Source organism: Schistocerca cancellata, chromosome 1 (genome assembly GCF_023864275.1).
Source record: "Schistocerca cancellata isolate TAMUIC-IGC-003103 chromosome 1, iqSchCanc2.1, whole genome shotgun sequence".
Classification (NCBI taxonomy): domain Eukaryota; kingdom Metazoa; phylum Arthropoda; class Insecta; order Orthoptera; family Acrididae; genus Schistocerca; species Schistocerca cancellata.
In genome coordinates, this window is record NC_064626.1 from 206,332,564 (window position 1) to 206,462,236 (window position 129,673).

At 40.9% G+C, this 129,673-nt stretch overlaps 2 protein-coding genes across 6 annotated transcripts; one reads left to right on the top strand and one right to left on the bottom strand.

The window, feature by feature from the left end:
• Window positions 1-45,305: 45,305 nt before the first annotated feature.
• LOC126164345 (uncharacterized) lies at window positions 45,306-59,726 on the bottom strand. Its single transcript, XM_049920236.1, has 4 exons — window positions 59,578-59,726; window positions 58,680-59,471; window positions 56,130-56,307; window positions 45,306-45,388 (listed from the first exon to the last, which is right to left on the bottom strand). The coding sequence occupies exons 1-4, from the start codon at window positions 59,584-59,586 to the stop codon at window positions 45,306-45,308; spliced, it is 1,062 nt and encodes a 353-aa protein (XP_049776193.1). The 5' UTR covers window positions 59,587-59,726.
• A 1,863-nt stretch (window positions 59,727-61,589) lies between these two features.
• On the top strand, window positions 61,590-107,217 carry LOC126168825 (protein ARV1). Of its 5 annotated transcripts, none has more exons than XM_049920594.1 (6): window positions 61,590-61,637; window positions 66,023-66,127; window positions 79,590-79,709; window positions 94,300-94,465; window positions 95,717-95,950; window positions 107,033-107,217. In XM_049920594.1, exons 2-6 carry the CDS (start codon window positions 66,026-66,028, stop codon window positions 107,149-107,151), a joined length of 741 nt encoding a protein of 246 aa, XP_049776551.1. In that variant the 5' UTR covers window positions 61,590-61,637; window positions 66,023-66,025; the 3' UTR covers window positions 107,152-107,217. The 5 variants fall into 5 exon arrangements, with proteins under 5 accessions (XP_049776551.1, XP_049776549.1, XP_049776550.1 ...); XM_049920592.1 differs by lacking the exon at window positions 61,590-61,637 and adding an exon at window positions 61,648-61,846; XM_049920593.1 differs by lacking the exon at window positions 61,590-61,637 and adding an exon at window positions 61,880-62,021.
• Window positions 107,218-129,673: the final 22,456 nt, after the last annotated feature.

Here is a 129,673-nt window from a genome sequence, read left to right on the forward strand (position 1 = left end):
TACATTCCCCAGCATAGCCCCAATTTTGGAGGGCGGGCAAAATATGCTCTTGATGTCATATTTCTGGAGAATCCTGCTGATTTTGGCGGAGATAGGTCTGGCGTATGGCAGGTATGCCATCTTCTTTGCCTCTTCTGGTTCATCTTCTGGATCCTTTGCCTGATTGGCAGGTTGAAGTGCCTTCTGGATATCTCTAGAGGAGTACCCATTCCTGCTGAACACTGATCGTAAGTGTTCTATTTATGTGGCCAAACTATCAGGATCTGACAGAGTTTGTGCTCTGTGGACCAGTGTTTTGAGCACTCTATTACTGTGCCAGATGGTGGCAACTGCTGACTTGTAGGTATAAGTCAGTGTGCATAGGTTTGCGGTACACACTGTGTCCAAATGTGCCATCTGCCTTTCTCTTCACGAGAACATCCAAGGACGGAAGTAGTCCATCCTTCTCCATTTCCATTGTGAACATGTTCGGATGGCAAGAGTTCAAATGTAGCAGGAATTCATGTAACTTCTCCCTACCATGGGGTCAGATGACAAAGTTATCATCCACATACCTAAAAAAGCACTTGGTTTGATATGTGGCTGACGAGAGTGCCTCCTCCTCAAACCTTTTCATAAATAGGTTGGCCACCACTGGTGACAGAGGGCTGCCCATCGCCACCCCTTCTATTTGTTCGTAAAGTTGACTCCCATATAGGAAGTACGTTGAGGTCAGTACATGCCTGAATAGGTCAAGGAGAGCCCCATCGAACTTCTCTTCAATAAGCTCAAGTGACTCCTTCAGTGTTACCCATGTGAAGAGAGACACCACATAAAAACTAACCATGATGTCTGTGTCTGTGATGTGTTGCTGACTCATCTGTTGCAGGAAATCCTTTGAATTCCGGATGTGATGTGCACATTTACCCACATATGGTGTCAACACCTTCTTCAGGTAATTCTCAGTAGAGTAAGCTGCTGCCCCAATATTGCTGACAATAGGTCAGCATCCTTGTGAACCTTGGGGAGTCCATACAGTCTAGGTGGTGCTGGCACTTTGGGACGCAGCTTCTTGACGACTTGTTCAGGCTGGCCTGTCTCCTGCAACAGAGCCCTGGTCTTTTGTCCACTTTCTCTGTTGTGCCGATTCTTATTGACCTGTATGCATGATCCTCCAGAAGTTGTTGCACCTTTCTGTCATATTCTGTTTTCTTTAGGATGACTGTGGAGTTCCCCTAGTCTGCGGGCATCATCACAATGCTGTCATCTTCCCGGAGTTGCCTCAGTGCAACCCTTTCATCACCTGAAATGTTGGATTTGGGTGGCTTGTTCTTCGTGAGCGCCCTGCAGGTCTCTCTTCGGACACACTAGAAGGTAGCATGTTGACCACTTGCTCAACTGCACTGACGAAGGCTGCGACAGGCACGTTTCTAGGGGTCACTGCGAAATTGAGACCCGTCCTAAGTACTTTTAAGGTGGTCTCATTTAGATGCTTGCACTTAGGTTGACCACTGTGCGTGTGTCCCCAGTCTGTTGCACCTTGTTGTTGAGGCGCTCATTCTTGGCTAGTTCGCAAGCCATTGAATTCTTGCTGGTGCACTCTGCTAGACACAAGGAGGCACCGTCAACCTGGTCCCAGTCTTGAGCGGTTAAGGAAGCTGCTATAGTTAGGTGAAGATACAGCAAATCCCTGGACGTCACATCCAGTTGGTGGCGCAAGTTGGGCACTCTCTCCCTAACCAGAGCGAGACTAGCTCAGTGTTTGATCCTGTTTGCCACTCTGGAGTTAACGTGATGCTTGATCCTGGCGAAAACTCAACTACCTCCCCCTCTCAGCATCTCAGCAGGAAACTGAGAGCACTCAGCATCCTCCCACTCCTTTGTCGAAGCTTGTCCAGCTTCTTGATGTTGCAGTACATCTCCTCCCTGTAGAGTCTTCTGTTGTAATTCTTCATGCTTTCCCAGCGATCTGTTGACATCTTGGATATTCAGGAATCCAGCCAGATGTTCGCGTCATTCTCGCAAGATATTTCAACAGTGTGCCTAGCTGTCTTCTTCAGGTGCTACCTGAGACTGCTCCTTGGGTCGATCGAGTCCAGTATTTCAAAAATGGTTCAAATGGCTCTGAGCGCTATGGGACTCAACTTCTGAGGTCATTAGTCCCCTAGAACTTAGAACTAGTTAAGCCTAACTAACCTAAGGACATCACACACATCCATGCCCGAGGCAGGATTCGAACCTGCGACCGTAGCGGTCTCGCGGTTCCAGACTGCAGCGCCTAGAACCGCACGGCCACTTCGGCTGGCTAGTCCAGTATTTATGCCTGGAAAGAGCTGGGCGTTTCTTAATCGGTCCGCGCCGAGTCGCGTGTTCCATCTGCGGTCCGCGCCCACCAGTTGCGGCTACATTGGCCCTCTCTGGTCGCCAGTGTTCCGACCGCCGTCCGCGCCCGGCCTGGCCGTCTTCTGAAGTCGAGTTCATGATCTGGGGTGTGTCAAATCTAGTCTCTAATGTCCGACACCTTGTCTCACTGCTGTTCCCTCGGTCTCCGCTTCTATTTCTTGTAGAATCTCGGAGTGTCCAGCATTGAGTTTTCACAAGCTCAAGTGCTGGATTCCAGGCAGTGCTGATGTGGTATCTCGAGTCACGGTTGATTAGATTATCTGTGACCTTAATCTCAATGGCTTCTTTAATGACACTGTCCCAAAATCTTGAGATCTGTGTCATAATCTTGGTGTCATTGTAATCCATTGAGTGACCAAGTTCCAGACAGTGCTCTGCTATGGTTGATTTAATTGCCTGTCTGAGTCTGGTGTGTCTCTGGTGTTCATTACACCTGATGTCCACAGTTCTGGTGGTCTGGCCAATGTATGACATCCCACACTGGCATGGTATGTTGTAAATACCTGGCTTACAAAGCCCCAGGTCGTCTTTTACATTCCACAGCATAGCCCCAATTTTGGTTGGTGGGCAAAATATGCTCTTGATGTCATATTTCTGGAGAATCCTGCTGATTTTGGCAGAGATAGGTCTAGGATATTGGAGGGATGCCATCTTCTTTGCCTCTTCTGGTTCTTCTTCTGGATCCTTTGCCTGATTGGCAGGTTGAAGTGCCTTCTGGATATCTCTAGAGGAGTACCCATTCCTGCTGAACACTGATCGTAAGTGTTCTATTTATGTGGCCAAACTATCAGGATCAGACAGAGTTTGTGCTCTGTGGACCAGTGTTTTGAGCACTCCATTCGTCTGTGCCGGATGGTGGCAACTGCTGGTTTGTAGGTATAAGTCAGTGTGCGTAGGTTTGCGGTACACACTGTGTCCAAATGTGCCATCTGCCTTTCTCTTCACGAGAACATCCAAGAACGGAAGTAGTCCATCCTTCTCCATTTCCATTGTGAACATGTTCGGATGGCAAGAGTTCAAATGTAGCAGGAATTCATGTAACTTCTCCCTACCATGGGGTCAGATGACAAAGATATCATCCACATACCTAAAAAAGCACTTGGTTTGATGTGTGGCTGAAGAGAGTGCCTCTTCTTCAAACCTTTTCATAAATAGGTTGGCCACTACTGGTGATAGAGGGCTGCCCATCGCCACCCCTTCTGTTTGTTCGTAAAGTTGACTCTCATATAGGAAGTACGTTGAGGTCAGTACATGCTTGAATAGGTCAAGGAGAGCCCCCATATACCTTCTCTCCAATAAGCTCAAGTGACTCCTTCAGTGGTACCCATGTGAAGGGAGACACCACATCGAAACTAACCTTGATGTCTGTGTCTGTGATGTGTTGCTGATTCATCCGTTGCAGGAAACCCTTTGAGTTCCGGATGTGATGTGCACATTTACCCGCATGTGGTGTCAACATCTTCTTCAGGTATTTCTCAATAGGGTAAGTTCCTGCGCCAATATTGCTGACAATAGGTCGCAGAGGAACCCCATCCTTGTGAACCTTGGGTAGTCCATACAGTCTAGGTGGTGCTGGCACTTTGGGACGCGGCTTCTTGACGACTTGTTCAGACAGGTCCGTCTCCTGCAACAGAGCGCTGAAAAGCCCAGCTCAAACCACAAAATTAAATTCACTGCATAGGTCAGTCAACTGTACACGCACACTTTTATCACTCTAAGTGGTAACTCGTCTAAGAGTAAAAGCCGCACATAAATTCACACTTTTTACATGCGTACAAAACTCGAAACACCTTTATATTAAACAGATAAATTATGGCATGCAATTACTAATCAATAATTTCCTATTCTTAAGAAACTTCAAGAACTTGTATTTCATAATCAATAACATTTTATCCTATGAAAGAAACTATTAGTCTGCTAAGACGGATTCAGATTACTGTCAACTCGTGTCTGGACGATGACGTCACGAATTGATACTTTCTTGGAATGGACGAAATACCTGTACTGAAAAATACTATCAGTTGAGTAATTTACGGACTTTCATGACAAATTTGGTACCCCTTGCATGACTACAACTTGTCCTCGCAAGCTGCCATCCACTACAACCTTGGAGCTACACATGGAGGGGATGTGCCGAAGTATCCGCACTTGACACAAATTTGTGATAGTAAGCAGTTTTACCTAAAATGCACACTCATTGCAAGTGGTGTCAAAATGTAAGACACAACAACAGTACATCCATAATGAACCATAGTCGAAAACGTTGGCAAAAACAGAAACAGTCCAGGTACTGATACAAGCAGTTGTTGACAATAAGCAAGACTACAATGTGAGAGTGAATGACTGCTGCTCAGTGCTTATAAAAAGGAGGGCTCCAGTAGACAGTGCAGCAGATGCCATGCTGTGTGCACAAGTCATGTGGTCCACCACAGGTGTCCTCAAGTGGCCAGTATGCGCAGATGCCATTGATGGAGCATTTGAGGTATAGTGAACTATCAGCCTAGTGCTGCAGCGCATATCCAATCAATTATGTACTGGGTTATAGCAAGAACTTTATTGTAGAAATAAGACAGTGAATGTAGCTTGTGCATTGGAACATTTGCTTACTGAATATGAAATAGACATTAATGGTTCTCAAGGATATGTTGTTGCCAGCATTATGTATAGGAAATAAGAAAAAATTTGTTGAGTTGTACGTTTGGTCACAGGTAGTTTCAAATTCACAAAAGTTGATGTAAGCCAATTTCGCTCAGAATTAGAGAGTGAGTACATCTGCAGAAAGCTGATAGACAAGAAAATGATACTTGTAAGTCTTTGTAGATCTCTGAATGGAGCTGTAGAAATATTCTTTAAAAATTTTGAACTTTTGAGAAAAGCATTAAAGAAAATATCACCATCTACTATGACTTATAATAGAAATGTCGAACTCTGGCCAGCATAAATCGAGATCTTCTTTTCAGTATCTTAAAAACGCTAAATTTATTTTGTACAAAGGTGCTACTCATATGGAAGCATGCTTAGAGAATGTTATTATTAACTTCTGTAATGAGATTTTTACTGTTAGTCATGCAGATGGATGATTCTCTGACCATTACTACTTACAGAAAGATGTGATTGTGAAATTGTTAGCTTACAGACTAACTGTAACAGTCCTTTACTGCAGGGTAGGAGTGGTTCTCGGCTTGAGGTTGACGATGAGCAAGCGAAGAAGGCAGCCAATCAGTTGACAGAACACTTTATTGATGTACATGAACAGACATTGTTCAGCACATCTGATACAGGTGACGGGAGGTTATCCTGAGACTCTAGCACACTGTGTGTCATGACTCAGGTATTGTTCACAGACATTAGAGGTAGCTCCACTACCACAGCATGGTGCCTGATGGCTGCGGGGTAGTGGTGCGGCAGCAAGGCAGTGTCCCTGTGCTCAGTTTGGACACTCAGGCAGCAGTTGTTTGTCTGCGGTCCGGTGAAGTCAGAGCCATAGATGCGGAACGAACGGCAGAGGCTCTACATCTTCAGACAGTACAGGTGTGATGACTTGCTGATGGGCTGGTCCTGCTTATTTAAATCCCATTTCCATGTGCTGGCTGTTTGGTATTGCCCGTTGTATCGGGCCGCATCGAAACGTCCTGGGCAGGTTTGATGATGTGGTATAGCATAATAGGTAAGTCGGTCACTCATGTGATGGGAGTGCATGTGACATCCCTCACGCAGAATTGCTGGTTGTGGAAGCTGTGTCTGTCGATACTGCTGAGCTGACAGAGCATTGGTAACTGAAACCTGGTTTTGACTGCTGAGCCGTGGTCCCAGGTCGGCGTTATAACCATCACATTCCCTTTTTCTTAGATTAATACTCCAGGTTTCTGTTTTGTTTGTAACAGATAAACTTTCAAATGTATCATTGCATAGATTAGAGGCATGTCTTCCTTTCCATTTTATTTTACACTGGATACAATATCTCGCTCTTATGATGCTTAAGCATTAAATTTCTGCACTACTCTTTGTTTTCTCCCTCTCTTTTGACTTTCACAATTTATTATTGTTCGCTGTGATTGAGTCATTACTTCACTGGTACCGGCATGACTATTGTGGATCCATGTGTTGAAGGAAGCTAAGAGCGGTATTTGGGCAGTTCTCTGTCTGGGATGGCAATACACAATACTTGTTATGCTGAAAATTACACAAACTACTGTTGTGCGAGTTCCTGTGGTTATGAGTTAGTTCTGTCCTTTGTTTCGATATTTTCTTAGGTGATCAAGCATAGAGTTCATTCTTACACTACCATTTTGTGTTATCATCATCTGGTTCAGGGTACCCAGAAGAGTTAGGTCTAACGTGGCATTGACGAAAGTCGAGTTTTCCTTGGACAGGATTTCGAAAGGCAGATCCAGTCCGGTAGGTAAATTAACGAGTAACTGCTTTTAGATTTGTGGTGCTAATAATAGTGGTAGATAACCGGAAATTGGGATCTTAAATGTTGCATTGCATGTCATACTTCAACAATACATGATCTTGTAGCGCGAAGCTCAAGGTGCTGCCAAAATGTCTTTGGTCATAGCAGGCGGTAATAACTGCTATCAGCTTTTGTAGTGAGTACATCTCGTGTGACCCTATCTTCTCGAAAAATTCAGTTTCACTTGTGATGACCTCCCAGGGGCAATTAGTTGCTGGATTCTTGTAGCAAAACAGAGTATGTTTGCATGGCTCAGGTACTGCTACCATTTGCTTTGTGGGGCAAACCGTAACTTGCTCATTTCTGCACTGTAGGAGTTTTGTATAGGTGAGTAGATCATGAGACTTTCTGTCAGTGATACCAGTAGTATTTCATTTATTTGTAAACACAAATTTCAGTAGAGCTTCCCAAGCTACTATATAGGCATGGATGGTGAAGCACTCGAATCGGCAATCTCTGTCTGTATGCTTAACCTCATTCCAATTTGTGAACTAGTGATGCTGGCCATATGGTGGGAGAATGATAAATCTTTCTCTTCCACTGCTGCTAATATTGTAAAGCGGCCAGAAAGTTGCCACGAATTTTTCGTAGCCCTTGGAGAAACTGTCCTGGTTGCAAAAGTGGTGGTGGTGTCAAATGGCCACAGATCACATGGAGGAGTGCCTGTACCTATCTCAACCCTGTATGTTTCTTCTCAACATCATCCATGTCCGCAGTGCTGAATACTGTCTTTAGGATGTAGGTGCTTGTATTTATCCATCCTCTTTTTTGCCAAACTTATGGTACTGATACCACAGTCTGGCACAGCTGCTCCTTCAAACGTACAAAAGCCGATCGTAATAACTGGTATTCCATTTGAGTATCATTTACACTCACCCTGGCTTGCATAAGGGATTGTACAATAGTTCCTTGGATGTATACTCAAGTTGCTGAATTTTATTTTCTACTGCCTATACATCAAAATCCAAACTTAATGTCCACTGGTGATTTGATATCACTATGTCTGGCTGCTGCGTAAAAAGCACGCCACTACCCATAGATCGTACCATGGTGGCTTCTGCCATTTTGGATTCGCCCCAAAGGCCCAGCAGCACCATAATCAGGCATTCTCTGGCTCTCATTTTATCTTTGGTTTTCCGTTCGGCAACGAGAACTGGTACAGTTACTCTCTACACTCTGTAAATTGGTACTGGGTTGGGCCCAGTCTGCACCCTATGGGAAGAGGAAATTCCCTGTCAGCTTACTGATCCCTCTCATGTTCGAAAAGCATCCTTAAACTCATTGTCTTTATTGACTAAATTGCTCAACAAAACATCTGTTATAAAGAATCCCCAACCTTAAAGTTAAGTGCCAAAGTATGTCGCACATATACTCAATCATTCTCACTTACTGCCAACTTATGATCTATCTACTTATGTACTTCTAAACCAACTATATTTTAAACAAAACAACTGATTTTAATTAGGCACGTTTCTGTTGTATTATTAGTTCTATAACCTACTAACTACACGCAAATGTTACCCATGAACCTGTCTCAAACAAATAACATAACATAAATATAACCATAATACACAAGTGATAAGTAATTACAAACATTCAACTCTTGAGACCCTTTCATGGGCTTAAGGCGTATGGGTGTGCTGGAACAATCTCAGATACACTCTGCAGCGCTTCTGATTCGCATTTAAATGGGTGGATTCTGTAGTGGACTGACAAGACAGCCAGTCCACAGTGACGGGTAACCGAAAGGCACGCGTTTAATTCACGCAGGCTTGCTTAAGTCTGAAACAGGATACGTAATGAATGCTATAAAGAAAAGTACGTAGCTGCTGGAATACTTAACTTTAATCCATCTTTTGTATACAGCATTCTTGATGATACAAGTGAGACTCTCTCTAGAAATGGTTAATGGCGCCTTGCTAGGTCGTAGCCATGGACTTAGCTGAAGACTATTCTAACTATCTCTCGGCAAATGAGAAAAAGGCTTCGTCAGTGTAGCCGCTAGCAAAGTCATCCGTACAACTGGGACGAGTCCTAGTACGTCTCTCTAGACCTGCCGTGTGGTGGCGCTCGGTCTGCGATCACTGACAGTGGCGACACGCGGGTCCGACATGTACTAATGGACCGCGGCCGATTTAAAGCTACCACCTAGCAAGTGTGGTGTCTGGCGGTGACACCACAGATTCTACTCATATGGACAACTGTGTTTTGGATGGCATCCACGGAAGATGTCATTTCGGCTACCTGATAGGGCCTTTGCTACTGGGGTATGAACTAATTTGTTTTCCCCTTATGAATGTGTGGGTTAGGTAGCATAACACACTGCCTGACATGATACTTCGTTAATTTTGCTTTTTTATTGGGTATGTTTTCCTATCTTCTCAGAGATTTTGCACTCATTTTTTTGCATCTGATGCTGTATCTCTTTTAGCCTTTTAGTCATGTCCCAAACAGAGGATACAACCTTCCTGGGATCGAAAATGATGTCTTTGGCCAGTCTCGTGGTGCTTCTTCCAATTGGTGCTAGCCATTGCGTAAAATCCGAAGTGGTGAAATAATGGGATTGGCCCAGATTGTCCAATGTCTCTGCGACGCTAGACATTGTATATTCATCAGTGACAATTCGCTAATTTAGATATCTGTAATCATATCAGAACCTTTAAGCATTTTCCCCACCTCAGTACTTTTGGGCACAATTACTGCTGGGGCTGATGAGGGGCTAGTACTTTCTTCCAGGATTTCATCCTGAAGCTGGTGGTTCATGAACTCCTCCACTACCAGCTGCAAACAATGGGGAACACAGTATGGTTTCTTGTATGGTTGGTTCAAATGGCTCTGAGCACTATGGGACTTAACAGCTATGGTCATCAGTCCCCTAGAACTTAGAACTACTTAAACCTAACTAACCTAAGGACATCACACAACACCCAGTCATCACGAGGCAGAGAAATTTCTTGTATAGAGGCAGCTCTTTCCAAGTGAGAATTCTCCTTAGCTGGTAGTGGTCCAGGTGGATTAAACAATCCTGCATATTATTCTAATAGCTTCTCCATATGTACTCTCTCACGTCCCTTCAGATGCAACACTTTTCCCCTCAGTGCAACTAAATTGACAAGACTGTTATGGTTTTGATTTTCTGCACTGAAATCTCTTTCTAATTCACCCTCTTAAACCTCTAAGTTATCTGTCAGGGTTCTTTTAGATAGCCTCTGCTCCTCTGAACTAAAATTATCTATACTGATGGGCACTGCTTGGCATCTGCCCAACCCTTGCACACATGACAAACTTCGTTGTAAAAGAGCCTTGCATCTGATCCAATATCTCATTCTGTGCCAATGGCTCTATCATTCACAAAGTATAAACTGGCAGATGAGCACCTTCATCCATTCAGACCAGATTTCCTGTACTTTCAGCATCATATCCTGCGAGTCAAGTCTAAGAGAACGTGTATGCAGTTTCATCTGCTTACACAATGTCTTGGGTGTTCCTTGTGACAGTTCACCATTTTCAAGCTTAAAACTGTGACGGAATAATGCACCATGCAGCTCTACATATGTTGTTGCAGATTGACCTTAGCTGTATGTTTACTCATGATGTCCAGACCCAGAATGATGTTGCAGCTAATGCGTCATGAAGGCAGAACTTCCATGCATATTAAGAAGTCTCTCTCTTCACTAAGAAATCCCGCAACATGGAACCGAGAGAATTCGCAATTTTACACCCCCACACCATTTAACTGACAGTGTGGTAGTTTCAAATTCACTGCACTCCATTTAACCTACAGTGTGGTGGTTTAAAATTCACTGCACTCAACATACTCTGACTAGCCATGGTTACCCGTGATCCTGTATCCAACAACTAACTGGAATAGGCGAATGTCTGCCACTGATTTTGCACTGAGATGTCTCGTGGTCGAACTTACTGGGAGTGTTGCATAGTGGTACACCATCCCTTGTCCATTTAGTTTAGGGGTGTGTGTGTTACACTGATTCCACCATCTATATGCCTGTGGACATTTTTTAAGAGTGCCTCACTTGCATGTGTGCCACAGCACATGCAAGAGGGCTTGTGAGCCCAGATTTGTCAACATAAACTGTTGCTAACCAGTTATTAGCTGTGGTACTGTAGGCACCCACACCTCTAGCCCATCTTTTCCTCATGCTACGGCATCAACATCCACGATTCGACTAGTGCTGCCAGAGGGTCACTTGGAAGATGGAACGGCGCGCCATAGTCTTCAGCCATGAAAGTAGTTTGTGCTTGAACACAAGTGATAGCCATTTGTGTGTACGACATAGACCTGTGGAGATCTGTCTAGTAGAGTGCATTTGTCCCAGATATACTCGCCCCACCCCAGGCCTTACGGTCTAGGGTGCAATAAGCTACAACGCCCATTTACCTTTGGTGTTTCTGGAGGGGATGCTACCAGCACTTGGTATGTGCAGAATGTTACATGACCTGTTCTTTTCCCGTTCTTGTAACAGGAAGGTGATGTATTGTACTAACATGATAATGCCTGCCCACATACTGCCTGTATAAGTCATCGTGCTCAGGAAGACACGCAACAAAATCGTTGACTGGCACAATCTCCAGACTTGTCTCCAATCGAGCATGTGTCGCAGATGGTGAAACGAGAAGTGACTTGTGCAACTCACCAACCAACAACTCATGCATACCAAGCGAACAGCTCGAGCAGCTGTAGCATGACATATTTCAGGACAGTATTTGCAATCTGTACAATTGACTGGAGGCTAGAGTCAGCACCTGCATTGACACCTGTGTACTAATATGGGTGTTTCAGCTTGTATCAATACCTGGCACCTCAGAACCATTTATGCTATTGATCTGTAAATGTAATCATTTCATGTACTCCATATGCACTATTACAACACTATATCTTCAATGGCTTGGGAACCTCTAAAACAGTGTACTACATTTTCTTTCCTGCAGCGCTTCTTCCCCACATTTAGAGGAAAAATTGTGTCACCATATGAAGCCATACCAGCAAGAAGGATAGGTGAATACATACCTGAAGCTCTTCTTTCACCCTTCAAACGACTGACTTCTCTACACAAAACTTCACTGTAAGCTTTGATCTTAGCTATGTCATTCAGAAGATGCTTAATTTGCCATATGGGTTGTTGCTTTCTCAGGGACTGCTATTTCACTCATACCTATGACTACAAGCATGTACTAAAACCAAAATAGAAAAGCAAGGACAAACACAATGAAACAGACCCCCCAAAATAGAACACTTGGTCCTGGCACTTACTTAAAAACTTGCGCCAAATGGCACCGCTGCTGCACCTCCTTTCTTCAGCGCTCCTTTGCACAGCAGTTTCCAACTCCAGCAAGTATAATGACACCAACATTGTAATAGGCTTTTACTGAAAGGAAGGAGTGGGTGAGTGGTTCTGTGCTGGAGGTAGGCAGTGGACTGGGTGAAGAAGGTAGTCAATCAGTTGATAGAACACTTTTTTGATGAGCACATACATACACGTTTCAGCACATTTGAAACAAACAGGTGACAGGAGATGATCCTCAGACCCCAGCACCCTGGTAAGGGCTTGTCGATGCAGGCTTTTGCAGTGGACAGTGGCAGCATCCCAGCTACTGCTGCATGCTGGCAGATGACAGCTGACAGTTACAGAGAGGTGATGAAGCATCGAGGTGGCGTCCCTGTGCCTAGGATGAACACTCAGGCAGCAGTCATTGGTTCATGGCCCTTTGGAGAAAGAGTCATAGATGTGGTGATGAACGACACAGATTCTGCATCATTGTATGGCCCAGACGACTTGCAGATGGGTTGTCCCTGCTGGTTTAAATCCAGTTTCCACGTATTGATCCTGACATTTGTGGAAGGTCCCCTGCATTGAGGCCACACTTACTTCAGAATATTTCAGATTGACCTATTTTGATCTGTTCCTGTCTCACATTTCGTATGGGCTGCCAGTATTGGGGACTGCACATGTATAAGGAAGATACAAAGAAAGTAATACGAGAAATGTGTAGGGTGGGACCAAGAGATCATTGTTGATCTCTGTTTAGTAAAATTAATATACTTACTATTGTGAATCTGTACACATTTTTCTCATCACTGAACATTACTCTAAATGCAAATGAATTTCAAGTACAGGATGGTGCATGATAAGTTACCCATTGAATTTTGATCCTACAAGTATACTATTGGGGCAATAGCTTTCAAATTGTACGCTCAACTTCGTGCAGTTCATGGAAATTACGCCAGATGTCGATGAGAGTTCATCGCTTCCGTCGTGAGTCTGTTATACAAGGGCGATGTTCTTGAGGACAACATTATAGAAATGGAAGAGAATGTAGATAAAGATGTAATAAGAGATATGATACTGCGTGAAGAGTTTGACAGAGCACTGAAAGACTTAAGCCGAAACAAGGCCCCGGGAGTAGACAACATTCCATTAGAACTACTGACAGCATTGGGAGAGCGAGACCTAACAAAACTCTACCACCTAGTGAGCAAGATGTATGAGACAGGCGAAATACCCTCAGAGTTCAAGAAGAATATAATAATTCCAATCCCAAAGAAAGCAGATGTTGAAAGATGTGAAAATTACCGAACTATCAGTTTAATGAGCCATGGCTGCAAATACTAACGCGAATTCTTTACAGACGAATGGAAAAACTGGTAGAGGCCGACCTCGGGGAAGATCAGTTTGGATTCCGTAGAAATGTTGGAACATGTGAGGCAATACTGACCCTACGACTTATCTTAGAAGCTAGATTAAGGAAAGGCAAACCTACGTTTCTAGCATTTGTAGACTCAGAGAAAGCTTTTGAAAATGTTGACTGGAATACCCTCTTTCAAATTCTGAACGTGGCAGGGGTAAAATACAGGGAGCGAAAGGCTATTTACAATTTGTACAGAAACTAGATGGCAGTTATAAGAGTCGAGGGACAAGAAAAGGAAGCAGTGGTTGGGAAGCGAGTGAGACAGGGTTCTAGCCTCTCCCCGATGTTATTCAATCTGTATATTGAGCAAGCAGTAAAGGAAACAAAAGAAAATTCGGAGTAGGAATTAAAATCCATGGAGAAGAAATAAAAACGTTGAGGTTCGCCGATGACATTGTAATTCTGTCAGAGACAGCAAAGGACCTGGAAGAGCAGCAGAAGGGAATGGACAGTGTCTTGAAAGGAGGATATAAGATGAACATCAACAAAAGCACAGCGAGAATAACGGAATGTAGTCGAATTAAATCGGGTGATGCTGGGGAATTAGATTAGGAAATGAGTCACTTAAAGCAGTAAATGTGTTTTGCTATTTGTGGAGCAAAATAACTGATGATGGTCGAAGTAGAGAGGATATAAAATGTAGATTGGCAATGGCAAGGAAAGCGTTTCTGAAGAAGAGAAATTTGTTAACATCGAGTATAGATTTAAGTGTCAGGAAGTCGTTTCTGAAAGAATTTGTATGGAGTGTAGCCATGTATGGAAGTGAAACGTGGACAATAAATAGTTTAGACAAGAAGAGAATAGCAGCTTTCGAAATGTGGTGCTACAGAAGAATGCTGAAAATTAGATGGGTAGATCACATAACTAATGAGGAGGTATTGAATAGAATTGGGAGAAGAGGAGTTTGTGACACAACTTGACTAGAAGAAGGGATCAGTTGGTAGGGCATATTCTGAGGCATCAAGGGATCACCAATTTAGTATTGGAGGGCAGCGTGGGGGGTAAAAATCGTAGAGGGAGACCAAGAGAGGAATACACTAAACAGGTTGTAGTAGGTACTGGTAGATGAAAAACCTTGCACAGGATAGAGTAGCATGGAGAGCTGCATCAAACCAGTCTCTGGGCTGAAGATTATAACAACAACAACATGATGGCGCACAAAGGACGGTTGACTGTTGCATAAAAGATGAAGATTGTATTACTGTTCGCAGCGATGACATTACATTGACACAGTGAAGGTTTTTTGCCCATTTCGGCACACGCTGAGCTCCCAGCCCACAGATTACATAAAAAAGTTGAAGGTACTTGATCTGTTTTGGAGTGTCAGTGGTCACACGCACGTCCCATGCATTCGCTGTAAATCATTGAAGCAGTTCGAGTGGCTTTGACTCGTAGTCTGAGTAAATCGACAAGAAGAGCCAGTGCCAATTTGAGAATTTCACGCCAATCTGTACTACGAGTTATTCAATCCAACCTTCGCTTGTATCTATACAAGATGACTGTGGCGCATAAGCTTGCTGCGAGAGATAAAGAGTGGAGACTGCAGTTTGGAAGGTGGACAGTCGAGCAAGACCAAGAGGCAGCGCTACAGAACTTATGGTTTTCTGATGAAGCTCATTTTATGTGAGCGGTGTTGTGAACAAACAGAACTTTCGATTATGGGCACGTCAACCTCTGCAAATTATCCACACGAAAGACAGCTATGGGGAGAATGTGTGCATGTGGGTCACAATGTCAAGCCATGGAATCAAGCGGTCCGTTCTTCTTCGATGTTACAGTAGCCAGTGAACGCTAGTTACACATTCTGCGAAACCAGCTCTTTCCTCAACTCATGGCCTCAGGTCTTCCATTACAGATACAATGGTTCATGCAGGATGGAGCACGCCCCTGTACTACCAACGTTGTTATTTCCTACACAAAAGACTTGGCCTTAGGGTATTGTCAAAAATATTTCCAGAACGTTATGCAGGAGGATCAATGTGACCGCCCCACAGCCCAGCCATTAACTTCTTCCTTTGGGGGCTCCTTAAAGAGAAGGTGTACGACAGAAAACCCGGAAACGCAATGCAACTTAGGACCATCAATGTGGGGTTCTGCCGAGCCATTCCAGAAAATTTGTGTTGGAGCGTCGTCACAAATGCATATGAACGACTTGAAGTAGTTGTAAACCAAAACGGCAGTCATATTGAGTATGCGATTCATTAGTTTGTATTTCCAAGCTGTATTCTTTGCTTCTACATCAATAAATTACAAATCGTGTCAAGAACAGAAGTGTTACTCATGAAACAAATCAGGTGACTTATCATGCGCCACCTTGTAAGAGGAGCTATCCTGTCAGGAAGGTTACAGTTCGTAGAAATAGACGAAAAGTCATCGAGTAAAACAGAAGTAATATCCGGCGTTCCCCAAGGAAGTGTTATAGGCCCTCTATTGTTTCTGATCTATATTAACGACATAGTAGACAATCTGAGTAGCTGACTTAGATTGTTTGCAGATGATGCTGTCATTTACCGTCTTGTAAAGTCATCAGATGATCAAAACGACTGGCAAAATGATTTAGATAAGATACCTGTATGGTGCGAAAAGTGGCAATTGACCCTGAATAAAGAAAATTGTGAAGTTATTCACATGAGTACTAAAAGAAATCAGCTAAACTTCGATTATGCGATAAGTCACACAAATCTGAAGGCTGTAAATTCAGCTAAATACTTAGGGATTACAATTACAAATAACCTAAACTGGAGCGATCGCATTGATAATATTGTGGTTAGAGCAAACAAAAGACTGCGGTTCATTGGCAGAACACTTAGAAGGTGCAACAGGTCTACTAAAGACTGCTTACACCACGCTTGTCCGCCCTATTGTAGAGTATTATTGTGCGGTGTGGGATCAACATCAGGTGGGACTGACGGATTACATCGAAAAAGTACAAAGAAGGGAAGCTCGTTTTGTATTATCGCGAAATAGGGTTGATAGTGTCACAGACATGATGCGTGTACTGCAGTGGCAGTCATTAAAACAAAGGCGTTTTTCGTTGCGACGGGCTATTCTCATGAAATTTCAATCACCAGTTTTCTCCTTCGATTGTGAAAACATTCTGTTGGCACCCACCTACACAAGGAGAAATGATCATCACCATAAAATATGAGAAATCAGGGCTCGCACAGAAAAATTTAAGTGCTCGTTTTTCCAATTGTTTCAAGACACAGACTGGTAAATGTAGCCCACTCCACCAGAGTCAGCTCACTAAAAATCTTTAACAAATCAAAAATTACTGTACAACTCATTGACTGAAAATCAATTTTATAATATAAAAGGAGCAGGTTTAATAATGAATAAAAAATAGGAGTGCGGGTGAGCTACAACAAACAGCATAGTGAACGCATTATTGTAGCAAAGGTAGACACGAAGCCCACACTCACCACAGTAGTACAAGTTTATATGCCAGCTAGCTCCGCAGGTGACGAAGAGATTGATGAAATATATGGCGAAATAAAAGAAATTATTCAGACAGTGAAGGGAGACGAAAATTTAATAGTCATGGGTGACTGGAATTCGATAGTAGGAAATGGAAGATAGGGAAAAGTAGTAGATGAATGTGAAATGGGGGTATGGAATGAAAGAGGAAGCCACCTGGTAGAATTTTGCACAGAGCATAACTTAATCATAGCTAACACTTTGTTCAAGAATCATGAAAGAAGGTTGTATACATGGAAGAGGCCTGGAGACACTGGAAGGTTTCAGATAGATTATATAACGGTAAGACAGAGATTTAGGAAACAGGTTTTAGATTGTAAGACATTTCCAGGGGCAGATGTGGCCTCTGACCACAATCTATTGGTTATGAACTATAGATTAAGGCTGAAGAAACTGCAAAAAGGTGGGAATTTAAGGAGATGGCACCTAGATAAACTGAAAGAATCAGAGGTTGTAGAGAGTTTCAGAGAGAGCATTAGGGAACGACTGACAAAAATGGGGGAAACAAATACAGTAAAAGAAGAATGGGTAGCTTTGAGAGATGAAATAGTGAAGGCAGCAGAGGATCAATTAGGTAATAACACCAGGGTTAGTAGAAATCCTTTGGTAACAGAAGAAATATTGAATGTTGTGTATGTCACACCATCTACCATCTACACCCTGCAGTTTATGTAGTATTTGGTATTTGGGCTGAAACAGTTTTGGAAAATACACATACAGTCTCAAAGCAGACTCCATCCGGATGTTTTAGCAGCAACATGAGAACATTTGTCTTGCCATAGTTGGATGGACCTACAACTATTGCTCGTATGTTGTCGGGAAGGAGTACATCATCTTTCTTCTTTCGGTCTTCTTGCACACCGTCACAGTTCCAGTCGCTATCAACAAAGTCTTGATGCTTCCCCTACCCTGCCATGATACCTCCTACGTCAGGTATTGGCGTGCAATGGGTTTTTATAGAAAATAATGAACACTATGCCCTTCCATGACACCAATGGTTTCAGGTACAGGCGTGCAATGGGCTTTCACAGCGACATTAGTAAAATGACATAATTTTTTTGTTGCTGCATTTTTGCAGTAAAATACTTGGGCAATAGCCTTAGTACTTACAATATATAAGAGGTAAGAAATAAAAAAAAACACATACATGGTTACATTCATTTTTTTATTCAGTAGTCATACACAGGATGCAGTACATCAACTGGTTCTTCTGTATCTTAATGCCAGTGCAGAATATAGAAAATAAAGCCTACGAGGTAAGCACAGAATTCCACATGTATTTCCCTCAAATGTATTGGCAGTACGTTAGTTTTCGCTGGCACCATACTGACCCACTGTTCGAAGTTGTCTGCATTCACGCTGTTCATACTAGGGTAATCTGCAATGTCTCTATACACAGCCTTAACACAAGGCAGCCATCTGTTCAGTCTTTCCAGCACAATGGATAGCACCATCTGTAGATCGAAAAAGTTTTGAATGGTGGAGAGCTGTAGATTCCATGCGGAGTGCAGAGTCATTGTAGACTGTTGTAATGGATAGAGTTAGAGCAGCACAGTGAACATCTGGAGGAGGACGGCTCAGATGATAATCAGCGGTCAACTGCTGCTTGATATACACTTTTGCACGACAGAGTTCATCCCATACCACCTCTGTAAACCGCAATTTAGTACTTTTAGCTGCATTCTCGATCTCTGTCACAATACGCCACTCTCTGCCTCTGGTTGCTTCTACACCAATATGTAAACGTTTCGAACCATTAGCTGTTAAATCATACACTAAAGAGAAGAATAGCGGTGCACAAGCCTTAATTGGTTATACTGCCAGCCATTTTTGAAATTCACAGTTTTCCACCTCACAAGAGACTCAGTGCAACTAAGGCTGCAGATCTGCTGGGCTCACCTTATATCCCCATTGTGATCGGGTGCTGCGTTCCTATTGGCTACTGCCACTTTCTGATGCCTCTGGCGGCCTAATAGTGAATTCGATGAGTTGTTTGGTCATGTGGATTAGAGGAAGACCTCTCTTGTGAGGCTAATGGGAGGGTAGGGGAAGCATCAAGATTTTGTTGTAAGCGACTGGAGCTATGAAGAAGTGCAAGAAGACTGGAAGAAGAAGAATGGTGTACTCCTTCCCGACAACATACGAGCAATAATTGTAGGTCCATCCAACTATGGCAAGACAAATGTTCTCATGTCGCTGCTAACACATCCAGATGGAGTCTGCTTTGAGCATGTGTGTGTATTTTCAAAAACTGTTTCAACCCAAATACTAAATATTACATATACTGCAGGTTGTAGATGGTAGTTGGTGTGACATACACGACACTCAGTGAGAGCAGTGATATCCCTCCACAGGAAAAAGTAAAGCGAAACAGTGTTCATATTTGACGATGTTGCTATGGAAAACCAAGATCAAATTAGGCAATATTTTTGTTTCGATCGCCATATGGCTGTTGATGTATTTTATCTGAGTCAGACATATTCAGAATCCCAAAATAGCTGGTGAGGGATAATGCAAACCTAATTATAGCATTCAAACAGGACAATCTGAATTTAAAACACATTTACCGAGCTCATGTAGGAATCAACATGTCATTCAATGATTTTGTAAAGATATGTGTGGATTGCTGGAATGAATCACAGTATGGGTTTCTCGTTACTGATAAAACAAGAAAACTGAACGATGGCAGGTACAGACAGAACTTCCAGGAGTTCCTATATATATATATAGTCATGCAAAGAGGTCAGTACATCAATATACACATCACCATAGATAAAGTCGCACATGTGCTGGGAGCTCAATTTATAGGATGGGTGTACATAGACAAAACATTCGCTTGTACATGGACCCGAAAATTCAAACTCTCGAACATTAAGTTGGAGGCGTACGCAAGCAACTAGAGACGTATTGTCAAACACTTCTGAGTCTGAACAATAAACTGAATAATCGGGTTAATGCAGTCGAGAAGAAAGTAAACAGCTTAACTGAAGGGGGAATAGTTGCTATTGAGGACGGGACATCGTACGAACAAGTTAACGCAATTGAAAAGAAAATAGGCAACTTAACTCAAGGGAAAATAGCTGTTACCGAGAAGGGGGAGCAGCACAAGAAGAAGAAGAGCGGATATATAAAACCTCACGCTGTACATAAATCCGATTAGTATACACCGAAATGTCGCCTAAGCATAAAGTCATAGAGGCAAGGAAGGCCGTTCACGAAAAGTTATGGTGCTGACGTTAGGGCATTTGAAGAGGAAGCAGACACTGCGAAAAACCTTTAAATCAGTTACTGAATCTCTCGATGAACACTCAGCGAATTTCCACGGCGACGACGATGACGCTATTGCCGATTTCATTAACCATCACAGCGACGCTGGGATAGAGAAAACATTCGGTGTCAGTGGTGAGAAACCATGCATGTTGGGCACACAGCCTACAACTTTAAATAAATAAACAACACAGGTCGGCGATAAACAGTTTCAAGGAATACCAAGTCTACGGAGCCTGATTTTCTTAAGACCCACAAAAACATTAAGCATAAAAGAGTGAGCAATCTACTCCCTCAGTATTACCAGTATTACGACGACCCCAATGAGTTAATAGAACGGCTGCGACTGCTCATGGCATCAGCTGCCGCTGGTAATACAGCTCATTCGAATGAAGTTGTTTCAATAATTTCAGAGCTTAGAGAGAGAGGCATCACCGAATAAGTATGGAGAACTGCACAAACCAGCACACAAAATATACCCTTGAGGATTTGTTGTGATTAAAGGTTTTGACGACCTGTTGCAGGCGGATCTTGTTGACATGAGGGAATATTCACTTGTGAATAACGGATTCAAATATATTTTAAGGGTCATTGATATTTATACTAAATATGCCTGGGCATGAAAGCGTGAAAGCGAAAACAGGGAAGGAAGTCGTGCTGTGTTTGATCTTGATGGACTGCTGCAGACGGGGACGAATCGAAGCCCAGACAACTTTCAAATAGATCACGGCGGTGAGTTTTACAATAGATATTTCAAGACTGTGATGGAGCATTATGGAATACATCACTACTCGATGTTCTCTCACCTGAAGGTGAGTATAGTGGAACGTCTGAACAGAACAGTGAAAATCCAAATGTGGATGCAATTCAATCCTCGTGGCTCACTCAAATGGATTGATATCTTCTTGTAAATAATTGCACAGTATAATCGAACCAAACATCGTGCAATAAAAATGAGACCAAGCGATGTTCGTGATAATAGACTTCTAGATACAGACCTGCGCAGACAGTTATTTAATGAAGGTGATATAGTACGTATTTCAAAATACAAGACAGCATTTGAGAAGTCATACATGCCAAACTGGTCAACCGAGAAATTTACTGTTTCCAAATTGCAGAGAACGAATCCTAGAACAACCAAAGTTTGCATTTTATTGGCAGGACACTTAGAAAATGTAACAGATCCACTAAGGAGACTGCCTACACTACGCTTGTCCGTCCTCTTTTAGAATACTGCTGCGCAGTGTGGGATCCTTACCAGATAGGACTGACGGAGTACATCGAAAAAGCTCAAAGAAAGGCAGCACGTTTTGTATTATCGAGAAATATGGGAGAGAGTGTCATAGAAATGATACAGGATCTGGGCTGGATATCATTAAAACAAAGGCGTTTTTCGTTGCGACGAAACCTTCTTACGAAATTCCAATCACCAACTTTCACCTCCGAATGCGAAAATATTTTGTTCACACCGACCTACATAGGGAGGAACGATCACCACGAAAAAATAAGGGTAATCAGAGCTCGTACGGAAAGATATAGGTGTTCATTCTTTCCGCGCGCTATGCGAGATTGGAATAATAGAGAATTGTGAAGGTGGTTCGATGAACACTCTGCCAGGCACCTAAATGTGATTTGCAGAGTATCCATGTAGATGTAGATGTAGATGTACCTCTTAAATGACAGCAGTGGTACTAAAATTGCCGGATGCTTTTTCACACAAGAGTTACAGAATAGCACGGAACCAGATGTGTTTCTCGTAGAGAGGGTATTACAGCGTCAAGAGAATAGAGCGTTAATTAAATGGCTTGGTTTTCCCGCATCGCAAAACAGCTAGATCGAAGCTGACGATTTGTTATATAATAGGGAGCGCAGATCACAAGCACCTCAGTAGCATATCATGCGTGATAAGAGACGCATTAGAGGACAAACTACCAGTCGAATGACACATTCCTGGATATGACTACTGTTGACCTGGAACACAACTTCAAAAGCGATTGGCACGCTGTGATAAGGGGATAACTCTACTCGACGAAGCGTGTGTGGAACACGACATCGCTTACGCAACAAATAAAGATCGTCACACCGCCGATCGAATTTTACGTGATAAAGCTAAGGCAATACGTGCGAGAAGGGATATTGGTGTAGGTCAATGCATTGTAGCCTTTGCAATTGAAAAAACTATGCGTGGTAAAGTTAAGTTGAGCTTAGGTGTGAAGAAGTTAAGCCAAGTTATGAGCGCTGCACGTATGGCGCTATGGAAGATGATGAAAATTGAAGGGTGCATGAAAAACTGTATCCTGACAGCGTTGTATACAGATAAAAACGCCCTGAAGCAGAAAGAAGTGTGTAAAAAAAAGATCGGTTAAACCACCCAGGGTTCTACTAGTACCCAAGACGTCGAGGTGGAATTATTCCTTTTCTCATCCCTGCTCTAGCCGGTCTCTCAGCGGTGGGTTCACTGGCTGGGGGTGCCGGGCTATTGCCAGGACAGTCAAGAATGCACAAAGCTCTCAGGAGCAACTGCAGGAGGCACTACGACATGACCACATGATGGAGGCAGCAGCCATCGGAAAAGGCCTATACTTGAAACCATACAAGAAAGGACTCGGTTTCTTCATAAAAAAAAGTCCTCTACCACTCCTATCAGACAGGGCACTTCCTAATAAAGATCTGCTTAAGTTTCTTACGAAGAAATTCAACATTCCGAGATTCCGAAGTGTCTTTATTCGGAATACATTACCAAAGACTATGTGGATATCAGGAGAATTCGGAATTGTGAATCTGGATGCAGCAGGAGGACCTGGAACTCAATGGGTAGCGTATGTTAAAAAAATAAATACAAATAACGTCTACTATTTCGACTGCCCAGAAGAATTACAACAATACTTCACAGGTAGAAGACATGGTATTTACAATTTCCGACGCTATCAAGACTTTAATACTTTCCTGTGTGGTCATCTATGCATCATGTTTCTCCGACGTTTGCCAATGAAATATAAGGACTGGTATTAAGCACCCATTCATCAGACGATGTTACATTCTGACATTAAAAGAACTATCGTCTGTACTACATGCGAATGACTTCCTACCAATTGTTTTAAGCGTTAGAGATTGGAGCATCGCGCTGATTGGACTGGACAAATACACCATCCCAAATACCACAGACGCTAACAATAAACTGCATCTGGAAATTAATGGTAAAAACAAAATTGTAGAAATTGAACCTGGAGTATACGATATTGACGATTTAAACCAGATTTTAAAACAGTCTGGAAAAGGGATTGAGCTCTATGCAAACATCAGCACACTTAAATCTGAAATAAGGATGGAGAATGTATTGGTTGACTTTATGCAGAAAAGTTCAGTAGGCCCACTGCTGCATTTCACAAAGTGACAGGTTTTGAAGACAGATCCCAATAAATTCTAAAAATCTGATCAGAGAGTGGATATTCTCCCTGTCAGTACAAACCATGTTGAGTGTAACACTGCAACAAACTCATATCTCAACAATAGATTGGTTCATTCAATTTACATATTCTTACGATTTGTTAGAACAGGATATAAGATTGTCGAGACTCTTACCAATGTTATATACCTTCCAGTGACAGTTCAAACATTGGACAATCTGCAGCTGCATATTGTGGATCAGAAAAATCAACTTTTTAGCAGTGGAACAAGCTTCGTTCTGGTGAAAGTTGTTAGTGCAGGTTGCCTACATCAGGGGCAGGTATGCACTTAGGGGTAAACCTACTGTTCTCCTTTGACTGACAGATACTTAACCTATTGTTCTCCTTTGATTGACAGGTTCTTAACCTATTGTTCTGCTAAAAGGATCCTTCCTTTTGATTGACAGACACTTAACCTATTGTTCCCCCTCCCACTCACCTCTCCCCTCAGGAAACCTCCCCCTCACTGCTACAGGTACACATTCTGGTCTGAGTTATTGGAATAGCCCCTCAGACTCTTATCAATTTGATTGACTACTTAGTTTAATTGATCAATTAATTAACCTCTCACCCTCTGGTAAACCCCCTCCCCTCCCACCATCCCTCCCAGAAACTGGCAAGAAAAAGACTCAGTTGATCGGACATTTGGAGGGAATTCGGTTGCAGTGTGTGGAATATTGTTTTAAACACTTTAGACAATGTATAGAATATTATTCAATTATTTTCAGCAGTGTATGGAATATAGTTTATTTATTTGGTTAAAGAATTTGTCCAGAAATCGATTGCTGTCGGTGGAATATTGTTTAAGCAATTTAGATAATGTGTGGAATATCGTTAATCTAAACAATTTAGGGGATCAAGGCAGGTATGGAATACATGGAAATTGGTGGCTCTTTGGTGGAGAGTAAGGATCTCATAACAGGAAATTCAAGGTTATATCGTTTATTTATAAAAAAAAATCAAGTTCTGGGGGTTGGATTTCTCTTGCTCATCATTCTCTGCTGTTTGTAAACATGTAAGTCTTGTAAGAAGTAATTACATGGGGCAAACATGTTGCATAACCTAATGTTCAGCACTGTACTCTGGGTGTCTTAACCTAATTTTCGACCCTTTGTTGGCACTTAACCTATTGTTCTGTTAAGTAGTTTTCCATGTCACCCCCTTTTCCTCACACCATTTTCTGGTATACTTTTCGAACTTCACATACATTTGAACACCATTTCTGGCGTATTCTTCTTTGTCACCCACCCCCTTAAACTATTGTACTGTGTATTGCCTTTTACATAACAATTATGCAAATAAACCTAGTGTTCTGCACTTAGCCTGCTGTTCTGCTCCATGGCACCCACTCACGCACACTTTCCCCTTAACCATTGTACTGCTAAAACCATGTTGATATAAAAAAAATTATGCAAATTAATTAAATCGATATTCTTCACATGTATGGGGTAGTTTTTTTAAAATTGCAGCATCCTGTTCGTTGGTGAAATCGATAGAATATAGTTTAAATAAAAGATCATTAATAAAAGACACATCCTGCCACCCGACGCCAACGCCACCAACTCTGCACACACCCCCATGACTTGGGGTGCGCCACTGGCCCTTGCGAACTAATCACGCAGCTGTCAACTCCCAAGCCACACACAGGTGTCCATTCAGGTTCCACAAACATGAGGCGACAGCATCCCTTTCATTCTTGAGACCTGAGAAATTCCTGTCAAAATATGTGTTCACCTAGATACCGTTGCTATTGCGATAACACATAGCTGCGGTGCTGGTCCCATGCCAAGAGATGTTTGCATAGCAGCTAAAAGGTTCTCAGTGTTATAACGATGTCACGTGTCTATGTAAATAACAGTCCCCCCCTCTGGATGCGCTATAAAAATCTGTTGCAATGCTTCCCAGAATAACACATGTTGCATTCTTCCTAGCATTCCTAACAGGACAGCCCGTTCATCACTGAATTTACCCATCAAACTGCTGCTGCTGCCGGTGTGGGAGCACCATCCGCCATTGTTTTTGCAGTTGAGACTTACAGCAGCAAAATTATTTTGCACAGATCGCCACATTGCACTGACAGTTAAACCCTGCAAGAGTTGTCTACAGATCATCAAATACATAGAAGACTCACATGAAGATTGGGAACCAGGAACATATTTACCAGTGTAACTACAATTAAATATTACAGTTATTGCTATAGTCTGAAACCGATCGATGTACAGGTAATATCTCCTCTTGACGGCTGTGGTTCTGGAACGAATCTCAGTATCTACAGCACGCATAGTTTTCCAAGTAAAAGTCTCTCTCATACTCTTAAGGATATTGATGCGCTGAATCTGTACATCCTTCACGATAGGACATACATTCATTTTCTCTGGTCATGCCACGAAATAAGCCACAGTTACATTACACTGCAATATATACACATTTTACACAGACAGTGGAGTTATGTTTTATGTCTGTACAGCACCCAAAAAAAATTATGGTATATATCTAGATTCTCCTCAGTCCCAGGAAATTATTTGACAAAGTCCTCGAACCAGTGCTTCTGGAAGGTGCTCCATCCTACCAAGATTCTCTCAAATAAGTGTTATGAAGGACAGGTGTCCAACACTATTTGGTAATGAAAGCCACACCCACGGATGTAATGCTTGGGAAGACATCACTGACGCGGGTTGGTGTACTGTAATCAACGTCACTATCAATAGATTTATCAAATCTAGACATGATTGTCTTAATGGGATTGCCGTGGTCGTTCTTTAAATAAAAATAAAAATATGGCATTTCAGTCTTTGATCGATATTTTTTACTTTCAATGACCGGTTTCAGGCTAGCTGCCCATCTTCAGATCATATATTGCAGTTACAGAGTAACTTGTCAGTACAGAACTATCGGTTATTTATCAATAGAACAAGGAAAATGCGAGGGTACGCTTAGGGGTGCCGATGCGGGGACGTATTGTTACAGCCGTATTGTCCGTTCTGTTTGTATACCATAGCAGGTCCAGTTGAACACTTGCGTTGTTATATTGTTCAGCTGTTTACAAAATGAATCTATGACCACTTACGTTCGGATATACTCCTCAGTACGTTGAAATCACGATTCACCATGTCCAGTCCATCCTTCCATTACGACTAGACATACATAATTTTTTTTCTTTTTATGTGAACAGTAGTTTGATTACTTATTACAGACGTATGTCGGAACATAAGCCACGGTACCTTTACACTCAAGCATCAGCATAACATTTCTATCAATTATAGGTGTATAAAAACAAATTATGATATGTCCGCACTTGCACCAACTGGGTGACATTTTCACACTCAAAAAAGCCTCCTGCCATTACGTATTTGTGATTGAATAAAGGATGTAATTACAATTTAAAAAAGCCCTAGAGCCTTTTCGATTTGTCGATTTCACCACTTTCATGAAACCTTTTGGTATTGTCGATACTTGAAAATCCAGCCAACACACAGTGGCGTCTTTTATATATGCATATATTCAGAACCCCAAGTCGGGATTTACGTCAGTGCATTCCACGAATAACTTCCACCACCCACATCACACAATTTTCTCCTGACTAAGAAATCATTGTTAGCCACTGAGTAACTAGAAAGTTATCCCATCTGCGTAGACCCTTACATGAAAACACGAAAAAAAGAGGAAACTCATATTTCCACTCGCAAATACCAATGTCGATGATATAACAGATTCAAAATCATCCTTATAATTTACAAAGTCAACTAAGGTGTCTCTCATGTCTAGAGAACCAGCAAACGTGTCTTCCATCTGTCTTTCATCTGCTAGATGCGCACGCCACAATCGATGTTCCCTCAACTAAATAAAGGCGCGAAAGGTGCAGAAGCAGTCAATTGGACAATTTACATGGGAGGGAATAATGTTCCAGTGCAAACACACGTACATATTGAATCTTCTTAATTTCCACGCGATCAAGAAAGCTATCCAACACATGCTAAGTGTTAGTTCAAAATTTGGCAGTCTAGAGGACGACATGGTTAAGTCAAATACATTCCTGCATCCCGACAGGCCTCTCCATTCGGACGGCTCCTGCCATTAATGGGAAACGTCAATCATTCCCGCCACACGCCACTGCCAGCGCGCCACGCATCCCTAGACAGAATCGTCCTACAAAATCGGCCACATATATATTTGATCGCTATACTTACAGTTAAATGCTACAATCGCGGTCTCAATTGGATGACATTCGACAATGAGCAAAGTATTGGAAATACACCTCACTGATGGCTGTGGCTCTGCAAATAGAAATATCTGTGCATTTCTTATTACTTGACGTACTTTCCCCTTTTCTACTACAGTATTCCACGTCAGATCCATACCTTCCTTATGACTGGACATAGTCATTTCCTTTGCACATGTTGAAACATGCACACACACACACACACACACACACACACACATATTTTTTAAGCCTGATGCTCAAGGAGAACCTATTATGCACCCTCTACTACTAAGTAATACTTCACCAATAACTGATTGCAGGCCATACGAAATAATACTGACCGAAAATCAGGGATGGATGGACATGTTTCATAAGTTTTTCCTGCGACTGCTACCACTGTGTCTTAGAACAAGATGCGTAATCGTCTTACAAACAGCTATATGTTAAAAAACACCACCATATACTATTACAAACCGTCTTGGTTCTACAGGTGCACACAAGTATCTATGTTAAAAGCTATACCCGCTTTATAAATCGACCTATAGCACTACCTATGAATGAAGTGGTTTTTCCAGACAAATACCGCAAAACTGAATATAGATGGTGATAGCCAGAGTGTATGTTATCAGACCAACACTGCGGTTACACGTAGCCCATGATGCAACCCCATAGTACAATTACCGAATTTAGAAAGTGATTTGGCTAAGGAACGTGGTATGAAACAGGTATTTGCAACTCCCTCACGCCACCATAAGATATTTCTCCAGTATTTTTAATGCATTCTGCCTTGGTGCCATTTCAGAGGTTTGGTGATATGTCGACTGGGCTATAAGCGACGATTGATTGAGAAGGTACACAAACAGTAGATGGTGTGCTGATTGAGGTCATAAGAAATGTACACTAGTGATCAGATCTCTAATCCTACGCCTTCTGGTAGAAATGTTGTCTATGATTTGGAATCAAGTCTTTCCATTATATAGACATGTGACATCGGTATAACACTGAGAACCTTTTGGCTGCTATGCACACATCTCTTGGCGCTGGACCCACACTGCAGCTATGTGTCATCGCACCAGCAACGGTGCCTATGTGAACACGTATTTCGACAGGAATATCTCAGGTGTAAAGTATGAAAGGGATGCCGCCATCTCATGCTTGCAGGACCCAAATGGACAGCTGATGGCCATGTCGTCACTTCACAGGGCCGCCGGTGCATCCCTAGTCCTGGGGGCATGTGCAAAGCTGGTGGCGTCGGGGTCGGGCGTTGGGTGGGGGGATGTGGGGTTTTTATTAGCAATCTTTTGTCTAAACTATATTCTATCGATTTCACCGACCAATAGAATGCTAAAATAAAAAAAAAAAACTACTCCATATGACAAAGGGCTGAATGTTAAGTGAAGACACCCAGAGTAGAGAGCTGAACATTAGGTTATGCAACATGTTTGCCCCATGTAATTACTTCTTATAAGCCCTACATGTTTCCAAACAGAATAGAATAACGATCAAGAGATAAAATGATTTTTTTATAAATAAAGAATATACCCTTGAATTTCCTGTTATGAGAGCCTTCCTCTTCACCAAAGAGCCACCAGTTTCCATATACTCCATACATGTGAAGGATATCGATTTAATTAATTTAAATAAATTTTTATATAACATGGTGTTAGCCATACAATAGTTAAGGGGAGGGTGTGTGTGAGTGGGTGACATGGAGCAGAGCAGCAGCCCTAGTGCAGAACATTAGGTTAATGTGCATAATTTATAATTTTTATGTAAAACGCTGTGGATGGGTGACAAAGAAGAATGCGCCAGAAATGGCGTTCAAATGCATGTGAAATTCGAAAAGTGTACCAGAAAATGGTGCGAGGACATAACAAATTACTTAATTTGGTATCAAAGGCGGTACAATAGTTTAAGGAAATGGAGATGGTATGGAAAAACCACTTAACACAACACTCGGTTAAGTGCTGACAAAGGGCTGAATGTTAAGTGAAGACACCCAGAATAGAGTGCTGAACATTAGGTTATGCAATATGTTTGCCCCATGTAATTACTTCTTACAAGTCCTACATGTTTCCAAGCAGCAGAGAATAATGAGCAAGAGATAAAATGAATTTTTTATAAAGAAAGAATATACCCTTGAATTTCCTGTTATGAGAGCCTTCCTCTCCACCAAAGAGCCACCAGTTTCCATATACTCCATACATTGCCTTGAATGCCATAAATTGTTTAAATAAACTATATTCCACACATTGGCCAAATTGTTTAAGCAATGTTCCATACACAGGAATCGATATTCAGACAAATTCTTTAACTAAATAAATAAACTATATTCCATACCCTGCCACAAATGATTAAATAATATTCTATACATTGTCTAAAGCATTTAAACAATATTCCACACACTGCAGCCGAATTCCCTCCAAATGACCGATCAACTAAGTCTTTTTCTTGCCAGTTTCTGGGAGGGATGGTGGGAGGGGAGGGGGTTTACCAGAGGAGAGGTTAATTAATTGATCAATTTAATTAAGTAGTCAATCAAACTGATAAGATTCAGAGGGGCTATTCCGATAACTCAGACCTGAAAGTGTTCCTGTAGCAGCAATGGGGGAGGTTTCCTTAGGGGGGAGGGGAGTGGGAGGGGGGACAATAGGTTAAGTGCCTGTCAATCAAAAGGAAGGAACAATAGGTCAGGTACCTGTCAATCAACGGCGAACAATAGGTTTGCCCCTAAGTGCATACCTGCCCCTGGTGTAGGCAACCTGCACGAACAAATTGCACCAGAACGAAGCTTATTTCACTATTCTTGTTGAGTTACATGGCAAGGAAATCATCATACGACTACATCTACGACAAGATGGGCATAAGGTATAAAACCAGCACACAGCACAGCATTTCACAGCAGAACCGCAAGGAGATAACATGTGCGAACTACGAGTTCCTTAAGCAGAGTAGGCTTGAAACCTCACAATGACGTCATCGCTCAGTGTATCTCACCCAGTGGAATATGATGAGAGAATCATACGTCAGGAATGCTTCTCGCATGAACTTTAAGCTTCAATGACGTTTAACAAGAACGATGAAATTAGGATTTTCATCCAGCACCAAGACGCTTTAACCCTTCCATGGGAGAGTTTCATATATTTGGATGGATTCTTTAAGAAAAAGGATGTTAGTCATACTATGGGATCAAACCTTACACGTAATGCTTTGGTATTCCTGTTCCAGGAAATACATTATGAGTTTAATGGGGTATAGGCTGATCATACACATAATGTTGGCATAGTGTCAACCCTTAAAACGTATGTCTCATCATCTCCCCTTTTTGTCTCATTTGAATGGCTTAGAAAATGCGGGATGGTTCATAGAGGCAGCTAATTATTATGAATGCTAAACAGGAGTTTACTCTGGTACAGAGCACAACAGTTAGCATCTCATACATTCAAGGAATTCAAGAAGAGAATCAGGTCACTACCAATAAAGTTATATGGAAAATGCCGCACATCACTGTGGCATATGAGGATTGTTGGAAGCTTTTCAAAGTTCTGAATAATGGTATATATCTGCCATTAAATTTCAGCTCATGGGAGGTTTTTGAGTACCTGGTGCTACTGACAGCGAGCAGACAAGCATGGGCTTTTAAAACCTCAATGCAGCTGGAAACACCAAGATTCGTCATACTTGCATTCCAGACCAATCGAAGGGGGAATTTATCAAATAATTCCACCGTATTTGACAACTGTAATTTAACGAATGTCAGGACCTACTTGAATTCCGAATTCTATCCGTATCACGATTTACTGCTACAGTGGGATCAGAATGTTTACAGTCTAGCATTTGACATGCATGCAAGGTTCTGTGCTTCTTACCATGAAGGTGTTGAAGAGGAAGGATGCCTACTCAGTCCATGGAATTTCAAGGAGCTGGCAGCAATCACTGTGACAGAGTGTTCTAAGCAGAATGAGATAGTTTAATCAGGACCAGTAGATGTATGAATCGAATTTGAATCCTCATCAAATTTTCAAGAACACTCTGTAGCATATGCTCTAGTTCTGCATGTCCTTGTGATTCACTATTGCCCACTTACTGGTGTTGTGCAAGGTTCAGTATAAATGACCAAGTGCTGTGGCATACCCAGAGCATTTCACAGTGACAACTTGCAGTGTGAATGTTGTTGCCATCATTCAAAGTTTCTATGATGATAAGTGTAGACAATTCATATTTAAATATGTTGCACTCATAGCGTACACAGAAGATGCTGGTGTAATAGACACATTCTCAGCAAGAATTGCATCACTGAGACCTTTCAAACTATGCTAAAACATGGGGTGCAAAGTGGCTAACATGTTTCTTTCATGCACTCCATCGGGACGATCGTGGTGTACCTTATAAAGAAATGATGACGTCACTTCGAATATTCGGTCATCCTGAGACCATCGCCGGCCGAAGTGGCCCTGCGGTTCTAGGCGCTACAGTCTGGAGCCGAGCGACTGCTACGGTCGCAGGTTCGAATCCTGTCTCGGGCATGGATGTGTGTGATGTCCTTAGGTTAGTTAGGTTTAATTAGTTCTACGTTCTAGGCGGCTGATGACCTCAGAAGTGAAGTCGCATAGTGCTCAGAGCCATTTAAACCTGATACCATCATCTACGTCAAAGGCGAGGAGAAGATCACACGGATACAGCGAATCTTCAATTTTGCATCTATTCAAGTCCTGGAATTCTATGGGTACCCTGCTATCCATAAACTCAAGAAGAAAAAGATTTGTGAAAATAGTGTTGTATCTGCTTATGAAAATGTAAAATTACTTTTAAGTTGGATTAATGAAAATAAATTAATTTTGTACCTCACATGTTATGTTTTTCTTTCTTTATACCTAGCTCCTACTTAGATAGTATATGGTTTTGCCAAGATCCTTTGTGTGTGGCTTTGTTCAATCACAGGAGATTCTACCTAGCTCCGTCCCTAAGCTGAGACACTGCTGGAGATTATGATAGTGAATTGTATGCCTCTGCTTGTGTCCAACAGTGGTCATCAGTTTAGGGACAGTGCTTCTTCGTGGAACTTGTTGCTCTGGACATAACAGCAAGTCGCTTGTTATTTCGTACAAACTAACAGGGTATATGAAGTGTATTTCCACCACATACCCTACATCAGAATCAGCTGCCAGACACAATTTTTTTTCCACCTAATCCCTCTAATTCATTTTTAGGCACCCATTAAAACCCACCAACCAGCAGTGGCTGCGCCATGGTATGCCCTTATAAGTCATTCACACCCAAATATAGAATATAACTTGAATTGAGGGATGCATTGAATCCCACACCCATATGGGGATTATTTGCCTTGGTGTTCTATGGACACACTGGCTAAGTCCTCCACAGATCCCGCACTCAAAGAAAAGAAGCATATCAGCATCAGTCAAAATTTTGATGCTGCACCTCATTTTCTTGAGCATTGCCTCCCAGAACAACCCATGTCCCTTGTAATAAAATGCAGGGTCCAGAGAGTATGTGGCCATGCACATACTATGGAACTTCCAAAAGCATCCACAAGCAAGTGCACGTCAGTGTCCATGTATAGTCTCACTTATTAATCCAAATTTGGAATGTTGAATTCCCGCCAGACATTCATGGCATGATCATAATCTGTACTAGTTATGGCGTCGCCTGTGAGAATACTGGTGAATGCAGATATGTTGGGTAACCTGGTTTCGTCGAGTGTCTTCTTACTATCCAGTTACTCATAAGGGAAAACTCCTTTTCTAGTCACAAGCTAAAAATTTTCCTCATTGGGGTATGCAGATCAGATGATATAGACATGAATATGGATGTCGAGGTGTGGTATTTGGCTGAGTGCTTTAGCTGACCCTCTTGCTTCCATCTCGGAAAACTGGGCCAGTATAGCACCCAAAGCGGAGTCACGATACCACTCGGTGGTTGATGTACTCCGAGGTATAACGCCTTTATCACCCTAGATGTAGTACAAGGCTTTCTTCTCAGCAGCACCCTGCTGTTTGGATGGGTGAGTCAACTCACAGCAGAACACTGCATTACATTTAATGTCATTATATCTCGGATCGTCTAGGGGTTTTAGGAGCTCTTCCTCTAGCACCAGAAAGCATGCTTCTAGAAACCAGACTGGGCCACGATACCCCCAGCCAGATTCTCAATTCTAGTAAATGAGATACGTCCCTCAAAGGCCCTAGCAACCGCCGAGTACTCTAAAGGGGTCATGACGCCGCTAATCTGATGTCCTTCACTATCAGAACGGGAGAGAGCACTACCGCTAGCCACAGGTTCATTATCATTAATATTACAGCTAGGAGACGAATGTGTCCACCCAGTGGACGAAGGCGCTGGGGAGGAGGCACCTTCACAGTGAGGGGTATGCGCCGAGGCACACATACTTGCTGGCGAGGGCGAGCCACCAGAGTGTGAGTAGGAGGAGGTGGCGACAGTGAGCTCCTGTGGGAGTGTCCAGGCTGGGGCTAGGGCGCTCGTTCATGCTGCTGCATATTCGAGCCTTCAACATCGCCAGCCTGGAGGGTGGGAGATCGTTGGTCTGACTGAACCACCCACAGACACCAGGGGGTATGTGGCGTTGCAGGGGTCGGCACTGCAGAAGCTGCGGTCGCCTCTCGCACGGCAACGAGTAGCGCTCTGTATGGTGGTGCATGCCACTCATGTGTGTGTTTGACACCTGCCCCCATAATCACAGCTTTAGGTGCACATGCCACAGCAAGTTCTTGTTGTGATGGTGTTGGTGTCACCTCTGTAACATACGAATAATGGAAAAAAATTAAGTATAATACTCAAGATTTTTCCAGTATATGCTGTAAACAAACAACAGCAATTAAGTGCCATTCCATAATAATAATTATATGCTTTAATGATGACAGTCACTTTATAATCACCTTTTACACTCTGGGTCCCTGGATTGAGCAATTCAGTCGATCTTTCTGACAGTTCTCCCACCCAGTCAAATATCTCCATTTCCTTTTCCAGGAGGGAGAGATCGCACCACCTTTCAGCAGCCACCATCTCACATCCCAACGCAAGCATCTCATCCTCGCCAGAATTGTTGTTGTTGTGGAGCCATAGGTCTATGTCACAGAAGTCGTCTACAACAAGATATTGATTATTAGAAACAACAACAAAAAATTTGTACCAAATTTCACTGCAGCGAGATATTGATTATACATAACTATAAAAAAATTAAACAAATAAGTAAAAAGTTCATACCAGATGGAAGTGATGACTTCTGGTCATCATTCTCGATGCATTCCCCCACCTAGGATCTCATTTTCCTCTTGATCTGTAGCAATATCTACAACAATGAATAACATATACCTCACACAACAATATGCGATGAAACAAAGTCTGCCAGCAATTTATTACAACTATAATTACTTTCTTGCTGCATTTCAGACTCCAACAGCAGCTCAGTGTCCATTATCTGCTGCTCTAATGCTGCAATAGCGGGATTAAAAGTTTTACAAACACTTGTTATGATCTGAGTACATTGAGAGCTGCTTTGTGAACACAGAATTTGGAGATATACTTACATGATGGTAGCACAAGTTCTTCCACTTGATTGAGACTTTCAGCTTCCAGATGCTGCTACTCTAATTCTAGAACAAGAAATGTTGTAAGCACTTATTATGATTTGAACACTTTAAGAGATGCTGTCTGAACATCACACACAGAATTTTGAGATATACTTACATGAAGGTAGAAAAACCAGCCTTTCAATTTACAGCCGGCGTTCTAGTTCCATCAACATTTCAGGAATGAATGCTGCAATAGTAAGAAAAAAGAACTTTTATAACCGCTTGTTATGCAGTCTGGACGCATAACTTTTACACTTACGTGGCAATTGACCCAAGTCTGGCCATTTCCCACCACCACTACCACTGGCATCACTGTTGGCTGACCATTTCATGTTGCAGGAATCACACCGACATAGCTATGCGCTGTCAAAGACTGATGATGGTTGTGGTGGGGGTTGGGCTTTATATAACTTCAGACTCCATCCTCTATTTTGTAGAGGACCAATAGAAATAAGAGTGCCATATCAGCAAGTTATAACTTACCTTGTTTTTTCTTCAAGCAGGCTTGGGGCAGCTGTTTGAGGAAAATATCACATCTGTGGGGGGAGGAAGAAAAAGATCTGAGGCAAACAGCCTTTGTTTGCTGCCAAGTGGATGAAATATTGAACGCAGCTGTTAGCTTTAGAAAAACACACTTTGTTCATTCTGAGAGAAACAGATAGTTTGATATTTCTGATGTCATCTGCACCCTTCGAAATACATGTTGTTGTTAGTCAGGATATAGCTGTCGTGTGAGGATGCTAATGTCACTTCCTTATTTTCTTCAAGCAGTCTTGGTGCAGCTGTTCGAGGAAAAATATCACATCTGTGGGAGGAGGGAAAGAAAGATCTGAGACAAACATCCTTTGTTTGCTGGCAAGTGGCTGGAATGTTGAACGCAGCTGCTAGCTTTAAAAAAACACACTTTGTTCATTCTGAAACAGATAGTCTGGCAAGTCCAATGCCAGCTACATCGCTCAAAACATATGTTGCTGTTTTCCTTAGAACAGTGCTGTGGGGGAAGACACTATCCTTCGAAAACAAATCTATTGTTAGTGGTAATGACCAACAAAGCACGCCTTGAGAGCAGCATTGTACATTATAATCTTCTGCCGATTTCCAGCTGCTGGCTGCCGCCCCCGTGTGGTGTGGAAGTCGAGGGCTGGAGGAACTGTTAGGGAGGCAAAGACAAGTGGCAATCATTAGACCCCCAGACGTGTGGCCAAGTGGCACGTATGTCATTGTTGTGTCATAAGGCCACCCAAGAGTTGAAAGCTCATGTGACGTGGCGCCTTTCGTGTCAAGAGGCCCTCAGCAGGTGTGGAGGCAGGGTAGGCATGTCCCACAATGTCCCACGAGGTGGCTGTTGTGAACACAGCTGGGCTGGCAAGGTTAGGCTACTGCCACTACCTGATGCATTGTGGAGGGGTGGTCACACGGAGGCAGCCACAGCAGTCACCCCAGTATTGCACTTGAGCCTTGCAGCACAACGCGGAGTATCATAATGACTTTGTGATCGCACTATATGATGTGATGAAGCGATCAGAAGTTAAACAAGAAAATCTCTGTCCTATGAAATGCAAATTATGTCCTTCTCAGTATATAATTCTCCGATTTCCCGTCCTCAGAATTGTTTTTTATCAATTTCTACCACTTATCCCCGTTTTATAAACAATTTCCATCAACAGTTCCCGTTAATATTACGTCCTCTGAACTGTCAATTCATTTGTACAGCGAAAATTCGGAACTGCTGCCAAGATTCGAAATTCCCACCAATAGGGTGGGGAGGGTGGAGGGGCAGGCTGAGAAAAACACATGACATCATCTGTGGGTGGGGGTGGTCGTGGTTGGGGTGGGGGTGAACATGTTCGGGGGTGGGAGGAATTAATTGATCAATTTAATTAATTTGCATATCAATTTGTTATCAAAATTGCACCCATGCCCCCATCTCCCTACTACTCACTGGTGATAACTCTAATCGATCCACAGCGAGAAAAATAACTACACACGAACTTCAAGATGCCTCTGGTGTAGACAACCCAAGTCCATCTCGCAAGATACTCCCATCGGTATAGATGGCATGATCCAAATTATGCCAAGATCCGCTATCAGATCACATATCAACTTCTATGGACCACAATCGCCTCCTGAATCTGCATGGTGCAACAGACCACACATATGCCCCACTGGCAATGTACACAATATCAACAGAAGAATCCAAACCGTTACTACATTCCGAGATGAGTTCTGAGAACAATTGTGTTTTCAAGACTTGTGCAATTATTTCTGAACCAAAAGTGCAATTTTCACGCTGTTCCACCACATGCCTTTGCTGTGGCGTGACAAGATACTAATCAGCAATGTGCAAGTGTTGAACCAACCAGTTTTATCATCAATCCAAGACATCTCCGCTGAGAAATCGCTACATTCGTACCCACGAAATAAATTTCTATCTGTTAAACATGGGAGGATACCAGTACGTCACAGATTTGCGGTAAATTACCAAAGTGAAAATGCTGGACAGTAAACTACAAACGCAAACCCCTTATCCGCTAATTATAATACACTGAAGAATCAAAGAAACTGGTACGCCTGCCTAATATCGTGTAGGGCGTCCGCGAGTATGCAGAAGTGCCACAACACGACGTGGAATGGACTCAAATAATGTCTGAAGTAATGTGGTGGGAACTGAAACCATGAATCCTGCAGGGCCATCCATAAATCCGTAAGAGTACGAGTGAGTGGAGATTTCCTCTGAACAGCACATTGCACAGCATCCCAGATACACTCAATAATGTTCATGTGTGGGGAGCTTTGTGGGCAGCAGACGTGTTTAAACTCAGAAGAATGTTCCTAGGGCCACTCTGTAGCAGTTCTGGACATGTGGGGTGTCGCATTGTTCTGCCGGAATTGCCCAAGTCCGTCGGACTGTACGATGGACATGAATGGATGCAGGTGATCAGACAGGATGTTTACGTAAGTGCCATCTGTCAGGGTCGCAGATACGAGGGGCTTTTGAAAAGTCCATGTAAAAATAAAAACTACTCACGTGTTTGGGGTAAACCTTTTTTATTTTTCGACATAGTCTCCTTTAGACTCATACACTTCGTCCAATGCTATTCTAATTTGTTGATCCCTTCCAAATAACAGGAATTGTCCAAGTCTGCAAAATAGCTATTAGTTGCTGCAATCACCTCCTCGTTTGAATAAAATCTTTGTCCCGCCAGCCATTTCTTCAAATTGGGGAACAGATACTAGTCCGAGGAAGCCAAGTCTGAAGACTAGAGGGGATGTGAAACGAGTTGGAATCCTATTTCCATTAATTTTGCGTCCACAATTGCTGAGGTGTGTGCTGGTGCATTGTCATGATGGAAAAGGACTTTTTTGTGGTCCAATCGCCGGCGTTTTTCTTGCAGCTCAGTTTTCAAACGGTCCAGTAACGATGAATAATATTCTCCTGTAATAGTTTCACACTTTTCCAGATAGTCTATGAGGATTATCCCTTGCGAATTCCAAAAGTCAGTCGCTATAACCTTTCTGGCTGAAGGAATGGTCTTCGCATTTTTCGGTGCAGATTCGCCATTGGTAACCCATTGTTTTGGTTGTTGTTTGGTCTCAGGAGTATAGTAACGTATCCATGTTTCATCCACAGCGAGAAACGACCCTTAAAGTCCTGTGGATTCTTCCTGAACAGCTGCAAACCATCCTTGCAACACTTCACACGATTCCATTTTTGGTCAAGCGTGAGCAATCATGGAACACATCTTGTCGACTTCCTTGATTCACACGAATGCACACAAAGAAATAGACCAATATGGCTGAAACTTGGTGTGTATTCTTTCCAAAGATGCTACTAGCTAAACAGGACCTTGATATGCACCGGTGGTGCCAGCTCTCAGACTTTGCACGGACTTTTCAAACGCCCTGCGTAGACGTATCAGCAGTCCCATTTCACTCCAACTGCACACGACCCACACCATTACAGAGTCCCCACCAGCTTGAACAGTCCCCTGCTGCCATGCAGGGTCCATGCATTCATGAGGTTATCTCCATACCCGTATATGTCCATCCACTCGATAAAATTTGAAACGGAAGTTGTCTGACCAGGCAACATGTTCCAGTCATCAATAGTCCAATGTCGGTGTTGACAGGCCCGGCGAGATGTAAAGCTTTCTGTCGTTCAGTCATCAAGGGTACACTAGTGGGCCTTTGGCTCCGACAGCCCATATTGATGATGTTTTGTTGACTGGTTCACATGCTGACATTTGCTGGTGTCCCAGCATTTAAATCTGCAGCAGTTTGCAGAAGGGTTGCACTTCTCTCACGTTGAACGATTCTCTTTTCATGTTGAACGATTCTCTTAAGTTGTCATTGGCCCTGTTCTTGCAGGATCTTTTTCCAGCCGCAGTGATATTGGAGATTTGATGTTTTACCACATTCCTGATATTCACAGTACACTCGTGAAATGGTCGTACGGGAAAATCCCCCCTCCATCGCTACCTTGGAGACGCTGTGACCCCTCGCTCATGCGTCGACTATAACACAACGTTCAAACTCACTTAAATCTTGATAATCTGCCATTGTAGCAGCAGTAACCGATCTAACAACTGCTCCAGACACTTGTTTTGATCTGTAGGCGTTGCCGACTGCGGCTCTGTATTCTGCCGTTTGCATATCTCTGTATCTGAATAAACATGCCTCTACCAGCTTCTTTGGCGGTTCAATGTAATAAATCACCCAAAAAGCGTTAACGTAAAAAACTGAAGAACAATATGCTAGATGACTACATAAATGAATCGGAAACAAATTATTCATAACACTACCTTAATGACATAACTGTAAAAATTTTATTCTTTGTTTTGTGCTGAGACCGCAGTGGCAGACTGTCAATTTTTACACGAATTCTCTTGCGGTTTCTGTTTGAGGGGTTAGGTGGTCTGATTTCCGCTACGTCATTCTGGTGATCGTGTTGCGGACGTCCCCTTCCAGTCCCTCCATTGTTCCTTGTTTGCTCTGAGTTCCAGACTGGGTACAAGAAGTGGTAAGTATTTTGCATTTCCCTCCTGTTGCTGTTTCTGTTTTCGTGAAAGTTATCGCCGTATCGCTGTGTCTTCTTCTATCACTCCACTGAGGCTCACTGCTAAATCTTTGGCCTTGGCATTAGCTTCCTGTTGTGTAGTTTCTATTTGTGTTTTTCCCGTCATTACTTCCTCCAGATGCACCTTGCGAATTTCGTTCACCATGTCTCATTCAGTACCTCGCGTTTTGTGCTTCCTTGAAAACGTCTTACTCTTGTAGAGCGTTTTTCAATGACTCTATTGTGTCATTACATTTGCTAATGGTCCGCCTCGATAGCTGTGTGATCAGCGCGACGGAATTCCATGCAATGGGTCCTGGGCTCGATTCCCGGCTGGGTTGGAGATTTTCTCCACTCAGGGACTGGGTGTTGTGTTGTCTTTATCATCGTCATACCATACCCATTGACACGCAAGTCGCCGAAGTGTCGTCAACTTAAAAGACTTCCAGGCGACAGGTCTACCCGACGGGAGGCCCTAGCCATACGACATTTCATTTGCCAATGAGCAGTTCCTGGTACCTCAATGGCAGTTTTATGTACCAAGGTCGGACTATCTCCTTATCACCATACCGTTGGTCCAGGTTCTTGCTGATAAACATCTTGAAAAACTTTACCGGACTGCAGCACCTCGGTGATTCATGATCCTTCCCTAACACAATCTTCTGTTTAATCATTTCTTGGATGTCCTCTGGCCATTAGGTATTTAGGAAATCGTCTCTGAATTCGTCGTAACTGTTTCAGTTTGCTGCAACGCTACGCACGTCCTCTATTATTGAACCTTTCAGGTATCCACAGCCAAATTCCAATTTGTATACTAATGGCCTTGACTCAGGTAGTACCATATCATACTGACCAAACGATGACTTCCGCTGTAATGAATTGTGGTTGTCTTTATAAACTTAAAAATTTTGAACTGAGAGAAAACGCTTTAAGTCGAAACATTCGTAATTTTGCACCCCTGGACTTCCTCTTAATTCTGTGTGCCGGAGATTTCGTGACTCTGATGACACGAGACAAGGATATAACACCTTATCTCCTTGTCTCGTGTCATCAGAGCCGTGTATCAAATGTTCCCGTGCGTCCAACTCGCGCGCAGTTGTGGTCCGGCTCAGAACTTTGTGTACTGCGAGCCAAACGTCGCCCGCTCGGCCAGCGTGGTACCCTTTTAAACGGGCGCTCCTGCCATATATTGACCTCTGCCAGAAATGTGGCTCCAGGTTGGGTTCCAAAATTTTGTCTTTGACATTCCTGGTGACCAACGAGCTCACGGCGAAGTGCTGTTGCTTCTGGCTGAAGTCCTACACAAGTGACCCGTTCACATATTTGTCGCATCTCATCCACCAGCTCATTCCGCTGGGTAGTGAGACACGTTTGCTCGTTTTTGATTTCTAAAATTTCTTACTGTGTCTTTTCAATTACTCTCTGTCGCTCTTTTTTGAGAGCAGAAACTGCCTTCTTGGCTGTGCTCATTTCGGCCTTTGCGAGTGCTGCCTGATCTCACTCAATTTGGGCATTTGTTCGCGCATCTTGTGCTAGTAATCTGGCTGTCCTAGCCTCACGTTTGGACTCTACCGTTACTTCTCGTGTCTCATCTGACATTTTTCTAATGTCTTGAACTACTGCTTTTACACTCTTAACTTCATTCCTGACCTGATTTACGTTTTCGACAAACTCGCCAGCCCTCCTTCGAATTTCCTTAATTTTTTCATGACTTCGTCCTGTCTTTTTTCCTCCTTGTCTTGTCGTCTTTTTTCTTTCCATTCCTTCCCCTGTGTGTCCTCCTCCTGTCGTCTCTCCTCTTCTCTTTCTCATCATCTCTTCTCTGCCTCTTGCATAAACTGAATGATTGATTCTTGTTGCGCACTTCCAGTAACGTACCATGGACTAGACGCACATGACTCAACTGCTCTGGCGCCTTGTCTATGAAAACGGACAGTTATTTTCCCTTACTGCACCTCTTTCCATATTTACAGAACCTACATGACCCGTCACCTCGACATCGTTTTCACTTTCATTTCCTGAGTGAACTGAACCCTCATCATCAAAGTATTTTGCATCTGACATTTGCGCACTATTTGCAAAGTAATTTAAATTAACTTCATCCGCCGTTCTGTCTTGTTCTACATCATTGGCTGTATCGTGTTCCATTTTCGACCACATTAGTAAGCAGCCTTTCTCATGACACCCTCGAGCTTTGCTTCTCATAAGCATTCAGATCAACTGCTTCTTCTGCAAGTTTCCCACTCTAATACAACATGCGCCACAACTATACTCTGATCTTCTTTCAAATAACACACACATTTATGCTTAAGGGGACACAGTCGCGAGGGAACTCCCATAAGGAATCAATGCTAAAACGAGCAAACGTCAGGTACAGTTTCTGAAGTAACTAATGGAGATAAACACCTGAAACTTTTACAGTGTACAGCTGAAAAATCATTCTCAAATCACATACAAAATGGTTAATGTATTTTATATATTTTATGAGTAATCATTTTTTGTTCTATAAGACAAAAAATTAAAACTTTTCTAAACACCTTGGAGCTTTAACTCTGTTCTTTTTATCACTACTGGTCTATTTTTTTATCTAATTAATCATCGTTGTATTAACAACGGATACTGTAAGTCTGATGTCTGTAGCAGTCATAGTTTTTGAGAAAAGTGTACCAGAAGGTAAAAAAATGTAGTTTTGAGAAAAATGGTATTAAAGTTTTACATGCAAGAAACTAATGTACAATGTCATACAGACACACTTTTAAAACATTCCAGGGCTATACTTTGGCTCAGCTTCTTGATCTTTATCTTCTTTCCTTTGATCTTCTGGCTATCCTGGCCTCCTTGGTAGCATTTCCTGCAGAAATTTCAGCATAATGGATACAGTCCATGTCAATGTTTTTCAGTCCCCTTTCAGTATTGATACCATCCTTTGTTCCCAAGTGTCTTAATACATCAGTCTTCACTGCATCATGAACACCAAATTTTAGTGTTTCTTTTCTAACGAAAACAGCTTTTGGTAGCCTTGTCCAAATGACAGAATTCAAACTTTCATTTGGGTTTTGAGTTTTTCCATGGAGACACTTTTTAAAGAGCTCTTGTTGGCTAACGTCTAGCAGGATTTTTTCTGGAATTGAATGTTTGTGCTTATAGCTGGAAGATGTAGCTGGGTTGTTGAATTTGCACCAGCTGTTGGGTCCCCGTGGGCAAAGGTTATGTTGTGGTTCCTCATCTGTTGAAATTTTGTGAAAGAATATAGCCCAGATGGCTCTCCTCATTGCTTCTACATTGTTGCAGTTATTTCTAATGGCCATACCATAAGTCTGGATCCTGTCTATTTCAGTCTTTGTCAGGCCCCCTTTACCACCTAACTTTTTTTCCTTACATATCTTTAGAAGTCGTGATCCCATTCTTTTCTGTACATGTTCTATACATTCCAGTTTATTAATTTTGACTCTAGGCCCATAAGGTTTATCTTCTACCACTTTCTGATAAGCCTGTCCCCGTCCCCAAGATAGTCTGTATAGAGGATACCTCTTGACTGCACAGACCTTTTGAAAATGTTAGCAACACCAGCCACTTCCATGCCTCCACTAGAACCATCATAGTCATTTTTGCACACATATTGTATAGTGGGATTTTTGCTACAGATGTCACAGAACTTAGTAATAATTTCAATATCCAGAACCTTCCCAGTATCAAAAGAAGTTGCTGACACAATGCCATTTAGGGATGTATGCCCACGTTTCTGCCAACTGCCATCGAAACCAGCAGAAATTTGCCTTGTGTCAGATTTCGTATCATTCAACTGAGCTGCTTCTTTGGCTGCTTTCAACATTGTAGATTCACTTACCTGAGTTACAACAGCACCAATAGTCTTGTTTTAAACATAAGACTTTCTTGGAGGTGGAGGAATGTTCATCACTGCACAAAAAACAGCACCTGCACTTCGCCCTTTTCCATTAAATCTAAGTGCATACACTAATCTTATATTGTTCTCATATAATCTGCTTCTTGTTACAGGGGATGACACTGTATTGGCAGTACAGCTACATTCCAAACATGTCAAAATTAAATTACAAACAATTCCCTTGGTTTTCACCACATCTTCGTGCAAAGTAACGTTTCCACCACAGTTTTTACAATATGTGTGTTTTTCGATAAGTTCATGTAATAACCTCATGGAGATCAGAATGTTTGTGTCAGTAACAACAGAAACACTGTTCACACCACATATTGTATTGTCACGCATTTGAGAGGCACTTGAAAAACCGGCAGCACCTAGAAGCTTCTTGCTTGAAGCACTGACACTCGCACTGACTTCACTTTCAATATTATTCCCAGATAGCACAGTAAGCCGGTTTCAGACTTGTTTCCAGATGTAAAGTTCAAGTATATAAGCTTGATCAAAGCTGGAATATTCAGGCCTGTTAGTTGGATTCAAGCTTGAAACAAACATCAAAGTTGGCAGAGTTCAAGCTATATTTCAAGCTTGACTTATCAAGTTTGGCTCCAGCTGTATCTACACACGTGGAATACAGCCTGGTATTTACAGCTTGTTTTAAGTTATATAATTATTAATCTGAATTTATTGAACCTAATTAATTAAATGAATATCAGAATGGAAATGGTGTGAAAAAAATTATCAAGACATGTATGTTTAAAAATTTTTATTTTCAAAGTGTTTAAAATTATTTTATTTTAAAATTTAATTATTCTGAAGGCCCTCCAGCCCCAGCACACAGACCATAGAAGGATCAAATATCGCTGACTTCTGCCAGTATAATGATCCTGTAACAGGTAAAAGAAAATGTTAGGCATACCTAAACATAAAAAATGTAAAAAGTTGAAACTGATCAACCTAAATATAATTTATACCCCAGATTAGCAAAATAACTTCAAACTCACTGATGTAGTAAGAATCATTAACTAGTATAAACGTCACTGAGTAAGCAGCTGCTTCTGGTGACTTCATTCCAAAGAGTTTTAAAGTAATTTGAAATAACTTTTTGTTTGAAATTTTTAAAGTAAAGATGACATTTGGGTAATTTTGCGATGACTTCATGAAGAAGCCACACATCACTATTTTTAACAGTTTCAGGGCCATTTAATCTGAATTACAAAGAAACAATTACTTGAAATGATATACACCTCATACTGTAAGCTTATAGGGAATCCACTGTTTAGAAAAATGTAGACTTTTATTCTACCCACAATAATTTTTGGTGAGTAAAACTGAATCAAAATGAAATAAAAGATGAAATCAAAATGAATTTAAGAAATTACCAGTTCTGTGGAACTGAAATGTAAAAGAACAAAAAAAGGCGAGATTTTAAAAAGGTAAAATAACATTAAGTTTTAATTTATTGGTGCCACGTACTAGAGAGCTAGTTTAAAATGACCTCTTTTTGCTGAACAACTTGTAATATGTATTCTTAGCTGGTAATCCATTTCATTTTCATCCAGGCTCAATTTTTCTACATAAAAGAATATGATATTTCTATACGTTACGTTATAATATTTAACATTTGTAATATTAACGTACCACTAGAGAAAAATGCACCAACGTACCTGTAATACACTCAGACCCGGTGTAGCAGTAAGGCACGAGACGCCACACACTTACCGAACTATTTTCCAGTATAAAACAAACTTCACAACAGTCAACAATCATTAACGCGCGTCACAAAGGTAAAATGGCTGTAAACCTAGCAGAGTCAGTGCAAGGCTTATAAACGCTTGTGGCGCTTCCTGTAGACGTCTATGGAAGCTATGGTGCGCGCGCGTCTGCTGTACAGGCTTCCAGGGAAATTAAAATTTATTTCAAGTTTGGGAAAATTATTTTAATTCAAGCCAAATTTTTACAGCTTGATGTAAACTGTGTAACAGGTTGATTTTTCAATCTTGAATTTTCAACTGAACCTAAACTCAATATCCACCTTGAAATAAGCTAGAGTGCTAGCTGGGTTTTCTGCCCTCTGTTCAAAACTAGGAGTTTTGCGGTTTATTTTTACATATTTATCTCCACGAAACATAGGCTTATATCCAAACTTCCTTATTCTACCCATTGTGTTATAACGTTTCACAAAATCATTACATTTGTATCACCAAAATGTAAACAACTAGGATGAAGAAACTGACAAATGATAGTCGACAATGCAGACAGGCTGGCAAACATCAGAATAACAATTCTCTCTTGCAATCCAAATAAAGAGTATTTATATCCATGGAACATAAATGATTGTTGTACTATAGTCAATGCTGACTACTGCGCAAGACACAGCAAAAATGGACGTGGCGCTATTTTCCATGCTTCACGAACAAATTAATAACTCCGAATCTAATAATCAGATTTGTATGAAACAAACGGCATTTTGTAGCCAAATAATTGGAGCATAGATTAGGACTAAAAAAATTCGATTTTTTTGAGCCTGTTCGCGACTGTGTCCCCGTAAGCCCAGGAAACAGACATCAGACAAGAAGTGACGCAGAAATCACTGACAAAACGCAATGAAAAATAAACAAAATCAATGACACAGACAATACATACACTGAATAAAATGTCCACAACATACTACAAATTACTGAGATACAACGCAATTCACAGCGCTAAAACCGAGTCTAAATGTTCTCAGTGTACCACAGCCTCACTTTGGAAAAACAAAACAAAAAACACTCGCTTATTCACCCAAGATACCTCACTACCTCACAAATGTGTCATGACTCGAGATCCTGGCCAAGCGTCTCCAATTGCAAGCTGTCCCTTGCATTCAAACCTACACTACTGGCCATTAAAACTGCTGCACCAAGAAGAAATGCAGATGATAAATGGGTATTCATTGGACAAATATATCATACTAGAACTGACATGTGATTACATTTTCACGCAATTTGAGTGCATAGATCCTTAGAAATATGTGCCCAGAACAACCACCTCTGGCCGTAATAACGGCCTTGATACGCCTGGGCATTGAGTAAAACAGAGCTTGGATGGCGTGTACAGATGCAGCTTCAACACGATACCACAGTTCATCAAGAGTAGTGACTGGCGTATTGTGACGAGCCAGTTGCTCGGACACCATTGACCAGACGTTTTCAATTGGTCAGAGATCTGGAGAATGTGCTGGCCAGGGCAGCAGTCGAACATTTTCTGTATCCAGAAAGCCCGTGCAGGACCAATCAACATGCGGTCGTGCATTATCCTGCTGAAATGTAGGGTTTCGCAGGGATCGAATGGAGGGTAGAGCTACGGGTCGTAACACATCTGGAATTTAACGTCCACTGTTCAAAGTGCCGTCAATGCGAACAAGAGGTCACCGAGACTTGTAACCAATGGCACCCCATACCATCACGCCGGGTGATACGCCAGTATGGCGATGGCGAATACACGCATCCAATGTGCGTTCACCGTGATGTCGCCAAACACAGATGCGACCATCACGATGCTGTAAACAGAACCTGGATTCATCCGAAAAAATGATGTTTTGCCATTCGTGCACCCAGGTTCGTCGCTGAGTACACCATCGCAGGCACTCCTGTCTGTGATGCAGCGTCGAGGGTAACCGCAGCCATGGTCTCCGAGCTAATAGTCCATGCTGCTGCAAAAGTCGTCGAACTGTTCGTGCAGATGGTTGTTGTCTTGCAAACGTCCCCATCTGTTGACTCAGGGATCGAGACGTGGCTGCACGATCCATTACAGCCATGCGGATAAGATGTCTTTCATCTCGACTGATAGTGATACAAGGATGCTGGAATCCAGCACGGGGTTCCGTATTACACTCCTGAACCCACGGATTCTATATTCTGCTAACAGTCATTGGATCTCGACCAACACGAGCAGCAATGTCGCGATAGATAAAACGCAATCGCGATAGGCTACAATCCGACCATTATCAAAGTCGGAAACGTGATCGTACGCATTTCTCCTCCTTACACGAGGCGTCACAACAACGTTTCACCAGCAAAAGCCGGTCAACTACTGTTTGTGTATGAGAAATCGGTTGGGAACTTTCCTCATGTCAGCACGTTGTAGGTGTCACCACCGGCGGCAACCTCGTGTGAATGCTCTGAAAAACTAATCATTTGCATATCACAGCATCTTCTTCTTGTCGGTTAAATTTCGCGTCTGTAGCACGTCATCTTCGTGGTGTAGCAATTTTAATGGCCAGTAGTGTACATATAACTTTGAATGATGCTAAATGTTACTATCTTTAAATAGAGGAACGTATTATCTTCACAATAGGCTTCGTATCGTGAGCGACACTCTTAATTTTTATATATGAGATTAGCGAATTTACCCATGGCACTTTTGTTGCCTATGCCTACAGTCACTTTCAGAACTCAAGTTAATAATCAAATTAATTGTTTTAATAACATTGAACCTTGAATTGCTGGTGTACCCACGTACCACCACAGTAAAATAAAACCAGTGAATGGTTGAGTGAGTATGAATGAGAACAGTGGCGTATTTAAGTTTACAAAAATAGTGACAAGTTTTATTAATCCTTTTATAGCTACAACAAACTGACAAATGTTACACAAAAAATAATAAACACAAATCAGAAAAGGAATGGTGTTTGACTGGCAAATCATTCATTGGGGGTGGAAGCTATACAAATTTTCACCTGAATTAATCCCTTTTATAACGCAATCTGACTTTGTTTAGATGAATCCACTGTGAGGCCCAACTCTATTCAAATGGAATCAACTACGTCCAAGTACACCAAAAGCTATGGTTCAGTGGAGAACTGGGAGCTGTGAATCTCATTTAACAAACCTATGCCAGTGTAGTAGTATTTTACTCTTTCACCCTGATTCCTGCGCTGGCAGAAAACGGCGAGCTGTGAGCGAGGAGCGACGCGCTGCGGCAGCTGTATGTTCTGACATGTCCACGAAAATTTGCAAACCACGCGGCCTTATCAGAGCCTTGAATTCCCAGCATATTTCAATGTGAGGTGCACCTTTTCGCTGGTCTGTCCAAACCAATATGACTCACAGGCACAATGGAGCGCGCTGAAATTGTCAAACATCAAAAACAGCCGACTCTGGACGAATAAACTCACCCTCGTGACTCACGGTATGCCCGAGATAATATGCATTTCCACTGTCGGTACAGTTGGAAACTACCACTGGCTCTTAGTCCACCACAAGATACAGACCACAAGTCTCACCCACTAAGGACCAGGAGACGAAGAAGGCAAAGAATCACAACCACTTTCCACCAAGCCTCGGTATAGCAGTCGAATTAGCAGAAACGAAACGACCTCCACATTGCACAAACCAAACAAACTATCCTCTATTCATTGGATTTCTTTTATTGACTGTTTTGTTGGCCTGAATTTAAGACTAGGGATGTGTTGTTTTCATGGTAAGCATGGTCGTGTTTTTGGCAAAAAATATATAAACATCTACGTAGATGGGACGACAGTCCCTCATTTCAGTGAGATCTAATCTTTCCAGGCCGACAATTTTCCATTTCTGAAATAAGGCTGTAAAGCTTCCCAGGCTGTCGTGTGCATGAAATATATATATTTTTGCTGCTTGTTAAAAAAGATCTGCAGACTTCGTGGCGTCAGGGGAGTTACAGCTTGCCTTCACTAAACACATGGACCAACTGCTCTGTCCATGTTGTCCCAGTTTCAAACATGAGAATGCATGATTTGAATCATCTACCCACTGTTTGCACAAAACCTAAGTTTACAGCCATCTCTCTTAAATGATTTCAAAAATGGTTCAAATGGCTCTGAGCACTATGGGACTCAACATCTTAGGTCATAAGTCCCCTAGAACTTAGAACTACTTAAACCTAACTAACCTAAGGACATCACACACACCCATGCCCAAGGCAGGATTCGAACCTGCGACCGTAGCAGTCCCGCGGTTCCGGACTGCAGCGCCAGAACCACTAGACTACCGCGGCCGGCTAAATGATTTCCTCCACCCATTTTCTGCCACCTGGCCACCTTCATGACTGACTGCCACATGACCCAGGTAAAATGTTTTTATGATCCGGTGCCCTCCTGCTCCGACCATAAGTGAAAAAAGAGGAGCGCTACAACCAGAAGTCCCTCCGCAGGTATAATCCACCGAGTGCTGCTTCCCAGAATCACTCGCATAGCCAAATCGCTGCTCTAGGCATTTATGCCCCACAGTCCATCTCTCTCCCTGTTCTCCGTCGCCTCCACTACAGCTCCTCGGGTGCAACGTGCTACACATGCAGTTATATGAACATTTTTCCCACAATTTCCTAAGGCAAAAATCTCATAAACTACGCATACCAAATGTAGTACTGGGGAACACCAAGATGATGACCTAAAATACGAATATTAATCTGACTGCCAGTGTTGTTAAAGTGAGGGAGTGGCGTGTCACCTCTCATTATCCGCTCCTGTAGACCCTGTCTCCTCTGCAGAAAGTGCAGGTTCTGTCATCACCTGTCAACTTGACTCTGAGTGGCGTTTCAGTGGTAGAGCAAGGCGTCCTGTACAGTGTGGATGGCGACTAGGCAGGACTCAGGGTGTTGTACTGATCCCCCTGACCAACAAGTCTGAGGTGCTCTCTTTCACTGAAACTGAAGCTGAGCCACTGAATTCACTTCACCTGTTTAGGGGAAACCCATTCTGTCTGGTATCAAGAGGATCTATTAATTATCAAGTAGTTCAAACATATGGCGAATTATGGCTCCACAGGAGAGGAAAGGACGCCAGGTGCACTCGGTGTGTGTGCCTGGGGACCTCATTCAATATCTTGAAGAGTATATTCTGGCAGCCACTGAGGGAAGAATGTGCAACCAAATGCAGATTGTGGCACACATTGGAACGTAAGGTGTCTGTCGTCTGGGCTCTGAGGTCTTACTTGGGTCACTCCAGCGACTGGCAGAGAAGGTTGACGAGACCAGCATTGCACGGGGAGTTTCAACAATGCTCACAATTTGCAGCATTGTCCCCAGAACTGATTTTGGCTCTTTGGTTCTGAGTTGAGTTGAAAGACTGAACCAGAAACTTTGAAGGTTCTGTGACAACTAGGCTGCAACTTCTTGTATTCGTGGCTTATGACTGAGAACTGTAGGGTTCCCCTAAATAGGTCAGATGTGCACTACACATCAGAGGCTGCTACTCAGGTAGCTGACTGTGTGTAGGGCACACACAAATGCTGTTTAAATGAGGCGACTCTCCATACAGTCAGATAATGGTGGCCCTAGGAAGCGACGAAGTATCAGTGTAAGATCGAAATAAACGCCTCTCACAGGTGAGAGTATTCAAATCCTAATGGTTAACTACTGAAGCATTCACAAAAAAATGTCAGAGTTTGAACTTCTCCTGAAAAGCAGTGAAACTCACATATACCAGGTACAAAAACCTCGTTGAAACCAGAAACTGAAAATATGAGTGTGAATCGAAAGGATGGGCAAATGGGAAATGGAGGTGGCGTATTTGTCGCAGTAAACAAGAAACTCAAATCCAGCAAGATAGAAATTGAAGCTTCATGTGAAACTCTTTGGGCAGGCTCATCCCATGAGGCAACCGAAAACCTTAGAGGAAACCTCAGTACACTTTCTACGTAAGTTCCTCAGTGATACAGCAATCACTGGTGGAGACTCTAATCATCCACTAGTTAATTTGGGAAAATTACAATTCTGTTAGTGGTGCAGACGATAAGACATTTTGCATGACATTACTAAATGTGTTCTCTGAAAACTACCTTGAACAGATAGTTCAGAACTGCACTCATGATAAAATGTACTGGATCTAACGGCAACAAATAGACCTGACCTCTTTACAGATGTCCACATCGAAACTTATATCAGTTACCATGACACAATTGTGACAACAATGATTGCCAAAGCAGGAAGGACAACTAAAACAAGCAGTAAGATATGTATCTTCATTAAACTAAATCAAAACCTAGTAGTTTCATATCTTAATGAGGAACTTGAAACTTTTATCACAGGACAGGAGCATGTAGCGCAACTATGGCTCCAGTTTAAAACAATAGTTGACCATGGACTGGATAGATACATCTGGACACCTGGCTGAAGAAGACTTACAAGTTCGTGGCGCCCTCCATCGGTAATGCTGGAATTCAATATGGTGTTGGCCACTCTTAGCCTTGATGACAGCTTCCACTCTCACAGGCATACGTTCAGTCAGGTACTGGAAGGTTTCTTGGGTAATGGCAGCCCATTCTTTACGGAGTGCTGCACTGAGGAGAGGTATCGATGTCGGTCAGTGAGGCCTGGCATGAAGTCGGTGTTCCAAAACATCCCAAAGATGTTCCATAGGATTCAGGTCAGGACTGTGTGCAGGCCAGTCCATTACAGGGATGTTATTGTCGTGTAACCACTCCACCACAGTCCGTGCATTATGAACAGGCGCAGGATCGTGTTGAAGGATGCAGTTGCTATCCCTGAATTGCTCTTCAACAGTGGGAAGCAAGAAGGTGCTTCAAACATCAGTGTAAGCCTGTGCTGTGATACTGCCACGCAAAACAACAAGGGGTTCAAGCCCCCTCCGTGAAATCACAACCACATCATAACACCATCACCTCTGAATTTTACTGTTGGCATTACACACACTGGCAAATGACGTTCACCAGGCATTTGCCATACCCACACCCTGCCACTGGATCGCCACATTGTGTACTGTGATATGTCACTCCACACAATGTTTTTCCACTCTTCAATCGTCCAATGTTTACTCTCCTTACACCAAGCGAGGCGTCATTTGGCACTTACCGGCGTGATATGTGGCTTACGAAGAGCCACTCGACCATGATATCCTAGTTATTTCAACTCCTGCCCAATTGTCATAATACTTGCAGTGGATCCTGAAGCAGTTTGTAATTCCTGTGTGATGGTGTGGATAGATGTCTGCCTATTAGACATTACAGCCCTCTTCAACTGTCTCTGTCAGTCAACATAAGAGGTCGGCCTGAATATCACATCAGAAACAGTGGACCTAGGGATGTTTAGGAGTGTGGAAGTCTCGTGTACAGACGTATGACGCAAGTGACACGCAACCATCTGACCACGTTCGATCTCCGAGGGTTCCACAGAGCACCCCATTCTGCTCTTTCACGATGTCTAATGAATACTGAGATCGCTGATATGGGGTACCTGGCATTAGGTGGCAGCACAATGCACCTAACATGAAAAACGTATGCTTTAAAAATTAAGTAACCCAATCTGGCCCTGGCATGCCATTCTTAAATTTGGGGACACTTCTGCCTGTTTTCAATAAGAAATATTTGACACAGAATCTTAAGTCTGTTTTAGTCACAGGAAATCCAAATTATGCAACTTTCAAGATATGGTTCTTGAAACCCTACTTCTCCTCTTGAGTAAACACCCTTGGCCCTCCAATAATAGAGCTTCGTACACCCTTTAATTTATTTATAATGGTACTGCGAGGTATTCCATATTTCTCTGCACCTGCACGATGTGTCAGGCGCTTGCATTTTATGTCTTCCAGGCATTTTTGTAAAGTTTCAGGTGAATAGTCCACATATGAACGAGATCCAAGCTCACGTTTGTGTTTTCTGGGCATTGTGAACTGAAAGGTGAAAAATGTAACACATATAAGACATTTCAGGTTCAGAAAGTCAGTTAAATTTTATTTTACTCACTTCAATTTTATTTTACTCATGTCCAATGTCAACTATTTGATATTAATGCAATCAATGGGGTGACATTGTTCCAGGACCAAAGTCACCCCTCTCTAACCTCAAAGTTACCTCTTTGACATACATCTCAATTATTCGAAAAATGTGAGCTCTCAGCATTAAAATGCAAACTGGAACTTTATAAGCACAATATTAAGCACCAAATGCTTGCTTACCAGGTGTTTTGTCCATTGTTTTGTGGGTCACAGATATGAAAGTTCCCAGACGACTTTTTCGCTACAAAATTATCCATCCAAAACAAACTAGTACCGCCTCTAGTGGAATTTTCCTGAGCTTCAAACTCTGGTTCCTATGTTGACAACATGCATTCTACAACACGTGCCAACCATGAAAATCATAATTTCCCCACTAGTTGTGTCAGGAAAGCAATTTATAACAAACTACCCACATTGGAACAATGTTACCCTGCAGGACCAATCTCATCCCAGTTTACGGTATTTAGAAAAATATTGTACTGATTTTTAGTTAATACAGCATCCAAAGTGACTAATTCCTAACAAAAGTCAGCTGAATGAGAAAACTGTGATCTGTCTGTGGCAGGTGTGGCCAGCAGCACAATGGGAAGTGCACTGCTGCTCAGAAGTGAAGATCTGAGTTAAAATTTCAGCTGAGCATCAATTTTCACTTTCACTAGGACGTAAATATTAAATATTTTTAACACCTAAGTACTTATTATTTAAAAACAAACTTAACTGAGGCCAAAAGTCTTATTTTTGGAAGGAAACATTTAAGTTTTTTTAACATAGGTTACCTCCCAACAACCCCAATAAATTTATTAATTTAATTTTAATGAAAGACTTTTAACTGTGTTGGAAAATTTATAAGTATACTTTTTAGACAGATCGAAGATCTCAGTCTTCCTGCAGTCATATTTCTGTACCCTGGAATATTTGTGTTTCTTCTGCTTAGTGCTGTTGGCTGCCCAGGAATGTATTTTACAGTATTTTTCCTTTTCTATTATGCAACAAAGAATACAGATATCACAAAATATGAGATTATATTCTCCTTACAGAACAGATTCATAAGAAATTATGTATTACCTGCTCCAAAATTTGAACAGTGAGAGGCAAATGCAGTAAGCGCTTTAATTTTTTCGCAGTTGGCCATTTTGTCTGGTGATTTGTCTGCAAAATCTTTGAATATTCCATGAATTTTTGACACTAATTCCTCTGTTCTTTTGGATGAACAACCTGAAGTGAGAGGTAACTCTTTCACTCTTTCTTCCATTTCCAGTACTGTTGAAATACATGTTCTGTCATTTTTTAAAGCATTCAGTTCTGTGGAACCGCTAGTTGTTCCACACCAAAGTTCCAGCAATCCTGCAGGAGGTTCTTCATTTGTGGTTATTAGATGATAGAATCTTCATAGCCTGTTGGGTCAATGTGTTTTTCTGAAGGAGAAACAATACTTGCCCAAACCATGTGTTTACATATTTTTCCTGTGTTTCCTTCTAAACATATGCCAATCTATGTTAACAAAATATTGGTGATTGTATTGACTCTCACTTGGTACAAGGAAAACATTTTTCTCTATCATCTTAATTTTGTTTAGCACACCCTATGTAGCTGCTTTACTGGCCTGTTGGAAACACTGTGCCTTTGCCTATTTTTGGCTGCATCAAGCAGTCTTCTCACAAAATATAACTTAAATTTTGTTGTTGTGGACTCAAACATCTGGACAACATTAAAGGATGCACTCTGTCATATACTATGTCTTTTATAATTTTAATTAGTGCCTCAGAATAATTACTTGTGTGGTTGCCTTGCATAAGTAGGTCATTGCAATAGGACAACACCCACAGTTTCCACCTTCTCCAATAATTAATTTTCTAAGTACTGCGAGTACTAAGTACTTTTTGATAGCCACCTCCAAACAGCTTGGAGCACGTGGAAGATGCACAGCAGAACTTCAGATGAAGGAAAGGAACTGAGAATAGCAGATTGTTCTGCTTGTGAATCATCAGTTAAGAAAATGTTTGGACCATAGATATGTCCACAAAACAGATTTTCACCTATAGTCTTCTTCAGAAGCTGAAAACCAATTTCTACAATACCACAAATTTCAGACAAAGTGATTAGTGTCCCAAGTGGTAGTAGGCCTCCACAATCACTGTGTGTGAGAATCACAAATAGTCTACTGATAGTTTGATCGACACCACCAGTAGGGCCCATAAATGCTACTTGTGGTGTGACTTTTGTATATATTTATCTACACATATTGCCAGGGATGAGAAAATGCTGAAAAAGAATATTAAATAATCAAAATTTTCTTAATAAACTCTAATCACTATTGAAAAACAACATATGAAAAATGTTTCTTGCCATATTACATAGTAATTGCCCTTACTGGTGAACAATTTAGCAAACACACTTCCAATTTTAACACTATAATCATATATTTTTTTGGAAAAACGGTTCCTCTTCTTCACTGTTAAAGTCTACTGTGCCTCAGTCTTTCTTAAAAACACTTTGGTACAAATGATAACTATAATTATAGTCTGAGCATCTGCAAGTACTAAAGAATAACTTGGCTCATTCATCTGAATTTCGATTTTGATAGCCTCGAAAGCAGCAGCTGGTGAATAGCCTTTTTTGAATAGACTAATCAACTTATTCGTCACGTCACTTGATGATTTTCTTAAGATTAAGAATGTAGCACTTCCTAAACTGTGGTTATGATTTAATGTTAAATTTATTTTACACAGCATTTCAGGCAAGAAATCACCTTTCCGTTTACATTTCCTTCTATATCTTTTCTTCATAGCGTGTATAGTAACTGCCAGCTTTGAACGACAGTTTGTATTTTTGGTTACCTTACGTACAGCTGGATCATGTATGTGTTCACAGTTAGTGTTGTGCTGACAACGCAGACGCTGGTCAAAAATTATTTTCTGTTCTGATGCAGGATCAGTTGATCTAATGCTGTACGTACTTTTCGAGAAAGACTGAAACTCAAGTACCCATTGCTTAAAATCATTCTCATTTTCAGCAGCTACCAGGAATTTTACTTCCTCCAGTTTCCCGTCAGTTTCACTTCACATCAAACAATAATGTTTTCTATGGCATCAAAATTTTCTGTGGAAACGCAATACAAAAGTGTAATAATGAAGCAAAACTAACAAAACACTTTCAAGAATTCCAGTCTTTTCCTCGTGCGTAAAGTTCTCTTCAAAACTTATCATGTTAGGCTCTCCGCTATCCATCATAACTCACGAACATTCAACCGAAGAAACGCGGTAGACTTTAGTTGTAACTTCGGGGCTGAGAGGCCGTGGTTGATGTATAAAATTTCCACCTAACGTTTCGTCTCCATCTGCAGGAGACATCTTCTGAGGTATTCCGGCTACTGCCCTTAAATATACATATAAGCTACCGTGCTGGCACCATTCAGCTACCGGGGGCGGACACTTACTAGATCTGTTACAAAGAGTAAAGATAACACATACCTCAAATAAGTCTAAACTTTTACTAAAACAATTGAAGGGGTCAGAGAGATATAGTCATAAGCCACGTTGAAGTAGTTTTGAGATACAGCGAGTTTAAAGTTCCTCAGAGGTCTGAAAATGTTTAATACAAAATAGAAACTTTATTTCTACTGCAAACACTTGCTTAACACTTGTAAAGCATGTTGTTAAATAGTCAACTCTCTGCATGCTATAAAATATTAATTTTAGAATGATTCTAATTAAGATGTAGTCAATGGTGGCTTATGACTGTATCTCCCAAAAAATTGTTTAAAACATAAAGTATGAATTTGTAAGGATTTATTTTTACTACTCTTACACAGCAAGCAGAATATATAATGTTTACACATTAATGTATACATAGCAGGTATCTGAGATGTATAAATTACTTTTTCATTGATATAGTTACATCAAGGAACTTCCTCTACCTCATCATTGTACACGTTATTTCCAGTACATGACCGAAAGAAATCTTGATTTGCTGCAGGTATGTATGGCATAAGAGACAGTACATCATCAATATTTTTCTGGTTAATTGGTAGTAGCTTTCTGTGCTTTATTGGCAGCTGATATGGATTTGGCTCGACTATCCTTCCTTTCTTTTTGACACGAATATCCACTGACATGAAAGCTCCTATGTCTGAATAAGAGTGCTTTACACTTAGCTTGAAGGGATCTTCAGACTCAAACTTAAATTGAGTAGCTTCACTGAAACGGTGGGGGTCTCCAGTCGTGGATTCTGTACGTTTTGAGATCAATGCCTTCAGTCTTTCCAAACTTCTGAAGTCTTCTCTTTCCATTTTAGTTACAATGAAATGTTTTGGACTCGCAGAATTTATTACTTCTGCCCATTGATCTGGAGTGTGCACTATTGGACGTCTGTTTCTTGCATACCGTTCAATGCTACCAAAATCACGATCGCAATGTGGTGTGACCTACCACAGGGAAGTAATGCTGGACAGAATCAAATCTTTTGGTAGCAACAAGGAACCTTTCCAAAGCAATAATAGTCCAATTCTTTGCCTGACCCTTGCAGTTGTCTTTGATTATATGGAGATGTTTTGTCTGAGGACTCGTTATCTCCAAGTACTTCAATAAGCAGCTCCCAAACTCATCTGAACCCCGTCCTCCATCTTTCTCGCTCCACAGAAACATATAAGCCTTATTTGATTCACAGTCATGGATACCATAGTTGTATGTCCGTATTTTCCTCTTGTAAAATGCTGGAGCAACTGTTAGCTTAGGTGTGGGGAACGTTTGCTGCATATCCACTGCTATCATTTGATGCTCTTTCGAATTTTCTTTAGCCAGAGCAGTTAAAGACGCAATCATATTTTGTCCTCTGTCAGCCTTTTTGAGATGCAGTTCATATTGTTGTTTCTTTTCTGTGACTTCTGCACATAATTCTGAGTTATTTATTGTAATTAGAAATCCATCACATTTTGAACAGGTGTCACTTATTGGTAGTTTGAAGCCTATGTTAAATTCAGATACGAAAATTTCTCTGAATTTACTTTCAGATACTGCAGGAACCTGCTTTTCCTTGCAGTATTCTGAGTATTTATCTCGAAATAAGGAAGCAGTGCTTGCTGATATCACAATCCAAATACACTCTATTGGGGTTCTGTTGCCTACTGTAATGGCTGTTATATTTTGGTATGGCGTTGAGAAATTCTCTAACACTTTGTACAGCTTCGTCTTGAAATTTATGTGGGTAGTTTCCATGTTTTCCTGAAAGAAAAAAAAGATGAGCTTATACCCTCTTCCTAACAGAAATATTTGTATAGTACTCAGTTTGAGTACATCCCTAACTTATAGCACAGAGTAACATACAAACCTCTTCCATCTTCTTTTGGCACTGCAAATCCCTGCTTCATTTGATGTTGCAAATTCCTCACTCTTCGTGCATGTATCTGTAAGCCATGAAACCTTACGAAAGCTTCCTTGCAGATCATGACTTTTATTCCACATACCCTCACATTATAAGAAAATGTAACATCCCTGGATTATATTTTCTTGGAAGTCTATTTTGGACAGCTTTGAAAGAAATTATGACAAATATAACAAAATGAAGTAAATATACAAAATATTGAACGACTTTTATTTAAATAGTGAACAAACCTCCACTTTTTCGGTTCCATTTTCATACAGCTCATCAGGTAAGTATTCTGGGCATTAAAGTTTCCTATGTCCTAAAATGAATGAAAAATGTTTTCTTCCTCTCCAAGCAGTTTTGTCAAGCATTTATTTAAACAAGTACAGAGACTTCCTATAGTAGCAGCCTGAACAGTCTTGTGGGTTTTTAAAGACTTATACTGCTGACCAGCATTTCGTCGACGTTTTGCTTTATTTTTCTTCCACTGATCAATATTTCGCTTTCTTTTCCGTGAAGGCTTTGGTTTTTCGGGTGATTCTTCATTTATTCTACTTATTTCAAGCTATAATATGAAGAGCAAAATAGTCTAAGAATTTGCGTGAGATATAGTCATAAGCCACACAAAACATTAAATTTCGCTAAAATCACATTAATGAGAAAATATTTTTTACACATCTTTTACCTTTGAAACTACATTATTGCACCATTAAGCAGCAATATAAATGTGCCCATCAAGTTTCATCATTAACACACAGGATGGCTGTCAAATGCGTTGACAATGTTGAGAGAAACAAAGTCACAAGCCACAGGATATTAATCACCAGAAATAAACCGTTTTATATACTTACCGAAACATTATCTGAGCTGGAACTGCTGTTCGATGGATGCCAAGATTCATCACTGTCAGGATCCAAAGGGTCAAGCTCTTCACTTCCACTACTGTCTGTGTCAAATATGCGTTGAAGACCCGAAGACGCTTCAGACGTTCCTGACCCACCTGTCATTTTGCCGTGGCTTGTGACTATGTATCTTCTGAAACTACCATCAGATGACACAGCATAGAACTGCACTCCATCATAGCCTGCCATCTGTTGCAGTAACATGGAACTTTTTAAACACATTGTGAAGAAGACATTGTTAAGAACGCCGCAACATGAAAAACTCAATTTCGTGAAAGTTGTGGCTTATGACTATATCTCTCCGAGCCCTTCGATTATCTGAACCAAAACACATCAAGATATGATCCCTCGGCGTAGCATATTAGGGCTATTACTGTTCGTACGTCAGTAGCTTTTACTGTAGTATTAGTAATGGAAAGAAATTGTCTTTGCTGACGACAGAAATATTAAAGTCACTGCGAAAACAAACAAGAGAACTCCTTGCAGGTAAAAATACAAAGTGAAATCCTCAACGAAGTTAACAACTGCTCGGTACACAATACAGTGACACAGCACAAAACGAAAACTAATGTTATGAATTACAGTTCGTAGAGTGCCAACGCCTGTTAAATTAAATGTAGATGGAACCTCTGCAGAATGCCTAACAAACCAAAATTTCTGGGAATAAATATTGATTCTCAGTTGAAACGATATGAACCCACCAAGATACTTGCAGACATAATGTCATCAGCATGTTATAATTTTAGAGTCTTCTAGTCAGTGTGTGACAGCCAGAGTCTTCTCGTTACATGCTATTCATCTGTACAGTCAGTTCATAGCTACGGAATTCTTTTGCGGAGAACAAATGTACAGAGTGTGAACACAGCTGTCAAATTACAGAAAACAGCCATAACAATAGAAGATGACTCCTGCAGATGAGACTAAACGTTAGGTGGAAGTTTTATACATCGACCACGGCCTCTCAGCCCGGAAGTTTCAACTGAAGACAACACCGGCCGTGAAAGCCTACATTGTATGATTAAACGCGGTAGAATTTCAAGGCAAGCGCGCTACGCGCCTCACGCGATTGGCTGCGTCATTCTGGCCTGTCATTGGTTGGGCGTGTGTTCTGGCAGAAGTGCTGTAAGAGCAGTTTTCGCTTTACTATCATGATCATCTGTGATTCTGTGTGTTTACGTTCGGCGCGAGGGGCAAATTTTACAAGAATTGACTAATGAAGTCCAGTGTGAAGTACATACAGACGGTGGCGGGCAAAGATTTTGGAACCTAAGCTTTCCTTAAAAATATATAACAACAGTTCCGTATTTTGTCGCTGTCTATATTTGAGGAACGTAAGAGAAATTTATTTCAAATGTGTAGCCTACCTGATTATTTCTTGACGTGTTTAGAGTCAAGTAAGATCGCGACGTGTCAACAGAAGTTTCGTACTAATAATGTATTATAGGAACAGTTAACACTACTTGTGGATAAATACTGGTTTAATTTGAACGAAATTAAATCACTGCGGTAAAAGAATGTATTTTCTCTTACTGGACGAAATACCAACATATGGTATTGTGTCTATATTTATTGCGCGTGTAGAATAGTAGTTTCCCTTATACTATTGCATCGTATCGTAACTATTTTCTCAGTACGGCAATTTGGAGTTTTGTTCATTTATGTGATTGTAGTGCATACCTATTTTCGTATCTACGTACGTCCAAACTCAACAGAATCAGGCTGTGGCATTACAATCTTGCCTTATTTATATCACAGTCTGTTTAGTTTACAGTGGAATCGGGAGAAACGAAGTTTCCTGAAGAAGTGCTGAGAGATGGCTAGATTCTGAAGGATCATAAATATCAATTGATTGTAGTCGGCTTTGGTGGCTCCAGCTCCAGAGAGCTGTACTCCATTGAGTTTCCATACTAGTAGGCTTTTGCAGCCAATCACTTCATTTGACTGTTTGATGTTGTATATATGATCCGAACGTTCCCACTTCTGTCATCTTGAGTAACCTGTGAAAATAATTTTCATTATCTTATTCAGTGGGATTCTTGACTTTGTTGCTGGACTGGCCTTGTTTGAGAAAGTACTTATTGATACTGGTATTAATTTTGGTTTCTTATATTTCATTACTCCTGTGGAGAAATCTTGTGTTGAATAGCGTTCTCACACACATTTGGTGAAAGTCGTCCATAACTATCTTGAAACCATTTATCACCCTTGTAAATGAGCTGTTTTTCTTTTTTTTTTGTACTTCCTTCATCATTCAAATCCAACATTGGTGTGGCACTGTGGGACACAGAAGCCATCTGGCAATAAAGCAATTTCAGATGTATTCTCAAACAGTGTCTGAAAAAACCGACCTTCATGGATTGGTAATCACATTTTCACCCACTGGCTTAATAGAGGGGGGACTAAATTATAGCTAGACTTTTTTGTGTCCATTTTATTCACTTCGGATTGTGATGCAATTTCATGAAAGATCCACATTATGTATTATAGTGACGAGAAGTGTGCTTTTGTTAGAAGCAAGCATGTCATAAGAACTGTCTCTACTTTAATTTCTTTTAACAGCAAGCAACCTGTAAAAATATCATAATAAATGTATGGCAGGAGTGATTCTGGAAGCTCTCTGAAGAAATCTTTCAGAATATTTGCGACATCTCACATACCGAGTTTCCCGCCACTGTCGAGATGTCTGTATCTGACTTTGTCAGGCATTTTTAACTTGCTTTGTGATGGAGCCTTTCCGTGCCACAATTCTCTTCACTACATTTACATGTGTCAACAATGAAATAGGAACTTCAGTGCCACGCCCAGAATCCAAAGTTATTTACTGACACTGCAACTGAAGTAAAGGCCTTTAGGAGAACCTGCTATCATTACTTCTTGTTGACTGAGAGTACAGTGCTTGTTGTCACTGAATTTCTTAAGCCTGTGATATACGCCTATCACTTTCAGTGCTTGCAAGATTACATGCTTCAGTGCCTCCTTGCATTCCTGAGTGGAAATATGTATAATGGATACAAACAAACTCCAAACCTTAAATGAAGGAAGACATGGAAACTTTATTGAGGCTGCATAAACACTGCTAGATGTAACAGCATGGTAAGAAAATTCCAACACAGTCCTCATGATGAAATATTACTGCTAAACAAAAAGTACACCACAACTAACAAAAACTTTAATTTTGTTACATGCCCATTCAGCAGAGCTGTCCCAACTTAATCTGGGGTGATATTTGTTTAATTGATGTGTATTAACAGGGACAGTAAAAGACAAAGAATAACAGTACTCCAGCAGCGACAGCACTACCCTGGCCCACACTGAGTGCTACTACCATGCAGAAATACTGCTCCGTCACTGCTGGAATACTGGTTATTCTTCTTTTACTGTCCCTGTTAGTACATATTGATAAAAACTAAGAACACATTAATTTGGGACCATTCTACCAACTGGAAACGTAAAACTCCAATTCAAAATTCATTATGTCTGTAATGGGAAACAAACTGACATTTTGTCAGTGCTGGGTGCCATATGAAGGAAATGTTGAGCAGGACTTGTTTGAGCCAACTCCAGCTACACATTGCAAAAATCAGATTTCTAATTTCTTCCAAAACACTGGAGAAAATGTACCTGATGATCCATGGGGGAGAGACGCAGTGTAAGTGGTGTGAACAGCGTCAGACATTGAGTGAGTGCAGAGGACACAGACATAACGAGTATTTGTGTACGACTATATCATCAGCATCTTACAGTGACTGAAAGGGGACTCTTTGTGGGTCTCTATTTGGCCGGCTGTTCAAATCTTGCAGTATTCACATTTGTGGAACATTTAAATGTCACACTCGCCCGACGTTGGGCTGCATCGGAATGTGAAGGAAGGCATGCTTGTTGTCATGGTTCTGGTTGACCATGTTTGACTTTCACAAGGGAGGATCCCTGTATTGTGCGCTAAGCACATCGTATCATCTTCATGTCTGCAGCTGCAGCTCAAGAACAAGGAATAATATTGCCGTCCCGTGCATAGGCTGCTATTAATACAACACAAATGGTTGTGTTTGGAGTGGTGCCATGACCAGTGAGCATGGACTGCTGATAAATCGTGTTGAATCGTGTTCGGCAATGAATCAGTTTTACACCATCTTGGATGACCGTGGTCAGTGAGTATGATGATGACGTGAGGAGAGGTCCTATTCTTCCGTTGTTTTGCAGAGGCACAGCAGTGCTACTTCTGGTGTTCTTGTGTGGAAAGCCATCAGTTATGACCTCAGCTCGAGGCTGGTAGTGCTTGAAAGAACTCTGACTGCAAATTGGTGTCAGACATCATGTGTCCTTATGTGTTACCTCTCGTGTGACAGTATTATGATGCCATTTTTAACATAACAATGCTTGGCCACACATGGCACACGTCTCTATGAATTCTTGATGTGATTGTGAGAAACTCCTGTGGCCTGCAAGATCCCCTAAGCTGTCCCTGATAGAACATGTGTGGGGCGAGGTCAGGTGTCAACCCGATCCCAGTGCCGGTATCCTGAATATCGTGGGCCATTTACAACAGCTATGAGACAGCTTGTCTTAGGAGAGGTTACAACGGCTTTGACACCCTTCCCACTTGCATCAGTGCTTGCATCTAGGCCAGATGGGGTGGAACATCTTACTGATAAATGGGATGATACTGCCAAGTTCCTTGTTAGTTTGACTCGATATTGTAATCACTGAAAACACATCCTGTACCTTCTCAACTTGTGAAACTTCATTTAGTTTCCCTCCTCCCCCCTCCTCCTCCTCCTCCCCCCTCCTTCTCCTCCTCCTCCTCCTCCTCCTCCTCCTCCTCCTCCCCCTCCTCCTCCTCCTTCCCCTCCTCCTCCTCCCCACTCCTCCTCCTCCCCACTCCTCCTCCTCCCCACTCCTCCTCCCCCCCCTCCCCCTCCCCATCCCACTCCTCCTCCCCCTCCTCCTCCCCCCCCTCCTCCCCTCCCCCCCTCCTCCTCATCCCCCCCCTCCTCCTACCCCCTCATGCTCCTCCCCTCCTCCTCCTCCCCCTCCTCCTCCCCCCTCCTCCCCCTCCTCCTCCTCCTCCCCCCTCCTCCTCCTCCCCCTCCTCCTCCTCCCCCCCCTCCTTCTCCTCCTCCTCCTCCTCCTCCTCCTCCTCCTCTTCCTCTTCCCCCTCACCTCTTCATCCTGTTCTGACTGCTTCACTTCTTTGTTAGACAGTATAATTTAGGAGTAAAGGTAATAATTTACTGAATAGTAGAATCATTGTGTTACTGACAGGCATATAAATAAGCTTGCTGAATAATTCCATGAGCTATACTGTGTGTGTGTGTGTGTGTGTGTGTGTGTGTGTGTGTGTGTGTGTGTGTGTGTGTGTTCATTCCTCTGATACTGCATGCAAAAAATTAATTTTTATAAAATAATGATATTCTATTTACTGTGATGCATTTATCTCTTGTTAAATAGTTTCCCAAAGAAGTACAGCATATTTTTTAATCCAAGCAAAATTTACAAAATGTTTCCAGCTGATGCAGAATGATAGGTGCCAGTATGAATGTATCCACTGTGGAAACCAAATACAGGACCTTTTCAAGAAGTACAGTGCTACTGTACTGAAGCTGACAGAATGTGTGAGTAACTAACTGATTAGTGACATAATAATACTAATTAATTATTATATATATAATGTAAATATAATTATGATAATAAATGGTAATAATATTAATAATTATAACAATTATAACTATTTTCCTACATGAACATAAACAAGAAAAATTACTCACAGCTTCATCTCACTATTGATAGAGACACAAAACATTCAGTGAAGGGGATTGACAAATGTATGAGGTTGAGTGAATGACATAGCGGAAGAAAATTTTAGAAGAGGAATGTATGTTTCCAGGACAGAATTATTGTAAAGCTCTTCACACTGGGTGGTATTGTAAGAGAAGAGTGTAAGAAATATTTGTCACGATCTCACTTATCGTATAGTTTGCTTGACTGCTTATGTATCAGGTTTTCAAACAGATATTTTGTAAACAGACTTAGATACTTAAAGGGAATGGTTCGATAAGACATGTCAAAACCTGTGCTGAATTTTTTTACGCACGAAGAAGACAATGAAAGAAATACAGTCAAAATTTTAGCTGCTAAGATGCATTGCAAGTGTTAAAAAAAAGATGACATGTGCCAAATTCGTAGCGCACTAGGTAGCGATAGAAATGTTACACCCCTACTGGCGCTGTAACAACTGCACATGCACAACTAGGCGACCCCTCACACACACACACACACACACACACACACACACACACACACACACACACACACACACAGAGAGAGAGAGAGAGAGAGAGAGAGAGAGAGAGAGAGAGAGAGAGAGAGAGAGAGAGATATCAGCGGTACATTTGTAAACAGGAAACACGACACAACCAGATCGGAATTTGTAAAGGACGTTTCAGGCTACCGTTCGTTGATATTTTCTCTGACACTACAGTACACGGTTATTACTGTCTTGAATTAACCACTCAAGTAACATCTATTACAAATTATTGGTTGCTTTACATGATGTAAGAAATATGCGCCAAATGGAAACCCGAAACCATCTGAATGACAAACTGTCCGAAAGATTTAGAACTGTTCATGAGAGGCTATGCACCATTACCGATGGAGATCTATGAGACAGGGCTCTCCGAATTGCGTCTGACATGAACATTGTTAATTTCCAGGCTTCGTCGACCTGGCTATGCAGGTTCAAGAAATCGTACAGAATAGGAAGTTGCAAAATTACCAGGTTTACATCATGTAAACATGTAGAGCAGCTGCCAGTGATGGACAATGCTATAGAGAAATTCATAGCTGATGTAAAGATGAAACTTGCTGTTACCCCGCAACTGCTGTTTATAAAGCTGATCAGTCCGCTTCCAGGAAAGAACTGCATGCACACCACGCTTTATCATTTCTTGGTAAAAGAAAGATGGAGTCGGTTGCCCAATCAATGAATGCAATGACTCATTCATATATGATAATGCCAGTGATAAGTGTGAGTGGTTTACTGCTTCACACTACTAGGACCAAAAATAAAAAATGGACTGTTTAGTTGCAAAAATCTTGTAATTGACATATCAAAATCTGGAAAAATGGGAAACAATAATTTTCAACATTTCATTCGAAATGTATTCCTACCAGCTGCAGAAATTAATTTATTGCTTTTGTTGGATTCATGGTCTCTCTTTTAGCATAGGATGACGAAAAATCTGTAGACGTAATGTGGATTCTGTCTGGAACTGCTAGTGCGATTCAACCTCTCGATAAAGAATTTTTTCGACAGTGGAAAGCATTTTTCAGGAAATTATCAGACAACATAATTACCAATACCTCACTCTCATTTCAGGTTTATCAGCGGAACAGTATTCTTAAGTTCCAGTCAGTGTGCATTACCAGATTTCTTCGCCACCATTTATGATTTTGATCAAGTATGCCTGGTATGCTGTGCAATACGCAGAACAATGGGCAGGACTATTTCTGACTCAATCCAGTTTTGGCTAAATAAAGCTAGTGGTTACTGCGAAGTGCCTGGCTGCATCAATTTTTCCTTTGACCGGTTTGCCTGGTGCAAGAAAATTGTTTGTTTTTGTCATTCAATAGACACTTCGCATTTTTGTGATGACTGCGGGGAAAGAGCTGTTTCACTGATAGCCAAATGCACAACATTCAAACATTATTATAAGGAATGGCCTACAGGAATTGTTATAAAATGTAGTACTGCAAGACATATTTCATTTCAACAAATTACGAATTTTCATTGATGGAAGTCATTTGTGACATCAGACACTGCCATGATTTTATTTTCTCTGCTAGCCACTTTTATCAGAATTTCTTGTGTAAGAATTTAACTGTCAATATGAAGTTATTCATAAAAAATGTTTGTGTAGTTTAAGCCAAGTTTTCACTGGAGCAGACAAACTAACAAACACAAGCAAAAGAGAATTCTGTCTGGTGTACCCGTCAGGCCTCTTGCAGGTCTTTCAACTGGATGCCACTGCAGCTAGTTACTTGTCCCCTACCTTCTCCAGTTACCTAATTGGAAAATGAAGACCAGTAGTTTAATTTATTTACTTTTTTATTTATTGCTCCGTGGGACCAAATTAAGGAGAAGTCTCCATGGTCATGGAACGAGTCAATACATGAAATTATAACACGATATTAGAAACAGATAAAATGAAATATAAAAAAAAAAAATATTCAGATGACAAGTTGTAAGTTTAAATAAAGAAAATCAACAATGTAACACTGGAATTTGCTTAATTTTTTAGCTCTTCCAGGAGCTCCTCGACAGAATAGGAGTGAGCCATGAGGAAACTCTTCAGTTTAGACTTAAGAGTTTGGGCTACTGCTAAGATTTTTGAGTTCTTGTGGTAGATTATTGAAAATGGATGCAGCAGAATACTGCACTTCTTTCTGCACAAGAGTCAAGGAAGTGCATTCCACATGCAGATTGGATTTCTGCCTAGTATTAACTGAGCGAAAGCTGCTAACTCTTGGGAATAGGCTAATATTGCTAACAACAAATGACATTAAAGAAAATATATACTGTGAGGGCAATGTCAGAATTCCCAGACTATTGAATAGGGGTCAACAAGACGTTCTCGAACTTACACCACATATAGCTCGAACAGCCCGTTTTTGAGCCAAAAATACCCTTTTTGAATCAGAAGAATTACCCCAAAAAATACCATACGACATGAATGTATGAAAATATGCGAAGTAGACTACTTTTCATGTTGAAGTGTCGCTTATTTCAGATGCTGTTCTAATGGTAAATAAAGCAGCATTTAGTTTTTGAACAAGATCCTGGACATGGCCTTTCCACAACAGCTTACTATCTATTTGAACGTCTAGGAACTTGAACTGTTCCGTCTCGCTTATAATATGCCCATTCTGTCTGATCAAAATATCGGTTCTTGTTGAATTGTGAGTTAGAAACTGTAAAAACTGAGTCTTACTGTGATTTAGCATCAAATTATTTTCCGCACGCCACGAACTTATTTCATGAACTACATTATTTGATACTGTTTCAATATTATACACAAGATCCTTCACTACCAAGCTGGTGTCATCAGCAAACAGAAATATTTTTGAATCACCTGTAATACTAGAAGGCATATCATTTATATAAATAAGAAACAGCAGTGGCCCCAGCACCGACCCTTGGGGAACGCCCCACTTAACAGTGCCCCATTGGGACTGAACATCACTACCACTCTCAATATTGCAGAGAATTACCTTCTGCTTTCTGTTCTTAAAGTAAGAGGCGAACCAATTGTAAGCTACTCCCCTTACTCCATAATGGTCCAACTTCTGCAGTAATATTTTGTGGTCAACACAGTCAAAAGCCTTCGTTAAATCAAAGAAAGCACCTAGCATTCGCAACCTTGTATTTAATCCGTCCAAAATCTCACAGAGAAAAGAGAATATAGCGTTTTCAGTTGTTAAACCATTTGTAAAACCAAACTGAACATTTGACAGCAAGTTATGTGATTTTAAATGTTCCAGTAACCTTGTATATACAACCTTCTCGATAACTTTAGCAAACACCGATGGCACAGAAATAAGTCTAAAATTGTCAACATTATCAATATCTCCCTTTTTATAAAGTGGCTTCACTACCGAGTACTTTAATCAGTCAGGAAACTGACCACTCCTAAAGGAAAAATTACAGATATGGCTAAGTACTGGGCTAACATACGTAGAACAATACTTCAGTATTCTGCTAGATACCTCGTCATATCCATGAGAGTTCTTGGTCTTCAGTGATTTAATTATTAACTCAATCTCCCTCTTGTCAGTATCATGGAGGAGCATTTCAGATAAGTCTCGGAACACTTTTTTCTAAGAGCGCTATGATTCCCTGTTGGGACTAGGTTTCTATTTAGTTCACCTGCTATATTCAGAAAGTGATTATTAAATACTGTACATATATGCGACTTATCAGTAACACGGACATTCCCACTACACACTGATTCTATATCCTCGACCTGTCTCTGCAGACCAGCCACTTCCTTTACGACCGACCATATGGTTTTAATTTTATCCTGAGACTTAGCTATTCTATCTGCATACCACATACTTTTTGCCTTCCTAATAACATTTTTAAGCACCTTAAAATACTGTTTGTAATGGGCTACTGCATTTAGGTTTTGACTGTTTCTAACGTTTTGACATAATTGCCACTTCATTCTACAAGATATTCTTATCCCTCTAGTCAGCCACCCAGGCTGCCTGTTTGTGCTAGTACCTTGTTTTGAACGTTCTAACGGAAAGCAACATTCAAAGAGCACGAAAAAAGTCTTGAGAAAAGCATTATATTTATCGTCTACTGTATCAGCGCTATAAACATCTTGCCACTCTTGTTCCTTGATAAGGTTTACAAAGATCTCTACAGCAACTGGATCAGCTTTCCTAAACAGCTGATGACTATATTTAACATGTGTGGCAGCACAAAAATCTTTGAGTTAAAATTTGTGCATCATGATCTGAAAGGCCATTCACCTTTTTGCTAACAGAATGCCCTTTAGTAACGAGGAATGAACAAAAATGTTGTCTATGGTTGTTCTACTGTTCCCTTGCACTCTCATTGGAAAGAATACGGTTTGCATAAGATTATATGAATTAAGGTGGTCTACCAGCATCCTCTTCCTTGCACAATCACTTATACAATTAATATTGAAGTCACCACATATAACTAACTTTTTGTATTTCCTATAAAGTGAACCAAGAACCACCTCTACCTTTAGCAAAAATGTGAAATCGGAGTCTGGGGCTCTATAAATAACAACAGTTAGAAGTTTAGCTCCATTAAATTTAACCACACCTGCACAACATTCAAACACCTTTTCAGTGCAGTACTTTGAAACATCAATTGACTCAAATGGGATGCCGTTTTTCACAACATGGCTACTCCCCCACACCCCAAAGAGCTCCTCGAAAAGCTGCCAGCCAACCTGTATCCTGGTAAAGGAAGCCTCTGAATTATCTCCTTATTTAAGAAGTGTTCAGATATACCAATAATTTCTGAGTCAACATCTATAAGCAGTTCACTAACTTTATCTCTAATACCTTGTATATTTTGATGAAATATACTAATTCCCTCATTACTCGGATACCTAAGCTTTGTCAAAAGTGGTTCCTTTGTTAGAGAGACTTCCCTTAAGCAGGAATACCTATCAGCTGACTTCAATCTAAAAAAGGTGCAGTTCTAACACCCACTACTGCGGGAATTTTCCCATGAGTGATCCCACCAGCCCCACCTATGCTGTCACCTATAAGCTTTGCTAACCTCCCCTTCCCATACCTGTTGAGGTGCAGGCCATGTCTAGTGAAACCCGTCCTGCTGATAGACTCCACCAACACCACTGAAATATGACCCATGCTTTCTGTCATCAGCGCACCCCCAAGTCTCATGTTATTACGCCTGACGACTGTATTAAGATGAGGCCGATCGTGATGCTGAAACAGTTCCACGAAATGCACATTCGTGTTGCCAGTCTGAGTGGCTATCTTTTCCAGGTCACCATCTATGTCATACTCCCCATCCCTATCAATACTATTACCAGCGCCACCCACAATCACTACCTGATCCTCTTTAGTAAAATTCCTACATAACCCCCCTGTGTTAACAGTCACCTGAGCCAATCCTGCATTAGGCTTCACAATGCTGGTGACTTGGTACTCACTCTCCAGCACTTCCTGCAAGTGCTGGCCTACACCTCTGCCATGAGAACTACCTAACAGCAGAACCTTCTTCTTCCTCTTCGACTTTGCAACTGTTCTAGCCACTGTAACTACTGAGGTCTGCTGCATACTTCCTACATCTACAGCTACTAGAGATTCCTCTCCACTAGACTCTGACAGTTGGTCATATCTATTGTAAACACCAATAGTAAAACTATCTGAAAATCTTCTTCTCCTAGCAGATCTCTTGCCAACAGCCAGCTCCCATTCCCCAACCCCCTTCTCCCTCCTCATCCTATCTAGCTCCTCCTGTGCGTTTTTCAACTGCACCTGAAGGGCACAGATCTTACACTCCTGCTCCTGTATCAACTTACTCTTGCTACATAACCTGCAGTTCCAGGAGAGGATCTCACCAGAACACCCACTGGCTTCCCCACTGCATTCCCTCCAGTGAAAATACTTCTAACAAGTCTCACACCGCAATCCACTACTCACGAACCTACGGCAAAGCCCACACTTCTCACTCATGGTAAAATTTTACTTTTTCTAAGTTCCGCTACTACAATAAGATGACGTTAAAAACCTGACTACAGTAATCACGAACTTACTCTACACGGGAAGTAACTACTATTATTAACAGTATTAATCAACAACAAATGTGAATATAACAAAAGACTAATACAGAAAGAGAATCAAACGTCTAATGACACAGTAACGAAGCTGAAAACAGTTCCCAAAAGGTTCTTCTGAAATTATTTCACCAGAAAACACAAAAAACACCAGTTGAAGACTACTAAAGTTCCTAAATAAACCACTATACACAAACAATTAATTAGTACTTAGCTTTCGACGTGCCGCGACAGCTGCAACTGGTCAGCACGGAATGTAAACACAGGTAAGAGGTTACGTTGCTCGATACGAAACACTCACAAATATCAGGTCACAATGCAAGAAAGGCAGAGGTGAATGAAGAAACCACTAATAAGTCACTTACATAGTAAATATTATCACAAAAGCCGTTAAAATATGTATCTGAAACCTAAAAAAATATATAAAAACTTAGAGAGCGATCTCACACGCAGTCACTCGCTTATGACGTCACACCAAAGAAGTGTGGAAGAACCACATGTCTTTCATGGCCTCTCCGACATCTGTGAGAAGTGAATGGTGGAAAAGTTGTGGTCTGAACAGGATTTGATCCCACGCTCTCTGGATCGTGAAGCTACCATTTTGCCACTACACATTACACACATAGTGGAAACGTTAGCTATGTCACCTCTTGAGATGATGCTTCACGTCAGTAGTTAGTGTTCTGTTCATAAATTTACCCTCAATGGTAATGAGAAGCAGAGGAAAAATGGCAGCCAGCATACAAGGAAAATTTTGGACCAGTGAGAGATCGAGATACAGTTCCATGTAAAGTATACAATCTCCACGAATGTCATGCTTCCGTACAAATTGAGACACTTAAATTCTTTCTTCCCTGTGCCATTTTGCATACTCCATCGAGAACAGTGCGCTCACCATGCGAAATAATCCTCACTCAATAGCCAATTTCCACATTGTGGCTCTAACAAGATATAGTTGTATCCTGTATGCCGAATATTAGCTCCAAAAACTAACAACATGGTGTTCATAGGTAATGTTCGCTACCACATGTCCTCTCCCATTCCTCTGGTATAAATGGTTCTACCCATACACAAGTGAATGGTAGTGAATTTTCTGCAGACACTCATTCGCATGTGTTTGCTTCCATTCGCTCCATTGTATACCAGGCTTTAGGTGCTTAAAATTGTTGTCTTTGTACTCCAGATAATTCCACTACACAACGCTGCGCGAGTGATTCGCCGAGTCACACGCTAGGCGTTTAGGGGTGTACATCCCGCTGTTATAAGCTGTTCTTTGTGAGGCAAAAATGTGTAACTTCCACATTTTTTACAAAATACTTGCAGTGCCTCTTAGCAGCTAAAATTTTGGTCATGTATTTCTTTCGTTGTCTTCTTCCTGTGTAAAAAATTTCAGGGTAGGCATCAGTGTGTCTTATTGGACCATTCCCTTGTTGGTGAGAATCTACACAAACAGGGGAAACAAATTAAGCAGACAGCTGCAGACTAATATCATTGTTAAATGTATTTTTGACAATTTTTTCAAAGATAATTTGCAACATAGTGGCATTTCGGCCGTCAACCATTTGACATCCACAGATTTCTCCATGTTACTGTGGGGTTCAGCTGCGTGCATTGTCATTTACACAGCTTTCATTAGGACATCAGCTTCATATTTTCTTAAGGCTAGAAATTCAGTAAGTAACTTCCTTGTCCTGCCCATCTTCATTTCATTGTCGTTACAGTAATAAATATACCTTCCACTGTAGTTTGCTCTACCTACCTACGTACCCACCGCGCATGTGCGCGCGCGCACACACACACACACACACACACACACACACACACACACACACACGTGAAGTCTGTACCAAGAGGCCTCCGTGATATCACCTGGCAAGTTATTTGTGTGAATGCCAGTACCATAACTTACACTGCCGCTGGATGATAAGCCATTTACCTGCTCAGTGCTGTTTGTATCAAACTTCTCAGCCTTGCAACTGATCTTGAAAGTATTACTTCTTTGTTGTCTAAATTTGGTGGATACCATCCAAGATCCTCAATGTGATGTGCGTTGATGCTTATTGACATAATCTACATGCACTTGCTACATTCTCTAAGATGCTTAAAGCAGATGGCACACAGCTCATTCAGGAGGGAGTCCAGATACTTTTGTGCACATGCTGTAGATTAATTATGGATTCAAAACTGTCTATGGAAATACAATTTTCATTCTCCTTTTTCCACTACCACATGCCATTTGTTGGAACCCCATTACAAGAATTAATCTCAGCTTCACACACTCACAACAATCACTTTCTACGATTAATGTTACATTCAAGTTTAGAACCACTACTATGCTCTGTATTTGTTTCTGTAGATGCATTGTTCGTTTCCAAAGTATGCATTCAGGCAGTTCATTCTCATAGGTGCCAGAATTCGAAGTAAACACAAAATACAAGTAAAGTGACAATCTGTGCTATTGCGGAAAGTTTGGTCACAGAGCACTGAAGAGGTATCACTCATTCCTTTACCAATTTTGAGTCAGGATTTTATCTTAAAGGTAAAAACTTCAGCCTGTACTACTGATATTAACGTGTCTGCTGACATTTTTCTTCTTAATTTAAAAGATTCCCCTCATGGTTGTATCCATCTAACTCAGTTTTAGCAATTTTGGAAAGGATAGATTGCTACTCACCTTGAAGATGATCTGTTGATTGGCAGATAAGCACAATGCAAAGACTAGTACACATTGAGCTTTTGGCCAAAGCTCTCCTCAGGAAAGAAAAAAATGCAAGCAAGCACACCTCTTACACAACCAGGATTGCTATCTCTGACTACTCAGGCCAGATTTGGTGAGTAGCAATCTCTCCTTTCCATAATTGTTATTATTCCAACCCAGACTTTCCATTGTTTGAATCAATTTTGTCATCTCTGATGACACTGACCCATATTTTTTGGTACTCTCATGGAGATCTCATTGGCATAATTCTTCTTCTTCTTCTTCTTCTGTGGCTGTTACTCCCACAAAAATTTCCTCATATAGGCGTTTTTTTTTTTGTCACTCAGTGATTCTTCAGATTTACTTCTAAATGAGATTGTAAGAAACATTGGTAATTTAATCAGCTTTTGGCTGTTTCTTTTCCTTATTCCAGAATCTTTGGAATGCATTTCTGAACTGCTTGAAAAAATGTTATCAGAAACACATTGCCAAATGACTTGAACAATTAATACTAACATTTATGAAAATAAGTATCTACCAGAATCATGTTTCACAATGTGTTAAGTTGCTTCTTTCTTATTCAAATAATGTATTTTCCTTAACAGTTATTTGTCAATGACCTCTACTGAGGCATTCTTTGTACACTGTTCAACCAACTCAACAATTTCAGAAATTCATATTTACAGCTCTATGTCTATCCTGTACTTCTTGATTCTTACCATGTAGTTTCGTTATTTCTCTTTTTCTTGCTGTTACAATTTTCTCACAAATTGTTTGTCGCAGAATTGTGTGTATGCAACATTCTTTACACTTTTACAACTTTACATTCTTCCTCCATCTCATCCTCAAATTATTGGATTTTATATAGTGTTTCCATTTCCCACTTGCTAATAACATTTGAATCATATATGGAATTTTTGTGTCTGGTCCTGTATCTTCCATTTCAGTTCATAAAAATCCTCTAGCCTCATCTAAACTTTGTTCATATGCTAAATTGTATATCACTGTGATTTGTATAGTTTGTCTTTAAATTCTTGCACACATGGCATCAAGAATTGGAATGTGTGTGTGTGTGTGTGTGTGTGTGTGTGTGTGTGTGTGTTGTGAGTCAGACAACACATTCAGTATGTTGCATTATTCCTATATGGTTTTCTACTGCTAACCCTGTATTTACCTGGCCATAAGTCCTGTTATTCCTGCCACCAGAGTTCACAAATCCCCAAAATATTTGCCTTCAGTTTATCTATTTTTCTTTTTAACCCCTTAACATAAAATCCTAAATTATTTTGTTTTTACTATTTTGACAGAAACTTAAAATCCTGAATATACATAGACAAATTAAGAGCAGACTTCTGGGAAAAAAAATCTCGCTTATATCAATTTCATCATCAATATTTGTGTGTTCTGCAACTACCTAGAGAGTGTACAGTCCTGCATTTGTGGCCTGGCTGTCATGTTTTGTTTGATGTGGTTTCTACTAGTCTTCTTTACTGGTGCAGATTTAGATAGTTGGCAACAAATTGTGTGCTTTCACTGTGTTCTGTATCGTTGTTTAGGCAGTGCTTTCCAAAAAGGATGGCTATAGTGATCCTGAGTTTGGCATTGAATTTAGCAGCTCAGAAACTGAAGAACAACAGTAAGGACTGAAAGTTATGGCAGTTTGTCAATTGACTGACAAGTGCTTGCCAGAGAGAATTTTGTCCACTGTGCTCCATCCAGTTTTTCCAAGATTTCTGTTGCAGGAAACCATTGAGAAATACATGGTTCAACTTCATAGAACCCAGAAACTTAAGAGGCTTCAAGCTTCGGGATATTTCTCTCAAAGTCTAGTTTACGAGTATACTCAGGAATTTATTAATGGTGATCTTTAAAAATTTATAGGTCATTATTTCAAGCTTCAAAAGCTATATTTCTATGTCTGTATGTAACGTCATTCAGTACAGGTTGTTTTTCATTAATAAAAAATATTTTTCAAACTTAATTTGGAAATAAAAATGCAGTGTGTTAAGATGTTAAATTTTCTAGCCTACCTACCCGATTAATGGGCATAAATTTCCACACTCAGATCCAGACCCGTACAATGCCATTTTTGTTTCTTCTGACAATATCCTCCTGAGTAGTCACCACCTAGACTCCCAAAAGGGAGGCCATTTCACCTCCGCAATATTTTACTCAAGAGGATACCATCATCATCCATATTAAGCAGTTGCATGCCCTTGGGAAAAATAACGGCTATAGTTTCCTGTTGCTTTCAGCTGTTCGCAGTACCAGCATAGCAAGGCTTTGTTGTCTTATGTTACAAGATCAAATCTCTATCATCCAGAATATTGTCCCTGCAACTACTGATAAGGCCACTTTTCTTCAGGAACCAAAAGTTAGTCTGGCCCCTCCACCGGCTGCAGTCACAGTGGCATCCATATCGGTGGAATCTGACGACGACCAAGTCAGTACACCGATATGTGTGCAGTCACACTATAGCCAATCTCCACATCCGAATAAACAGACAACAATCAGTGAAATACAAATTGGTTTGTTTTCTTTGGTCAAATTGACCGACATTCTCACTCACAAAATATTTCATGTGAGAAGCTGATAAATTTAGTCCAAGAAAGAGTTATTTTGTGGCATTCTGATGAAAATATCATCAGAACATACAAGGGTTGGAACTTAAATAGTGCAACTATTTATTGACAACCGATACAAAAGAGTTACATGTTTGCACCTGTTACTTTCTTTCAAAATTAGTCACCAGCATTGTCTAGAACCCGTTGCCAGTGATGTGGAAGACGTAGTATACCGTTAACAGAACTTGTTCTGTTGATGGTGCAAATGAAGCAGTCTAAAGTTATGGTGATTCTCGTGTAGCACTGTGATGGTGTTATCGTAACACATTACGTTCCTTCACAGCAGACTGGCGGTCCACAGTGTGACTAGGGGCTTTTTTTTTTTTTTTTTTTTTTTTTTTTTTTTTTTTTTTTTTTTTTTTTTTTTTGGGGGGGGGTGGGGGGAACATTACCTGCGACCACCTTTTCGAAAGAAGTGGAGACACTTTCTGCGCAACCCACCCATCATTTTGCACGACAATGTGCAGGTGCATATGGCGCAAGCTGTGGCTGCTCTCTTCGATCAATAGGACTGGGAAGTACTGCACCACCCAGCATACTCCCCGGACTTGAGTCCTAGTTCACTCTATGGACTAAAACCACAGGTTTATTGGAAATTACAAGTAGGCAAAATCTTTATTGGAAACTTTATGTGGGGATTATAACCTCAAAAAATAATTTGTTAGAGAGAGGAGTGGCATATCTTAGTGGGTCTTTTTTGAGTTGTATGTTGGCATTAGGTGTCTACAAATAATTATTACTGCTTACTGGGATTTTTGTGCCAGTAGTGTGATGATTCTGTTATATGAAGTGTTTTGCAAATGTGGTGTATAGTATGTATTTCCACTTTTCATTGCCTTAGGTGTTAAGAGTGTCTTATGCTAAATTTTATGATTGTCTTTCACAAGTATGCTGAATGACAGTAATTGAAGGTTAATTGACATACGCCTGCACAGCTTTAAATAAATACAGTGAAACAGTGGGTTTTTGTAATCTTGCTTTTAAGGGTCACCACGACTCATGCCAAGTATGTAACAGAATGTTTCTCCTGTCTTCTTATATATTCCTTGAACTTGTATGGTTATTTCAATAGCTGAAGGAGATATGCTACATAGATAAAACAGATTCTAACTGAACCTAACCTCCTTCACCCTGCAAAAAACTGATGAGGGGGATCGGACACACTGTGACCAAGCTGTCAGCTGACGGTACCAGGCAACCTATGGTGATGGCGTCTAACAATTTGTCGGTGCGTCTGTGAATGCAGCCTTACAGTACAGTTATCTGTATCATTGTGGCGTGGAACCCACCCCACCTTGGAATGATCCATGGTTCATGGGTAGCCATGAAAAACAGGAGAAATGAGTTAAACTTAGTTTCAAGATGTGTGGTTTACTTATTATTTTAACATAGTCTATCTTTATTCCAGCAAAATTGCAAGAACATTGCTGACAAGTATATTGAATATGACCCTGTAATTGTTATGATTGACCTGGTTCTGCTGAATGAGCAAGCTTACCGACACATCTTGTGGAATACTGGCTTTGAGGTACTTATATTTATACTATTTCACATATTCTTTTTGACTGTAACTTGTCACTGTATTTAATATAACAAATATAATTGCAGACTATTGATAGCCAAGACAGTGAAGTAGTATGATGAAGATAGAGAAAAAATATTATAATAGTATGGCAGAAGTGAAATTGAGATTTATGTATTAATATACACTCCTGGAAACTGAAATAAGAACACCGTGAATTCATTGTCCCAGGAAGGGGAAACTTTATTGACACATTCCTGGGGTCAGATACATCACATGATCACACTGACAGAACCACAGGCACATAGACACAGGCAACAGAGCATGCACAATGTCGGCACTAGTACAGTGTATATCCACCTTTCGCAGCAATGCAGGCAGCTATTCTCCCTTGGAGACGATCGTAGAGATGCTGGATGTAGTCCTGTGGAACGGCTTGCCATGCCATTTCCACCTGGCGCCTCAGTTGGACCAGCGTTCGTGCTGGACGTGCAGACCGCGTGAGACGACGCTTCATCCAGTCCCAAACATGCTCAATGGGGGACAGATCCGGAGATCTTGCTGGCCAGGGTAGTTGACTTACACCTTCTAGAGCACGTTGGGTGGCACAGGATACATGCGGACGTGCAAGTTCCCTTGCCGGTCTAGGAATGGTAGAACGATGGGTTCGATGACGGTTTGGATGTACCGTGCACTATTCAGTGTCCCCTCGACGATCACCAGTGGTGTACGGCCAGTGTAGGAGATCGCTCCCCACACCATGATGCCGGGTGTTGGCCCTGTGTGCCTCGGTCGTATGCAGTCCTGATTGTGGCGCTCACCTGCACGGCGCCAAACACGCATACGGCCATCATTGGCACCAAGACAAAAACGACTCTCATCACTGAAGACGACACGTCTCCATTCGTCCCTCCATTCACGCCTGTCGCGACACCACTGGAGGCGGGCTGCACAATGTTGGGGCGTGAGCGGAAGACGGCCTAACAGTGTGTGGGACCGTAGCCCAGCTTCATGGAGACGGTTGCGAATGGTCCTCGCCAATACCCCAGGAGCAACAGCGTCCCTAATTTGCTGGGAAGTGGCGGTGCGGTCCCCTACGGCACTGCGTAGGATCCTACGGTCTTGGCGTGCATCCGTGCGTCGCTGCGGTCCGGTCCCAGGTCGACGGGCACGTGCACCTTCCGCCGACCACTGGCGACAACATCAATGTACTGTGGAGACCTCACGCCCCACGTGTTGAGCAATTCGGCGGTACGTCCACCCGGCCTCCCGCATGCCCACTATATGCCCTCGCTCAAAGTCCGTCAACTGCACATACGGTTCACGTCCACGCTGTCGCGGCATGCTACCAGTGTTAAAGACTGCGATGGAGCTCCGTATGCCACGGCAAACTGGCTGACACTGACGGCGGCGGTGCACAAATGCTGCGCAGCTAGCGCCATTCGACGGCCAACACCGCGGTTCCTGGTGTGTCCGCTGTGCCGTGCGTGTGATCATTGCTTGTACAGCCCTCTCGCAGTGTCCGGAGCAAGTATGGTGGGTCTGACACACCGGTGTCAATGTGTTCTTTTTTCCATTTCCAGGAGTGTAATTAAAGAGAATTAATGTCACGTTATTCACAAACCTTCGCATTGCATACTGCATTACCACACACACCTCTTAATGTTTTAACAACGTTTCCAACAGATCTAAAACAAAAATATTAATACAACTCTGCCAGGGCTCTCTCTCTCTCTCTCTCTCTCTCTCTCTCTCTCTCTCTCTCTCTCTCTCTCTCACGCACGCACGCACGCGCACGCACGCACGCACACACACACACACACACACACACACACACACGCGCGCGTAAAACTTGAACATGTGCAGTTTTATTTTTAACAGTGAAACAGATTCAGTGGCATGATGTTAACTATAACCCATATTTATCCAGATTTTCTTCATATGCTGTTTGAAGATTGATAGTATGGAGACAAGCTCAAATCTGAACTTTGTTTCATGAAATCTAGGAAATGACTGAAGTTGTGATGTGGTTTTATTATACTCTCACATGGTTCACACTGATACTACAATTATTGTATATCTTAGTATATCTGAAGCTGAGAGAGAGGAGAAGTAACAGTTTTGTTGCAAAGACCTCACCATAAATCAGTTTTTCTTTACATAATTACAGAGATTGAAAGGAATGGGAAGAAACCCTAATAAAGGGTACAAAGGGATGTACCCTATGGCATACACTTCATGATGGGTTGCAAAGTATAAATATCGATGTAGAGATAAGTCAGGGTCTTCATTCATCCAGTGTTTAATCAAATTTTTTCTGGTGTTTTAAAAATGTTTATCCTCTATATCTTGTTCTTAGATGTTTCTCCTGCATTGTAAACAGCATCCAAATAATACAGTTTTTCCCAATAATAATACAATTTTAATTTATGCAGTAAAAAAATCTAATGCTGATGTCCCCCTTGTTTAAATTATCATTTCATTCCACATGAATTCTTCTACCAAATAGCCCCATTCCTCCCACAGAATAGGCTGTAGATTTATTTTTAGAATCTGTGGGTTGACATTAAATAAGTTACTTTTTGCCCGTTAATTTATTATGTATTTTCATATCCATACACTGTCTTGTGTTGTATGTAGGGCTAAAATGATTCTCCTCAAATAATTTTTGTGCACTATGTAGGAACATTATAATTTCATAAATGTATGTGAGAAAACCGCGAGGATTTATATTTTTTGAAGTAATGGCCCACAACATTCTTTTTTCTGTACAATACACATTTATCTGACATTTCTTCTGCAGTTTCAGTAATCAAGATGTGCCATTTGAACTTCCCCAGAAAATAATACCATTCCTAATGCCAGATTCAGACTAACTGTGGTTTGCTACTTTTTGTGTTCTCATATCAGTAGAATTTTCTAGTATTTGCATTGCAAATGCAGATAGTCCAAAGAATTTGATCATGTCAACTTCTCTCATAAGTTGATTGTTACATTGTATTTCAAGCTCCACACTTTTGGAATATTTGATTTTTATAATATTTAATTTCAAACAGTTTCAGTGGAACCTGTTTTCTAGTGTATCAAGTGTAATCACACTAGAGTTTGAAATTTGTTTCTTTATCATCTTCGATCAAAACAGGAGTACCCTCTGCAGACACTACTAGTGGAGAATTTATATTTGAGTAAATTATTTACACAGAACAGGAACACAATTGATCCTAAAATGGTGCTGTGGAACACTTTCATTGATACTGTGACAAAGGCTTCTGTAAGACAGCAGAGACATACAACTTTACACTCCTCTGATCATATATTTTGCTTATCTTTTCACCCCTAAAACTATTCACTGCATCTAGAGTCTTTTCTCCTTGTTGGTATCTAAATTGGTTACTTGCAATCCTGTAATATAATTTTTTTTACCATAAAATTTAGAGTGTGAATTGCTGTAACATTCTCTGACACTTTTGACACAACTGGAAGAATAGAAATAGAGTGATAGATTTTGAAGTCTTCCCTGAACTCATTCTTGAAACGAGATCTGACCACCTTGGTGTACTTAAACACTTCAGGAAAACATCCCTGTTCAGAATGTTGGTTGATTGAGTTAGTGGAGTTGCCATTATGTGATACACTGCTTTAATTACTTTAGTGGATATCCCCTCCCACCAAACAGAGTTTTTGTTTTGTTGTGATAATATAACATTTTCCACATTTTTTATATCCATCCTCAGCTTTTTGGTGAAGTCCAAAGGGATTTACTTTAACATCTGTCATAGTCACATTTATAAAGAGTTCATTTAAACATTTTGATGTTTGAGCTGGGTTAACAATAAGGCTATCATTGCCTTTCGTGACTAATCACTCTAATTTGACAATGGACTACATTGCCTTTGTCTTACTTTTGTGTTGTAAAATGCAATTTTTTACCATTTGTTTAGCTCCCACCACAGGTTATTATTATTATTATTATTATTATTATTATTATTATTATTCAGATATAACTTGATAATGTCAAACATACTCAGTACAATGCCTATTTTTATTATACTTCAGTTAATTTTGGAGTTACCTCTTCCTGTCACTAGAAATTTTTGTACTTTGCGTTATCCATTTAAGTTTACCACTAATTTTGTTATACATGGCTCTAAGTGAAAAGGTTTCATTGAAGATTTTGAAGTACCTACTTAAAAATTTATCGAAATTACTATTTGAAATACGGCTGTCAAAAGGCCATTCACACTCATGTAATTTATCAACCAAACAGGGTTGTATTTCTTTCATTGAAGTGTCTTTTGGCACAGTTTTGTTACATGAAATTTCTGTCAATTGTTGGTTGTTCAATGAATTATGCAGAGTGGTACGAGATTCCTAAATTTAAGAAAAGCTTGTAAAAATCTTCAAACACATAATTTGTAAAAATTTTGTCAATACAGGTCACATTTGCTCTAGTGGTATGCATAAAGTTTACTTTGAAGCCAAAGTTTTTATAGTCGATGAATCTGGATGAATCATTGCTTCCAACTGTAATATTAATATTGAAGTCAGCAGTTGATCTTCTCCTGTTTTCTTTATAAAAAATTTCAGGCACGCCGTGAAATTTGACCAGAAAAGCTTCAATTATAAGTTTCTCTGGTAATCTGTAAATAGAGATTTCTAGCACTATATGTAGGTCCCTTAACACAGCATCTCTGTTACACACTCTTCATTCAAAGAATGAAAATTGTTTCTTAGTTTATATTTATATCAGAGTGAATAAGTATATATGCAACTTCTTTGAGAATTTTAATATTGTCATCTGTAAGCCATTGCTCATTGAGACAAGTAACTTTGATATTTTTACATTCAGAAAGAATAATTTGTAATAAATCAATTTGACTTTTGTATGAAAAGACATCAGTTAGACCATTAATATTTCAGCCTATAATATAGGAACATTCTTTCTTTTCTATAGTTTCCGGTGCTCTACATCTACATCGATACTCTGCAAATCACACTTAAGTGCCTAGCTTCACAATAATTCTCTATTATTCCACTCTCAAACGGTGCATGGAAAAAACGAACACTTATATCTTTTTGTGCAAGCTCTGATTTCCCTTATTTTATTGTGATAATTGTTTCTCCCTATGTGTGTTGGCACCAACAAAATATTTTCGCATTTGGAGGAGAAAGCTGGTGATTGAAATTTTGGGAGAAGGTCCCGCCACAGCAAGAAACACCTTTGTTTTAATGATTTTCATCCCAAATCCTGTTTCATGTCCCTGACACGCTCTCTCTCCCTTGTTTCTCAATAATACAAAATGTACTACTCTTCTTTGAATTAACCGATGTACTCTGTTGATCCTATATGGTAAGGATCCCACACTGCGCAGCAGTATCCCTAAAAGAGGATGGACAAGTGTAGTGCGGGCAGTCTCTTTAGATCTGTTGCATCTGTTAAGTGTTCTGCCAATAAAACACAGTCTTTGGTTTGTTTTCCACACATCTTCTATGGGTTCTTTCCAAATTAAGTTGTTCTTAATTGTAATTCCTAGATATATAGTTGAATTTACGACCTTTAGATTAGACTGATTTATCATGTAACCAAAGTTTAATGGATTCCTTTTAGCACCCATATGGATGACCTTACACTTTCCATCATTTAGGGTCAATTGCCAATTTTCTCACCATTCAGATATCTTATGTAAATCGTTTTGCAATTTGTTTTGACCTTCTGATGGGTTTACTAGATGATAAATGACAGCATCATCTGTAAACAACCTAAGACAGCTGCTCAGATTGTCTCCTAAATTGTTTGTATAAATAAGGAACAGCAGAGGGCCTATAACACTACCTTTGAGAGTGCCAGAAATCACTTTTTGTTTACTCGATGACTTTCCATCAGTTACTATGAACGATGACCCCTCTGATGGGAAATCATGAATCCAGTTACATAATTTAGCTGATATTCCATAAGCACGCAGTTTCACTACAAACCACTTGGGTGGTACAGTGTCAGAAGCCTTTTGGAAATCTAGAAATACAGGATCAATTTGAGATCCCTTGTCAATAGCACTCAACACTTTGTGTGTAAAGAGCTACTTGTGTTTCTCAAGAATGATATTTACTAAATACATGTTGACTGTGTGTCAATAGACCATTGTCTTCGAGGTAATTCATAATGTTCGAACACAATATATGTTCCAAAATCCTACTGTGTATCAACATTAATGATATGGGCTTGTAACTTAGTGGATTACTCCTACTACCTTTCTTTAATATTGGTGTGACTTGTGCAACTTTCCAGTCTGTGGGTACGGATCTTTCGTCGAGCAAGCAGTTGTATATGATTGATAAGTATGGAGCTATTGCATCAGCATCCTCTGAAAGGAACCTAACTGGTATACAGTCTGAACCAGGAGACTTACTTTTGTTAAGGGATTTAAGTTGTTAAACTACTCCGAGGATATCTACTTGTAAGTTACTCATGTTAGCAGCTGTTCTAGATTCAATTTCGTTTTCTTTGGTGAAGAAATTTTGAAAGGCTGTGTTTAGTAACTCTGCTTTTGCAGCTCTGTTATCGATAGTATTTCCATTGCTATCACGCAGAGAAGGCATTGACTTTGTCTTGCCACTAACGCACTTTACATACAACCAAAATGTCTTTGGATTTTCTGCCAGGTTTCGAGATAAAGTCTCATTGTGGAAACTATTATAAGCATCTCACGTTGATGTAAGTGCTAAATTTCAAGCTTCTGTAAAAGATCGCCAATTTTGGAGATTCTGCATTCGTTTAAATTTGGCATGCTTTTTTTCATTGTTTCTGCAACATTGTTCTGACCTGTTTTGTGTACCAAGGGGCATAAGCTCCATCATTTGTTATTTTATTTGGTATAAGTCTCTGTTGGTATCAATAGCACTTCTTTGAATTCAAGCCAAGGGTTGTCTACACGTACATTGTTAATTTGGAAGGAGTGGAGATTGCCTCTTAGGAAGGCATCAAGTGAGTTTTTATCTGTTTTTTTTGAATATATATATATTTTCATATTTTGAGGATTTGAGGGTTACAAAATTCAGTCTTGCTATGACAACCCTGTGTTCACGAATCCCTGTATCCATTTTGATGCTTGTTACTAGCTCGGATTATTTGCTGCTAAGGGGTCAAGTGTGTTTTCACAACCATTTGCTATTCGTGTAGGCTCATGACCTAATTGCTTGAAATAATTTTCAGAGAATGCATTTAGCACGATTTCAAACGATGGTTTATGTGTACCTCCAGATTTAAACGTGTATTTTTGCCAACATATGGAGGGTAAATTAGTCATCACCAACTAGAATTGTATGAGTCAGGTAGATGTTTGAAATTAAACTCCAAGTTTTCTTTGGACCTTTCAGCAATTGTATCATCTGTGTTGGGAGGTTGGTAAAAGGATCCAATTATTTTTTTATTCCAATTGCCAAGCATGACTTCTGCTCATACTTACTCAAAGGAACTAAAAGTTGTACCGCAAAACTGCCCAAGTCTCACTTTGTGACCATGATGCCATAGCAAGCACAGAACACAGCAACAATCAGCCTCCTGCAATTTATTGTTGTGTTGTATTGCAAAACTTTCCTAGTACCCTTGTATCTGCTTCAATTTCGCTACAAGATAAACTACTTATAATAGCAACAAACACGACACCACCAACTGTGTTTAGCCTATCCTTTAGGAACACCATTAGGTTCTTCGCAAAAACTTTGTCTGAACTTATATTAAGCTTTAGTCAGCTTTCAGCGTTTATAATGATTTGAGCATCAGTGCTTTCTATTAGCCCTTGGAGCTCTGGTACTTTGCCAATACAGCTACGATAATTTACAACTGTTATACCAATTGTTCCTCTATCTATATTCTTCCTATGTTCAACCTCCTCCCTGTGAGACTGAAGCCCTTTTTGTATTTTCCGAAGACACACTATCTGAAAAAAACTGCCCACAACCTCTGCTATCCATGTAGCCATCTCCTGCGTGTAGTGGGCTCCTGACCTATTCAGCAGACCCGAAACCCCACCACCCTATGGTGCAAGTTGAGGAATCTGCAGCCTACAAGGTCGCAGAACTATCTGAGCTCTGATTCAGACCCTCCACTCAGCTCTGTACCAAAGGTCCGCAATCGGTCCTGTTGACTACGCTGCAAATAGTGAGCTCTGCTTTCGTATGCAAGAAAGACTGGCAGCCCTTACCACTTCTGATAGCCGCTTGAAACTAGAGATAATCTCTTCTGATCCAAAGTGACACATATCATTGGTACCGACATGAGCCAGCACCCGCAGTTGACTGCACCCGGTGTTCTTCATCGCATCTGTAATGACTCTGCCAGGTATGCATTGGAGTGCACATTTGCTTTCTTCCTCTCCTTGGCAGCCATGTTCCTAAGGGGCCACAACTACCAATAATCCTACCCTCTGTGATTGCCCAGATCTTGCAGGCTGAGAGGTTCCCTCTGAAAAAGAACAAGCAACTGCCTCTGGCTGAGGACTACAGACTGCACCTGGAACCTGTATGTCAGACTAACCAGGGTGGGCTTACATGCAGCCCGCTGGGCAGTCTTTTGCTGCTCACCACACGCCGCTAGGCTACCTCCCACTCGACCACAGGTTGGTTAGTGGTCAACCTCAGTGTGAGCTGTAACTGGGCTGGTCACCAGTGCGGGCCGGTGAAGTCAGACTTGTTGTGGATGTCCATTGCACCTGCACAGCCGGCATACAACAGTGTTGAAGCCCATCCACTGCAGCTTCAAGCTGTGTAACCAAAGCCATCACAGCCTGGAGCCAAGAGCAAAGTGTCACCAACTCAGCTCACATCTGCACGTGCAGCCATCACAGTCCCTATCCATACTAAAGACTGTGGAAAACTACACTACATGGACAAATGACAGTCGACGTGCACTATGGAACTTTACCGGAGACACATAGGACAATACAGGAACTGTGTCTAATAAATTAGATTAACACACAGAGATTCAGAAACTGAACTACCAAAGCACACAGATAAAACTATACAATTCACTCCTGGTTATGAACCCATAAAATATTACAAAAGACGTGCAGGGTAGCTGCGTTGTTTGCTGCGCATTGCCATGGTTCATGCGGCTTCCCCCGTCAGAGGTTCAAGTCCTCCCTTGGGCATGGGTGTGTGTGTTCTTCACATAAGTTAGTTTAAGTTAGATTAAGTAGTGTGCACACCTAGGAACCCATGATCTCAGCAGTTTGGTCCCATAGGAACTTACCACCAAATGCCAGGTTACTTCCCTGTTTGTCTCAGCCAGCAGATGCTGACTCACTCTGTATATTAATCACTGAGGGATCTTCTGTACACACTGCTAGTCACTACAATTCAAAGTGTTTTGTAGAGGATACTGGCTGAGCAAATTAATTTTTTTGTTTTGCTAATAGTTTCCTCTTCACTGTCGTTTCTAAGAGAATTTGTATCTACATCGATGAAAACTTGTTTGTAATTCTTCAGAGATGCATCTGCTGAACCATCCTGTAAGCTTAATATGTCATTGAAGTGTTTCTTCAACTGGCAGCTTCTAGTTCCTGGGCAAACGTCAGAATAATTTGGCACTACCACATTCTTCGGCAGGGAATCACCTGTGACAAAGAATTATTATTATTTTTTTTTAAATTCAGTTTTCATCTCTGAGACACTGAGTTTACTTTTCACTGCGTGTTGCAATTTTACACAGATATTCATTTTCAGCGTTTGAGACTTCCGTGGGAGTTCCTTGTGTAGGAATTCCATCAGGTTTTTATGTTATTTTTGTCTACCTCCTCAGCTTTTTCTAAACTGTGTTTCAGTACTCAGTTTTATTATTACTTCTTTTAAAGTGTCAATGTTGCTATGTAGCATTTTAATAATTTCTTCCTGTGAACTAGTGGTGTTTTTGTCCTGCAAACAGTTATGGTACTTGATGTTAATTGGTACTGGTGTTGAATTTAAAGTTACAATACCCTTTAAATGCCAAAGTAATATCTCTTCGATTTTCTCTTTCCACTAAACCATATATTCTTGTGGCAGTCAACAGAGGACTTAAAGACAAAGGCAAGCCAATTTCAATTTCTTCTGTTCTGCACACTCTCACAGACTTTCAGGTTGGAATCTATGCCATTGGTCCAGCTCTTCACCTTGTGCCTTTGATCTTCCCAGACATTAACTTCTTTTCCAGTGAATCATTTTATCTCATAATATGCACAAAGTAGGTCAGTATCAGACCTTCCAAGGAACAATCTGGTTTTATTTGCTCTGACCTATTTGTTCTCTCTGTAGTTCATGGAACACTAAGGAATTTCCTCCTCCATCATCATAATTAAAGGCATCCATTCTATGTCATTCAGTCTCTCTTACAGTCCAGGTCTCATATTTGTTCATCATAACTGGAAAGATCATAGTTCTTACTATACAAATCTTCATTGTTAATGTTATGTCTCTTATCATTAAAACATTGTCAAGATTTGGCATTCAGCATTAGATCAGCCCTTGGACTCCCTTCTTTCAACGTCTATAAGCAAATCTTTAACTCTTCTTCACCTTATGCCATCAGTATGGTGTCATACACAAATCTAAGATTATTTATCCCAGCTGTTTTAATTCCAGTTTCTTCTTTAGCTTGCTCAGCTTTCCTCATAATGTGCTCTGCATAGAATTGAATAAATAAGGTGACGATGTGCACCTCTGAATGTGGAGCCATTTAGTTGTGCCTTATGTGGTCCTCACCATGGCTTCTTAGTCAGAGTATAAATTCTGTATGAGGTGATGTGGTAATCCCCTGTTTTTGAGTAGTTCCCATAATTTATTGTAGCAGATACAGTCAAAGGCATTAACATAATCAATAAATCAGAGGTATACATCTTTCTGAAATTCTTGCCTTCTCCATAATCCATCAGATGTTAGCAATTTGATCTCTGGTCCTTCTTCCTTTACAAAATCTAGGTTGTTCTTCATGTAGCTCTTGGTCCATATACTGGCGAAGTCTATTTAGTGATATTTTGAGCATGATTTTTCTAGCAAGTGAGATAAGTGAGATTGTATGGTGATTTGAACACACTCTAGAATTTTCCTTGTTTGGGATGAATACTGAACTCTCCCCATCTTTGGCCACTGTTGGTTATCCATTTTTCTTGACATACTGAGTGAAAACTTTCACTGCATTATTTCCAATGACTCTGAACAATTCTGCTGGAATTCCATCATGTCCACTGGCCTCGTTTTCACCAACGTTTTACAGGGCCCATTTGATTTCTCTCCAAAATATCTGGCTCTGATTCTAAAATAATGTTACCTTCCTCATCATCAGTCTCCAGTTCTTTCCTATATAGATCTTCTATGTATTCTGCCTATCTTTCCTTAATGTCCTCTGCTCCTGTTAAATCTTTACCATTTCTATCTTTCATGATTCCAGTTTTCACACGGAATTTTCCGTTGATGTCTCTAATCTTCTTGTAAAGCCTCCTTCTGCTCCTCACTCTGCTAGTCTCTTCAGCTTCTTTGCACTGTTTATTTAAGAAGATATTCTTGTCTCTTCTAGCTGATTTTCAAAACTTATCATTTAATTTAAATGTTGCTAATCTATCCTGTTTCAATTTTGCTTTACTTCATTCTTGTGCAACGTGCAATGCCTCAACCGATACACATCAGGCCTTCTCCTTATTCTATTTCTTGGGAGTCAGTTCTGCTGCTTCATAGACATGTTCACAAATCTTGTGAGTTTTTGTCTTCTAACTCTAGTGCATTAAATGTATTCCTGGCGTCTCTTGTATAATCAGAAGGAATGTTCTTAAGATCGTATCTGTAAGATGGTATAGCTTTGGCCACTTTCCTCAGTTTCAGCTGGAACTTTGCAATTAAGAGATCATGGTCAGATCTGCAATCAGCTCCAGGTCTTGTTGTAGTTGACTGGCTGGCACTCTTCCACCTCTGATTGCGAAGTACTTAGTCAATTTGATTCTGGTATTGTCTGCTTGGTGAAATCCAATTGTATAGGCATTGTTTGGGTAGCTGGAGCATTGTGTTAGTAATAACCAACGAATGCCATTACTTGATGAAGTTGTGCCAAACCAGTAAACTGTCTTCACAGAATTCTAGGAATCTCTATCATGTTCCATTTGTTTTATCAAGACCAAAATTTCCCCTTACACTTTCTACAATTTGATTTCCCACTTTTGTGTTCCTGCAAATTTACATAGAATTGGTCAGTAACATCCTCTTCAACATCAGTGGTTGGGATGTAAACTTGAATGATTGTGATATTAAGGGGTTGACCTTGGAATCTGATAGTCATCATTCTATCATTTTTATAGTTGCACCCCATTACAACTTTTCTTACTCTGTTACTAACTGAGAAGGCCACTACATTGCTCCTGTTGTTCTCTTGTCTCAAATAGTAAACCATATAGTCATCTGAAGCAAATTGTCCCATGCCAGTCCACCTAATTTTTATTATTCTCAGTACATTGTTGCCAGTTATCTCCATTTCTCTTTGGGCCATGTCCAGTTTTCCTTTATACAAGGGTCTTACATTTCATGCTCCCACACAGTACTTCTGCTTGCAGCATCTTAATCTTCATGAAGCTTCTCTGTGTAGTTCCCCCACAGATCTGAATGGGGAGCATTTTGAAGCAAGTAATTTCGATGGTGGTTTCCCATTGCCTTTCACTGGCCTCCAAATCCTGTCCCCTCACTGTCTCAGTTTCCCACTAGTGTTGGTTACCCAACCATTCACTGAGTTGCTCAGCTCAACAGAGGCACCTCATGTAGGTAGGAAGTTGGAAAATTGAGGTGACAGAGGCTGAGAGAACGCACTTCCTGAGTTTCTTGTAATTTCATATCATCCCCATTTTTTGCAACGTTCTCAAGGTGTTTGCAGCTAGCTGCTGAATAATAAAAAGAATATATAAATATATTGTTCCATCAGCTGCAGTTCATAAAACCTCATATACACACAAAATATGATTGTAAGTCACAATTATTACCATTTGTTTAACAATCCTTTTCCAAGCATAGTATAGATATGTTATCGAATGTAATAACAGCTTCAACTTTTGTTACCGTGACAATATTGCTGACAACATGAACTTCTCTTCCATGGCCCTCAGCACTCTTTCTAGGCAGGATGCCATAGCCCTCAGCACACTTTCTAGGTAGGGTGGTGGTGATATGGAGTAATCAGCTGAACAGCAAGTGCCACATCATGTGGAAAGATTAACCTCAGTGTCCCGACCAGTAAATACGCTGCATCCATCTCAGGTCGTGAACATGCACATAAGAAAGTCAGAAACTTTCCTATAGTATGCTATTTGAAATGTTAACACTTAATGAACATGAAACCATGTTCACAAAGGTCACAGTCATCATTCATCACTTAGAAAGATATGAGAATAACACATCAGCATGCCCAGTGAGTACCATCACTAATGAAGATTAAGCACACTTTTCATGTAGCTAGAAGTTGTTCTTCACATACAGAATTCCTCTTACATTCTGTTTCTGACACTTTATATACGATACACTGTTAAACTTTTGCCTTTTTACAACTGTTGTCACTGCACTTTTCAATAAGCACCCGTTTGAAACATTGTTTACTGAAGTAAACTTCTTCTGAAAACAGAATGCACTATTTTACTTGTACACTCCAGGACTACACTCAGCACAGCGGATGACAAAGTGATAGAATCGATAAAAGTTGCAGTACTGTACTTCTTTGGAATAATATTCTCCTGTTTCAGGTTTGTCTCTATTTTGATCCAGCATACAATGCAGTGCACATGGGTATTTTATCAGCATTGTGTGTGGTCTTTGATGTGCTGAGTTTCCTTTTTTTCTTTAGCTCTAGTTTAGCTACGTAACTAGCAATGTTTCATGTCTGCTTTCAAATAAAAAAGCAGACAATGTTTTAAACTTGGTTTTGTCTGCTAAGTCAGACTAGATTGGCAGTGAGGAAAAGCTATCTGTGTCTGTCAAATGCTTTTGATCCATGTCAATTTGACTAGCCCCAATAAGCTACAGCACCCGTGTGAGATTTTACTCGATATATGTACTGCAAATATAAAATGACAGTATTATGAAAAGGGTAGATTGCCACTCACCATATAGGGGACATTTTGAGTTGCAGACAGGCGCAACAGACACAGTTAAATGTGAGCTTTCAGCCAGAAGGTCTTCTGAAGTAGATAACACACATGCTCAGTCACGCAAGTACAACCCACACACGTGTGGCCAAAAGTTCACATGTTCAGCAGTCTTTTTGTTGTGTCTGTCACTCAATATCTCCTCTATATGGCGAGTAGAGATCTATCCTTTTCATAATATTGTCATTATTCCATCCCGGATTTTACAAGTGTAAAAAATACTTAAAATGACTGGATTTCTTTTATAATTCAAGGCCTTTGAAGGACAGTCATAGTCAAGCCCAGCCAAAATAATATCTATTCTTCTGTGCATTTAACATGACTTCAATACTGTTATAGTCAGTGTAATTATGAAGTGAAGTGTGCTGGGTTAACTATTTCTTTTGTATTTATCATTTACACATGTCCAAATCACATGTTTATATTTTTTCTTTATTTTTTTTCTATTTAAGGGCCATTGGAAGCTTGCAGCTGTGTTGCTTTTGGCTGAAACATATTGCGAATGGGTGTCCATGAAGAAACAGTATTCTTCATTAAGCAATGGAGGCTATAAAAGTACAGAACTTATGTTTGAAGGAGAGAAATACTTTTACATCACTTGCTTGCAAGTCCTTTTTGGTTAGTAAAATATAAATAAATAAATAAATATATTTTTGTCAATCACATCCATTCATAATTTGGCAGGTTAATATGGGAAAACGGGCATTCACGAGTGTACATTATTGATGCATCATCCCTCACTTTTCACATCTTGCACAGTATGGTCTGCATCTGAATTGCATTTGGACCCGTGGCCATTTGTGTGCGCATTTGGGTAGCTGTGTGCGTAAACATGTGTACTTATACAAGACAAAGAGCAAGAGCTCGAAAGTTAGTACAAATGCTATGCTACACAGGGTCAGCTATAGGTGAGTGGTTGCCTTTCCTGTATTTTACATATTATCCCCACAGGATTTTCATTACTGTTAAACAATGTGGAAAGGATACAATTTTTGAGAACATTTCTCATGGAGAAATGGCAATCTGGCTAAAAGTACTTTAAAAATGGATTACAAACAGTCTCAACTGCAAAAACATTTACTTTGATGGTAACCAGTTTGTCACTATTTGACAATTCTCAGAACCTCATACCATGATAGCAAATAGTGATGGTGGATGGAGTGGGTGTTGGGATTACATGAACATTTGTGGAGTCACAACACACCATTCACTGCAACTGCCTACAATCACAGTATGAGGGGGCTGAGGATGGTCAAATACTGACTGAAACTGGTTACCATCGAAATAAATGTTTTTGCAGTAGAGGCTGCTAAGCAGATTGGTACTCACCACAAGAGGAGGCATTGAGCAGCAATCTGGATGGGGTGTGTATCATGGTAAGGGAGGGAGTGAGAGGGTAAGGGTGTGGGAAGGCAATAGTACAGAAATATGGTGGGGACAGGCTGGGGCTGCTGTGTGCACCATCGGGAAGTTGTGCTAGTGGAATGAGGGTGGTGGTGGTGGGGGGAGGGGGGGGAGGAGGAAGAGGAACAGAAGAGAAGGTTTGAGGCCAGTGGGGTTATTAGGAATGAAATATATGTTGTAGGGAGACTTTGCACATACTCATCTCACAGTCACAAAGGTTTCACATGCTTGACATGTGAAGTTAAGCACATTTACTCGTTGGTAAAGAAACCAGATGCTTTAAGCTGTTTTACACACAAGAACTGTATCCTTAAAGAACTGGTGTGGAGGGATTGCCAATTTTCATATAAGAGGGCTCACAATGTAACACTAGTGTTGTAATGTGTTAAGAGGATATCTTTTTTACTAATTAGACAGAGAGAGAGAGAAGGACTGACTTCTCGTAATGTTGTACTTGCTTTGCAGGTCACATGCTGCTTCTTGCTACAGTGTTAGCAGTAACAAAGCTGTATTGGATTGTGTTTCCAAAAAAATATCAAGACAATTTTACACTTTTGATCTTTTGGAAGGCATTTGTTCTGTCAAATTTTGGAAACTTTCTTACAGTCGCAGAGTTAATATGGGATGGCAATGGAAATGGAATAACAAGTTCGTTTGTTACAATCTACGTATATCTCTCACAGTTACACTCTTACTCAGGTAATCTTTGTTTTATTTATCATGTTATTTTGAATTAAAACATTTGGGTTATACATCCATAATTGATTTTCATTGTATATTTAGAAACAACACAAAATACTTTCTTGTTTTCTGAAGGAAAAATTAAACAGGGTGTCACCTGGTGAATCTTTTGGAAGTCAAAAGATGATGATGATCAGTTTTTACTGAATGAGTAGTGACTAGGAACTCATAAAATAACGAGTTTCAGTGATCCTGAAATGCTACTCAAAAGTCCTGGGTGGTATACATGTAATGTTAGGAGAAAATGTACCGTACACCATAAAGTTGAGCACTCAACAGGCGTATTAATAATACTGAAAATATTTCTGCACTTTTGGTCAGTACACAGGTGTGTTTCTCTAGCCAAATACAGTGTCCATTATTCATCAATGAGGTTAAACAAGAACTTCTGTTTTTCCAAATCAACCTATTCTGCTCTCGGCCCTTAAGATTGTTGTCAGTACACTCAGATGATCTTGCAATGTGTGTCCTTACACTCTGTAATGTAGAATAATGAAATCCTTTTATTTATTTTTCAGCCTTTGATCAGACTAATGCTTTAAACTTCTTAGCAAGTTGTCATCAGGTGCCAGATCTGGAGAGCACCAGGAGAATACATTGTTTGTTCATTATATTATGAGCTTCTGAGCAGACTTGAGTTACTGACTTGGCTTCATCTGTGTGCTTTTGTAGTTTAATCAAAAATTTCTTGTGTGTTTGTGTAGGGAAGATAGTCATCTTTAGCATGAAAAAGGGCTGTGTTCAGATGTGAGCTGAGCTGATCCTTCACTCACAGCTCCAAGCTGTGCTGGCTTTGGTCGTACAGCAATGATTTGGCCACTCACATCAGCCGACATGAATCTCGTTGAACATTTACGGGACATAATTAAAAGATCAGTATGTGCACAAAATGCTGCACTGGCAACACTTTAACAATTAAGGATGGTTACAGAGGTGGCACGGCTCAATATTTCTGCAGGGGACTACCAGTGACTTGTTGACTGCATGCCATGCCAGGGTGCTGCACTTGGTCAGGCAAAAGGAGGTCCGACATGATGTTAGGTGGTGTCCGATGACTTTTGTCACCTCAGTGTAAAACAGAAATGTTTTTCGTTATAGAAGACCTTTTCATGAAATTTCAATTACCAACTTTGAACAATGGAAATTCCAGGATGGGATAAGAACAATATTATGTTATCACCACCACCACCACCACCACCTTAATCAACTACTGTTTCCAGACCCAGGCTGGAGTTGTATGGAACATAAGCCTCATCACCTAGCCCTATCTTCCCACCAACTTTGTGTTCACTCTGAGCCAGTCCTAGCCTCTTTATTTCAATAAAAATTTCCTTAACATCTCCATTTTGTGTATCTTCTTGGGAATCCTCTTGTTTTACATTCTCATTAAGTGGCCATTCCATCTTAGCCTTGATGTTTGTATCCTGCTCTGTAAAGCTTCCTCTTTCCCTTACCCTATCACTCCTCATCCTCTTTCTCTCTCTTTGTTACTTTTATCCTACTTCTGAGGAAATTCATGTAATCTGCTTACATATTTTTTCTTGATTACCCTTGTTTCAGACGCATAGGTCAACAATACTGGGACATAGTAAATTTTGAATAACAATTCTTTGCTTTTTTGTGGAACATTTTCATTGTAAAACAGGCACCTAACACTTCATAGAAATATTTCTGCCTTTCTGCCACATTCACTGTTCTCTTTCTCATTTCTTCCATTTTCCTCCATCGTACTTCCCAAGTACTCGGCACCCTCCACCGTCTTCAGTTGTTAATCTCCAATCTTCATTCTACTAGTTAGTCTAGCTTTCTTTCTAGTTGTAACCAAGATCTCACACCTGTTTACATTAAATTTCATCCCATGCTGTCTCCTTCCCAAGCATCCAGCTGTTTGTGAATCTCCTCCTCCCTGTTTCCCAGGTCATCTATGAACACGTTTGCTTCCATCTTGCCTCCTCCAATTTTTTGTGCCATCTTGGATGAGATAATAACTAAGACCAAACTGAAGAGGACAGGTGACTCTGGACTGCCCTGTTTCATACCACTTGTTTGCTGGAACCAATCCGTCCTTTCATTTCCCATTTTCTCACAACTCAACCTTCCACATTACATCTCCTCCACTCTGCTTGTTCTTTCTCTTTCCACTCCCTTCTTTTTTAGTGCTTCCCAGACATTTCTTCTACATACATCTGCTTAGGCCCTTTCTATATTGAGAAGTGCCACCACAAGCTCTTCCCCAAATTCGTAGTGATGCTCGTGGAGCTGCTTCATTGCAAATATAAGGTCAACAGTTGATTCAGGTCTGAAGCCATGTCAATCCTATTTAAATTTGGTCTTGACCCTTGTTCAGATTCTGGACTCCATGATCTTTTCATATGGTGTGACACAGTGTAGTATCAGTGTGACTCCTCTGTAGTTCCTACAGTCCTTCTTATTCCCTTTCTTGAATATAGGGACAATTAGTGCCCTCTTCCAATCTTGTGGAGTCTTCTTTTTACTCCACACATCCCTCATCACATGAAACAGCCACTGTTTCTCAACCTCCCCTGCTGCCTTCACCATTTTGACGCAGACTTCATCCATACCTGATGCCTTTCCTCCTTTCATCTTATCCAGTGCCATTTCCATTTGGATTTAACAAATGCTCGAGGCACCCTTCTGCACTATCTTCAGTGTCTTTGCTATTAAGCTCATTCCCATTTCTGTCTGTCTTTGTTGCATTTTCTCTCAAACCACTTCTTACTTTTGACCATTCCATATAGTACTTTGTTTACTCCATTGTCATCCATTATAATATTACATCATATATGATATTAATATTTCATAATATTGTTGCAGTCAGCAACTTTCTGTCCCATTTACATAGGGTGAAATGATCATCATAATCAAATAACACAAATCAGAGGCACAGAAAGCTTTAAATGTTCGTTTTTCCGACACACTATTCAAGAGCAAATATTAGAGAAATAGTCTAAAACTGATTTTATGAACTTTCTGCCAAGCTCTTAAGTGTGAACTGTGCAGTAGTCCTGTAGATGATACAATTTGCGAGAGCTGTGGTTGAAAAATGGAAAAGAACATTTTCTTTACAGTATAGTCACTTTTTTTCTCCCAAGGCAGTATGTGTAGTCTGTTTAATCATGAATAAACTGAGTGCAATAAGAAGAAGGGGACTATAAAACAATTTGTCATATCTAATATTGTCTGTTTCTGCAATGGGTTGTCCGAAATGAAGCCAGGAAGTTTACCCTGGCAGTAAAATGCTTCGCCTAAGTAGGAAATTTTTCACCTTACAAAACTGGGCGTTAGCACGTGTTTTGGTGCATACATACTAGCCCATATTTACTTACACTAAAATCATATTTTAATTTCAAGTAAAGTGTTAGTAAATATAATTTTAAAGGCAGTTTCTCTGGCAGTATTTTAGCCTATACAACTTGTCTAATACAATCTAATAACCTAATATTTTCTACAACTATATCGTAATTACCTCTGTCTAAATATGTTGGTACAGCAGTGCCCCACTAATCTGAACTGCAGTAATCCAAATGTTCAGTTAATCCAAACCTGAAAAATGTTAGTCTAACCAGGAAAGTACTTGGGCTTGAACAAACACAAATACACCAAAATCGTGTGAGAAATAATGTAGAGGTCTCTTATTGTACTAGTGATACTGCCGCATCTGCAAAACTCTGCAGTCGTCTGTTAGAGGCCTATGCGTATGCCATGCCGCATTGCACACTGACCCGCCGGTACGCCAGTCGGGACCAGTAGGGACGGTGCAGTGTGCCTCTGAAGTTGCGTTTTGTGACATTATTTGTGTATTGAAGCATCAGATGGCTTGGCGATTGGTAATCAATCCTGCTAATGTATTGCGATTGGTTGAGATGAAGTTACGAAGAATCCTTCTTCGTGAAGATGGTATTGGTGTAGAAGACGAATCATTCGCATGTTTTCTGGTGTCTGTTATAGTGCAGAAATATGAGCATAAGTTAGAAACAGATACTGTTGTAACACTAACACATAATGATGATGATAGGGATGATGATGACGAACAACTCATTGCAAACGGTAGTGCTACGGCAAGTGCGGGAAGAGGCGACGGAAGCAGTGACAGTGAATACCAACCGTCTCCCAAGAAGGAGGTTAAAGTTGCAAGTATCATCACGGCGTTTGATGACAACACACTGGAGAACATGTATGATGGTTATTACGTTAGAGGTTTTGACACATACGACAAGTTTCTGGAAAGATACCCTAAACTTAAGTCTAAAAGCAATATTAAAAGAGAAGGAAATAGTTTTCAAAGGAAATCGTACACTGCTGTTGAAGACCATCAAGGAGCATGTAATGGCGAAATTCAATGAAGCGCAAGAATGCGGTTCCGCCATTCATTATTGGCATTTGCAACATTGGGCATTGAACGTAGCCAGAAATCTCGAGTGTACAAACTTTACAGCTTCACTAGGATTTATTACTGATTTGAAAAAGGGATTTAGGATAACATCACGCCGTATCACTCTGCTCCAAGCACGAAAAGATAGGATGACGAAGAAGAGCTGATTGAAAGAGCTCAAAAGTTTGTTGCTGATGTCACTGAGCATATCACAAGAGAAAACATCGATATTAGTTCTGTATGGAACTGTGCAACACATAGTTACACAATCGATGTTGCTATATCAATGGATGGACGGTTGGCAGACACACTATATTTGCTTCCAAGAATCCAGTGGAAAGTTTGGACCCCACGTGTCAAGGGAAATAGAAATGCGGTGCCCTCCAAATGTCGTCGTCGATGCAAGTGTGAGTGGGAAGATGACGAAACAACATCTGAAGACGTTTTTTCTGTCAGTTTTGAATCAACATTTGTTGAGAAAGTCATTAGTACTTTGTAACTCCTGGTCTGGACGTAAGGATGAATGAGTACTACTGGAAGCATATGGTGGAAAACATGTAGATTTAAAAATCATTCCGCCTAAAACTACAAAATATGCACAACCTCTGGATGTGTATTTCTTCAGGCAATATAAAATATATGCCAAGAAAATAACAGACTTCATTAAACTACATTCCAGTAATATACAGCCGAAATTGCACGACAAATTCTTTATCACGAATATGCATTCTGTCATTTACAATCAGTTATCTGCGAGAGTATACAGACCAATGCTTCATTACGCGTGGCAGAATGCTGACTACGATATTGGTGAACCAGTGAACAACTTCAAAAGTGTCATTGACGTGGCGTTCAACACTGATATTATAGAATGTTCAAATATGCCATGCGATCAACTTGCATTTCTTCACTGTGCGTTTTGCAGTCATTCGTATTGCTCGGAGCATTTTATTGACATTCTGCATTTACATTAATAGTTAAGATTGCTACATTGCGTATGGCGTCTACAATTACATCTACAGTGATATCTAGAGCATGACTGCAGAGTTTTGCAGAAAAACGACACCCACCAGCTCATTCAGAGGTACATAATGGTCCTGTAACGAAATGTCATACAGATCTGTTTGTTCGAGCCCAAGTACTTTCGTGGTAAGTACGGAAATCTGTGCCATAAACTGCTGTACATCCACACAATTTTAATTTACACAGTACAGTAAATGTATTAGAGAAATTGGCAAGAAAACAGTAGGTTTAAACAATGCACAACAATGAAATAAAAGCTATCAAACTTGCTAAAATACAGCGGACATTTTATCCCTACTTTTTAGATGACAAAAACTCATTGGTTTTTTGGCGTAATGGAGACAGTCTGTTATATGACGTGTAGTTGCGCCATAGTCTCATAAACATCATATCAGCAGGTGTAGCAGTGGGCTGTTGCTCCAAATAACGTGGCGCGAGGTCAAGGGCTTCTGCTGCGTCAGTGTGTGGCAACAGCTTTCCTTTGTCGCTTTCAGGCTCATTGTCACTTCCGTCACAGCATCAACTAAATCAGAGTCAGTAAGGTTCTCCACACATGCCCCATCTGCTGCCTTCTACGCATCTAATTCTCCTTCACTATCTTCTTCGCATCAGGGATTGCATCATTTGTAGTAGAGTTTCCTCTTCATTTTCGACTAGGTTGTCCTGAAATTCAAGAGATGTCCTCAGTTTTCTCCATGATTTTCTCAGAGTATTTTCTGAAATATTCTGTCATACCTCAGCGGCCCAATAAACAACACCCTTCACAAAATTGTTGAGGCTTTCGTGGCCACTTGTTGACATACTGCCTATTTGCTTCTGTCTCGGGTTCTTCGTCCGACGTTCGTCTGATGATTTTACTGATGTTTTGTGAGCACGAGTGGCTGGCATTGTCAAAGCTTCACCCTCCATTGCCGGTGGTTAACTGGAGCCAAGCACACAGCTGCAGACTATATGTACCTGGCACGTCAACGTCTGAGGGCTTCTCCGAGGTCATTTCCGGTGCAATTCTCCTCTTGCTACTTGCGACGGTCATTCGCTGCAGTACAGGAAGCCAGGATCCGTTTACCTTAAGGCTTTCCTCTTTCTCACTGAAGCTGTTCATTTGTTTTTGTATTTCTACAGCTTCTCTGAACAAGCGCGTGTGATAGTGCTTCTCTACAGCCAGAACTTCTGTGTCAGTGAAATTTATTACATGTCGGTCTCACTCAGTGCGTGCTCTGCCACGCCCAATTTCTCCACCTGCCCAAACCTGCAATGTCACTTATGTTATTTGATCCTGGTGTTGATTGATCGTCCAGTCATTCCGACATAAACTTTTCCGCATGTGCATGGTAAGCAGTATATTCCCGACATTGCAAGTGGGGCCCCTTTTATCCTTTGCCAATCTAAGACATTCTTTGATCTTCCTTGTCGGTTTGAATATTGTCCTTACGCCGTGTTTGTGCAATATACGGCCGATTCTGTCAGTCACTCTGGGAATGTATGGCAGAATGGCCGTACCCGACATTTCCTTTCCTGGTTTCTAACTTTGTCAAGTACCTATTGCTCCTCAGAACACTTTCCAGATATTGCATTTTGCGTCTGAGGCGCTGCGGCTCACATATCCGTCCTGCTCGCATTACGAACATGTGAATCGTACCTCTTTTCTGGCTTGGGTGGTGGTTTGATAGTTTGTGCAGGTATCGGTCCACGTGTGTCGGTTTTCGGTACACGCTATGTCCCAAGTTTTCGCCATCCCTTGTGACTAGCACATCTAGAAATGGTAGTTTTTTGTCCTTTTCTACTTCCATGGTAAATTTTATGTTGGTGTGGAGGCTGTTCAAGTATCTTAGGAAGTCACCGAGCTGCTCTTCAACGTGGCTCCACACAACGAAAGTATCATCAACATATCTGTACCACACCTTAGGTTTACAAGTCGCCAATTCCAGTGCCTGTGCTTTGAAATGCTCCATGAAGAAGTTGGCCACCATTGGACTAAGGGGACTACCCATGGCAACACCTTCCAGCTGTTGTAGAAATTGCCATTCCACGTGAAATAGCTTGTGGTGAGACATGCATGGAAGAGCTTAGTGATGTCTTGTGGGGAAAATGGAATCGATGTGCTCCAGAGCGTCACTGAGTGGCACTTTCGCAAACAGAGAAACAATATCAAAGCTGACGAGGATGTCGTTTGGTGTAAGTTTTAGTTCCTTCAGCTTCTCGGTGAAATGTCCTAAGTCCTTTATTTATGTGTTGGTCTTCCCTACGTGTGGCTGGAGGCTTCTGTGTTGCACGGGATTCCCTGTATGTCCGCTGGCAGAGAAGAAGCCTTGATTAACCAATTCGTATTCCGTGTGATACGCTGTGTCGGATCTGCGCTTAGTTTTTGGTACGTCGTCGGATCTTTTGCTCATAATCTCTGTTCTTCATTACGATGGTCGCATTCCCCTTATCGGCAGGCAGTACCAATATACTCTTGTCATCGTTAAGATTCTTAATAGCTTGTACCTCTTCTTTCTTCAGATTACAAGCTGATGGTTTAGCTCGGCGCTGTATCCTGGCTGTTTCAGTGTGTATTTCCTCTGTCCTTTCATAAGGAAGGGTCCGAATGGCCGATTCGGTGTTAGCAGTGATGTCCTCCATAGGTATAGTTCTCGGGATGATAGCGAAATTCCCTCATTTTTGAAGAACAGGCACTTCCTCTTCGGTCAGTTGTCGTTCAGTGAGGTTGACCACTGTATGTGACATGTCGGGAATCGCCTTGTCAGTCTGCTTCCGGCACCTTTCAAACTTTTTCTTCTGTCGCTCAGTACAGCGTTAGTGTTTGTTCTGCATGCTCCTGTGAGTGATGCTGTCGATCTTTTCCCAGTCGTTTTGATGCCTTCTGCTACTTAGGTGATAGAATATGTCCAAACATTCCTGATCCGTTCTTGACAAGTCTCTCCGTGTTTCATGAGTTCGCTCATAAAGGAAAGCTTGTTCCATTCTGTCGTAGATACGATGTGCTTGGGCAGTGGTGAATATGTGCTTACATTTCAAGAACTTCGGTGTAGCATCTTCATCTCTGCACCGCGAAAGGAGGGTAAGAGAGGACATCAATCACTCTTTCTTCTTCTGTCGTTGGTCAAGGTGTCGGTACAATCTGCAAATCTCCTCCCCATAGAGGTGTAATACAAAATTGTTGAGGCTTTCGTGGCCACTTGTTGAGAAACTGCCTATTTGCTTCTGTCTTGGATTCTTCGGCCAACGCTCGTCTGATGATTTTACTGACATTTCGCCAGCACGAGTGGCTGGTATTGTCAAAGCTTCACTCTCCATTGCCGGTGGTGAATGACCGTCGCAGGTAGCAAGAGGTGAACTGCAGGAAATGATCTCAGAGAAGCCCTTGGATGTTGGCACGCCAGGTACATATAGCTCGGCTCCATTTCACCACTGGCAGTGGAGGGTGAAGCTTTGATAATGCCAGCCACTCGTGCTGGTGAAATATCAGTAAAATCATCAGATGAATATTGGCTGAAGAACCTGAGACAGAAGCAAATAGGCAGTTTGTCAACATCCTTCACAGGTTCACTAAAGGAATGCTATCAAGTTTTAATGTATGCAGTACGCCCTGGTCCAACATTCGGGGGCAAAAGCTTCACCACAATTTCTCCATCACATAATTCCTAAGTGCTGGGGTGAGATAGCACGTTATCAATCAAAAGGATTGCACAGGGAGACAAATTATTTTCCTTAGAAAACTGTCGAACAGAGGGAACAAACTGGCCTTGAAACCATTCTTTGAACAGCTTGCCATCCATCCATGTTTTTTTCTGGTTGTGATAATATACGGGCAGGGACTTCATGTTGCAGTTTTTAAAAGCTCTGGGCCTAGCAAATTTGCCAATCAGCATTAAAGGCAGCCTCTGATTACCAGCAGCACTGCTGCATGCTGATGAAGTTACACGATCTTTGCACATTTTAAAACCAGAAGCATGGTCTTCTGCTTTTGATGGCAGGCTTTTTGTTGGCAATGCCCTAAAATGAAGGCCAGTCTTGTCAGTGTTATAAATTTGTTGGGGAGAATACTTTCCCCCTCTCATCATTTTTTCAAACTTACCCAAGTATTCCTTCGCTGCATCACGGTCAGAAGAAAGCTTCTCTCCATTAATTGTTAGCTGACGGATTCCATGACATTTTTTTTAATCTGTCCAACCAACCCGTACTTGCACCAAAAGACTCATCACCATTCATTAACTTGTTCAGGTAAACAGCCTTCTCCTGAACCAGTGCTCCACTCAAAGGAGTTCCCCTTTCTCTTTCCTGCGTAAACCAAAGGAAAAGAGCTTCATCCACTTTATCATACTGGGACTGTTTCAAAGTCTGCCAAATTTAGAGTGTTTTTCCCAAAGACGTTGCACAGAACCATTCAAGCTTCACTCAGTTCTTCTGATCACAAATGGTTGCTTTACCAACACCCAGTTCCTTTGTCAGTTTAGATACATTGTCTCTCTGCTTCAAAGCATTCAGTTTTTCTTTGAGAGTTAATGTATGTTTCCGTTTACTCATGACAAAAATACGTACACCACTACACCTGAACAAATACAATACAACTGTTACGCATGCCAGCGATCGATAACTAACATAATAGAGTGTTTTGCAAGCCACTGCACTGACCTCAGACACTACAAAAGTCTCAATGGTGCACAGCAACAAGGGCAGGGAGTGAGAGTGAGCCATTGTTCCCACACTTGCTCCCATTTGTTAACGTGGTGTACCTACTTATCTGCTTGGTATACTTCATTCTAGAATCTCGTCACCATAATTCCGGCTAATCCAAACAAGGTCTGGTCCCAATTAGTTCGGAATAACAGGACTCTACTGTATTTGCTAATTAACTACTTTTGATTGTTTGATTATTTTTATGGTGTTCTTATTAAGTGATGAAGTATTAAAAATATGCCAGATATTGAGAAACATGTTAGCAATTTCATGTATACTGTATTACTGTTAATACCTTCACAACTAAAAAAGTTTAAGTTTGAATTAGATATTAAAGACTTCGCTTATGTGTATGAAGGAGATTTCTTCAGTTAAATAGCATCATTTTTAGCTTTAGACGTTTTAATTAGTAGTCAGTTTAAGGTTGTACATTACTCTTAGTTCTAGCATTTCGTTGTTCTTTGATGCAGATGGATTTATCTGTAGTCTGCAACACCACCTCTAATTGCAAATATGTATTCCTTATATATAGGATGTGTTGCATAAATAAATGCAAAATTATGCTCTAAAAGATTAAGAGGTGAATAATAATAGAAGGCAAATGATTTGAGCTTGTTCTAAGAAACTAAGAGAGAGGGCAGAGGACAAGTATGTTTATACATACATGGACTGCATTGGGAGAAATTCTAATTTTAAGCGCACAGGAAACATAGCTGTACAGTTTTATTTTTCACTGAATGTTAAGATTCTTTCTCACTCACTGGCAAGTGATTTCATACCTACAAAAAGTGCAAAATATTGTAACTTTATTTTTATAAAATGTTATATTTCATTATCTCTGAGTCTCCAAGTTGATTTGAGATTCATTGTATATGAAATTTATGTATGGTAGAAATAAACATTTTTATTCATTGTATTCAGGACATAATTTTATTTCTTTACAGTCATTTCCAAGACCTCAAAAACAGTGGCTGGTTTTGTGGTACTACTTGGATTTTTTACAAAAACAATCATAACAGAATCAGAAACACTGCATGTACAGCTTTACAAATATGCAATGTAAATCTGGGAAGGATGTGTTTTCAAGGAGTTAAGAGAAATAAAGAATAGATTGATGGTGTTGAATAAACTTGTAGGTCAGTTTTGTGTTGGCCCCTTCCATTCCCCTCTCCCCTTCCTACATTTGTATGTAACAGCTTTCATTTCATTTTCTGTAAATATTACTATAATAATAAAAATCAAACAATGGTGGTGTCAAGAGAGTTCATAAATTGCAAATTAAAGTATCTTGGGGGATGATACAGGCAAGTGGGATAGAGACAGGAACCCACAACAGAGAATTCAATGACTAGAACATTCTGGAAGACTGGAAACATTCACAATAAACAATTCCAGTTAGGTAATGTAAAAGTGAGACATTACAAGACTTTCATCAGTCCAGAAACGTTGGTCATGGATCAGGCAGGTGCATGAGAAAAAAAATCAAGAAATTGGATAGAAGAATAATCAGAAACATCCTAAGGCCTAATAAGACAGAGGTAGTTTACAGTGTGTGGAACAGACAAGAGACAGAACAGATATCTAACATAGTACATAATACGAAGAAAAATCAATTGAAATATGGGCATATTGAGAGATTGCCAGACACCAGACAAACTAGACACATCTCGGAGTACACAGAAAGCATTAAGAACATGAAAAGGATTACCTGAAGCTCGTTGATTTGACAAACAGATACACAAAGCAGACAAACCCACATGTATAATGAAATAATAGTAATCCTGTGTACACTAATGCTTACCGTGCTAGCATTTATGTTTCCATCAATAATGGAGACATGGGGAGGGTTTAGAAGACAGTTATCATATACTTGTTGCAAAAATAGTGTAAAATACTGTCAACTTTTGAAGATATTACTGGTTAAATGGATATAAACCATCTGTTAACTTTTTTTAATCAATCTTGCAAAATAAATAATTTTTATTGTGACTGGCCAGACAATTCAGACTCATTAATATACTCACTAATCTTCAGATGTAGTTCAATGTTCTCTAGGTCTTCCTGTAAGAGTGATATTAGGATGCACTAAATTTGTTCAGTTTAATTTGGGTCTAGATTCAAAATCTGTCTTTTCCTAGCATCATTACACCCCAGTGTTGTTTTCCAGTATTTACTCTGCTTAAATGGACATTAGATGCACCATTGTTGATTCTTGGGACAGTTGTCAACTGAGGTAGAGAAGTACTTTAGCTGGGAATCAGGTGTTACTTTTACAGTTTCATTGAAATTTGAGTGTTCAAATTATATCTGGATGTTGGTTACCCTGCAAGTACTAACACTTCTTTTTTCTGTACATAGTAACAATAATTTGTAAATTCAATGATAAATGCTCATTCACTTCATCTGTTTCTTAATCATCAATAATACTTTTAGTTAAGACATCTTGCTATACACCAAGAGCTACATGTAACCTTTAATAGTTTTTACTTTTTTTTATTTTTGAAATTCGTTAGTTCGTCAGCTGTTAGTGACTGGTTCGGGTCACAATTGCAAATGGACCACTCGTAAATTTTTAGCACATACCACTTTTTTTTTTTTTTTAAAGGGGGGGGGGCATGTTGCATATGTCTCACTAATCATTTCTTGGACCAATTTTCCTCAGAATACAATCGGAAGTTAGTATAACACGTACAAGCAAGCCATACTTGCACCAGTATTTAACATTATTCAGTGGGGGGAATAATTTGTCATTTTCGCCAGTACACAGACATGTGGGATCCATTATGACTCCTGTAATGTGGTATATTTACTGGAGCTCAAAAAACGTTGCTAGACAATATTTATTAACAGTTTCCAATATACATAGCTACTCACATAATATCACTTGCTTCACTCCTTCCTCCAAACATATGTTGTTGTTTTGTTGGTCTTGCCAACTTCATAACATTTAAATGTTCACTTTTGATTTCTATCACTGTGATCTCTACACTACTGCCCCGCCAGTAATGATTAATAATTAATACCTGCATCTTCATCTACATCTACATACATACTCTGCAAGCCACCGTACAGTGCGTAGTGGAGAGTATCCTGTACCACTACTTAGTCATCTCCTTCCCTGCTCAGCTCACAAATAGACAAAGGGAAAAATGACAATCTATATGCCTCTGTATGGGTCCTAACTTCTCGTAGCGTATCTCCTTGGTCCTTATGCAAAATGTATGTTGGCAGCAGTAGAATCGTTCTGTTTCAAATCCCGGTTCTCTAAATTTCCTCAATGATGTTTCTCAAAAAGAATATCACCTTGCCTCCAGGGATTCCTGTTTGAGTTCATAAAGTATCCCTGTAATACTTGTGTGTTGTTCCAACTTACCAGTAACAAATCTTGCAGCCAGCCTTTGAATTACTTTTGTTTTTCTTTAATCCGATCTGGTGCAGATTCCAAACACCCGGGCAGTACTAGAGAATATGTCGCACTAATCCTATACACGGTCTCCTTTAAAAGTGAACTACACTTTCCCAAAATACTCCCAATAAACCAAAGTTGACCATTCATTTCCCTACCACAACCCTCACATGCTCATTCCATTTCATATCATGTTGCAATGCTATACCCAGATATTTGTCATGACTGCATCAAGCAGGACATTGCTAATGCTGTACCTCAACATCATGGGTTTGATTTTCCTACTCATCCACATTAACGTACATTTTTCTACATTTAGAGCTAGCTGCCATTCATCACACCAGCTAGAAATATAAGAATTCAAAACAGTCTTGATTGTGAAGTTACTGTTGTGTTTCACTCTTTTAGAGCATCATCAGATTGTCCGTAAAAACAATAAACCAATCAATTAGAAACAAGTAGATGAAGGGGCATGGTCCTATATTATATGACTACACAGGTAAAATGAACTAAAACTAAAAGAAACTTATGCAAAAGTAACTGGATATGTAATCGATCCACTGTAAAAACCTATAAAATATAAAGTGGACCTAGCTAAAAGACGAGAAAACCACCAATATATCATAAAGAAGGTACAAGAAGGTGGTGGAAAAATTTCAGTCACCATCACTTTACCTTGAGTGCATCAGTTGCCTGTTCCATAGCAGTTCGAAATAGGGCCACACTTACAAAAGAAATGTTTTATGAGCCACACACAGCACAGTGTCAGCTTGGCGTGCACACAAATCTTACTGTTACAGATCAAGATGCAAGCACTGCATATAGTGCAGCAAGAGGTCCCAGGTGGCTTGCATGACCAGCGTAAGGCATATTTACGAAATACAAAAACTACATAAAACTAATAAATTAAGATGCATATATGCAAACCATACATTCATGTGACAAAAAAAGTACATTAAGGTACTCCTGTATGAAGAAAGAAAAATGATAAAATGAAAAATAGTGTTCAAATATGTCATTACAACTCTGTCATACAGAGTAAAATAGCTAAACTTTAAAGTGCATGCACAGCATATGCATACAGCATCAACAAACCCAAACATGAAGGTATCAGGATCAGGGGCAGTCGTAAGCGTTGCACACTAGAGACAAAGACCTATTTTTAGTCATTAAAATAAAAAGGTAATGTCACCTACAATGTGATACATTACTCCCATAACTTCCCTCACAACAAAATGAACAAGTTAGGAATAATGTTGTCGACATAAAATAAAAGGTACGATTGCAGCAACATTCTAAACAATGATAGCATTCTTGATTGCTGCAAGTCAGCTGATCATTCAGCAACTTGTCTTTATCAACATAGAAATGTTTAACAATTTCAGTCTCTTTGAGTAGATTCACCTTTTTAGTGTTCTGAGCAAGATGTAGTATTTTCAAGTTTTCTAGTATGGGAGACTGGTGCCCACTTGAGTTAAGATTCTCAGCGAATGTGGAATTCTGGTTAACCTGGCCTTTCTTAGTTAGTATGTGCTCGCTGAACCTGGTCTTATACATTGTCAGCCTGTCCAATATGACATTTCATAATCACTACACTAATTCATGAGTTTCCAAGATGGCGTCTATTGCGGTTGTGTGTAGTGATCAAGTGAACAAAAGTTACAGTTGTGCCTTAAAAACAGGTGTCTATGGGAATTGTAGTAGTGAAATCGTGAAGCTAAAAGAACAAATTTCAAGTTTACAAAAAACTGTGGACGTTTTAAGATATGACATTTCGCACTTAAGAAACGAAAATGCTGAGCAGCTGAAAGTCCCTCGCAACATGGCGCCAATTGTAAATAATCAGTCGAATTACTCGACAAACAAGAGTAAAATTTACGAAAATATGTGTTGCGTGTGTAAAAAGTACAACACTTTCAGTGACAGGATGTGCTTAGCTTGCACTAAAATATCAAAAGCTGTGGAAAGGAGACATGCAGAATCTAAGAAATTCCAGTGTGTAGCAACTACATCTAACAAACAAAATCAGTATATTACGCCTAAAACAATATCTAAAGCTGTGAAAAAAATTGCGAATGATTCCTCGTTATACATTACGACAAGGAACAGGTTTGATGTGCTACAAAAAGATAAAAATTGTGAACAACAAAGCACTGGGGTAAATAAAAACTTCATAGTTCAAGAAAACAGCATAAGTAGCAGGAAACATTCGTACAACAGACACAGCACTAACACAAAAAGTTCACCTAAACACAAAAAAAGAATAACAGTGTTTGCAGACAGCCATGGGCGATCAGTTGCAGCTAACTTAATGCATCAAAGTCATAATAATTTCGTAATCCAAGGAAATGTTATACCAGGTGCACCATTAACTTCTGTAACAACTTAAAAGATCTCACAATGAATGACACAGTTATAATCTGGGGTGGCACAAATGATGTCGCCAAAAACGAAGCAGACAAGGCATTAAATGCTATAACATCAGCATTAATTAAGCTTCAGCACACAAATGTAATCATAGTAGGGATTCCCCATAGATATGATCTTGAAAGCTGGTCTTGTGTGAACGATGAAACCAGGCGAACAAATAGGAAAATAGCCAAAATAGTGAAATCTTTCCAAAACACTGTTTGTAACAGTCCCTGAGAACAGAGACTGGTACACTTCTCATGGACTACATCTAAATGCTAATGGCAAGGAAGAAATGGCCAGAACTCTACTTGCAGCCATCTCTCCAAAAAATCAACTAAAGCCTGCAATATCACTTGAGTGGAAGGATCCAGATGGAACTGAGCAAATAATACCACAGCAAGAAAAAATTACAGTACCAGAAATCAACCACAATGTTGTCAAGAGGACAGTAACGAACAATGGAGTAGGAAGATCAGTTTGCAGGAACAGGATATTCAAAAGTCCAGAAACACATTGTGCTCCTAGAAGATCCTCAAGACCAATAAAATCCAGAGTTCAAAGTGACATGTTTTTGTGGGAAAGTAAAGCAACTAACAAATTCCCAGGACTGGGTAAAAACAACTGGCCAAGCCAGCTAGTTAAAACAACAGAAGCTGTTGCATCAACTGCAGACTCTTCAGCATCACTTACTCAAATGTGGTGGAGTATACAACTCCAGTTACTGCAACACCAGGCAGCTCGGCAACTCCTCGGACTGTACGGAGCAAGAAGGCACCTCAACAGCTACCTTGACAACTAGACAGACAGAAGCCAGGTTGGGTAGTAGATCGAGAAATGCAAGATCGCCAAAGAACAGGAACACTTTTAGTGCCTGGATCCAGAACTTATGTAAGTGAACCAACTCAGTGCATTTTAAAGGAAGATAATCAGAGTGAACAGTTAAAAATACCACTAAGGCTCATGCAACTAAACATACAGTACCTTAGAAATAAGCTTAATATATTACAGGTTTTTGTAAGTGAACAGTCACCTCATATAGTAGTGTTAACTGAGCATGGATTAAAATCTGATGAAATTATTTACTGTAAACTAGAGGGCTACTCCTTAGCAAATAGTTATTGTAGACAGCAACATAAGGGTGGTGGTGTGGCAGTTTGCATTAGTGAGAATCTCGAGTACAAGAAAATAAACTATCTAGACCAGTACAACAAAGAAGGCTTCATTGAAGTGACGCATTGAAGTCCACACCAAAGAGTGTAGAGAGGTTATGAGAAAACATAAAGTTATTGGGATTTACCATCCACCAAAGGCTGATGTAGTTAGCTTCATAGACATATTTAGTAGAGTAGTGGGACGTTGTGGTCCCAGTGACCTAACTATACTTGGTGATCTGAATATTGAGGCAAAATCTTCCAGTTTGTGTAATATGAGGTTAATAGATACTCTTAACTCATATATCTCATAAATGTAGTAAATAAATACTAACAAAGAGATAGAGGGGCTGGCCAGTACTTACCTCAGCTCAGTACAGCCGATAGATACACAAAAAACAGAACCGAAAATTTACGTTCCTAGCTTTCAGAACAAATGTTCCTTCATCATGGAGGAGAGAGGGGAAAGAAAGGGAAGAAGGAAAGTAGATTCAGTTACTCACAACCCAGGTTATGAAGCAACAGGGAAAGGAAAATAGGGAGGGTAGCACGGATGGAGGCATGGTTGTCAGAGGGAAGCCAAAGATATTCTACTGTAAGTACTGTGCCAGCTTCAAACCAAAGAGGATGCATACAGAAGTAAATAGGTATATAGTATAAAGATAAACACAACTATGTAGGATGAAAAGATGCGTGAATGGCTAAAGAGGAAAGGGAAAGAGGAGAAGACTGAAGAGTAAATGGGAGTGAGGTTGTTTAACATAGGTTCAGTCCAGGGGATGGCAGGATGAAAGGATGTGTTGGAGTGCAAGTTCCCATCTCCGCAGTTCAGAGGGACTGGTGTTGGGTGGGAGAAGCCAAATGTCACATACAGTGTAGCAGGTTCCTAGGTCCCTAGAATTATGCTGGAGGGCATGCTCCGCTACTGGGTATTGGGCATCTCCTAGGTGGACAGTTCGTCTGTGTCCGTTCATGCGCTCAGCCAGTTTAGTTGTTGTCATACCGATGTAAAAGGCTGTGCAGTGCAGGCACGTCAGTTGATAAATGACATGTGACCCTGCCTTGAATTGTGTATGTTTTACCAGTAGCGGGGCTGGAGTAGGTGCTTGTGGGGGGATGCATGGGGCAGGTTTTGCAGCGGGGTTGGTTACAGGGGTAGGAACTGCTGGGTAGAGAAGGTAGTCTGGGAATATTGTAGGGTTTAACAAGGATGTTACGGAGGTTAGGGGGGCGACGAAAGGCAAGTCTGGGTAGTGTGGGGAGAATTTTGTCAAGGGATGATCTCATTTCAGGAGTTGACTTGAGAAAGTCATATCCCTGGCGGAGTAATTTGTTGATGTTTTCGAGGCCAGGATAATATTGGGTGACAAGGGGGATGCTTCTGTGTGGTCTGGGGGTAGGAACATTGTTGTTGGACAGGGAGGAATGTATTGCTCGGGAGATCTGTTTGTGGACAAGGTCTGCAGGATAGTTGCGGGAGAGGAAAGCACTGGTCAGGTTATTGGTGTAATTGTTGAGGGATTTGTCATTGGAGCAGATACGTTTGCCATGAATCCCTAGGCTGTAGGGAAGGGAGCGTTTGATGTGGAATGGATGGCAGCTATCAAAGTGAAGGTACTGTTGTTTGTTTGTGGGTTTGATATGGACAGAGGTGTGGATGTGAGCTTCAACAAGATGAAGGTCAACATCCAGGAAGGTGGCTTGGGTTTTGGAGAAGGACCAGGTGAAATTCAGATTCGAAAAGGAGTTGAGGTTATGGAGGAAATTAAGGAGTGTTTCTTCACCATGAGTCCAGACCACAAAGATGTCATCTATAAACCTATACCAGGCCAGGGGAAGCAGCTGTTGGGTCTTCAGGAAAGCCTCCTCCATGCGGCCCATGAAGAGGTTGGCATAGGACGGAGCCATCCTGGTTCCCATGGCCGTTCCCCTGATTTGTTTGTAGGTCTGGCCTTCAAAAGTGAAGTAATTATGGGTGAGGACGAAGTTTGTAAGTGTGATAAGGAACGAGGTTTTTGGAAGATCTTCGGGTGGGCATTGGGAGAGGTAGTGCTCAAGGGCAGAGAGACCATGGGTATGTGGGATGTTTGTGTAAAGGGATGTAGCATCTATGGTGACAAGAAAGGTTTCAGGTGGGAGAGGAGTGGGAATGGATTTGAGGTGTTCTAGGAAATGGTTTGTGTCTTTGATGTAGGATGGAAGTCTGCGGGTGATAGGTTGGAGGTGCTGCTCTACCAGAGCATCTATATGTGTGGATGGATATGTGTGTGTGTGCGAGTGTATACCCGTCCTTTTTTCCCCCTAAGGTAAGTCTTTCCACTCCCGGGACTGGAATGACTCCTTACCCTCTCCCTTAAAACCCACATCCTTTCGTCTTTCCCTCTCCTTCCCTCTTTCCTGATGAGGCAACAGTTTGTTGCGAAAGCTTGAATTTTGTGTGTATGTTTGTGTTCGTTTGTGTGTCTGTCGACCTGCCAGCACTTTCATTTGGTAAGTCACATCATCTTTGTTTTTAGGTATATTTTTCCCACGTGGAATGTTTCCTTCTTTCCTTCTATTATAACCATATATATATATGGGTTGGTTACAGGGGTAGGAACCGCTGGGTAGAGAAGGTAGTCTGGGAATATTGTAGGGTTTAACAAGGATGTTACTGAGGTTAGGGGGGCGACGAAAGGCAAGTCTGGGTGGTGTGGGGAGAATTTTGTCAAGGGATGATCTCATTTCAGGAGTTGACTTGAGAAAGTCATATCCCTGGCGGAGTAATTTGTTGATGTTTTCGAGGCCAGGATAATATTGGGTGACAAGGGGGATGCTTCTGTGTGGTCTGGGGGTAGGAACATTGTTGTATATATATATATATATATATATATATATATATATATATATATATATATATATATATATATATATATTTACAAATGTCTGCTTGTGTCTGTGTATGTGTGGATGGATATGTGTGTGTGTGCGAGTGTAAACCTGTCCTTTTTTCCCCCTAAGGTAAGTCTTTCCGCTCCCGGGATTGGAATGACTCCTTACCCTCTCCCTTAAAACCCAATCCTTTTGTCTTTCCTTCTCCTTCCCTCTTTCCTGACGAGGCAACCGTTGGTTGCGAAAGCTAGAGTTTTGTGTGTATGTTTGTGTTTATTTGTGTGTCTATCGACCTGCCAGCGCTTTTGTTGGGTAAGTCTCATCATCTTTCTTTTTAAATATATTTTTCCCACGTGGAATGTTTCCCTCTATTATATTCATATATATATATATATATATATATATATATATATATATATATATATATATATATATATATACTTAAAAACAAAGATGATGTGACTTACCAAATGAAAGTGCTGGCAGGTCGACAGACACACAAACGAACACAAACATACACACAAAATTCAAGCTTTCGCAACAAACTGTTGCCTCATCAGGAAAGAGGGAAGGAGAGGGAAAGACGAAAGGATGTGGGTTTTAAGGGAGAGGGTAAGGAGTCATTCCAGTCCTGGGAGCGGAAAGACTTACCTTAGGGGGAAAAAAGGACGGGTATACACTCGCACGCACACACATACCCCCTAAGGTAAGTCTTCCCGCTCCCGGGACTGGAATGACTCCTTACTCTCTCCCTTAAAACCCACATCCTTTTGTCTTTCCCTCTCCTTCCCTCTTTCCTGATGAGTCAACAGTTTGTTGTGAAAGCTTGAATTTTGTGTGTATGTTTGTGTTCGTTTGTGTGTCTGTCGACCTGCCAGCACCTTCATTTGGTGAGTCACATCATCTATGTTTTAAAACAATGCTATGGTGTTTGCAAAAGACATCAGTTGGTGTCTCCATGCAAAAAAATACAATAAATAAATAAAAAATAAATAAACATGACCCTGCATACTTATATTTATGGGGATGTTTATTGTGAATGCAATTATGCTGAAGGTTATGACAAGTAGCGAAAATAACACACAAATCCTGGTTTGTAAATAGCTGAGTGAAATCGTAAGAGCTTTCCTATGAACTGTATCTTCACAAATCTAGACCTCAAAAACAATGAGATGGGGAGACCTCTGTGCTCAGCAGCTACTGATGTTTATTCTTTACATACCCTATTTACTCGAATCTAAGCCGCACTTTTTTCCGGTTTTCGTAATCCAAAAAACCGCCTGTAAGTGCAAAGTAAGCGGAAGTTCTGAAAAATGTTGGTAGGTGCCGCCACAACTATATGTAACGCTGCACGGGCATGCTTTGCAGGCACAAAGATATACTGGCGCCAAAACCTCCGCGTCAGTAAATTCTCCGCTCCGAGTTTCGACCACTGCATTTTATACATTATCCAACTAAGTAAATACAAATTCCGTATTGTTCATCTTCGAATGTAGCAGCATTTCAATGTACTACGAAAATCCAACTGGTGACTGTTTGGGATGTTTGTCAATATGGCCAACTCTACGTTCTGAATTTTTTCCTACCTGTGAGAAGAGATGGTTGCTAATAGGAACTTCTATGAATTGTGAATCACATGCAGTATTCTCTTCACCATAAGAATAATACGAATATAAACATTTTGCCATGTATTCTTTCGTGTTTGCTGCTATCTCATTTAAATCCTGTCTGCCTAATAAACTACGAAACTAGGGTGAGACAGCAGCAAACGTGGAAGAATATACATATCATGTCACGTTTATATTCGTATTATTCTTATGCCTAATAGTGATACAGTTAGAAATGAAGCACTAGATTTTTAAATCTAAGATGACTCTAATTTCTGTGCAGAATGTAATGTACGAAAGAGGCGCCTGCAAAGATTTTCAAACCGAGAAAAATTTTCGCTTAACTCTCATTCAGAACGTCTTCTATCACAAGCAGTCTATTATTTGGTTCTTGTTGGTGATTATCAAAGAAAGCAGCAGTGTAAGTAACAACAAATAGTTTCTTGCCATTGTTTTGCTAATGAGACGATTCCTCTCTTTTTTTATTGTAAGCGGCGGTAGCGCGCACAAAAGCAAGCCATGCCGCGAGCGGGGACAGGCCGTAAACACGCATTATCAGAATGTGACAAACAATTCATGACACAGTACAGTAATGCATTTTCAGCTTATAGTGACATAAACACCTATAACGAAGAGATCGGCACTTAACCAGATCAAAGCAAAATAAACAATCAATTCAAACCAGACGAAGCACGTGAAAAAGGAAAGGTACCCGTATAAATATGGACGGAGCGCGTGGCGCATAGCAGTGGCTACCTGGTAAAGCTTAATTGCTAAGCTTACGACTCGAACCTACTGTAGCTGTATCGTCATTCATTCCACCTAAATTGTGTCTCATATTACAATGGACCAACTTTGTTTCGATTTGGTGGTGCGGCCTAAAATTTTTCTCTCCCCTTGAATTTAGAGTCTCAAATTTCAGGTGCGGCTTAGATTCGGGAAATTTTTTTTTCTTTGATTTCGAGTCTCATTTTTCAGGTGCGGCTTAGATTCGAGGAAATACGGTAGGTTATTAACAGGACTGTGTGCATTGTTTAGGGCACTGCATCTCAAATTCACTAATTACTTTTCTATGGAGGTCTGTGTGAATGATCCAGGGTTTCCACAGGTTCTGGAGATCAGGGAATATTGGGATTTCAGACACATCAGGGAAATGAGGGAAATATCAGGGAAATTTGAAAAAACACTGGAAAAATGTCATTTTTGTCTCAGTAGATGAAATGGGTTGTTTGCTGAGATGTCATGCATCATTGCTGGCTGGATGCAACTAAGTTCGTCTGTCGTTTCCCTACTACCTCATTCTTACTGCTTCTGTCCTTCTTACCACTCCCCTCACTTTGCAGTCAGCACTGCCACCACTTCTTGCCACTAGCCTAGCAGCTGCCGATGAGTTTGTTTGGATCTGATTCTCATGTGTGCGTAAGTTGTCTCTCAGTGATTGTGTGAATGTGTATATGCTCTCATTTTCTGACAAAAGCTATGGTGGAAAATTTAATTGCGAGTGAGATTGTCTTCCTGTCTACAGCTCAGAAATCATCTTTATGGTGTTGGTGAGTTGCTACCTGTCCTCCTTAGTGTTTGAACAAGTAATCTGTTGCATGGATTGATCACCATGGTATCACTTTATCAACATGCTATCTGTTGCTCATGAATAGCTGGCCAGGTGAGTGGATTTCCATGAGAGGCCAAAATCAAAGGTCATTTCTGCGGATATCTGTAATGGATCGAGCCTGCCAATCTGAAGTCGTTCAGTTCCCACTAATGTGCAGGCCCTGCTCGTCGGATCTAGTCTCACCAATCTGCCTGTGGGCCAGGTCTGTTTGTGTGTGGTGTAATGCAGCGGATTTTCATGTTTTATTCATGGACCCAGGACTGCAGTGCTCCTCAGCAGGCCAGAGACCATGGGTGATTGAGTTCAGGAATTGCGACTATCTCACTGCGAGCACATTGTGCAGTGCGGTGTTTTGTAGACTTTTATTTGTTCTAGTGCATTTTGGCACTTCAAAAGTAGTTATATGTTAGAAAGTATTGACGATAAGAAGAAGAAAATTGTGGCAGTCACTGGCGGTTTGTATGATACGTACTTGTATATTTCTCAAAAGTAAAGTCACAGAATAGCTGCAAAATAAGACATACTGCAGAGGGTAATAACCATCAATAACAAACACAGTAGAACCAACATTTTATTGGTGGTCACCTATGATGTTAGTTTAAACAATTGTTCCTCACCTTATACACTTCTCTCAAGACGCCTACTTTTTTCTGAGATTATTTGTGAAATCAGTGTAGGTATTTTAAATCCATCTTGTGACTCCAAGGAAATGCATATTTTTGTTGCCAAATGTGTTTCATTTTATTAAAATAAAATAACATCAGTGGTCTTAATGAAACACACATACTATTTGGCTTGCTTTCTCCAGTTCATTACAAAAGATGTATGTTAATACTTAAGATTTTTGCTCACATCAAGAAATGCCATCTGCTTGCAAGTAGTTTTTTTTCCCTCATTTGCACTATTTCTTCTTGTACTACAGCTGCAAAGGCAGATTGTCAGCTTACATCTTAATTTACCCCTGATATCTCAAAATTTGTCAGGAAAAAGTGCTAAAACTTGTCTGGAAATTGGGGAATTTCACTTGTGGAAACTTACAGCAACTCTGATCTTGTTAATATGGTGCAGCATAGATTTGAAAAAACTTAACTTGTACTGATGATGGTGGCAGGAGGAAACGTGGATTATTGAATTACCAGTTGTGGGTTTACTATAGATGTGAAACTGAACAGTACCACCAACAAGCTGAAGTTGCTAGACAAAATATTTAAGCATCTTATTATGGTCTTTCGCTTCACGAGCGAATACCATCTTTTTGTGTAAGGGATTAAAATGTGTCAGCTAGCAATGTGCACTAATAGAGCTGTTGAAGAGAGTAATATCACCTACATATCTGCAATAAAATAGCACCCATTGAGACATAAGGTTTTTATCAGCATAGTGTATTCAGTTTCGGAATGTAGCCATAAAGTAACAAACGAGTTAGATTCACTAATTAAAACAGAAATTAATTTCAACCAAAATTTGGAATACCTAATTCATTTGCATTAATAAAAACTGAAAAACTTACCCATTCCACCTAGTACAAAACCAGTCTCATTTAGTGTTAACAGAAATCACACAATGGTAAACCCAGGATGGAATGTAACAATAATATGAAAAGGATAGTTGCTACTCACCATATACTGGAGATGCTGAGTCACAGATACACACAACAAAAAGATTGTCAGAAAGTGAGCTTTCGGCCAACATGGCCTTTGTAGGAAGCACACACATGCACACAGTCTCTGGCCGCTGAGGCCACACTGCGAACAGTTGTGCATGATATGGGAGGGGGAGGGGACTGTAAAGTGCTGCTTGTGGCAGCATACAGGGACGAGGTGGAGAGAGTTTAGTGCAGTCAGGTCAGAGGGAGGGCAGGGAGAGGGGGGGGGGGGGAGTGGAAAAGGAGAGAAGTAAAAAAAAATGTTGGATTGTTGGTGCATTGGTGGAATAGAGGGCTGTGTAGAGCTGGAAAGGGAAAATGGAAGGGGCTAGATGGGAGACAATGAATAATGAAGGTTGAGGCCAGGAGAGTTATGGAAATATAGGATATATTGCAGGGAGATTTTCCACCTTCACAGTTCAGAACAGCTGGTGTTGGGAAGGATCCAGACGGCACTGGCTGTTAAGCAGTCACTGACAAGAACATCTTGTTGGGTGGTGTGCTCAGTAACGGGGTGGTCCAGCTGCTTCTTGGCCACAGTTCATTGGTGGCCATTCAGCAGACAGACAGCTTTTTGGTTGTCCTGCCCATGTAGAATGCAGAACAGTGGTTGCAGCTCAGCTTGTAGATCAAATGACTGGTTTCACAGGTAGCCCTGCCTTTGATGGGCTAGGTGATGCTAGTGACTGGACTAGAGTAGGTGGTAGTGGGAGGATCTATAGGACAGATCTTGCATCTAGTTCTGTTATAGGGATATAAGCCTTGAGGCCAAAGGTTGGGAGCAGAAGTTTTGTAGGGATGGATGAGGATACTGTGTAGGTTCAGAGGGTGATGGAATACCACTGTGGGAGGGGTTGGAAGGGTAGTGGGTAGGACATTGTTTATTTCAGGGCACAGCGAGAAGTAGTTGAAACCCTGACTGAGAGAGTCCTAGGTTGTACTGAGTCACGGGGGGAATGCTCCTCTGTGCCTGGATGGTTGGACTTTGGGAGTTGGTGGGTGACTGAGAGATAAGGCATAGATGATCCAATTTTGTACAAGGTTGGGAGGGTAAATACTGTCTGTGGAGGCCTCAGTGAGATCCTTGGTATATTTCAGGAGGGACCACTCATCACCGCAGATGTGACGGCCTTGGGTGGCTATGCTGTATGGAAGGGTCTTCTCGGTGTGGTGTGGGTAGCGGCTGTTGAAGTGGAGGTATTGCTGGTGTTTTTTGTGTTTGATATGGGCAGAGGTACTCATGTAGCCATCTTTGAGGTGGAGATCAACTTCGAGAAAGCTAGCTTGTTGAGTTGAGTATGGCTGAGGTTCTGGAGGAGTGTGGATAAGGTGGCCTTTTCGATCCAGATCAGGAAGATGTCATCAGTGAATGTGAACTGGGTGAGGGGTTTGGGATTATGGGTGTTTAGGAAGGATGCCTCTAGATGACCCATGAATAGGTTGGCATAGGATTGTGCCATGAGGGTGCCCATAGTCGTATGCTGGATTTGATTGTAGGTAATGCCTTCAAAGAAGAAGTAATTGTGGATGAGGATATAGTAGGTTATGGTGACTAGGAAGGAGGTTGTAGTTTTGGAAGCCATCAGGCATTGGGGAAGGTAGCATTCAATGGTAGTAAGGCTGTGGGCATTATGGATGTTAGTGTAAAGGACATCAATAGTGATGAGCAGAGCATTATGTGGTAAAGGAACAGGAACTGTGGAGGAAATGGTTGGTATCTTTTATATAAGATGGTAAGTTGTGGGTGAGGGTGTTCATCCACAACAGCAGAGACTGTCTCTGGGGGCATAGTGCCCAGCCACAATGTCCTGTGTGGTTGGGTTTATGGACTTTAGGAAGTATGTGGAAGGTAGGGGTGCAGGGAGTGGTGGGAGTGAGGAGAGAGATGAACTCCAGGGAGAGGTCCTGGGATCTGCCTAAGGATTTGAGGAGAGACTGGAGATCCCACTGGGTTCCTCGAACGGGGTCACTTTGGCAGTGTTTCTAGGTGGGTGATTCTGGCAGTCGGCAGATTCCATTTGCCAGATAATCCTTATGGTTCAAAACCACAGTGGTGGAGACTGTCAGCACATAGGTTAATAAGGTTGGGTTCAGTTTTTAGGTCGTGGATTACAGTTCTTTCTGCAGATGTAAGGTTAGTTTGCATGTTGGTGGATTTTTGGAATGATGGTGAGGTAAGGTTGGAGTTTAAGAAATTCTGGGAAGTTCACAGGGTGTGATCCGGCAGCAGTGAGGTAAATGTAGTAGACATGCAAGGCAGGGCTTGTCAGCTATGAGGGGGAGATTGTTGTAGAGGTGCATTGTGTATGTTGCTCTACTTCCTGGAGGGAAAGAGTTTCAATGTGTGATACAGGATCCAGGAATCTGAGATCTCTCCCTACCCAAACCCTGCTCCCAACCCCTTGCCTCATGCTCATATCCCTGTAAGACCTAAATGCAAGACCTATCCCATACATCCTGCCACCACCACCTTTGCCAGTCCGGTCACAGGTATCACTTATCCCATCAAAGGCAGGACTACCTACGAAACCCATTATGTGATCTACAAGCTGAGCTGCAACCACTGTGCTGCATTCTATATGGGCACGACAGCCAACAAGCTGTCTGCTGAATGGCCACTGACGAACTGTGGCCAAGAAACACCTGGACCACCCCATTGCTGAGCATGACTTTCTTCATTTCTATGACAGCTTCACAGCCTGTGCCATCTGGATCCTTCCCACCAACACCAACTTTTCTGAATTGCGCTGGTGGACACTGCCTGCAATATGTCCTACACTCCCATAACTCTTCTGGCCTCAATCTTCCTTAATTTTTGTCCTTATCCATCTAGCCCCCCCATGAACCATGGACCTTGCCGTTGGTGGGGAGGCTTGCGTGCCTCAGCGATACAGATGGCCGTACAACCATAACGGAGGGGTATCTGTTGAGAGGCCAGACAAACGTGTGGTTCCTGAAGAGGGGCAGCAGCCTTTTCAGTAGTTGCAAGGGCAACAGTCTGGATGATTGACTGATCTGGCCTTGTAACAATAACCAAAACGGCATTGCTGTGCTGGTACTGCGAACGGCTGAAAGCAAGGGGAAACTACGGCCGTAATTTTTCCCGAGGGCATGCAGCTTTACTGTATGATTAAATGATGATGGCGTCCTCTTGGGTAAAATATTCCGGAGGTAAAATAGTCCCCCATTCGGATCTCCGGGCGGGGACTACTCAAGAGGATGTCGTTATCAGAAGAAAGAAAACTGGCTACGGATTGGAGCGTGGAATGTCAGATCCCTTAATCGGGCAGGTAGGTTAGAAAATTTAAAAAGGGAAATGGATAGGTTAAAGTTAGATATAGTGGGAATTAGTGAAGTTCGGTGGCAGGAGGAACAAGACTTCTGGTCAGGTGACTACAGGGTTATAAACACAAACTCAAATAGGAGTAATGCAGGAGTAGGTTTAATAATGAATAGGAAAATAGGAATGCTGGTAAGCTACTACAAACAGCATAGTGAACGCATTATTGTGGCCAAGATAGACACGAAGCCCACACCTACTACAGTAGTACAAGTTTATATGCCAACTAGCTCTGCAGATGACAAAGAAATTGAAGAAATGTATGATGATATAAAAGAAATTATTCAGATAGTGAAGGGAGACGAAAATTTAATAGTCATGGGTGACTGGAATTCGAGTGTAGGAAAAGGGAGAGAAGAAAACGTAGTAGGTGAATATGGATTGGGGCTAAGAAATGAAAGAGGAAGCCACCTGGTAGAATTTTACACAGAGCACAACTTAATTATAGCGAACACTTGGTTTAAGAATCATGATAGAAGGTTGTATACATGGAAGAACCCTGGAGATACTAAAAGGTATCAGATAGATTATATAATGGTAAGACAGAGATTTAGGAACCAGGTTTTAAATTGTAAGACATTTCCAGGGGCAGATGTGGACTCTGACCACAATCTATTGGTTATGACCTGTAGATTAAAACTGAAGAAACTGCAAAAAGGTGGGAATTTAAGGAGATGGGACCTGGATAAACTGAAAGAACCAGAGGTTGTACAGAGTTTTAGGGAGAGCATAAGGGAACAATTGACAGGAATGGGGGAAAGAAATACAGTAGAAGAAGAATGGGTAGCTTTGAGGGATGAAGTAGTGAAGGCAGCAGAGGATCAAGTAGGTAAAAAGACCAGGGCTCTTAGAAAACCTTGGGTAACAGAAGAAATATTGCATTTAATTTATGAAAGGAGAAAATATAAAAATGCAGTTAATGAACCAGGCAAAAAGGAATACAAACGTCTCAAAAATGAGATCAACAGGAAGTGCAAAATGGCTAAGCAGGCATGGCTAGAGGACAAATGTAAGGATGTAGAGGCTTATCTCACTAGGGGTAAGATAGATACTGCCTACAGGAAAATTAAAGAGACCTTTGGAGATAAGAGAACCACTTGTATGAACATCAAGAGCTCAGATGGAAACCCAGTTCTAAGCAAAGAAGGGAAAGCAGAAAGGTGGAAGGAGTATATAGAGGGACTATACAAGGGCGATGTACTTGAGGACAATATTATGGAAATGGAAGAGGATGTAGATGAAGATGAAATGGGAGATACGATACTGCGTGAAGAGTTTGACAGAGCACTGAAAGACCTGAGTCGAAACAAGGCCCCCGGAGTAGACAACATTCCATTGGAACTACTGACGGCCTTGGGAGAGCCAGTCCTGACAAAACTCTACCATCTGGTGAGCAAGATGTATGAAACAGGCGAAATACCCTCAGACTTCAAGAAGAATATAATAATTCCAATCCCAAAGAAAGCAGGTGTTGACAGATGTGAAAATTACCGAACAATCAGTTTAATAAGCCACAGCTGCAAAATACTAACACGAATTCTTTAGAGATGAATGGAAAAACTAGTAGAAGCCGACCTCGGGGAAGATCAGTTTGGATTCCGTAGAAATACTGGAACACGTGAGGCAATACTGACCCTACGACTTATCTTAGAAGAAAGATTAAGGAAAGGCAAACCTACGTTTCTAGCATTTGTAGACTTAGAGAAAGCTTTTGACAATGTTGACTGGAATACTCTCTTTCAAATTCTAAAGCTGGCAGGGGTAAAATACAGGGAGCGAAAGGCTATTTACAATTTGTACAGAAACCAGATGGCAGTTATAAGAGTCGAGGGACATGAAAGGGAAGCAGTGGTTGGGAAGGGAGTGAGACAGGGTTGTAGCCTCTCCCCGATGTTATTCAATCTGTATATTGAGCAAGCAGTAAAGGAAACAAAAGAAAAATTCGGAGTAGGTATTAAAATCCATGGAGAAGAAATAAAAACCTTGAGGTTTGCCGATGACATTGTAATTCTGTCAGAGACAGCAAAGGACCTGGAAGAGCAGTTGAACGGAATGGACAGTGTCTTGAAAGGAGGATATAAGAAGAACATCAACAAAAGCAAAACGAGGATAATGGAATGTAGTCGAATTAAGTCGGGTGATGCTGAGGGAATTAGATTAGGAAATGAGACACTTAAAGTAGTAAAGGAGTTTTGCTATTTGGGGAGCAAAATAACTGATGATGGTCGAAGTAGAGAGGATATAAAATGTAGACTGGCAATGGCAAGGAAAGCGTTTCTGAAGAAGAGAAATTTGTTAACACCGAGTATAGATTTAAGTGTCAGGAAGTCATTTCTGAAAGTATTTGTATGGAGTGTAGCCATGTATGGAAGTGAAACATGGACGGTAAATAGTTTGGACAAGAAAAGAATAGAAGCTTTCGAAATGTGGTGCTACAGAAGAATGCTGAAGATTAGATGGGTAGATCACATAACTAATGAGGAAGTATTGAATAGGATTGGGGAGAAGAGAAGTTTGTGGCACAACTTGACCAGAAGAAGGGATCGGTTGGTAGGACATGTTCTGAGGCATCAAGGGATCACCAATTTAATATTGGAGGTCAGCGTGGAGGGTAAAAATCGTAGGGGGAGACCAAGAGATGAATACACTAAGCAGATTCAGAAGGATGTAGGTTGCAGTAGGTACTGTGAGATGAAGAAGCTTGCACAGGATAGAGTAGCATGGAGAGCTGCATCAAACCAGTCTCAAGACTGAAGACCACAACAACAACAACATCCATCTAGCCCCTTCCCCGTTCCCATTCCAGCACTAAAGAGCCCTCTGTTCCACCAATACCCCCACAGTCCTTTTACTTCTCTCCTTTTCCACTACCCCTCCCACCCTCCCCAATCCGTTTGACCTCCTGATGCCGGCCGCGGTGGTCTCGCGGTTCTAGGCGCGCAGTCCGGAACCGCGCAACTGCTACGGTCGCAGGTTCGAATCCTGCCTCGGGCATGGATGTGTGTGATGTCCTTAGGTTAGTTAGGTTTAAGTAGTTCTAAGTTCTAGGGGACTGATGAGCACAGCTGTTAAGTCCCATAGTGCTCAGAGCCATTTGAACCATTTTTTGACCTCCTGACTGCACCTATTTGTCCTACCCTCCCATCATCTTGTTCCTATATGCTCCCACAAGCAGCACTTGACTGTCCACCTCCCTGCCCCAGTTTCTCCTTACCCCCACCTCCTGTTTGCCTCTTGTAACGGGATATCCTCCTGTAGCATTACTTTTCCTCAACAGTAGTTGTCGATACCAGTTTTATTTTTCGAGTTTTAGACAGGTCAAGATTATCTCAGTTGCTTTTCTGAAAAATTTTATGCACAATATGTTATATTTCAAGCTAAAATTTATGAAAAGGAATTACTTTATAAAATATTTTAGTTTCAATGTTATAATCAATAAATACTAGTTCTGAATTTACAATTAAAATTGATTTTTTTAGAAACATTTGAAATTATGAATTATTGGCAAACTTAAAATTTCTATTATTAATAATGCACTCCTGTACTGTTTACTATGTTTATTTCTGGATTCATTTATGAAATAATAATTGAAAGTAATAATGTAAGGGAAACTAGTAGAAATTTGTTTGTTAAGAAAAATTTAAAACCCTTTGGAATATTAATAACCGTGAGCCTCCCTCCGATGTGATCGGACATATTTTTGTGTGAACATTGTAATTTCGGCTTTGTTAATGTGAAATATCAAAATACTACATGATATTCTAAAATGTGAGAAAATATACTTAATTAAAAAAATGCGGCAACAACAACAATCTTCAGGTTTTTTAGTTTAAACCAACTGTGAGGACCTGCTATGACATTTTCAGCTTCAAGAATCAGACCCCTAGACAAGAACAACTGGAGCCATCTTAGCATGACGAGTTAAGTAAACTAGAAAGTTTATTGTAATCTTCGCTCCTCTCAAATTTTCATAAAAAAGACTTTGCTTATTAATTACTTGGACTGGACATTGTTTAATGTGGACAATAGGTGGCCTCAGCAGCCAGAGACTATGGTCGAGCGCGCACCTGTGTGTGTGTGTGTGTGTGTGTGTGTGTGTGTGTGTGTGTGTGGATGTTAGCAGCCTCTTTTCCAGTAGTCCTGTTGCAGAGGCAATGAAAATTTTAACAGAATTGTTATATAAAACCAGAACAAATCCAATGGAGACAGAAGATATCAGATTGTCAACCGAGACATGTTTGAAGTAAAGTTATTTCCAATTTCAGTAGGCTCTGTACAGTCAGACTATTTAGCACTGGGGTCCCCACTGAAACAATTATTACCATATTTCTGGTGTTTATGGATAATTTTGAACAAACATTTTTAGATAAAGAGGCTCTAAGTTGTAAAATGTGATACTGGACTAGGTGTGTGGATGATGTACAGTGCTTGTGGACTGGTAGCACGTACTACCAGACTATTTTTTTCAACCCATGGATTTACATAATAGTAAAAAAAAAATTGGGAGGAGACTGTCAACTATTTAGACCTCACTATTGACATCGGTAAGCAACAGCATTTATGTAAGATATACAGGAAAGTAAGTTCAACACGAACAATGGTACTTTCCAATTCCCAGCAACCTATAACACTCAAACATGCAGCCTTCCACTCCATGGTGCACCACTTACTATCAATACCACAAACCAAACCAGATTTTGAAAATGAATTGAAATAGTTAAAGAAGCAGTATGCGGCAACAGTTATTGTCCTACCATAATTGACAATATATTGAGGAGAAGAAAGAAGATATTGTATAGATAAAGAATCTATTCACCAAGCAGTGCAAGAGAAAACACGTACAGAAAAAGTTTTTATGTTTGCATGCTTTCGGAGCCAGGGGCTCCTTCTGGCAGAAGGGTTGAAGAACTGTCACAGTAGAGTTGAATGGCTGGTAAAAACATCCAACAATTAACTTGGTTTCACCTAGAGCAGGTACCTTCACTGCCACACTCCATTTCCAAATGTTTCCTTACAGGAGAACTGTCTAAATTTAATCCTCTTGCCACTGAAAAGATGAATTAAATAAGTATTAGTGTCAATGGTGTTGAGAAACAGTTGAAATCATTAAAATTGAACAAAATTCCAGGCCTCAATGGAATCCCTGTCAGATTCTATACTGAATTTGTGGGTGAGTTAGCCCGTCTTCTAATTATAATCGAACAAAAAAACCATGCCCAGTTCTTGGGAAAAGGCATAGGCCACACTCATCTACTAGAAGTGTAGTAGATGTGATCCACAATACTACTGTTGAATATCCTTGACATCAATTTGTCTGTCCCATACATCCTCCTACCACCACATACTCCAGTCCGGTCACGAACATCACCTATCCCATCAACGGCAGGGCTACCTGTAAAACCAATCATGTGATTTACAAGCTAAGCGCCAATCTCTCTGCTGCATTCTATGTAGGCATGACAACCAACAAGCTGTCTGTCTGCATGAACGGCCAATCTGTGGCCAAGAAACAAGTGGACACCCTGTTGCTGAACATGCTGC

What these genes read in the sequence shown, in the direction of transcription:
- LOC126164345 (XM_049920236.1), bottom strand. An exon ending in TCCAGCATTACTTCCCTGTG is followed by an intron (nt 56,308 to 58,679) that starts GTAGGTCACACC and finishes ATTGGTTTTCAG; the next exon opens with CTTCTGAAGAAGACTATAGG. An exon ending in TTGGAGGTGGCTATCAAAAA is followed by an intron (nt 45,389 to 56,129) that starts GTACTTAGTACT and finishes TACCTGTTACAG; the next exon opens with GATCATTATACTGGCAGAAG.
- LOC126168825 (XM_049920590.1), top strand. An exon ending in TACTGAAGCTGACAGAATGT is followed by an intron (nt 66,128 to 79,589) that starts GTGAGTAACTAA and finishes TCTTTATTCCAG; the next exon opens with CAAAATTGCAAGAACATTGC. An exon ending in TGTGGAATACTGGCTTTGAG is followed by an intron (nt 79,710 to 94,299) that starts GTACTTATATTT and finishes TTTCTATTTAAG; the next exon opens with GGCCATTGGAAGCTTGCAGC.